General features: G+C 42.6%; 15 protein-coding genes and 1 non-coding gene across 22 annotated transcripts; 8 read left to right on the top strand and 8 right to left on the bottom strand.

Moving 5' to 3' along the window:
• Positions 1-48969: 48969 nt before the first annotated feature.
• psmb5 (proteasome 20S subunit beta 5) lies at positions 48970-54836 on the bottom strand. Its single transcript, XM_028427886.1, has 3 exons — positions 54576-54836; positions 52707-53013; positions 48970-49642 (listed from the first exon to the last, which is right to left on the bottom strand). The coding sequence occupies exons 1-3, from the start codon at positions 54798-54800 to the stop codon at positions 49359-49361; spliced, it is 816 nt and encodes a 271-aa protein (XP_028283687.1). The 5' UTR covers positions 54801-54836; the 3' UTR covers positions 48970-49358.
• A 227-nt stretch (positions 54837-55063) lies between these two features.
• psmb11a (proteasome 20S subunit beta 11a) lies at positions 55064-55834 on the bottom strand. Its single transcript, XM_028427524.1, has one exon. It carries the CDS (start codon positions 55832-55834, stop codon positions 55064-55066), a length of 771 nt encoding a protein of 256 aa, XP_028283325.1.
• Positions 55835-56800: 966 nt separating this feature from the next.
• prmt5 (protein arginine methyltransferase 5) lies at positions 56801-61906 on the top strand. Its single transcript, XM_028427287.1, has 16 exons — positions 56801-56958; positions 57278-57396; positions 57821-57906; positions 58019-58153; positions 58261-58373; positions 58493-58542; positions 58649-58812; positions 58904-59065; positions 59146-59223; positions 59369-59427; positions 59610-59732; positions 60161-60336; positions 60506-60709; positions 60797-60907; positions 60992-61056; positions 61138-61906. The coding sequence occupies exons 1-16, from the start codon at positions 56861-56863 to the stop codon at positions 61288-61290; spliced, it is 1896 nt and encodes a 631-aa protein (XP_028283088.1). The 5' UTR covers positions 56801-56860; the 3' UTR covers positions 61291-61906.
• Positions 61907-62696: 790 nt separating this feature from the next.
• On the top strand, positions 62697-69951 carry slc7a8b (solute carrier family 7 member 8b). Its single transcript, XM_028427289.1, has 12 exons — positions 62697-62818; positions 63309-63519; positions 65230-65434; positions 65986-66137; positions 66464-66589; positions 67365-67518; positions 67651-67774; positions 68037-68140; positions 68456-68552; positions 68650-68799; positions 69100-69277; positions 69358-69951. Exons 2-12 carry the CDS (start codon positions 63387-63389, stop codon positions 69489-69491), a joined length of 1557 nt encoding a protein of 518 aa, XP_028283090.1. The 5' UTR covers positions 62697-62818; positions 63309-63386; the 3' UTR covers positions 69492-69951.
• Positions 69952-70698: 747 nt separating this feature from the next.
• ap1g2 (adaptor related protein complex 1 subunit gamma 2) lies at positions 70699-80211 on the top strand. Of its 2 annotated transcripts, XM_028427136.1 has the most exons (22): positions 70699-70829; positions 71360-71562; positions 72020-72144; positions 72234-72375; positions 72599-72695; positions 72774-72850; positions 72938-73033; positions 73298-73378; positions 73565-73663; positions 73765-73820; positions 74545-74658; positions 74739-74879; positions 75224-75278; positions 75659-75781; positions 76139-76228; positions 76320-76447; positions 76702-76806; positions 76918-77056; positions 77340-77508; positions 77661-77812; positions 78311-78409; positions 78853-80211. In XM_028427136.1, exons 2-22 carry the CDS (start codon positions 71362-71364, stop codon positions 78943-78945), a joined length of 2382 nt encoding a protein of 793 aa, XP_028282937.1. In that variant the 5' UTR covers positions 70699-70829; positions 71360-71361; the 3' UTR covers positions 78946-80211. The 2 variants fall into 2 exon arrangements, with proteins under 2 accessions (XP_028282937.1, XP_028282936.1); XM_028427135.1 differs by having other exon boundaries at positions 72599-72850.
• trnal-cag (transfer RNA leucine (anticodon CAG)) lies at positions 78530-78612 on the top strand. The gene has a single exon. It is a non-coding gene; the product is annotated as a tRNA-Leu (tRNA).
• Positions 80212-80214: 3 nt separating the features above from the next.
• On the bottom strand, positions 80215-81659 carry nedd8l (NEDD8 ubiquitin like modifier, like). Its single transcript, XM_028427137.1, has 4 exons — positions 81515-81659; positions 80859-80906; positions 80690-80772; positions 80215-80609 (listed from the first exon to the last, which is right to left on the bottom strand). Exons 1-4 carry the CDS (start codon positions 81530-81532, stop codon positions 80486-80488), a joined length of 273 nt encoding a protein of 90 aa, XP_028282938.1. The 5' UTR covers positions 81533-81659; the 3' UTR covers positions 80215-80485.
• A 361-nt stretch (positions 81660-82020) lies between these two features.
• On the top strand, positions 82021-83781 carry LOC114450014 (uncharacterized). The gene is made up of 9 exons (XM_028427904.1): positions 82021-82155; positions 82233-82417; positions 82500-82603; positions 82673-82764; positions 82827-83007; positions 83088-83190; positions 83272-83360; positions 83472-83563; positions 83645-83781. The coding sequence occupies exons 1-9, from the start codon at positions 82092-82094 to the stop codon at positions 83734-83736; spliced, it is 1002 nt and encodes a 333-aa protein (XP_028283705.1). The 5' UTR covers positions 82021-82091; the 3' UTR covers positions 83737-83781.
• A 613-nt stretch (positions 83782-84394) lies between these two features.
• LOC114449952 (zona pellucida sperm-binding protein 3-like) lies at positions 84395-86210 on the top strand. Its single transcript, XM_028427837.1, has 10 exons — positions 84395-84505; positions 84581-84747; positions 84814-84917; positions 85001-85089; positions 85161-85341; positions 85429-85534; positions 85622-85707; positions 85789-85883; positions 85944-86009; positions 86085-86210. Exons 1-9 carry the CDS (start codon positions 84439-84441, stop codon positions 86006-86008), a joined length of 960 nt encoding a protein of 319 aa, XP_028283638.1. The 5' UTR covers positions 84395-84438; the 3' UTR covers position 86009; positions 86085-86210.
• A 452-nt stretch (positions 86211-86662) lies between these two features.
• LOC114449947 (RING finger protein 212B-like) lies at positions 86663-89894 on the top strand. Of its 4 annotated transcripts, XM_028427828.1 has the most exons (13): positions 86663-86747; positions 87382-87506; positions 87648-87700; positions 87816-87890; positions 87990-88096; positions 88190-88292; positions 88375-88403; positions 88476-88522; positions 88615-88636; positions 88721-88784; positions 89261-89294; positions 89369-89399; positions 89491-89894. In XM_028427828.1, the coding sequence occupies exons 2-13, from the start codon at positions 87407-87409 to the stop codon at positions 89552-89554; spliced, it is 729 nt and encodes a 242-aa protein (XP_028283629.1). In that variant the 5' UTR covers positions 86663-86747; positions 87382-87406; the 3' UTR covers positions 89555-89894. The 4 variants fall into 4 exon arrangements, with proteins under 4 accessions (XP_028283629.1, XP_028283630.1, XP_028283631.1 ...); XM_028427829.1 differs by having other exon boundaries at positions 86695-87506; XM_028427830.1 differs by having other exon boundaries at positions 86695-87506; positions 87604-87700.
• Positions 89884-94780, bottom strand: homeza (homeobox and leucine zipper encoding a). Its single transcript, XM_028427827.1, has 3 exons — positions 94316-94780; positions 93488-93584; positions 89884-93097 (listed from the first exon to the last, which is right to left on the bottom strand). The coding sequence occupies exon 3, from the start codon at positions 93069-93071 to the stop codon at positions 91092-91094; it is 1980 nt and encodes a 659-aa protein (XP_028283628.1). The 5' UTR covers positions 93072-93097; positions 93488-93584; positions 94316-94780; the 3' UTR covers positions 89884-91091.
• An 873-nt stretch (positions 94781-95653) lies between these two features.
• Positions 95654-98156, bottom strand: dhrs1 (dehydrogenase/reductase (SDR family) member 1). The gene is made up of 9 exons (XM_028426668.1): positions 98000-98156; positions 97458-97606; positions 97235-97378; positions 97056-97135; positions 96805-96937; positions 96554-96697; positions 96411-96480; positions 96031-96111; positions 95654-95930 (listed from the first exon to the last, which is right to left on the bottom strand). Exons 2-9 carry the CDS (start codon positions 97599-97601, stop codon positions 95794-95796), a joined length of 933 nt encoding a protein of 310 aa, XP_028282469.1. The 5' UTR covers positions 97602-97606; positions 98000-98156; the 3' UTR covers positions 95654-95793.
• A 1266-nt stretch (positions 98157-99422) lies between these two features.
• Positions 99423-100601, bottom strand: c17h14orf119 (chromosome 17 C14orf119 homolog). Its single transcript, XM_028426669.1, has 2 exons — positions 99893-100601; positions 99423-99797 (listed from the first exon to the last, which is right to left on the bottom strand). Exons 1-2 carry the CDS (start codon positions 100310-100312, stop codon positions 99624-99626), a joined length of 594 nt encoding a protein of 197 aa, XP_028282470.1. The 5' UTR covers positions 100313-100601; the 3' UTR covers positions 99423-99623.
• A 255-nt stretch (positions 100602-100856) lies between these two features.
• Positions 100857-113553, top strand: acin1a (apoptotic chromatin condensation inducer 1a). Of its 2 annotated transcripts, none has more exons than XM_028426667.1 (18): positions 100857-101025; positions 102379-102444; positions 102638-102749; positions 102860-102915; positions 103034-105676; positions 106078-106188; positions 106362-106447; positions 108070-108127; positions 109911-109950; positions 110115-110239; positions 110383-110526; positions 110629-110812; positions 110926-111071; positions 111241-111348; positions 111435-111542; positions 111623-111929; positions 112004-112104; positions 112206-113553. In XM_028426667.1, the coding sequence occupies exons 1-18, from the start codon at positions 100888-100890 to the stop codon at positions 112566-112568; spliced, it is 4896 nt and encodes a 1631-aa protein (XP_028282468.1). In that variant the 5' UTR covers positions 100857-100887; the 3' UTR covers positions 112569-113553. The 2 variants fall into 2 exon arrangements, with proteins under 2 accessions (XP_028282468.1, XP_028282467.1); XM_028426666.1 differs by having other exon boundaries at positions 110097-110239.
• Positions 113554-118716: 5163 nt separating this feature from the next.
• mmp14b (matrix metallopeptidase 14b (membrane-inserted)) lies at positions 118717-129046 on the bottom strand. Its single transcript, XM_028427474.1, has 10 exons — positions 128454-129046; positions 122910-123058; positions 122702-122824; positions 122268-122575; positions 121713-121874; positions 121471-121631; positions 121251-121389; positions 121022-121172; positions 120224-120339; positions 118717-120133 (listed from the first exon to the last, which is right to left on the bottom strand). The coding sequence occupies exons 1-10, from the start codon at positions 128550-128552 to the stop codon at positions 119664-119666; spliced, it is 1878 nt and encodes a 625-aa protein (XP_028283275.1). The 5' UTR covers positions 128553-129046; the 3' UTR covers positions 118717-119663.
• Positions 129047-130166: 1120 nt separating this feature from the next.
• Positions 130167-139110, bottom strand: sall2 (spalt-like transcription factor 2). 2 transcript variants are annotated; one of them, XM_028427733.1, is made up of 4 exons: positions 138806-139110; positions 136951-137117; positions 131527-135389; positions 130167-131293 (listed from the first exon to the last, which is right to left on the bottom strand). In XM_028427733.1, the coding sequence occupies exons 2-4, from the start codon at positions 137027-137029 to the stop codon at positions 130994-130996; spliced, it is 4242 nt and encodes a 1413-aa protein (XP_028283534.1). In that variant the 5' UTR covers positions 137030-137117; positions 138806-139110; the 3' UTR covers positions 130167-130993. The 2 variants fall into 2 exon arrangements, with proteins under 2 accessions (XP_028283534.1, XP_028283533.1); XM_028427732.1 differs by having other exon boundaries at positions 136951-137100.
• Between the last annotated feature and the right edge of the window lie 341 nt (positions 139111-139451).

Raw genomic sequence — 139451 nt, 5'->3', positions numbered from 1 at the left:
ACATCTTTTTTTTCAAGGAGAGCGGAGTGATCGAATGTAAATTGCAGCTAATGTTTTAGCTCTGCAAAACATGCTGATGTAGATACAACCAAGGATGTATCTGTCCACAGGCTGCTGATGGTGGTAAATATTAGCTGGGAAATTTTGACAGAATTACCGTTTCTTTCACTCCACTTGCTCAGTGTGTTCATTTTCACCAATTAACACAAATGTGGATACATGAGGGGAGGTGTTGGTCAGCTGTCTCTCTCTTTTTTTTTTTTTTTTAAACCACTGCAGTCCTGATATTTGGAACAAGATAACTCCAAACAGCTGACACCTGCGGTGACAAAGATGCTGAACCTTTCTACAACAACATTCAGCTGCCTTCTGCGTGGTTTGTCAGTCTGAAGCTCATCACAATCAGAATCCTTTATTACCGTAATTTCCGGACTATAGGTCGAACCAGCCAAACAATGCGTAATGAAGAAGAAAAAACTTAAGTCGCACCGGACTATTAGTGGCACCAGCGGGCCAGCGTAAATCACTACGTTTTTAGCGTAACGTTGCCTCCTGAATTCCTCTTAACTTAAGTGGTGCGGCTGCAGGACATTGAGAGTGAGACACGCATTTCAACAAGTTCTCACACAGAGAAATAATTTGCTTCACCGCACAGAAACTTCTAATAAATATCCTGTAAATGGGTAAAAGGCAGACTACTGTGTGCTCATATAGCTATCGACCAATCAGAAAATAGAATTCCTTGTTTCCAGGTGAGGTCTGAGTCTCAGCGGCAAGCATGAACCATGAAAGTGCGCGTCACCTATGCTCAGAATGCAAAGTGTGGACAAGCTGAAGGTGGAAGAGAACCGTCAGGAGAGGAACAGAACAGCTGCCATGATATCTGTGATGGAAAGTCAGGACACAAGGCTAACTAATGTATATATTAATATATAAATCGCACCTGAGTATAAGTTGCATACCCAGCCAACGGATGAAAAAAAAGTGAGACTTATAGTCTGGAAAATACAGTAATGATCACAGGGAACTGTTGCAGGTGCAGATGCAACAGCATACAGACATAAACAAGGTAGTGGTCAGTGCAGATCTTTCACCAGTCATGCTACGTTCACACACACAAGGAAATCACTTTGTTTTGTGAATATATTAATATAGCTGTGCAGCTAGCCAGCTATGAGTTGATAGATATTATCTCCAAGTCCATCAAAGCACAACAGCAGGCCTCTGTAGCAGGCCAAATCTGGGATGTGGGTGGGGGATTCGGAGGTTGTAACGAGGCAGAGGAGACGACTACATTCATTCCATCTACAACCGGAGAGGAGCCAGGTCTAATCAGCCAATTAAGAGGAAACACCTGTCTGGGTTTATCATGGATGACTAGAGGCTGTGATGTACTGTACACACACGGGGATATTTACAGCAGAGTTTTTAATGCTTCTTTTCATTTATAGTCTGTTTTGTTTTGTTTGTCAACGCCACAATAAAAACCACTGACTCGTAGACATTAAACCAAATTTTCATTTTTTTTAGAGACAGCACTGAAAGGCATCGCAGCTGAAATGCTGCCTCTGTCATTAGCGGATTTGTGCAGTTTTTGTGTGTCTATCTGTGCTTTTGTTTGTCTGTGTTCTCAAACAGTGGCAGACTGGCAGCCAGCCCGGGATATTTCCTTCCTTCTGCCCAGTGCATGCTGGGAGAGACTCTGATGTCCTTATGATCCTGGATCGGAATAAGTCTGCATGTTAGATGGATGTAAGTTTGGCATGTATCCCTATACACTGCGTCATATTTTATACACAAGTTGGTATTTTGATTCCTACCAATAAATACTAAAAAATATATTCAAAAAATCTATTATACATCAATTACTAGAAGCTCTTAAATGTTCAACTCCTGTTTCATGTACCATTTCCATTGTACCAACATTACTCAGGCTTTTATTAATAGTCTTGCAGTACGTGTAAAAATAGCTGGAATCAGTGTACAGATACATGCTGGGGGGGGGGAAAGTATTATGATAATAAAAAAAAAGTGTTACGGCATTTCTAGGGCAGGACCAAGAGGAAAAAAACTGCTTCCCAAGAATCCAGCGTGACTCCCCAGTGAGCAGCTCACAAAAGGAAAGAAAAGAAATTACAGTCCACTTGAAGAGAGAGGAATGACAACACTGTAAAAGAACAAACAAGCTCACAGCCTAACACCTTGTACGACGCAAGGTGGAACAGATTCTCCATCCAAAGCGTGCTCTGTCAAGCTCAAAACATGATTCCAGCATTGTAGCACTGTGAAGTCCCAGCCATGTAGGCCAAGCCAAAACAAATGTGATGTCAATGCAATAATAAACGAGCTTTGTGTTTGAGAGCGACCATGATAATTAGTCTCAAGACGGTATGTTAGTAGAGAGAAGGCTCATAAAATATAGAGGCCATTTGGCGTGCACTCAAGAACAAATCTGTATTCTGAGAGCGTGGGCTGTTACACTAATGTTCTACACAGTTTAAATCTGGCAGCGGCACAGTCAGAAAACTTTGTTTGGAGGAAAGATGCTGACGGTTCCAGGCAGCAGGCGGGAGAGATGATTACCGAGTCAGCGCACGTACGTTAAGATGATCTCTCAGACACACGTGCCAACATGCCACGCGCTCAGGTCTTAAAATAAAATAAAAAAATAAATAAATAAATCCTTTTTTTTGTTGACTCGATTGCCCGTGTGCCCGAGAGACGGCGCACATCACAATTCAAGGTTCCAGACAAAATTGGGGTCGCAGCTGAACAGCACAGCAACTCAAGGTCGGGGAGATGATAATGATGTTTATGAAGTCTAAATCCACAAAATAAGATTCCCTCTGTATGTCCCCAAGTGCCTACCTGCCAAGCATAGCTTCCATTGTGGCAAAGTGTGAAAGGTCTGCTTTGCAATTTTCAGCTGGGAAAAAAAAAAAAAAAAAAAAAAAACTACGTCACATTGTGTGATGGAGCTGAAGAGGGTGCACATAAACTCCAGCAGGTATAGAGGACACTCATCCCTACAGTTTCATGCAGTGAATTATAAGATTATTGTCCAAACCCTCCAACACCAGCGGGGGATGCTGTGACATTTTGACAGCACTAATCACCTCATTCCGAAGTGCTCCTGTTTGCTTAGAGATGTCTGGAGCTGCTGAGAGTCAGGGGAAAACAGTGCAGCACGAATAAAAAGGTGTAGCAGAGCATCTCTTGTTGCCCGTTGGGTGGTCCAGAAGCTCCTGGTGGGATCGTTGGTTCAGAATGCGAGCTGCTTGCTCAAATTGTTATACGGCGTGTTTTCACAGCTTCGGTACAAACAACCCCCCTCCTCTGCCGTGACACCCCCCTTCTGAGCAACAGCAAACACATCTTGGCCATCTCCAGAGGAACCGGCAAATAAAGAGGAAAAGAGACTTTTTTTTCAACATTTAAGGCTGTTTTTCCTCCTCTCATCTTTATTTCAGTAGCATTACTTATGCATATAAAATGAGACTTTTTGATTAAAGCATCAAAAACACAGCAGCTGAGGTTAGGCATGTTTTGTTTTTAAATGGAAACTTGCCAGGACTAATTGAAGTGTACTTTAACAGCAATCAAACATGAAAAATCACAGACAATGAGACACATTTTTTTGTTGTTGTTGTGAGCACAAACAGCTGGGCTGCCACACACAGATTATGTGGTTGAAATCCACTAGCAGGTCGGCACAGATATTGCAGAAAACACAACCGTACCACAAACACACATGACCTGTGAATAATGTATATAATGCCTCAGGCAGCCATGTGCAGCAGAGTATGACTGGGGTTGACCACCCTTACCGCAAAAGTGCTCGCTCAGACACACACACACACACACACAGAGCTCGACCCCGAACGCTGCTACACACCCAATTACAATTAAATTCTGAGCCGGGTGCTCCTCGGGGCCAGGGTATCGATGATTCATTTTGTGTTTTATCAAAGAAACAGGAGTGCCATTAAAAAGAGATCAGTCAGCCACCAGGCATGAGTAGTCTGTTTCTAATTGGCCATTCATCAAAAAAAGCTTGCTCAAGTAGATCGCAGCCCTGAAATATCACACATGACAATTGAACTGCACTACATTAATTACACTGCTGATCAACCTCAGTGCCCTCGCGGCCCTCGCGGAAGGCGCACAGATGTGCACACACACACACACACACACACACACACACACACATGCCTGGACACATGCAGTCAGAAAAGGCCTGTTTGCTCTAATTAAGAACACATAGATATGAGTGCATCACATCAAAACCAGAAATCATCAGATGTACTGATGCATTTTGACACCAAGATAAGCATGTACAAATATTTTCTTTGCTACTGTATTTTTAGCTTAAAAACCTCCCTGAGGTGCTGCCAATTCAACTGCTCAAAATCATCAGTCAACCTTTAAAAAGGCGCTTTCAACCATTTCACTTCACAGCATGTCCGGCGTGTTTTCACACAGATGGAGCAGCGGTTTGAAAAGATACTGTAGTCACTGTCTCTCGGTTGTCTTTGTTCAACTTAGCAGCCATCAGGACACACGCAGATGAAGCATTTTGGGTTCCATCTCTCTCCTCTCACCACGTGCAGGGAATTCTCTCTTTCATCCATTTCCTGATGCACTCTAACTAGACAGTTTTCGGTCATGTCCCAGAATTATGTGTGTTATCTCTCTAGCTTTCCTCCCCTTCCACACACACACACAGATATGAACAGCTGCACAACCGCTGACAATTCATCCATCTCTGAATCTCTCATTTTCTGGTTTGAGCATTTTAGTGCTTTGCTTCCCTCGCGAGCTGCTGGATCAGCTGGAGCTGGGGTTCATCACTAAGCAGTTGCCCAGAGGCCAAGAAACAGAGAGGCAACTGCTTTAATGTGGTTACTGAGCAGCTAAAGGGTTAAAGCACGCATAAAAAAAGCCACATGTAAGCTTGCGCACATGCATTTATCTGTTGTGCCTGCTTTAGGCACAGGACTGATGAGGAAGGAACCTTCAAAGTAGCGGAGTGAAACCCAGATGGTGTTTGATGTGTGGATAATGATTTAGGTAAGGCTATGCAACACTTTCTCCACATCCGAGCACAACAGAAGCCTGAAACTGTTGTGTAGACTTCAGCATGAAAACCAGAAATTGAGAACTTACAAGGCATGGGAAATGTCACTCTCAAAGTCTTGGATGTGCAGATTGTCCCTAAACTAGCCTGTCTAGCCTTTCAAACATCAAGTGCAGAGTGTCATATAGGCTGCTTTCTAAGAGGCCTGCGAGGGAATGGAGCCGGTGCCCTTGCAGACACTTGTGTGCGTGTCAGTCCCTTGCACAGAAGCTCGAGGCTGGGCACGGCAGCTATCAGTTCATCACTGTCATCCAGTAATACAGTATGTAATGTGCCTCTAAGTCCCTAAGAAGCAGAGGAACAGACACACTGTCTACACGGAGCATGCTAAGCCCAGCCAGTGTCCTGTAGGACCGGCTATTTAACACAGGAATAAGCCAATTATCTTCACGGAGTAGGCAAATTTACAATAGGATTTGCTCAATTCCTACAGGACTTCTATGTCAGGGGTGGCAGCTTAGCTGTAGGTTTCATTCTGTCATGGCCCCCTTTCCATTCTGTCATGGCCCCCTCCACACACACACACACGTCTGTGGCTGATGTGATACGCGCAGCCGTGCAGATGCACATTACCAGCAGCCCAAGCAAACACCTACACAGTCACTCCTACCTCAGGCATGCTCAGCGTTTTGCCAAGTATTACTGGCAGTGTTGATAAAGATGAGCCATAACAGAGAAGTGATAAATAACACTTAGAAATGAGCTACCTCCTGTGCGAGCACTCTGTTCTTTTTTTTCTATTCTAAAGCAACTGTTCAGAAAAATAGTTCATTTTCGGAGTATGATAAATTTAATTCCAAGTGCTGGTTACAGTCATTGTCACCTTTTGTTGCAAAGCGTATTAAAGTCTTTCTAAACCATGGTGAAATTATTTAAGTAGCTAGTTAGCGCCTTCATTTTCATATGTGCTCGGGAAATAAGGAAGTAAATAGAAAATCCAGTCAAAGCTTGAAAATTGAAAACTGTCAGGCTATCACGTGTTTGAAAACTAATCACTTCAATGTGAGGTCTAAATAGAAGAAAACCTCATTTACATTCAATATTATGATTTGAGATTCCATGTGCTAGGGCGCTAATTGTAGCTTCCTTCAGTTCAGTGGAGCTCAGAGAGAACTGACCCTCCTTGTGGATTCCACTCTCATTATTCTCGTACATGGATGTAATGTAAGCCGGCCTGCGTGAGTGAAACGCCCGTTCCTTTGATCTGCAGCCTACACCTGGCCCCTATGACTCATGGATGTTCTGAGCAAGCTCATTTCCCATGCAGATCTCTGTACCAAAATGTATCAAAATCCAACGTATTTTTTTTCAATTTGAGCTCAACTCGACACATCATAGAGGATGGAAGGATTTCTCTGCTGTGCTAATGTAGAGGAGAGTAAGTCAATATATTAACGGTTATGCATTTGAGTGCTGTCTGGCAGAAGGTTATATTACTTCCACTGAGAAGTTAAGGTGAAACTGGTGCTTCACAAGCCATTTTTTAACTTTACATACAGTATTTTTCTGACATTTAAAAAATGTAAAACAATGATAGTGTTAACAGTGTTGATTCTTTCTCAACTAAAATTGGACCAAAATCAGATTTCTTGCAGCCATTCTGCCTTTACAAAGGTGAGAAAGGTCTTTGTCTAGACATGTCTGTGTCTCAGAAGCTTGTAAACATCCTTGTTAATACATTTTTGTCATGGCTGTTAACATCTACAGTAACATCTACAACCTAGGCATATATAAGTGAATATATTTCCCGGAGTAATTTTCCAACCCACCCACTTATAGGAGACCAGACAAGTAATGCACCATCTGTCACAGTATCTTTGGCCTCAGTGGCTAATGTTAGCTTAGCCCTGGTGACTGGCCAAGGCTAAAGGCTGATTTGTGGTACCACACTGGTGCACGTTTGCACATCTCTATGTCTGCACAGAATGAAGGATTATGGGAATTTAACCCTGCTCTAACACTGATGCTGCAGACACATGCTTGCAGTCAATTCCCCCAAAACAAGCCTGTTGCCATCGATGATGATGCTATGAGTAGATCAATAAATGGCTAAATGGTAATGATTGGCTTGGAACTGCACTTTTACTTTCCTACAAAGATTTTTCATTATTTCTCTCCAGGCATGGAGCAAAACAAAAAGCATGAACTACTTATATTTGTAGTTTAATTATCAATTGTTGGTAGAAGCGCATCTAAAAAAGTTGTGCATCTCACCAGCTCCATCCTGGAAGCTTCAGCAAATTGAAGACTCAACCAAATGTAAGCAGCAGAGACGCAACATGTCAGTGAGACAACTTTTTGAATTACCCAGAGGCACATTTTTTCTTCATCTTTTAGAGTGTGTCTGCCCGCACTGCCCGCCCCCGTACCAGCGAACACATCCCAGCCTGAATGTAAAGGAGGAATCAATACTAGCTCTCCACCAACAAAGTCCCACCAAAACAGCAGAAGAGTTAACCTACCAGACTGCTGGAATAATGGAGCACAGCAGGGACTGGTAATTTAGTGTAATAGTGTAATTCCAAAATGTGATCTGTTACACACACTGTTGCTGTATTGTATTCCTGCCCCGACACCGGATTTAGATTCATACTTTCTGCTGGTTTAATCTAACGCTGGGCACTCTGGGAGCCTTACCATTAACATAGTGTTCTTCTTCCTCGTATACTTATTTAACATTTGTGCACCTGCATAAAAAAACCTTGAAAACTTTCCAATAAGATTTGAAGAGAAATGGAAGCAAACGCTCTGTATCATTATTCAACATTCAATTTCTGGCTCAAATTCAACTTTCCATCAGAAATAACTAGAAAAAAAAGATTCTTTTTAGCTCACTCCACCAATTCCTCAGTCAGTGACAGCAAGTCTATAACCAACACACACACACAACCAGTCATATAAGCTTTTCTTGTTCTGTCAACGTCTGACTCCCTTGCCCTCTATCTTTCTTATTTCTACAGTTGGGTCTAAATGTAAATACACAGAACACACACACACACACACACACACATGCTGGCACGCTCAGCCTGGAGCGGCCTCCTGTCTCTCTGTATAATAATGTCTCCAGTGGAGCGAGCTGCTGCATGGGAGTCTTCCTTTATCCCACCCATCCAAGCAACCATCCTCCACCACCACACCGGGCATGGCTTCCACCAATCAAACGTCCAGCTCAGAAATTCAGTTCAGGTCGCCTATCATGCAGACCCCCTGCTGGCAGCAGAAACAGAATCCGCCTCCATCCTTCCAAATCTAGTCACAATAATGTTTGTGTATTTAGGTGCTTGAACATTTTTCTTCACAAATGGATATATATGTGGCTTTTCTAACATGTGAGCATGCCCTTGTTTAAATATATGCATCCCCACCTGCCTGTATGTGCACGCGAGTAAACAGCGATGTTAGTCTGAGAACAATCAGACCGTGACAGACTCTGCAGCACCATCCCACAGGCCACCACAGAGGAAAAACACTGCACCACTAGACATTTCCTCTAAATGACCGCATCTCTCCCATCACCATCAGGGAGAGAGTGGCTCTGTGTCTCCACGTAGCACTGCTGAGGCTGGGGTCACAGTGTCCTGCTCTAACCTCTGTCTGGAGACGCCGGGGACACGCAGTGTGGGTGTGAGTGTGATGTGGAGTGTGTGGGGGGGGGGGAGCGCATGAAGGTTGATCAAGCTAAATCCCACGCCTTTCCTGGGAGATGCTCACTCTGAAACCATTTCCCTTCTTAAAACGCCTGCATCAGCAATCATACGTCTTTCCTTCCTTTGATGCACAATCACCATCAAAGGGCACTGAGGGAAGGTATCGTGCATCATCCTTCACATCTATCTGGAGTTTAAAGGCATCATCATGTATGGATGAAAAATGGCTCATCACTCACTTGCCTTGAGTAGGTAATTGGAGATGATATAGTTGAGATTTAGTTCTGTGCAAAGTCACTGCAGAGTCACAAGCTTCTCCTTCAAACAACTGAGAAAAAGTACTGAAAGGTTTTAGACAGATCATTCCATTTTCCCTGCGCCTGAAAAGCAAGAAAAGTCGAGTACACAAATGGCATCTGAGGCAATGTCAGATCCTGGAAGCTCCTTGTTTAGTTTCCCGTTTGAAACATTCGGAAAGGGAATTCTGCCACCGTGCCATCTATGTGAGTGAGGGCCCAAGGGAATGTTCATGTCTTGAGCAGTAAGCATTCATTTCCTTTTTCTCCACGAGGATCCCTGGGAGGCCGTGCTGTCTGATTCATTTCATTGAATTGTCAGCTAATGAATGGTACACGTCCGTTGACTGCCACACACTTTGTCGGAAGAGAAAACCCCCCCCCCCCATGGGCGCTCATCTTAGGGGAGAGGGTTCTCCCATTCTTATTAGGAGGGAATCAAAAGGAAATAAAAGGCTCACTGATCATTTACCATGTCCCCAGTGTGGGTTTCCCATATGTGTGGGGGGGGGGGGGGATTATTTCTCTCTGGCGATCAGTATGTTTGGATGCATCCCACATTAATGATAGAATTTGATTGAGTCTTTAAAGGGAGGCAGCCCATGGAGTCAGTACTAGTATGTGATGTGTCTCCCTGGCAGAGCATTACACAACACTTCAGGCAGGAGAGGCAACAGGGTTATGCATGATTGGCAAGTGAAAATGCTTCCAGAAAATCTTCATTCAAGGCCTGGATTCAGCTTCATCACTGCACCGCTGATTGAAACAGTGTGTCTTTCTAGAACTCACATGGATCTTGTATATGGCCTTAAAGTCTTTCCTGTTTTCTCTCTCTCTCTCTCTCTCTCTGTGTGTGTGTGTGTGTGTCCACCATCTATCCCGTACCCCATTCTTACTGTTGTCCATAACACACAGTAATGTCCGCTAACAGGATTTGGTGTGTCCCTCTCTTGTCACAGTGACAGCGCCTCTCTTTCCAGCTTCTATTCTTCAGGCAGTTTAATCGCCACCATATGTCACAGATACACTACAACCTGAACAACAACAACCCTTCTTTTTCTGCACTAACGTTCCACTCTGCACTCATTTTCCAGTCTTTCTTCCTCATGTCCTGCCCCACCTCTACCTCTGTCATCAACTCCATCCATCCGCCTTCTCTTCCCCTTGTTTTTCCCAATCACAGTTTGTAGTGTTAGAAGAGCAGTCTCTGTGTGCGTGTGTGTGTGTGTCCATATTTGTGTAATTTCTTTCAAAAGAACCTTCTGGGGTCATGAAAATTGCAGCAAATTGTTCATACAATCAAACTGATACACAGAGATAAACATCCTTACAGACACATCATAAACACACACACAGAGGCACATAAATGAAGACCCATGGCGATCACACACATCGAGCTGATTGTACCCGGGGTTGGTGCAACACTGATGTATAATACATGAGCTTCCACATACATAAACAGAGCTTACACTGATCAGAGCCATTATAGACACTTAAGGCTCATCATGTGTGTGTGTGTGTGTGTCTCTGTCTGTGTGTGTGGGAGCCATTCATGTTTCACATTAGGTTTTATGTACATGTTCAACAAGGGGCTGTAAGAGCAGAGATTTTCCACTTGAGAATTGACCCAGCTGCAGACACAACTGTATGAAAAGCTTGCAGTGCTTTCTACAACATCAAAAAATTATATATAGATATGGTAGACCCACTTTTCTTGCTGTTACAAAAAAATATATATAGTACACAGCAGGCTGCTATAATCGATATAACCTGAGAAGGCAGGTCATAAATCTAAGCAAATGTATTTCCCAGAAGGGCAATGGATGCTTAAGGTCTCACACAAACACAAACATCATTACAGCTGTTCGCAGGGTGAAGCAGAGCATTTTGAAAAAGGCAAAAGCGCATCACAGGCACCCCTGGATATCAAGCCAAACACTTATTATCACCGACTTATAAGGTCGCGTAATAAATGGACGCAATTAAGCCGGGTTTTTGAAGCGACTCTCAGCCGATCAACCTCATTAAAGGCGCGCTGAACCGCAGACAAACATCGCACATAGAGACGGCGCGCAGGTACCAATATTTGCCCCGGGGTGTCTGCGCTCCGTATGTGACAGTCTGTCAGCCAGTCTGTTGGGAATCGGCTCGTACGCGTAAAAATATTGCGCCTGTCCAATTTGCACAAAAAGTGGCATCCTTCTCACACCATGTGAGACTGTAGAGAACGGACAGGCTACAAATCTTGATTGAATCGATGGACGGATCAATAACAGAATCAATCAGCCTATACAACAGTTATTATGGAGGTGAAATTCCCCCACATAAAAGCGCATATTAGTGTGCGTCAGCGGACAGGTCCTCAATCTCTTTGACCGAAAGGGCTACTACCAATTAGGACTCTATGTTCAACGTCGGCCATTATAAAACTAGATCCACTGATAAACAGTTCATGGGTAATTTGACTCTTAAAATATGAGGAATATACTTTTACAACCACAAAATCCCCGCAGATTCTTCAGAGTCAAGGCTAAAATACGCACAGAGTCGGTCCGCCGCGCGAACGAACCACATGCCTCTATTTCACTCTAAAAATGAAAACGAAGGATCCACTTATTGATACTAACATGCTTTAAATCCCACCTGCAGTAAATTCAATTTAAAACGAGATCCCTGATGAATGTCAGGCAGTGATGCCAAAGAACACCCAGGGGAGAGATTCCCAAATACCAAGCGAGAGGGGGGAACTGGGTCTGATCTTCAGGCAGAATGACCGATGTAAAAACACAAAGCATGCACGCTGACAATGACAGAATCGTTTTAAATGTACCTTCAGTGTCGGATATCGCCCGAGATCGTCTCAAGTTTCTTCGTCCGTCGCTCGCGCAGCCAGTCAGCCGGTCACAAACTGAGTCCAAGAAGGACAAACGCTGGTACCGCGCCGTATCTCTCTCTCTCTCTCTCTGCCTCTCTCTCTCGCTCTGTTCCCCTCTCTCTCTCTCTCTCTCTCTCTCTCTCTCTCTCTCTCTAAAAAAAATCTGTCAGCACGTTTATCCCAAGCTGTAATTTAGCACGGACATGTCTTTTTGTCCTGTCCTGAGCTCTTCATCACCGCTTTCCTCTCCCTCAGAAGTGATTAATATTGGCATTACGTCCATCATCGCTCATGCTCAACCACCTCCACAGTCATCATCATCATCATCATCATCATCATCATCATCATTACAAGTATCAATACAGAATTCTAATTTGCATTATGTTCATGTGGTACAGTTTGATGTCCACGCTGTATATATAATTTTCATTAGAAGGTGAATGTGAGTAAACAAAAGTCCACACTGACCCACTAAAAAGACATCATTTATCTGGAGTGCCTCCTCCTCCTCCTCCTCCTCCTGCCTACATAATGGTTGTTGCAGGAGTTATGAAATATTACTAAGAGAAGGAACACATTTCTGATAAAACATCTTTGTTACCATGTTTTAAAAAGGTGATCTATGTTTTGATTTAATTTTAATAAATCATTTATGGTTATTATAAAATATCTATTTTATTAACACTGGCTTGGTAAAGGGTGATTTATTTCTAAAGGACTGAAGAATCTTAATAATGAGTGTCACTATATCAGAACGTGATGGCGTAGTGATCGCTCATTGAATTCATGGCCGACGTGACTATAAGTCATTATTACTGGACACAGCTGTAATTACAGCTCTAACATCAGAGCTGGCCTTTAGGTTTTTTTAAATAGGGCTCTGTGGTGTTCCTCTCAGTTTGTATGCTGGGACGCAGAGCTACAGCCTCTGAATGGCAGCTGCAAAGCATCAACCAAACAACATTAAAGCCTAATGTTAAGAATCGATGCACACAGTCTGCCTATCACACTAAGTATGTGTCAACATCCACAGAGATGCTGAGAAAGACCTAATGTTACCCAGCAACACCACACTGACCGTGGTGTCGCCCTGCCTCTGACAATTCTACTGATCAGACCAGGTCACCTTCTTAAATTGCTCCATGGTTTGGTTCTAAAGCTCATGTGCATATTTGGCATCATGGGCGTTTTCTGTGAAGGACAGAGGTTACACCGACAGGTCTGTGTTTTTCAGCTGCATCTGATTGAAGGATCTTTACATTTGTGTGTCTGAATTTTAAACTGGATCTGGAGCGGGTTGTTCATTTAGAAACCATCTTCATTCCAGAACTATAAAAACAAATATTTATGTATTTTTGGGCAGAGTTTGCTGAGGTGCTGAGTCGAGTTGGAGGCTAATGATCTTAAAGTAGTAGTATCGCTCAATAGAGGGCAGCTAACATTCTGCCGCAGCTCTCAAAACCCAACAGGACACTACCAGAATGCATTGACAATGACTGTGAAGTGAGGAAATGACAGATCCTGTTGACACGTACCATAACCACTCACTTTGTGCCGATCCCACCTCTTGCACTTCTAACAAGATAATCATTAGCCCTTTCACACAGCCTCTTCAACGCATGCCTGTTGAGACTTCAATGCACCTTGCGTGAACAGTACAGCGGCAGAGTGGCAGGGTACTTTGTGGTGCCTCTGAGCCAGGAACAGGGACGGTAATCACAGGGCCAGATCAACCACCGTGTAAAAAGGTAGAGCCGGCACCGCTGCATGAGGTAATTGAGGCACACCTCTGTTGATGAACACGCACAGCTTTGTCGATTCTTTGTGAATGGGCAAAATTGAGCCCAGAATACTGTGTGAAAATGTCACCTGGGAACAGTTTGCCTGTAATTATCAAACATTTACTATGTTAACTTTATCAATCATTACATTATATTTATAACATAACCACCACCATCATCATCATGGTTAACAACATCAATTATCGGCACCGACTCATCACCCAATTACGATCCGATGATAATGTTATTATAGTCACACTAATCAGACCATCTTTATCATCATCACAGCCCCGTTTCAAAAACCTATTACCTCCACCCTTATCACTTAAGAACAAATGATACCTCGTCAGCTTCACACAGATCCACGCACGTGCGTATGCACATTTCATTAGGCTGATATAACCTCTTCGGTCATTACATGTGCTGCAAGTCTCATATCTTCAGCCTACAGTGTACTTGTAGATTGACTCCACCAGAAGCCCTTTGAAGAACAGAGAGACAGAGACGAAAGGGGGAGATATATGTGTGACCATTGCAATAGTCAAAGAGAGGGACTGCTCTTTCTCTATTATAGAAACGCAGTATAACAGGGCCAGCCAGACGACAGAGCATGAAAGGGCTGATTTATCCACCGGGGAGAGACTGCATGTGTGTGTGTGCAGGAAAAGGACAGAGCAGTATGTACTTGCCTGTTTTGCTCTCTTTATTATTGAACCACAGAGCTGGTAAAGACATTATTAAATGAAACCTATGCATTTGTTAGTGTTTTTTTTGTGAGCCTCGTCTCCTCTTCCTCTGGCCTGAGTGCGAGTCTGTCTGGATGCGCCACGCTTTGCTGCAGCCTAGAGAGAGTCAGTTTTGCCATACATGTGTTTGGCAAGCGGACTCAGTTGGCCCGGCAGCAGAACCATGCTGGATATATTGCACCCAGTACCAGAAAATACGCTTTTAGGCTTTTTAGGCACTGTGTAAAGAAACAGTGTGTACCACAGAGAGCTAGAGGGTTTACTGTTTCCTCAGAACATCACACATTCAGACATCACAGATGCAGCTTGAGCGTAAAGCCGGTCTTTTTTCAGCTGTACAGTTTGCGATCAAGTGAATCGTGCATTTTTCCCAAAAAAAATTAAAAAGATCAGTTCATCTAAATTACAAAACTACTAACACTTCAAACCATGTAGAAAGCGACAACATGGTTTCATTTGGAAAGTTTTGTGTGTGTGTGATTTCTGCCTTCCTCTTAACACAATGGACATGAAAAATTACATTATAAAATGTAATTTTTTTTCCAGAAACAGAGCTCAATAAACCCAAGATAATCCACAGATCTCACTGAAGCAGTTTACAATCTCATCCGGCACTGTGGTCCAGACAGAGATCAACTCTAATGAATTGGTGATTGCACAGCTTATCATCTAATGACATCATGAAGCCTGAATTACATTTTTTGTAATTATTTGGTTTGTGGTCAAATTGGCTCAATAATGTTTTGTTTTCATCTAAATGATATTATGTGCACATGGTACACATAGAAAATGGGTGAACATCACATCTTATTATTTTACTACAGCTATGCAGACTGCAACCTGCAGGTTTCACCAGAAATGCTCATTCAAGCACTTTCACACTCAGCACTGTCACTGCATTTTAGGGTCTACAAAAAAGAATACACCCCGACAGTAGGTATAACAAACCCTGAACTCCTGCATTGATGCACCCAGAGATGGGAACAACTGAGAATTATTTCAGTTAACTATGAAGAGGTATGTTTACTTAGAGTTAAACTGTCAGACCGGTGGTGCCCTCCCTATATCTGCCTGGGGCTGCGTGCAAATGCCTGCTAGTGTTTGTCTGACTGCTCTCTGAAAAAGCAACTTTCAGCTAAAGTATGACAAGCGTTCACCAAAACGACTTCAACTACGATGCACATCGGATGAGTGGTTGCGAAGAAAAATGAGGAACAGCATCCTCATGCACACAAACAGACTGCACATGCAGAGATTCCTACGTCAAAGTGACAGGTGTAGAGTGAGAATGAGTGAGAAACATCAGAGAGAGATGGGTCATGTGATCACCCAAAGCATCAGTTTTGTTTGAGGTGTATCACTAAGAAAGTTCCCTGCAGTGCAGGATCATGAGAATTTCAGGTCATTAACAAGCTTTCCTTCCAATTTTAAGAAGACTTAGAGCCATAGGTGTGCAGGAGCTGCTTTGAACTGTCCGTAAAATACACCAGCTATTTGAGGCTAAAGCACACCTCCCACTGTGTCACCGCTCTCAGTGTGCAATTGGCTCAATTTCAATTTAAACTTGTAATAGTTTCAATGTCTGTAGGTAATTTTAGACCCTTTTAGACATGGGAAAAGTAACACAGCTATCTTCACCCATTCTCCAGACCACTTAGTCTATCGGGGGTGGGGAGGAGCAGAGAGCCCCAAGCCTGCGTGTGTCCATCAGTGTCTTACACCTCTTCCTGAGGGATCTCCAGCTACTCCCAGGCCAGCTGGGAGAAATCCCTGCAGTGAATCCTGAGGCCTCTGACCAACTGGCCATGCCTGGTAGACCTCAGCAGGTAGCTACCCACAGGGAGGCATCCTTATTAGATGTCTGAACCACCTCAACTGGCTCCACTTTCAGATTGTGAAACCTCACACATACAGAGTAATCATGTAGCAAAAACTAGCTTCAGTTTTAAACTCATGGTGTTGCTTTATGTTCCTCCACATTGCCAATGATCGTGTCCTGATCCTGCTTCTCTTTGAATCCTGTCCTTATAAACCCTCTGCTCCCAGGAGAGCCTCTCTTTCATTTACGTCTCTGTGCAGGAGTTTTATCTCCAGCGCAGGTCCTCCTGGTCTGTTGAAACCTGAACCCTTCTCGATTGTTTGTTGTGCGTGCCTACCCATTAATGTGACTGAGGGCCACTCAGACTGGAGCCATGTTAAAAGTGATGTGTAACTGTTACCAGGTCTGAGCTTGTACATTGACTTTTAAGGGAAAATCCACCATCAGTGAGTACTTGTCAGATGTGAAGCGCTCACATTCAGCTGCCTTCAGATAAATGGAAAGAGTGCGTGTCTGAAAGTGGCTTTACAATCATACACAGTAATAAGCTCCTAAAAGAAAACACACATTCAAAGCGCTTTACAACAGAAAAAGACTTTAATGAATGTGATGCACCATTTTTTGTGGCACATTATTAGAGCAAAAACTGTGATATTTACTGTATTAGTATCATGGCCAATTATTTAGTGAGCTGTTTTGATTCAGAAACACCATCAGATGATGTTAGAACTCTTGTCAAGTGCTCTGTTCTGTGTCAATTTGCCCACAGCCTATTAATGCTAAATGACACTTTAACCCACCAGGGTTCTAAAGCAACTACACAAACCTCCACAAATACTGTATGTGCACGTTCAAACGCACTCTTAATTCATCTGCCGCCCTCCCTGTTTAATGCTTCCAGACTGTTTATTTTTGGTGCATACCAAGTGAGCGTGTAGCGTATGCGTGGTTTACGTGTGTGCTAGCTGCCAGCATGTGTGTTTTGAAGACCACTGCCATGAGCTTGTGAAGGGATGGGGGACGTGGAGGAGGAGGAGGAGGAGGAGGAGGTGGAGGAGGAAGGGGGGCTCCCTGCAACTACAACAGAGCTTTGATCCCAGTGTATCTTCCAGTCATCTATGAGATCCACGGGGAACTGGGAGGCAGGACGTGCTAGCATATGCAGAAGGAAAGCAGTGACGCTATGTGGAGTGACAGGGAAGCAGCGCAGCTATGGACGCATCAGACTGACAAGCAGGTGGGCAGATGTACACAAAGTATGCTCACTGCAACAGCAACATGCAGCTTTGCTTCTTAGATAGATGGACACAAGGACGGGCAGGCAGAGTGACAGACAGCATGAGGATAACAGACGGCCAGACAGATGCATGAAGCTATTCCACATTCTATGGTGAGACACTGGCCAGGTATAGCATCTAATAGCCCGCCACTCAGACAGACACAGACAGCTGCCGCATGCTATAGTCCGAGTTGAGCAGAGACAGACAGGTGCCCTTCTCTCAGCTGGAAAGATGCTGCACCTCTGTGCACGCACACACACAAAACACACACAGTGCTCTGCTTGTCCTCATCCTCTCTCCACCTGTCTGCTCCTTGCTGTCAGAGAGCCAGACAGGAGGTGATGTTTGTTCCCTCAGGCACTGTCATCTTCTCTTTTTCTCCCCTCCTCGCTCACGTCTCCTTCCCTCTCCTCTTCTTCCCTTTCCTTCCCTTTGCTCTCTTCTCCTTTCCATTTTTCTGTGGCATTTAGTATTTAAGTGCTGCTGGCCCCTCAGAATAATAGCACAGACAGACAGCACCAAGTGGATTGTATATTTGTGAGTCTGTTGGTGGCGAGAGTCCAGGTATGAATATGACAAGGGCTTTGTGCCAGAGAGGGTGCTTGTGTGATTGTTTGAATGCTAATGGCCACGTATAAAGGCACTGTTATTTAGGCCTCCATTTCTCTCTCTCGCTCATCCAACCGGCCAAGTTTTGTTTAGCAAATTATTATCTTAGCCTTTGAATGGCTGTTGACAATCGTTGAAAGGAAGATACGGATCAAGAAAATAGGAAAGGAAGAAGGAGGGGCAGCTGCACTGTTATATCTAGACACTGTCCTTCACACAGGCCGAGCGGAAAATATTCTAGTAGCATCACATTTTGTGCACATACTGGGCCTCAGCAGGCCTGTTAGTCACACTGTACATTGTTTATAGAGTCCATTTGGTATCTGTAACAAATATTGTGTGTATATATATATGCATAAAAAATATATATCAAATCATATTAACCAGAGGTGATATAATCTTTCAGCATTCCCACTAGTTACAGCAATAGCACAAAAGACTCAATGAAGCATAACAGCCTCAGGGTAAAGACTCACTGAAAGCTATGTGAATATGCTCTGGATGGCGGAGGTGAAATGCTTTGTAAAGAATTATGGGATTCTTAGGAACATGAGTTTGGCTAAAGTGATCAAATGGAAAGGCTAGATTCAAGATTTTGTTAAAAGAAAAAAAACAGAGATGGTGCCATAGAGGGGATCTGGAGCAATATTTCCAGAGATTATAAAGTCATATATTTCTATATATATATATAAAAAACTCTTTTCTTTCTTTTTGGAAAGAAAACCCCACGGCTTGACTTTGAAAGGTGTGGAATTACCTCAGCAGCCACTTGCTGGGTATTATTATTATGCCTGCAGTGGATTTTAGCAAACTGTACTTTGCAATCATATTGAAAAATAAGGAAATCCTCCCCTCCTGCTCACTACATATAGGCCTATACAGTTTGTTTGTAGTGCTGTGTGAATGTGTAGTGAGAACCATTAAAACCTAGGTAGTGCTCCCAGTGTATCCCACAATGCATCATGAAAAGTAGTGTACAAGTGATTGGCGATACATTAGCGATATGTAATGTAATGTATTGCAGATATTTCCAACTGGTGGCGCTGTGCCATGTTTAATTATGAGATGCGATGATGTGATTATGTCACTAGTGTCCACAATTGTTTTTTTGTTTATTTTGCCAGTGAAGTCACTATATAGTAAGTGGAGTAGGGTGATTTTAGACACAGCCCATGTTTACCCTATTATCAAAAGCATCTAGACTCTGAAGTTACATTATTGTAAACTGGGTTCATTCAGAGCCCGGCAGCAGACTGACAGCTGGGGTAAGCTCCTGTGAACCTTTAAAGGCCAAAGCAGGGTAAGAATAATGGACACAAGTTCATTATTATGTGAATAAAAATGAACGCTGGTAGAGAACTATGTATATGACCTCCAGCAGACATCCTACAGTGAACCCTAACAGTGTGTGTTTTAAGTCCATCCTGACCAGCTGCATCACCGCATGGTACGGCAGCTCTACCGCCATGGACCACAATAACGCCTGCAGAGAGTGGTGAAGACTGCGTCTGGGATCACCAGGACTCCTCTGCCCTCTCTGCAGAGCATCTACCAGCGCAGAGTCCACAGGAGAGCTACCTCCATCATCAAGGACCCCACCCACCCCCAACAAGGCCTGTTCACTCTCCTCCCCTCAGGCCGGAGCTACAGGAGTGTGAAGTGCAGGACCAGCAGACTCAGGAACTCTTTACTCCTCAACAGCTGACAGCAGTCTGTAACAATGGACTGTACTCCACACATACTGACTGTTTACATACTGACATGTTTACATGCAGTAACAGTAACTGCAATATTGTTTATTTATTTATTGTTCTATGCACCTTAATATTCAATCCAATAACTGCACATGTACCCTGCTGTTTACCTCCTGACAGTTTTTGCACAATGACTCATTCTTTGCTCAATTTGCACAACAGCTGATGTAGCACACATGCATATTTATGTACATTTACATGTATATAGCTCAATTTACTTCCATAGTTTATATTTCATGTACTTAATTGCATCTTTATATTGCTCTTTTGTAAATTATTCTATTTTGTTTTTCTACCTTTATGGCATTCAGTGTGAGCAGCAAAGTAAGAATTTCGTTGTAGAGGGAAACCAGTTTCCTTACTGTGCATATGACAATAAGCTTTGAATCTCTGAATCTTGAGGTCTGAACTTAACTGACCCAGGTCAGTTACTTTGTCCAAGTCCGACAGGACCAACACTGTGCAAAAGTCTGTTAAAACACATGCTGTATCATTACCAGACATTACACATATACAGCCACACACTTTTAGACTTGAACACCAGAGTATAGGAAATTTACATTCACCTCCCGCTACAAGTGTGTCTTAAAAACATCAACATAAACACAACAGGCACATCCTGGCGTTAAAGATGCAAAACCAAAACTATGCACAAAAAGATGCTGCAGATGCAATTATCTTCAAAACCTGCTCACTAAAAAAAATGGTGTGTGCACATAATACAACTGCACAGAGTAGTAAGTCAGGATGGGTTGTCTGTGTGTATAATTGCAGTCCTGCGACCATGACTAGCATGACCTCAGCTCTCCGTGTGTGTGCTTCCAACTGGTGGGAACAATGGCTCCGCTCCTTTGATTGGTCATTTTCAACAACCTCAGTCTCTGTCCTGTCTCTCACTGTCTGACCCCGGTCCTGTGCTACAATCATCAATAAGACATGGCTGGACGGGTAAAGTGAGGAACGGCCACCTTTACAATGCCTTTCGGAGAGGCACACACCATTGGATGCATGTGGTTTCAAACTGCTGTTGCATATTGTACAACATGCAGAAGTTCTTCACGTGTTGGAGAATCAGTTCTATTAATAGTTAAAGCATTTGTGGCATTGCTTCTTTTTGCACATGATCTGACTCAGATATATCTAATAAATGGTGTTTTCATAGCTACAGCTACTGACGTCAGAAACTGCATTACAAATTGAAAATGATGCATCAAGGAAAGCAGATTAACATAACGCATGTCTGATTTGCAAATTCACTAGTTGTTGCTGTTAATCTTAATGAAATTAAACAAAAATGTTGCAGTATCAACTTTTGAATAGTCTTACGAAAATATGTTTCCATCATATTCTATCCAACATATTGTGTACAGTTCTGTTTTCAATACAAATGTGATTATCTTTACATCTAAGAGGAAGTCATTATAAATTCAGGATATTTTCTCTAAATAAAAACCCACAGCCATCTTTGCTGTCAAATGAAATAAATCAGGTTTACTTTGTGGAAGACAAAAAATAACAACAAAGACTGTGTCCAGGCCAAAATAATGCACTTTGATTACACCATGAACACAGGTGAAATAACTCTTCCAACAGGTGGCAGTACTCTGTATTGATCGCTCAAAAACTGCACGCAAACTGTACTCAAATATCCACATAGGATGAATCCATTGACAGTAAAAACTATGGACAGAGCTTCTGTGACGTCACCCGTTTTGAGGCTCGGTGGGAGGTTCCGGGACGCTCTGACAGCCGCCATGCAGCGTCACGTCCACCAAAACTCCAAATATGAACAAAGAGGGGGATCTTTGTTCGATCGTGGAAGCAGGAAACTCACGTTGTGATACAGCAACCGTCTGTCGCTCAAGCGGCAACGCCCATAATTATGCAGAATTTTAAGTCCGAATATAATTAAAACAAGTAAGTTGTAAAAAATACACCCCTGTACAATTGACACTAGAAGGGAACTTATCATTTGAGACCAGAATGGTTTTTTGTACCAGGCTGTAAACATGTTCATTTCTGCTGTGAAGTTGGTCATTTTAACATGGGAGTGTATGGGAAATGACTCGCTTCTGGAACCAGCCCCCCAGTGGTTGAGGCGTGAACTACAAGTTTTGACACTTCCGCATGGGCTTCAAGTATGAGCCCTGAAGGTTGCCGCTTGGATGAATCTGAAAAATTCTGCTCCCTTATGCATTGGTGAGTGATTTCTCTCACTGATTCAGTGGGTCTAACTGGTTAAAAAACTGCAAAACTGGCACCAACAACGATATCAAAACTATGTGCCATGGAGCGAGGTGGTGTGCTTAACGTGTCACAGCGCTAAACTTTCTCTCTACTACTTGTTATGATATGACAAATACTCTTTTTCTTTTGTCCATAACAAATAACTTCTCACATATGATTGTGATTTTCTGTGACTGTGTGAATCATGATGATGATCCTGTTTGTAGCCCTCCACCCATTTCCTCATCTGCTGACACTTGTCAGCTTAGCACTTAGCACTTAGCACTTACAATTATATTAAAAGGTTTTCCTTTGTGGCAGATGCTTTGGTACGCTAATGAAGCATGTTAAATAGTAGTTACCTTGGAAACGTACAGCGGATCTTACTTTTGCAGGCCTGTCTACAAAAGTCTTTGTCAAACCGCCTCCCAACCCCCTCCAGATGTCTCATCCTTTGTGTTTTGCAAATCTGCAACTCTTACCTACACTGCTCCGAACAAAAGACTAAACAGGAGGAAAACATTACTCCCTTACATGTCAGGATGAGCTAGAAAACTGTTCGGTGTGTCAATTAAGTAAAGCCTTTAAGGGATTCTATACAACATCCCATCCTGAAAAGGTCTTGAAAACTTCACAGCCTGTTTATAAGTAGTGCAGGAATGCTTTCTCAGCATCCGCGTGAAAGCAAACATCTGTTAAAACAGAACTGAAATGACCTCTTTTTTGTCTTAGCTGCAAGAAGCACAAAGCAATCTGAGGTCTTTTTTTTCTAAACTGCAGAGAAGTACCTTTATCTTATAATCATATCTCATGCTGCATAGTGTAATGACACAGGCAAACAAATTACATGTAAACATGAAAACCTTTAAGGGCCTTTCTAACATTCTAACACGTTTTCTGGTCTTATTCTGCCATGTAACAACTCCCAACTGCTCAAGAGCACTAAGAGAAGCATCACTAACCTCAAATAAGACGTCTTTGATGGATGAACCGATCAGAAGAAGGGTTTCCATGCAGCTTCACCACCTCGACATCTCCGTCAGCGTGCAAGTCTGTTGGATGTGTAGCGCAGACACTTCCAGATGATAACACTGTGGACACAGCTGCTGTACAACGTGCCTGCTGCTGAACCTAATAGAGCTGCATCTGCTGCTAAAGTAAATAAATAGAAATAAATCAATACATCATTTTTTAAGTCCTTAAATGCACCTAAACAAAACAATATTAAAAATAAATGTTATCCGTGTATTGTTTTTTTAATTACTGACAGATGTATTCCCCAATTATTTTTCTTTCAAACACATTTATAATGTATTTTCTTTTACTTAAAGCGTTTGAAGGAGGCTGTTAACTCAGTGTGTCATGACCCCCTACCAAGATGGCTAGGCTCACAATAATGGCTGCTATATCTAATGTTTGTGCCTCATGCACGAACACTACCCCACACAAATGCTTTGACATTCACCTTCATGTTAAAACAAAGAGCACAGTGACCTATGCTGCTCATTGCTATGGGGAAGTGCTACACCCTCACAGCATGGCGGCTTCTGGATCAAAGGTTTCCACATTTTTTCTTTAACTTAACCATACAGTTAATGATCCACTCTTCAACTGATGGTTCACAGAGGTTTAATGGATGCGGGAATACATGATGACGCTGTGGCCCCATCTTGAAAGCTGTGAAGGGGAACAGAAAATATAACCATAAATTGCCAGCTTGACTAAAGCTTTTAACTTTAATACAATTAATATGTGTCATAAACCTCTTGTAATGACACTTTATATTCCAATAAATACACTGGTGGAGTGCTATAACTGCGTCTATTCAACTTAATATAATAACTAGAATAGACTGTGGAACACAGCTTTAATTCCATCAATGTAAGCCTACTACACCTTATGCTCCAGTTAGTGTGAAATGCGCCTGAAAGAGCGCCGTCTTTTTCAAATAAGCCTTATTTAACCATGCAATGTTTGAACACCTGTTGAGCTGCAGAGGTTCTGCACTTTGAAAGTTTGAAACAGCTTTTCTTGTTTACAAACAAAAATAAAAGTCATGACATTCTTTGACTGACATCTATTTAAAAACACAGTATTCTTAATAAATACTTTTCACCAACCTTATGCACGTATCAGTCAGGTGCTAAACCAACACAAGCTGCCATATTGGACTTCACAATAAAACTAGAGAAAAAATCAAAATACTATTGAAGCACGATCGAGCATGCATACGATTATTTAAAATGAATGACAACTTCATGAAAGTAGAAAACGCTTGAGTTGGCTCTATATGTATATTATATCTATGTATAATATAAAATTATTCTGTTTTTTGTCCATGTTTGGGACAATATGTGGTCACCATTTTCAATTTCCAGTTCCAGCTGACCTTTCAAAATAAATGTGGGTATAATGTGCTAACCTCTATAAGTATAGCCTTAAAATACTTACAATAAGTTACTTATTTCCAAAGAAATCTGCTGGGATGATTGGACAAATGGTCACTGACTTATAACTACTTCCACGCTATGCTTCAAACTTTAGGTGTCCCTTCCAGAGTCTTGACATTTGGTACATTAAGGTAGAACCTAATTTTGGGTTAGTAACTTTTTTGGACTTCTAACAGATGAGACAGAAGATTCTGTAGTCCTTTATAAAATAGCTTCCTGTTATGTGGGTAAGGATGAGTCACCATAGCAAAAGCACAAGATGAAAAGTAAAACACGTCACTTAGCATCATCAGCGTCTTTGGTGCGTCTGATCATGGAAATTGTTGGGTGTAGAATATAGATTTATAGAGTTCTTTGATACGAAGATGAAAAAAGAAAAAAGAAAGTCCTCAGACCATCCAGGCTCGAGTTACACCACAACATTTTTGTGCATGTACAGTACACACATCTGTGCATGTGGTCTTTTTTAAATATTTGAAATGTTTTCAAATAGAGCATACAACTACCCCCACACACTGCTGACTTATAATTAATTAATCATATCTGGTTACAGATTTAACCTCATGTTGATCCTGGCCAATGCATTACACGGATAATAACATGATGAATATGAGCCATGTCAGTGAGCATATTAAATCCAGCAAGCATGCTGGAGTGCAAATATGCCCATACACCCAGCTGCTAGCTGCTTACCAGCTGGATAGCTGCTAAATAACCAAACAAAAAATGGAAGATGCTGTCATCGGCAGCACCATCAGCTCCAACAGGGCACAAAAACAGGTAAACTACAACAGGCCATGGATGAAACAGTGGGAAAGAGCAGGTTAATGCTGTGGCAGGTTAAATACACTCTTTAATCAATCATGCAAGCTGTGAGTGTAATCTACCAAAGAACCTATTTATGCTTAATATTATGAATCTGGCATCAATCTGTTGTGTGCAGCCTGGGCTGGAAACTGAATGAGCACATTAACTCCAGACACAGAGGCTGCTAAAGCCATGCTTTTTTTCCCCTGTTAATTTCTAATTATTGCCTCCGAACCACTTTATATTGCATCAGTTCATGAACACATCAGCTCAGATAAGCAATGTTTCAAGATTGTTCAATTTTCCACTGTAGCAAACTCAGCTAACGATTTTTTTAAATGAGTGTTAAGTTGTGTGAGACTAGAGTCAGCATGAAGAAATGTGATGTTTCCACTGCAGTATGTATTTGTAAAATATCTGATGATATCATACAAGTGACAAAAATATATTACTACTACTGCAACACCTAGGTAGGTAATTATTGATAATGCAAGAGTTTAGATCTATTCATTTGTACAACCTGAAGGGCCTTCAGTGTGCATGTTCAAGGGCCTGCATGTGAAAAAAAAAACACACTTTCCTTATATCCAAGGTCTGTGAGTGACTCAGTTTATCCGATCTGAAGTGCTCTAAAGCAACAAGCTTGACAAGGTTGTTTGGGACAAAAAGCCACATCTCCATTATGGCAGTTACAATCAGGGATGTTATAACCGATAGTTATGGCACATTGCAAAAAACCTTATCTTTACGCTGACCTTCTCAATCATCTGAGATGATTTTTTTTTCTGAGAGATGTTTTTTTTTCATTAATTGCATTCTCTGCTGTCAAATGCATTACAAGCTAAATCCTAGTATCTGTTGGGTTCCTTCAAAGACCACCTGCTCGGCATCTTCCAGCAGCTCCAGGCCACAGCCTGCCTGTGCGGAAGTCATGCCAGCTACCGTGGCTTCAGCTGCCACGCTCCTGGCCAGCTCACAACCAGCCTGGCCTCCAGCATCGGTGCTTACAGGCAGCAGGAGAAGTTCCCAACCTGTCAAATGAGCCTGTGGAGATGCAGCCGCACACGTTGTATCCCAGTGAAGCTGACTGACTGTGTGAAGGGTGAACTTGAGGCTTGTTTCAGTGATAAAAGTTGTCACCTGGTACAGTTGTGTAGGAGTTCCCACACATGCTGAGTGCTTGCTGGCTTATTTTCCTTCACTTTGGAGTCCATTTCATCTAAAATTATCTGCATGCTCGTGGATGTCAGGTCATCTGACGCTGCACTCCATCACTCCGCTTCTTTGTTCAAACAGTTGGTTCCTTTTATTTGTCCACTGGTTGCTGCTGCTTCTTCTTTTTTTCATCTACACCACCAGCATTGCTAAGACGCAACTGTAAGTTAAGCAAACAGTTTAGCAATGAAGGGGTTAACACTTTGATGCCAAACACTGTTTTTTTGTATTTAAAAATAAATAATTCTTATCATGAAAAACAAGCTATTGTAAGTTGTTCACGGTGCAGTGTTTCCCATTCAGTGCGAGTGGTGCTGTCCGTGGTGCTGAAGTGCTGTTAGTCTTGTGACTCTGCTTTGCACTAATTAAAGACATAGCTTCAAACTGTTTGCACTTGATTTACATAAATGAAAAGTTGTGCTGCTGTTTGAAATTAATTCAAATTGACTCAACTGAATATTAGGTCAGTTTAAAAATGTATTTTTATATGTAAACCCAACTCATATACAGAATGAATTAGCTGCTACATTTAGGGCCCGGCTATAAAAATCCAACGCTCGGCCAGACACTTTCCACTAAAAAGAAATCAAGAAAAGCAAAAATGTCAACAGAGGCTTACCTGTTCAATGAAAAACCATTCCGGGTTCCAGGTTCATTCAACATGTGGTCTGATGAATAGTCAATAGTTGGAACACAACCACAGTAATGAGTTAGGGTGTGATCCAAAGCAGAAACCTCCAGGGTGGAGGAATGAAGGCAAGAGTAACAAGAACTGCAGTTTCTTAAGTGGCCACTTGAGGCAGAAGCGAGTCAGTCACCATGGACAGCAGAAGGAATACACGTTTACAGGCTGATATGAAAAAAATGCAGTATTTTCTTAGCTCTTGCTATGTGAGGTCATAAACGATGACAGAACCCATTGACGTCATGTTACTATAATATATATTTCCGTGAAAGTATCATTTATTTTCAGAAGAAGTTGCTGCATGGCACACAGTAACAATGATGGCCTTAAAAGGCCATTAATCTGAACCCACATCAGTAATAACACAAAATATAGTCATGTAATACAGTTTCCAACAAGTACTCAAAATGTTTTTATATATCAGGCTGGAAATAAATAAATAAAATTAACTATGAATTCAATTTGTTTTGTACTTATTGTGGCAGATTTTTTTAATCTAAAATTTAAAAACATTAATTTTTCATATGAGTGAACTGCACAGCTCTCAAACAAGAGAAACCATGTTTAAATACATTAACAACAGAAAAAGTACCTTTAAGAACAAGTATCCAAACCACAATTAATAAATGAAGAGCTCCTCAGAATTTCAAACTGAATTTTGTAGTATTACCTCACTATGTATTGTTAATGTTTGAAATGTCTGGGAAATGTATCCAGCATTTGAAAATGTGTGCTTTGAATGTATGCGTGCTCTTTTGTGGTGTCATCTTTTTATCTTTTAGAGGCTCAATGTCAAGCCGTCAGCCGATGAAGGTATTTGTGCGTTCGCTCCTTTCTAGTCTACATTCCTCGGGTAAAGACGGTGCATCAATGTGCCCTTAACGGAAAACAACAAGAATGCTGCAATGCTAAGACAACAAAGAGCACATATCCTTGCATAAAACCTTAAAGGTTATACTAAACGAAGGAAGGAAAGGAAAGCTCCTACACATCTACACAATCGCTTTGGACAAGCGTATATGGAAACACAACAAGAGCCAAGTGAGTGATAATCACAGTAATGATGATAATCACCAACCATCCAAGCAGAGAGAAAATAAAGTTTGAACAACCCCCCCACCCTCCCTTGCCTGCACATGTAGAGAGAATTGAGTTGGCTGCGGCTCTGCAGCTAACAATGATAAATTGTCCATACCTGTGATCATATTAACAATAATTACAGCATTAGCGTTTCACAGAGAGATAGAAGTGGACTGCGTGAGAAGAATACAAAGTTGAAATTGGGTAATGCAAAAGTGGGATCTTTGTCGTTTCTCCGTGTAAAGTCATTTCCCATCATGTTCTCCTTCTCTTTCATCAGGGCCCAGTATTGTTTCGGCACTGCTCCGGATGACAGAGTGTAATTTACAGGTAGAGCCATCCACAATAAATTGGTCTCCATTCTCTGACATCTAGGCTTTTGGAAGTATGATTTCTTTGATCTTTTCAGCCTCACCAGACATTTTTTTTTTGGTCTTCTATTTTACATCATCACCTTTTATGCCTCCTTCTTTCTTTCTTTCTTCTTGTCCTGTCTAACTCTCTTTCTGTCTCATCAAACCTTCTACCTCCCTTGTTGTGCTTTTTTCTTTTTTTACCATGTCTGTCACTTATCTGTTCTTTATCACTTGTCTTATTTATCACCCACTTTCATCTTCTTTCACTTTTCTTTCTTGCTCTGCTGTTGTAACAGACCGTGTCGTGCCTTTGGCTGCATCATTGTGAGCACAAACAACCAGTGATTCACACTGGATTAAAAACTACTAAAACTAAAAACTGAGAATGACTGATGGACTTGATGACCCAGGTCCAAGATATAAATATACAATACTGCATGCTTCAGTGTGTGCATTATTATCATTAAAAAAGGGTTCCATGAGAAATGTAACCATAGTCAGTAATTTGCATAAGAACTATTTTTTTACTGTATCTTGTCATGTTAGGTGCATGTAAACACCTAATCCTGGTTTCCTGGATATCAATACATCAATCGAGGCCAATATACTGATGCAAACTGAAGCTGTTTGACTGTTGATTACTGGTACTTTGAATACACGCACCAAAGTTGCACAATTATACAAATGACTGAAGCACCAGTAGGCTAAGAAAAGACTTCTAGATACCACCATTTAGAAAAGCTAATCTCATTTTTTTGTTGGCTGCTTTGTTTACATCTGCTGGTTTTGAAGTTACTTGTCATCACTGGTGGAGTAGCAGAGCAACACCACTTTGTATGATGATGAGAATTTCCTTCAACTCTATTTTAATAACTCTGTGAGTCAGTTAACACAAAATGGTGTAATTATAGCACATCACAATGAAAGTAACTAAAAGTTTTTTTTAACAGAAAGTAAAGTTTTTTAAAGTGAGGTATACATTATTTTTAAACTATTTGAAAAATGAACATGTGTATTTTTCACAAAGCACCACAATTTAGTCAGTTTTGTGGAGACAGCTAAGATGAACTAAAATAAATATGATCCGTTTTTATGGTTTAAGTACCCCTGCTTTGAATGCAAGAGCCACATTATGAAGGACTATATTTAATAAAATATATTACATGGCCTTGTGTTAATACTCATATCTGATTGGTAGCAATTATTTCTGAAAAGCACTGATATAATGTAAAGTAAGTCAAACAGTAAAAACCTGCGAGTTCATTGTGACAACATGGTGGTGCAGTGGCTAACACTGCTGCATCACAGCCTGAAGGATCCTGGTTCAAATCTGTGTGGAGTTTGTGCATCCCCCCCCCTGCCTGTGTGGGTTTTTCTCTGGGTACTCCGACTTCCTCCCACATTGACAACATTAACCTTACAGCTGAGCACAGTTAACAACTGTATTAATGTAACACAGTTTTATTCGGAGTGCATGGTGGGTGGCTTACACTATAGTTCAGGGCTTTGTTTGCAATCACAGTGGTAGAAGCAAACAGTGCATTTGTTGGCAGCTATTTTTAGCATGGTATCAATACGCATTCAATGCTCTGGTGAGTATTTCTGGCTGCAATATGGTGTGTGGGGTATTGACTCACAATGAGTTATAGTGCACACTCATAGTAGTAGTCACCAGGTGCAGCAGTGTGGCTCACTGATGTGTTTTTAATAGTTTCTGGACAACAATAGAGCACTATGTCACAGAGGAAAGAGGTGTAATAGGCTTTGATTACACAGGCATTGGGTCAATTGTTTAGAGTTGCTGGGAGGCTTTTAAAAAGTCTGCCACCAAGTAATTGGTAAAGTAATCAATAAAAAATAATGAGTTAGATAGTAACTTCCTTATAAGAAAGCATGTGTGTACCTTGCGCCTGTGTGTGTGTGAGAGAGAGAGAGACATAAGTGTTTTCAACAGTGTCAGAGTTATTCAACTGTCCGCTGGAGTCCCACGTGACCACCCATGCTACACACACAAACCCAACACACTTGCTCCGACTCCCATTCATACACACATGGATATTTCTCCCTCCACCCTCGCAAAACTACCACACATCTCCCCAACTCTCTCTCTCTCTCCAGTGCACCCTCCCTCTTCTTTTCATCTCCCTCGCTTTTCCTCCATCCACCAGATGGCTGACCCATCTGCTCCCCCTCTCTTTCCCTCGCTCTCCACCTCCGTCACTCCTTCTCTCTCTCTCTCTCTCTCTCTCTCTCTCTCTCTCCCTCTCTCCCTGCACTGCTCTGTGCTTCATGTGGTACAGATCCAAGTTATGTACACACAGGACCCTCAGTTCCCTCAGACGCTGTGCGCTCTCAGGGGGTGACTCGCTCCCTTCTTGCAATGATTGCGTGTGTTTGTGTGCATCTGTTTAGTTTCCAGTTTCTTTGTGCGTGTGCCCACATTTTGAAGTCATTTCTGACGACGGTTCTTCTTGAAACTCTTGTGTTTCCTTGTGTGTGTGTGTGTGTGTGTGTGGTTGTGTTTGTGTTCACATCTGCTTAGGTAGCCAAATGTGTGTGTGTGTGTCTGTGTCTGTGTGTGTATGCAGCACCATCTGTTACAGTATTTCTGCATTTGGAAGAAAGTGTGCTGGTGGTGATATTTGTGTCAGGATCTGAATACATATGTTAACCTGGCCATTTAAGGGGAAATATACACCAATTTACTATTTGATGGACACCACCTTGCATGGCTGTAAATTTAATATGTGCGAAAAACATCAAGAAAGCACCTGCTTAGCTTGGTAAACAAAAAGAAATCCACCTCTGTCACCCTTTGACAGCTTACATAATGCAAGGGGTGATTGGTAAGTCTGCAGCCTGTAGCATGCAAGTTAGAGCATCCTTTGTGAAAAGTCGGCATCTTAGAACTTAGAAGTTGTCCACAGCAGCAATGTCAAAATGGTGAACAGAGTTTGCTCCTCATCTGGGGGGAAAATAGTAGTCTAAGGGTGGACTGGAGCATTGTCCTAGATCTAAATAACTTCCCAAGAGGTCAGTGTAGTTCACTCCTGAAATTTCTCCAGGTAGTCCACAAGCAGCACTCCCTTTGCATCCAGGGAAATGAAGACGATCACTGTGACTGCAGATCTCATTGACCTGGCTTTCCAGGGGCCAGAGACTGGGTGTTTCCATTGTTTGATTGTTTTTTTATTTCTTGTTAAAATTGGTTGTCTAGTCCATGGTTCCAAAACACTGCTCTATGAATGACAGACTTTCCCATGCTATACTGTGCCAAACCCACTTCAATGAAAAGTGTCAGAACCCAGCAAGCTGTCACCTAGGTCAATTGGAGTGGACAAATGCATGGACACATTCCCAGGAGAAAATCATGGTTGTATGTATACCATAGTGTTTATTCATGCTGCTTATTCATTCGTGCTCTATAACATATAATCCAAGAAGCTAGTCACACTAACACACAATAAGGAGAGGAAACACTTTATCGTCTAGTTTTTTTTCCCTCTTTCTAATATGTGTGGCTAACCTGGCTGCCTTGTATACCCTTTAAGTCTTGTATCAAAAAAATCAGGTGAAGATCACTGTTGTGCATCCTTGAAGGCTCAGTGGTATATCTCTACCTGTGTCTGCATGTCCTAGTCACTCTGACCTTGCTTTTACAGATAGCTAATACCATGCTGAGACGTTTGACTTTGCCTTAAACAAACAGGTTGACAGACACACACACATAAGCCAACATGTGAATGGACAGACACAAACCACATGATGTACACACAGGAGCCAAGAGACGAATTCAGGCAAGGAGGAAGATAAACCGCATAAGCCTGAGGAGGGGAGTGATTGCTTCAAACACGTGGCAGGAGTCAACTAGAATAACAAACAGAGAGGAGAAGGCGGGGGGGGGGGGTGGAGTGGATGGCAAAGCAGACAGTCTGACAAGCTGGACAATCATACAGATACACAGATGGGCAAAATGGACAGACAGGCCAGCAAGTCTCTGCTGCTTTACCCTGGTATGAATACCTAAGCACAAGCAGTGGAAAATTAAAAACAAACAGAATTTTGACATTTAAAAAAAAAAAAAAAAAAAATCACATACACCTTCAGCAGCACAAAGCCAGTGTGCTTCAGATGTGGAGACTGATATTTGGTTTAGAGATAGAGGAGTTATGTCAGCGATGTGATCACAGACTTCTAAGGGAGAGAATAGGGAATAGAGAGTGCAGTGACGGGACACTCTCTCAGATGTTCTGTTTGTTCAAATATTCAATAAAGGACAGAAAACAATGTGAAAACACAGGCCCAGGATAGAAATCATTCACTCCCTGCATAGCACAAACACTTTATTTGTTGTGTCTCAGGTGGTATTAAGGACACACCTGGCAGAAGCAGCCTGAGCCTTAGAGACCTCAGGTGTGGCGAGACAATACAGAGGATGGGAGTGAGAGACACAAGGAGGTCACAAGGGTTTCCACGGGCACCAGGCCAACTGTATTCAAGTGGAAGGCCATCGGCCGCCTGTCCCCTGACAGAAAAGATGTGAAACCACACGGAATAAAAAGGAATACTGCCCTCAATGCCATCTGCTCGTACGCAAGCGGCATAGCTCAGACGCACACAAAGACGTTCACACAACATACTACTGCTAGATACAAACAAATTAGACGCATGCCACCACAGGCAGAGACAAGTGAGCAAAATGCATCCCACATGTTAACAAGCATCATAATGCTCCCACAGTATTCCCCACAGTTGCCACCATCTCCTCTTGGCTAGTGCCCCGAAGTGCTGGCAACAGACGGGAGAGGAGAGAGGGGAGAGAGGAAGAGGAGCAGTCAGGTTGTGAGGCTTCACACGCCTGGCCAGACCTCCTGCCTTCTCCTCTCATCTGCTGCTTTAACCCTTCATTAATCCCATGCGGTGCGTTTTTTAACCCCTCGTTGTCTGCGCCTGGTGAGCCGTGCTGCACGTCTCCCTCCTGATATTCCCCACAGAGGCCATCAGAACCAATTAGGCAAGATGAAAGCCTATACGCCAGAGCTGGGCCGCCAGATAACAGGCGGAGAGGGGGAGATTATCAAGACTCAGGTGAGAAGGGAAACAAGCAAACAAACTAATTTAATTTAACTCCGCAAATCATTGTGATATCATTTCCAGACTGAGAGGAGGGACAGAATGAGAAGTAGAGCGAGCAAGGAGCAGCTCTGGGTTGGTTTTTTTTCTCCTGTTTTCTTCTCAGCTGAACTGAGACCTCACTTTTATTTAGAGGTACGGGGAACAATGACAAACAAAAGGTTAGGATAAAAAATGAGATCATAAACGGTTTTATATATATATCAAAAGGATAATGGGAACAGCCTTAAAAATATATATATTTATGAAATGAAAAGGTATACAAAGCAGAGACGTTGCTATGCTCAGAGGTGAGAAAAACACTTTAATGTTTTATGTTCAGGGACAGCGGCATCGCAGCTTACTGCAGAGGAGACACTGTATAAATATACCTGAACAGTTTTACAAGGGTGCATTGAAGAACAACAATACACAGCCAGATGCAGTAGTAAATATCCACAACAAGAAACAGCACTGGAAGACCCTCCCAAAGCAATAAGAAAAACACACTAGTGAATAGTTAGATGAAAAGTATTGAAGTAACAAGCACTACAGGGATTACAGGCAAAGGCAAAAGCAAAGACTAGGCTTACTCTGATATGATTTAACACAAGAAAAAAAGAGAAAAAATAAAAAGCAGAGCTGTCCTAGGCACACAGAGGAAACAACATACAGACAGGGCACGGATTTTAACACGCGGCACAGGAGAAGTTCACAGTTGGACCCCCTAAAAGAGACGGTTCAATAGTAACAGCAAATAATCCAGTGTGTCAAAAGTAATAGCGAGGGTGTAGCACCTTATGTAAAACCTTCAGTGGGTAGCCAAGAATTTAACCCAAGCCATGAGTGTTTTTCTAAACCTTACCAAGACGTCGTGTTTGCCTAAAAGGACGCATGTAGAATCTCAGCCTGATGCCTAATAGCTATACACTCTTTCTGTACCTAATTGCAAACAACACCAAGCATTTCCCATGGTGAAATTAACTTATTAAATTGGGCAATGGGGTTGCATGTGTTCAGCACTGTTGCTTCTGGGTTTAAAGCTGCTGGCTGGCTGGCTGGCTGGGGCCGTTCTGTGAGGAAATGTCTCCAGGTACTCCCGCTTCATACTAATGTTAGGTTAATTGGGGACATGAATTTGCTGTTAGCATGAATGGTTGTTTCTCTCTTTGTGTTGGTCCTGTGGTAGACTGCCAACATGGATGGATGGATGGATGGATGGAAATTAAGACTATAGCTCCACTATAAGTCATGCTCCACTTTTAAACCAGGACTTGTATTTTATGTGGACTATGGCACTGTGGGCAACATCACCGATGCTTGGTCCTCAGTGTATCTAAGTGCATTCACACATGCAGTGTGAAGTCCAGACAATAACAAGTGCACTGCATGTGTAAAAGGGGCTTGAGTCACATGACACAGTGACAGTAGCAGTTTTCACAGTACACAGATTTGGTTTGTTTGAATACAAGCACAAGCAGCTTTGTAAAGCTAAAACCAAGTAGTTCCTAAATCTAACCAACCAGCCACTAAAAAACAAAAGTAGTAGGGACGATCCAACACGAGACACAAACAGCAGCTTCCTGTGGGACACCATCCACTCTGCTTCCCCTCTCTGTGGACTTTGTTGGTCGGGCTTCATTGTTGGCTGGTAGTCTGGTCGGCTGATGGCGGAGTAATTGGTATCTCTGTGTCTGCTCATGATGAGGTTCTACGTGTTATACACGGCAGTTTAAAATGGTGAGTCTAGACAGAAGCCCATATGTTAAAAGTGAAAATCTGACTTCTCACTGAAACAAGAACATTTGGCAAAGAGGCCTCTATTTTTCTCTCAGCAGACGTTCAGAATTGTCACAGCAGAAGAAAACACAGGTGGAACTACTCACATTAATGATGGCCCTGTTCCATTCAGGTGTCCCAGTAAGCCGCTGGCAGTGAGTCTGCGTGCACAAGGACCAGGACCCTTTCAGGACCCTGGAACTGGCACGCCTGAATGGGTATTAATGTTATTAATTACACCTGAGCTTTCCCTGCTCTGACACCTCAGAATACTGGCCCCTCTCAACAGTGGCCATGGCTGCTGGTAAACTTAATGACAGCATACCCACTGGGAGAAGCAGAGCTCTGCTATTGTGCATGCTCTTTTAATGCATAATATCAGAGACGTTTATTATGCTATTACTACACCTGCGTTGTGTTCTGTATTATCAGTCAAACTATACATACTGCAAAGGTTCCATATGTTTCTACCAAACCTTGTTTTAGCACTTCCTATAGGGGGAAGAGGGGGTGGAGGTTAGTGTCCTGATGCAAACAGAGTTCATTTTAGAAAACCTAAACATTTATCTTTTATCTTTGTAGACATCATCCTCAAAATGGCCACCGCTAAAATCCTTCTTCATCTTGGGAAAGAGAAGTGCCCTGTCCCAATAGCTACACCACATAAGGGCTTCTTTGAAGTGCACACTTGTTGAAACCGCACTTTGGTCTGAAGCTGTTAAGAGCAAAGCTGGGACAGTTCAATATTGCCTGTACTAAGGGTTTAGATGGACCATGGTGCAGACAAACCTCTCTGCTCATGTTGTGGCCGTAAAGTGTCATTTTTTGCTCATCGGCCACTATGTGAAGATTATAGCAGAAGAAATGATCATGCTACAGCTTCATAATAGCTCATAGGTTTATATGTATGTCAATTTCCTGTCACAACACAAAAGACATTTCCTATGCAGCAGTTGACATTGTACCTCTTTGTCAGATCCATGCCAAGACAAGCAGTCTGCTTTCCCATTAGTTAGCTGATCGAGATGATAGGAGGATTCTGGGTAATATCCTCAAGCTAAGTGCAGTTGCTGAATGGGTGCTGATGATCACCCCCTCAGGAGTTCTAGACTACCGGGACACCATATGGACTGTACCGATTAGAACAAATACAAATTAAGGGACACAAGTGTGCAAGGGCAGGAGTTTAAATCAATAGTCCTGGACTGGACTAGAACGCTGTCATTGTGAAGGAGCACTTCTCTTCTCAGCTTTGAAGTCTTGATCTCTCTGACAGCTGTACCAAAGATTAGCATTATAAAAAAACGCACACTTCTGGCTCCACCTTAAAAACAGATTGTCCTTGCTGCACCAAATTCTGCTTCTTATCAGGCCTAATGTGGAAAAATCCAAGAAGACCAAGGTGTTTTGGCTGTCAGTGAGTTGACACCTGTATAATCACTCAACAAGTTTCTCTACAGATGTGTAACAGAGCTCCTTCTATCTCAGCTCACACCACTTGGATAAGGCTGGACTATTGCATCATTTAAATATTTAAATATTTTAGGAAGCGAGCAACGCCACAATCTGTAAAGTCTAAATGCAAGCACATGATGAACACAGACCTAAATCTATCACTTTGTGGAAACTGCTATCATTAAGTATTTAAATATAGGCCTCCTCCAAAACAAATTTGGCATTTATCGAAATTTAATTGAACGCCTGCGTTTATTTATCATAAATACATGCAGATGTATCATGAGCTGTGTCCTAATTTTGTAAAACATACTGATTCTATCATAGCCTTCAGTTTATACTTCTTTCACGCTGAAAGATTAAATTATGCATGATGAAGATTATCTGTACGCATATTAAATTTGTCAGATTTTTTGAGCTGATGGACACTATCAACCCACAATAAAGCGCATCGAGGGAGCTGCTCACAGCGGGGAAAAGTGAAGACAAATTGGAGCTCATGAGGAGATATTGCTGTTAATTTTTGATAGCAAAAAAGGATTAAATATAATTTAACACTATTTTACAGTAGTGATAGTGAGGGAGCAAATCATTTCCAAACACTCATACTGTGCTGTTTAGACTGTATTCTGGTAGAAAAAAAATGTGCTTCACATTATGTTTTGTGTATCACATAAAAATATTGCAGGGTGTGCAGCTCACTCTCTTGTAATGAGAGAAAACCTCTGCGCCTTCAAAACACATCATTCACACTAACACATTTGTACTCCCAGGTACTCACTCCTGTTGGCTCCTTCACTCATGTTTTTGTCACCTCCCTCTCAGTCATTTCCCCTGGCAGTGATGCACTTACTCACCCATTCAGTCCTTTTCCTCATCCATCCACTGACTCTTTTTTATCTCATGTGTTATGCATGTAGAATTTTGTGCACATTATTTAATAAGTTCTGTGTATTATAAGGCATTTTCCCATGTGTATACATTCAATTGTGTACATGCTACATCTTTTTACAGAATTTTCATCAGAGCACTTGCTTTAAATATGTTTTTTTATTCTTTTAAATGACACTAATTTAATTTTCTGCAAATATTTCCTATAAATAATTTAGATGATTTACTTCATGTGTGAGCCCCCCTACTGAAGCATTAAATTAGTTAATAAATAAATTTTGGTATGCTTTAAAAGATGAAATTGTGGTCACGGTCCTCAGTTTGGACATAATCGAACAGAAAAACATGATTTCTTACTTGGTAGAATTGATCAAATATTTATCCACCCATGATTTGGTATTTAATATTGTATTGTGTTGTATTAATTTAATAAATTGTGACCAAATGTGGGGAAAACAGAGCATGTTGTTAGATATTGTTGTGTACTACTGCTCCACCCGATTAACAAATGTCCTTAAATTATAGTTGAGTTTAGATTAACACCACCCCTGCCCCCCTGGCCCCATTTTTCCCATTGTAAAAATGGGAAAAATGAACAATTACTTTTTGTAACTTTTGTTAGAACATAGACTTTTTCAGTGTAGACCTGATTTAAATGGCTGCATTCCAATATCCACTTATATATTATTTAGTACGCCAGAGAAAGAATGCATAGTGTGTTCATGTGTGTGTGTGTGTGTGTGTACTATGTCAGATGTAGTATGCCAGGAACAGTGTGAGCACTAAATGTGTAATTAGTGTTTAACAAAAATAAAGGGAATGTAGCTCCAGACGTTTTATTCACAATATTTACATTTTGTAAGCAAGTGGGTCAGGTTCAGGTGGGTCAGCAAGTTCAAGCGCGATGTGAAGTTGTGTACCGACTGTAAGGAAATTATATGCATGATTATGCAAAGATTATGTACTTTGTGCAGACAGCCATAGTACCCACTATATGAAGCTCTTAGCGCAAGTTCAATCAGGAAGACTATCTTCACTCTTTCATCACTTCTTTCCAACCGCCTCTCCCTCATCCTCCTCACACTTGTCCCACCTTCTCCCTCGCCCCTTTCTCTTTCTCTGCCTCCCACTTAATCAGCTGGTTAATATAGAGCAACTCCCCCTCCAATCAGCGGCCGAGCCGCTCCTCTCCTGCCCAATCACTGCTTAGCAGTTCATTTAAAGATCTCTCCGTCTCCTCTCCAGCTGTCTTTCGGATCGATTTTGGCAACCCTCCTCCACCCCAAGCTCCACCATTTCCTCATCAGGGCAAGGCCTCTTTCATCCCCTGCTCTTCTGCTCCTTTACCACCACCAGGTCTAGACCCGGGGGGATTCCTGCCTAAGCAGCCTCATCTCCTGTCCTTTCCCCCTTCGGATGTCGGTCATCGTATCGTATCGGGGTCCAAAACGCCAAAGCACATTTCATTCATTCATTCACTGTATTTCAATAAATTCTTTCTCATCTGAACATCTAGTCTCTCCTGATTGAAATTCAAAGAATTAAAAATGATTAAAAAATTTTTTTCTCAACAACGCTATTGAAAAACTAAAAGTGCAGATAGGATCTTTTCAACACTATTGTACTATAAGAGTAGAAAATAACAGTTTTATGAGCCTGTGAGCCATGAACCTGCTTTGATGGGAAAAGATCAGTCACATCAAAACAAACACTGCTGAAAACGTACTTTCTCTTTATCAACTGTCTGTAGATTGTTGCTTGCTGCAGATTGACTGATTGACCGCTGTGTGCTGTCTGAGTTTTATTCCATCCAAAGACCCACTAATTAGAGTTCTGTCAGGTAGAGGGTGAAGAACTCATCAGCTCTGTTGGAATGGAAAACCTGCAGACTGCTGCCTCTCCACAGCATATGGCTGGCCGCTCCTGTTATTGTACATATCCCTGTATGGTATCCCTCTGTAATAGGCTTTGTCCCAACACTCATTTCAAAGTCACCCTTGGTTTGGAGTGGTGCCTTGTCACAAAAAAAACAAACAAACAAAAAATAAAAGGTATGTGGGTGTTACAGAGCTTGGTGGGACAAGTCATGAAAATAAAATGGTAACAGCCATAAAGACATAGCAGTGTTTACATTTATCTCTGAGAGTTTCACCCAACTCTCTTTTGTGTATAATAAAAAATAATGACTGACAACTCTGATTGCAGTTTTATTACAAGTGTGATTTCATCGCCTACTCACTAAATTCAGACATACCTGTTGTTAATTTTGAATAGTGCAGCTTGTCTTCTTTAATCAACAGAGTGGGCCTGCTGTCATTACCAATTATTTGTTACATTTTGTCCATTTTGAGGATGAGGTTCAAGTATTGTTGCCACAGTTATGCTGCAAAAGCTTAAGTGTATAATTAGAGGTTGAAGTGGGCTTAGAACAAACACAAAATATGTTATGCTTTCTAAGTTGAAAAAGGACAGTGCATGGGATTCTGTCCTATATTTATGCATGTAGAAAGGAGGAAAGAGTGTTCACAGGAACAATCAACCTTACAAATAGTTGACAATTCACCTACTGACCCAAGCAACACACTACTCCATTATAACGACACAAAAACCAGGTCAAAGTTGAGAAAACTGCTGTTATAATGGCTTTGCCCCACATTTCCTGCAGAATGTTGCTGAGTAGCATTTGATAGCAGAAAAGATTAGAACTAATTGCTAGAAGTGAAATTGTTATTCAAGGCAAACAGCATCGTAGCCTTCAATTATATGAACTGAAATTCCAAGTAGTCAGTTCATGGAGTCCATGAAACTCTGTAGATCAGTTCTATCCAAAAGCACCGTCAAAGCATCTGAAGATCAATACATCCAGCTTTGTTCAGGGAGAGACAGAAAAACTCCATCACAGATACAGGATTTTATAAAGAAGCCTCGTCAAAGGAAGAATGTCTAGTGCTGTTTGAGAAGCATCACTGAAATACTTCTCTGAAGAGAAAACAAGGTCAAACTCCTGGAGTGGGCAAAGACTCACCAGCATTTCACAGTGTATGATGGGAAGTCCTATTTCCTGAAGATCTGTGGCAGTAACAGAAGGCTGTAAGGACACAAACACTGCAGCGATACATCGCACTAGATACACTCCGCTTGTAGGGATGTTTTGATAACTATGGAGCCTGGCAGTGAATCTGCTCCACCTCAAGCAAGGTGAAGCAGCACTCTATTCTCTAGTAACAAGCTGCAGCAGTCCACAACTCAGACTTCCTGTACCGTCACCTGAACAGGTTGGGAGGCATGTGAGGACAGAGAAGGTCACACATAAGATTTTACTCTTGTTTTATTTCTATACTTTAACTTGTGGTGGATTGGGTTTGTAGAGCAGGTTGAGCAGAGGATGTTTGCCAAGAACTTCTGCCATTGTGCATAAAGCTAAACTAACTCACTATCTCATTAAAGTGGTATTGGGTTGGCTACCTTTCATATTTAAACTGATACCAGTACCAGCAATGGTAATTTGATACTAGTAGCAAACAATGTCATACAATGTTAAACATTATAAAACATGATAAAGATCATGCGTACGCCTAGCCACATGCTAACATGTTTAATAATGTAAGACAACAACTCCACCTGCTATCAATCTGCTTTTCACTTCTTTACCATGTTTGCAGGAGGAACACAGAACATGCTGCCTCTTCTTAAGTGTGCTCAGATGAGTGGCTAGGTGTTAATTCTTCAGCTCTGAACTTTTGCTCCTTTTATCCAGGTTATGGAAAAATGCTCAGTCTGTGCTACTGAAGTTTAGGGAGAGCTGAAGCTGGTGAAGAGATGAGAGAGAGGAAAGGACATGTAACAGCAGCGGAGATGTTGTGCTGCTCTCTCTCTCTCTCTCTCTCTCTCTCTCTCTCTTACATACATGGTCTCTCACCCACATGGCCTTTAAGGTACTGAAATTTGGTTTTACATAATTCACTAGCACAGCATCATAGCTGTAACTTCTTCTTCACTGTAGATAATTTTAGTCCATTTTCAATTTTAATATGTAAAAATGATATGAAAGCCCCATATTTAAGCCCCATCAGTTGCAATGAACAGAAAAAAAGCTAGGCTTAACATGGGGGTCCAGACTGCCTCAAGTGGCCATTTAAGTAACTGCAGTGTTGGCACTTCTGGGAAGGTAGGTGCCAGGAGTTTGTACTACAATAAGGAATTGCTGCATCAATAAATGTGAAACTACTCAGTGATGAAACTAATTCAGGTGGAAAGGATGAGGACTGATTAAGTCACCTGACCACATTAGATTGTAGAATAACATTGACATAAGTGAAGTGAGATATGGGAATACTGAGGGTGAATGCAGTAAATGGGACACAGCCTTAGTTTGAGCCTGCACCATCTGCATTTCAGCAAAATGCAGAGGTAGTAGTGAGAGCCAGTTGGAGATAGCTGCACTGCAGGTAATTCTCAATGTGTAAAAGTTGCACCATTAGGGATGAATAATAGAAAGTGGTTGAGGTTCAGGTAGCGTGCAGCACTTGCATTTATTGGATCGTGCCAAGATCAAAGGGGGAAAGTCTTAGACATGAAGACAAAAATTCACTCCCATCTCATTAAATGCCTCCACACGTCTGTCTAAACACTCCTCCACAGTAGATCCCCCCCCAACACACACACTATTCCTAACTACAGCTCAGCACTCACTCCATCTTCTTACACCCACTACATTTACACCTGGTGAATTCCAGGTAAATAACGAACAGTACACAAATCCCGCCATGACCTGTATGATGATATCAAGAGGTCACACGGCTTGAGTAGCAGGTGTCATCCTGTCATTGTGCCCACAGAGAAAGAGCTGAGGCTGCTGTCAGTGCTGAGTGCTGCTGCATGAGAAGGCTGTGTAGAAAGGCCTTGGAGAGGCACCGGGGAGAGAGAGAGAGAGAGAGAGAGTGCACCATTCAAGTGAATCATCAGGGCCATCAATGTAATGAGAGCAGATCGGTCCTGAGCAAAGAACGGCAGGGAGGGGAAGAGAGGGGATAATGGGGAAACTAGGGAGAGAAAGAGAGGGAGGAGAGTGTGGGTGGTTGAAAGCAGTGGGGCAGGGTAAAAAAAATGGGAGAGAGGCAAATACAGAACATAGGAGGATGAGGAAAAGTTGCTGATATAGAGGCATGGACGGGAAAATAGATTTAGGGCTATAGAAAAGAACAGGGATGCTTGAGGAGAGATGGAGGCTAAGAAAATCAACATTTTTGTGTCTTTCCACCACAGTGCTTACATAAAAACATCAGAAGCTGAGTAACACTTAGGCACTCAAACTGTCAGAGAAAAAAAACCCTGACACAAAAGGGCAAAAGAGAAGAAAAGATTACGAAAAAGATTTCAGCTTAATGTTCATTCTACCACAACATGGGAACAATATTGATCAGAGAGGACGGCTCTGATGTTAAAATGTTGTTCAAAGTTGGGTCATGATATTTAATTAAAGAACCATTTCCCTGATTTAGTCCATTAGCTTCTCATTCTCATAACGCCATCAATTCTGTCATTTCCACAGCACTGACAACCTGGGCTATTGTTTGCGATCAGAGAAGCTGAACTTCCAAGAGGTCATTACTCATTTCTGGCATTCGTCTACGCTCCGGAAGAGAAAGTCATAAATTATTTCTCTCACACATAATCCCAGTGCCAATGCTGAGTGTCAATCACTTCAGAGTCACTCCCGGCTCCCTCACATCAGTTCCGTCACGTCCGGCCCAGCGGATCATTTATCAGTGGGCGATCGTCCGTTTGGACGGGTACCCTCTGTTATTACCCTCACGTCCTGGGCTCCCAGCTGAATTACAATTGCAGAGTCAGTGAAGAGCCAGCAAGCTGAAAGGGCTGCGCCCGGGTAACAAGCTCTGGGGGTGGGTAATTAATGCCTCCATTTCCCCCTGCTGGTTCAGTTGTAGGGAGGAAGGTGGCATTGATCAGAACAGGATCAGGCTGGAGGGAAACTGGGCGACAGGCCGAGGGCACCGCAGGGGGGATTAAGTCAAAATGTGGAACAGAGAAAAAGGGATGGATGGATGGAGAGGTGAGGAAAACAGAGTAGGGGAGATGGAGAGGGGGGGGTTAAAGCCTGGCAGAGTTGTTCCTCTTGAGATGGGTCTTCCGCTGGGCTTGGCTATTCTGTCGAAAAGCCATCAGCTCTGACACTTCCAACGAATAAAGAAACAAAAAAAAACTCACACTGTAGTTCTCTTCTATCAGAATTGTAAAGCAAAGAGGCATCCAGAGAATAGAATAATGTGCAATTCTAAGGTGCATTCCTAGATGCTACAAGATGCTGAACTTGTCAATGATTTACAGAAATGAGAGCCAACAAATAAAGATTAGACAAGCCAACCACTTTAGAAGGTCAGTCAATAGAAAAACACAACAGCCTGTAATGGAGCGTCACCTAAACAAATGTTGAGTGTTCACATTACCAGAACGGAAACGCCACTTAAATAGCAAGAAACCAGAAAACAAAACACTGATACTGTGAAATCCACTTTTCATTGCCCTGAGGGATTTTAGTCACCACGTAATAAAGGACGGTGTGCAATATAAAATATAAAAAAATAAAAAATAAAAAAAAGCCAGGAGCCACATGGGAGTAAGTGGAGTGACCGTGGCAGCCACCATCGCTCTTACTGCCACGTCTTTAGCTGTAGTCTCTCTGACCCTGTCTCTGTTTGCCTGGGAGGCAAGGCCTGGTGCTGTTGACGATAAAACAAACAGACAGGCCCCATTTATATAGTCAGGTGTCATGACAAGGGATAAACAGCACACCGCTTCAGGCCTCTTGAGGCATAGTGTGCACTAATAGTAGAGGCTATAATCCTCCTCATCCTCAACATCACCCTCATGAACATCATCATCATCATCATCAAGAGCGAGCGATAGCGGCTCTGGCAACGGCTCCCTGAGCGCCTTCTGGGAAATGGACAAGTACTGATTCAGATTGGACAGAACTCAAGGGCTCCACTGTTTACTTTGCCGGGCTGTATTCATTCATGTCACTGAATTAATCAAGTCCAAAAAAAACAAAAAAAGCAATTGCCAAAAACATTGCTGGGGAAGGAAAAGGAAGAGAGAAGTTGGGGGGGTGGGGGGTGGACAGTCTCGAGTAGAGTGAGGCGGCCATGGCAAGCACGCAGCAGGAATGACAAGAGTGCGGCTGTCATCGCAAGGGATGAAAAACAGCACCTCTCAAACGAGGCGAGGCAGCGGCTGCCTCCTGCGCCGGCGAGGAAGGGGGATGCGCAGAGACCACAAACACAATTATCTTCATGCCAGCTTTGTTGTTTGTCAGAATTGGCACGCATTTAAGGACTTGGGTGTACTGATTATATGACACCCGGAGAGCCTTCGGGGTGGACAAGAGGCAGCCAGCCGGGAGTCATTACCCAAGCCAAATAGACTTCTCATTTGTTTTTCCATCGGGGTAAAGCATCCACAGGAATAAACAATGGCTGCGAGATACTCAATCACCAAAGGCGTACACTCTTGCAGTGGGTATTTTTTTTCCTTTTAAAGATCCAATTACAGAGGCCTAGCTTCAAATCATGGGAAATAACGCCTGATATGCTAGTGTCTGTGAATCCTAAAGAGGTTGTCAGAGCTCCCCTAGGACTGCTTTCAGATACGATCTGGGAGTGGAATCACATATGACCACCTGACAGATGGTATAATGTGGGCACAGGGGTTATTTTCTGACAGTGTGAAAATCATAGTCCTGGCACCTTTCAATATCGCCAGCTGGTCTTTTTCATAGCATTCAGTCTAATTTAGGCTAAAAAAAAAAAAAAAAAGAATCTATTTTCTTCATTTTGTCATGCCTCCCAAGAGTGTCACCATCTTGCCCTCAGTGTAAAGTATTCTGAAAGCTGGTACAGATAATAGCAGCTATTCTGAAAATACCTGCTGACAACCTGCAATCTCCATGCCAGACGTAGACAACTGTCTACACTGGCACCATACTCTGCCTACAGTCTGCTTGGTCCGACGCCAGGGTCACACACAGTCAGGGTGGGTGAGCCCAAACGTGGTGAAGAACCACAGGGAAGAGGTGTTTCCTGTTCTGTTTACATGACTACACAGGCCGAAAGGGCAAACAGGAACATCGGCAACTGCAGGTTTAAAGATCTAAAGCTGTTACACATGATCATACATCAAAAAGCTGCCTGAGGATTCTGGGGGCTTCAAATACAACGCATCCTCACACTGAACGAACAAAGTAGGCCAGAAAGAGGAGCTGGAGTTAGTGATGGTTTTTAACCCTGTTCCAGACTTCAACCCAGGAGACGGGTTCATGCCACATGTCAGATTATTGAGCTGTTCATTCTGTTACTACTTGCTGATTATATTACCACTACATACTGTTACTATTTATATATTCACACAAATGCACAAATATTCTGTATACATTTGAACATATCTTTATTATCTTGTATTATTGCACTATTTTTATATCATTATCAAGCATTTTTTTAGCTCTGGCTGCTATATAATAATTTCCCTTGCAGGATCAATAAAGTATATCTAAAAATGTTAACTTGAGACATGAGACACTTTGTCATGTCACAGATTTAGATGAGGATGTAATCTCATGGGATCACACACACATCCATTCAGCCAATCCTGATCAGTCAGTAAGAACAGTTTAGAGAGTTTTTGGTGAACATGCTTCTTATGATCATACTTTCCTTATTAAGACTGATAATCATTGACATTGAATCTGTGACTTGTTCATATATTGGGTTGAAGTCAGCTTGTGACTGACTGATGGTTAATCCGGGCACCTTAAAAGTTCTCTTTTGAAATACTGTAATGTATCTAGTCATTTATTAAAGCTTTTATGTGAATGCTAAGAAATAGCTGTCTGGTTAATTTAAGGTATTGCAGTAAATTTGTATTGACATTGGCACTTAGGTCATATGAGTGTGGTTTAGCTTGTGCCTTCAAAAACGATGAGTGAAGACTGCTCCTAAAGATTATCTTGCTAAGTATGAACCTTTTGTTTGTAGTCGCCTATGGTTGTCCAGAAAGTGACAGCAATCCTGTAGAAATGTATCTGATTAATAAGAAACTGTGACAAACTGTACACTCATATTTCTTTCATATAATATTGTTGTATTCACAATATCAGTTATGAATGTTCAAATTATTTTGGGCTTATTATGATTTCAGTATTTCATTATTATACAATCATTTACTGATTTTGCAGTAAATCATTTTGACATAAAAATGGAGCAACAGTCACAAAAATGAGGAAAATATGTTTATTTCCCCGTTCTTTCTTTTCTTTTTTTAATCACTCAAGAAATCAATAATAAACACTGCAGCTTGAAGCATGAGATGAGAAAGCATTTACAAAATATTTGAAGCGTATTGATGAATTTAATTAGTCTTTTATCCAAAATCACATTAACAAAATTTAGCAAAATTGTTCTTCTTTTCATTTTTAAATATCCCGCATGTCTTTCATTTTGTCCTATTAAACATTGATATGAGAGAAATGATTCAATTTCTCTGGGTTCATTCGAAAACTTTAATTTCATCCTTTGCTTAAAACCCTTAGGTTTCATTGGATCCGTGGCGGTCAAGTGCGCTTGACTAGACTATTATCACAAGCCTGCACAGAGACAGCAAATCACTTTTTAAATACCTTTATATATATATATATATATATATATATATATAAAATTGATTTTGTTTTATTTGAGCCATGGCCTCCTGTTAAGTGTATAATAAACAGTTTAACAGTGCAGGTCATCTGTGGTACCATATGGATCTAACAATCCCCATTATCAGATGATCAAGATGCTCCAGGGTAATACACTGGTTTCTTGTTTCAATACAGCTGTTACATTGGGTTTACCCACTGTGTGGCTACACTGGAACATACACACACTTTAACTTTTCCAGTTAAATTGTTTGCCTGCGCTATACTATGCCATTAGAAAAATGGCTGCCTCTAAAAGCCCATTATGTTTTACCAAGAAAAGCTTTCTACACTATACTTAAATAACAAAGCAGTACATTGGATATTTAATGGCACTGAAGGACCTAGTCTTTATCCACTGTTCCGAGGATATAATTTCAAGTCATATTCAATCCATTTGTGGAAAATCAGACTTAACATCTTAACCCAGCTTTGACAGCTGAGGGAGATTTCTATAAAGTTACGATGCCTTTGTATCTCGTAGACACATGTGTAAGCCTCTGTCAGTGTGCTGCTATTGATGTTGCAGCTCCCATCATTTCATTTACCAAGACCAGACCCTTTCATTTCCATTTATCGAAAATCCCATTTTCCCATCTGCTAACTAGTCACCTGTGAAACTAGTTTTTAACCATGGTTCGAAAGTGCACCTGCTTTGAATGTCTCCTCTCTTTCCCTTTTATTAGTGTTTATACCTGACCATAAAAACTGCTGGAGGGGCACACACTGCCAGCACAAGTCGCTTCATTGTAAAACACTGTGGCAGTGTAGCACACAACATTACACATCGCGAAGTTAAGTGTGTCAGGAAGGAATTAAAGAATAAATTTTCCCTTCCAATTAAAAGCCGTATTTGTGCAACGTGAGCGGAGGAAGGGAACATTATCAATGAGGGGAAGAAAACACACTGCTACAACTCAGGAGGCACAATTACTGAGGATGGTGCTATGCAATTAAGTAGAGCTATTTAGACAGTGCTAGTCACCGCTAATAAACGCTGAACATATAGGGGACAAAACGGGCTCTGGATGTACCTCAGAAACAGCTGGGGGAACAGATGACTGAAATGTAAACACGAACAGATGCAAAACGTCTACATCAAAAGAAAAGTGATGTGACTACACATTCACATAAGGAGTAAATTCTGAGAAATACAATCCACTGTTTTATGACCTAAAGGCAGAGTCAGTGTATGTGAGAAGAAGAAAAAAGTGCACAAAATTCTTGAAAAACGAACATAGGTTTTATTGAGGAAGAAGATGTAGTTTTCCAGGGTATGATCCAAATGAAATGTATGTAGGGCAAGCAACACACTACTCCCACACTGTATTAAAGCATGTTTGAGTCATCGGCCTTTCTGCAGCCCCTCAAATCACACTGTGCAGGGTGAATGGAGCTCGCTGGCATTTCTGAAATATAAAGCTTTAAGCTAGCAACAAGTCACAGAAATAATGTAAGTGGAAGTTAACAACAGTAGAGGAGTCCTTTTTATTATGGGTCAAGTCTACAGACATTTAGGAACAGCTTAAACATTGAATACTTGAATAAACGCCTACCCTCCTATCCCCATTTCCTTACCCCTCCCCAATTTTCTTGATTTTCTTTAACTATTAAGGATTCTCCTTGTACTGCTGGTGCAACATGAGCACATCATCTTGGGAGACCCTGGTCCAGCCTTCGCTGTGGACATGGTATAGGTTGACCTGTCCACCACTGTAAGCGTCGCGGTACGTGGCCTGGTAGATGGCGCGGCGACCCAGCTCGCAGGCCTCCTGCACGGTCAGGTCCTGTCGCAGACCACTGTCCATCACACCGTAGGCGTACATGGACCCCGAACCCACCGCGAACAAGTCCCCGCATACTCGATTCCCCTCCGAGTCCACGTAGTACAAACCTAAAGAGAAAAGACAAAAGGAAGGTCAAAACTGTGAGGAGTTGTGTTACTCCGGATTCAGGTGATGGGCTGGGACAACTGAGAAGGTGTATAGCTAACACCACTGCTCTCCCACAAACAAACACACAATCTTGTAAATGCACACACGCCATGTCCTCCAGAGAGAGAATATGAACAGCTGCAACCTCTCCAAGTGAAGTAAGCCTGGCAGATATGAACAGCTGCATCCTCTTCAAGTAAAACGAAGCCGGCCGCAGAACCTGCTGACGAGGCGCAGGCTACATTGCTGTCTGCCCAGGGGCCCTGCTCTGGATCTTATTGATCCCTGCAAACAGGCCAAAAATTAAGTATCGACCCACAACCTGAGCTGCACAGGTAACTGCATCTCACACCTCAAGAGGGAGGACAAAAAAAAAAAAACATGTTCACATCCTGTAGAGAACAGACGGGTACAGCACATTTATAGCCTTCCACACATACTGTACACACAGACATTTTCTTCACTTCTGCACTTGGAAGTGCATGCACACGCCAAACTGACCGCACACATAATCCCATGTGCACCACAGAACCACAATGCTCTGATGGACCTGTGAGGGACAGTTTGCTCCACACCACGCTTCATGGACACATGCGAGACATTTTGTTCCGTGCCATGACACACTCGCTAGGCCTGATCCCAGAGTGACGTGGAACGGGTGACTAGCACCGGCCTGTGTGCTCGCCCACAGTCAGCCTGCAGATGGTAAAAAGACAGCCTGCTAAAAGGCATGTTTTTCATAGCCATCTCACAAATTCAAACCTGTGAAAATGATACTCGCACAGAGAAACACAGTAACACATGCATATAGAACTGCCTAATATCCGCCGCTAACGCTCATCTCCCACATTAAAACACACTTCAAAATGCCCTCAGATTGCACACCCTCGCTTGCTGAGATTCTCAGCTAAACTAGTGACAGTCTATTAGGGATAGAGAGCCACTTGCTTTCCTGAAAAAATAGAAGCTTACCATTGCTTTCAACTGGCAAATTGCAGCTTCCTCAGCCTGTCGTTAGCTTGCCATGATAATCATCCAGCGCCTGCCTATGCACGGGGGTAATTTGCCATTCCAAGACCTGCCTGTTCCTCTTGAAAACTGTGAGGGACTCGTTAAAAACATAATAGGCAGGGAGAGAGAGTTGTAAAGGCAGCCTCTTGTGTGGAGTAGCACAGTTGACGGAGGTGGATGAGGACTCTTTAGGAGGTCCAAGTATAGAAGCAGAGCGGGACCCAAAAACACACTTCCCACATCCATTCCTTTCCAAGCGCACCTGTTGTCTTTGTAGCCCAATGCGATATCGTTTAACAGTCCCTGCATCTCAAAGTCTGACACACATAAACATGCAGGCACTATTGAGTGCTCATACAAAAAAAAAGAAAAAAAAACTGGGCGAAATTCAGAAGGCCCGTGTAGAAGTGGGTGCATGCTGTCTGGATGGTGGAGCAATGCAGCAGTGACAGGCAGAAGAGGCTCCTTACACTCCATCAATCAACTGACAGGTGCTTAAGGAGCCTTTTTTTTTTTTTTTTTTTTTAAACAGCAGCCTGTGCAGCTGGCTGGAATAACTGAGTTTACACGTAGATGAGGAGCACAATGAGATGCATGGGTGGCTAGCATCCAAAAGGGCAGCGTCATCTGTCCTTCCTGCTAGGATTCACAACTGGCTCAGAAGTAAAGAGAGCAGCAGTTGTACAGAGGTGGAAAAAAGCCATTACATCACTCTCTTGGGAGTGGCTGTATCACATGGGCCTTTTTTTCCCTGACAGGGCTTCATATCACACTTTTGTGTTATGACATTACATCCCATTTAAATCACGTACCACTTTATTGCAGGTCCTTCATATCCTGTGGGGAGCATTAAAGGGTACAGTGTAGGACTTAGTCACATTTCTCTGACAAAGCAAAGCCACTACACAGCTATCAAGCATTAACTATACCCTGATTACAAGTGTCATAACATTTAATGTTATTACAGAGCCATATTTGTCAAGCTCCTCAACATCGCTTTTATTCGATTTATTTTGCATGCAACTTAAGACACTTCATCAAGGGGAATAAGTGCTCTTGACATGATTGTAGCTAGCTAATGAGCTTCCCGCCTAATCGCGATTGATTTAATTTACATGACATTTACCTCTCCATTCAATCACTGGCATTATGGGAGCCATGGCAAAGTTCCCACACCTACTGAACCTATACAGGGATCATTATTTCCCCGAATTGATTGCCTGGGATTTAACACGTGTCATTTGCGTTGGTTGGTATACTGGCAGGTGGTCATTGTTCACACAGACTTCTCTCCTTTCCAGACAAAGCTGGCATCGATTTCAGTGGGTCTACAGGCATTATGCATGCGACCCAATTGTCCAGGGCTGAGACCTGATGTCCATCATCCCACCACGCTCTCGCTGGCCTGCAGTCCCAGCCTCATCGATTTCCCATTACTGTGTCACTGTGGCGTCCTCTTTAAGCACACCTTCCGTGATGTACGGTCTCACACTGTGTGGCATCCAAAAGCCAGTTTCAAGTACAAACATGAGCAAAGCAAAAGAGAGGCTGCAGTAACCTCTAGTGGATAACTCCGGGAACTGCATGTGTTTTTTTTTTGTCACATTTCAACAGGGACAAACAAAACCGACAGCTGCCTCTGAAACCAACACAACAACAAGCAACACCACATAAAAACAGACAGCAAATGGAAAGTGGACAATTAATCTGTTAAAAAAATAGTTTATAAAGAATTTACAGGGCTGGAAATAACATGCTTTTTAAATACATATATAAAAAGTAGGTAATCATATAAATGAATGTCAAAGAAAACACTATAAATAAGATTCTGATATTAGAATATTGCTGGACCCTTACAGCACGTCTATAATTAAATCCCTACTGCAGCCACAGTATAGAAGTTTAAAAAAGCCAAGATTAATGTTGTGCATGCTGTGCATGCACCCTCACAGGGATAGTGGGATTCATCAGTGTCAACTTAAAAATGAAGTCAGATGTGTCTGTTGTGCTTACCTGGGCCTCTCTTGTCCCAGCCGCACACCATGGTTCCCATGCTGAGTCCCATGCCCTTGTACTGGTACACCATATTAGCGAGCAGCTTGGAGGCTGCTGCCACCGAGATGCGCTCTTTGTTGCGAAGCTCATAGATGCGGCACTGGCGGGCCAGCAGGCGCTCCCAGAAGCTGCAGTCTGCAGCTCCTCCAGCCATGGTACCCAGCAGGTACGGGTTGATCTCAATGACTTTCTTTACCGTCTGTGATGCGATGTAGGAGCCTGCCGTGGCCCGAGAGTCCACTGCAACAATGACTCCATGCTGGAACTGGAAGAGGAAAAAAAATCAGGGGTGCAGCATGTTACGCATATGTTACTGTTCACCCAAATACATTTAATAACTTCACAAACCTGTACAAAAATATACTATGGCTGAGGCATAAGGTAACCAGAGTAACACCGATGTATGGATTTGTTGGATTCGATGCATAAATTAGGGATACTATGTGCTGCTGCACTACAGCTGTCAGAAAGAGGCAGTTTGTGATTTAGTTTTACTAGTAGGCTGCTGGATAAAAGGAATACCGTCTTTCCTGAAAAATCCACCATCATTGAACTGAGAGTCAGAAAACAAGTATAGCATTACAGTCTGAGGTGATGTCTGCTGGGAAGGGCTTCATTAAGGGATTAAAGGATAAAGGTGGAATTATTTTTATCTTTTATTTTTAATCACCACATTTCCCAAAGCGACCCACACCAGCCACAGAGGTATACTGCAGTATTTAAACTCTAAGGACAAGTGTTCAAAACAGTTTTTTAACTGTCACAAAATAAAGCCCAAAAGCCATTTCATATTTTAATAGCATTCAATCAGCGGCACACAAAGAATCTTTATGAGGTTACTGCACAGACTTATTCCAATACAGACTTCTATCTTAAATTTAGTGTTTTACATAAAACAGGTATTTAGCTTCAGACTTTGAGCCTTCCCATAACATCTATAGAATTAATATATAGTGCATCTTGAACATAGTTGTTTCTTTTTTTTTTTTACCCCAATCACATTCAGTACTAGTACTTAATAAAGTCCTACTTTATTCTTTGTCCCTGGAACATGGTCAGATGAGCTATTGGTGATGACAGTCATTGCCTCATCGGTTTTTGCAAAATGATATTAATTTTTAATGTTTTCAAATCTTCTTTCGACTGAATATTATGCCTAGTGTGGCAGTAACGTTTAAGAAACAAGGATGTGAAGTCATAGTTGACATATGTTTAAAATGAATTACATGGATATAAGAACTGAAAACATTACTAGAATGAATAGAGTGTCAATGCATATGTAAATTATGCAAGCCTAGAAAATTTTGTTTCATAAGGCAAATTTGATGAGCACTCCATTCATGGATGCGGTACATTTGCACGTCACATAAACTGAATACATTGAATATACAGATATTTCCAAAGACCTTACTGACATGTATAAAGCACAACTTGATTTTTTGTTTGCAGAATTATGTGAAGATCAGCCAACTTAGTTGTGACTCTCTATTTAGGAGCTGACAAACGCCATGTATGGATGCACTGTGTGATTGTCAAGTGCAAATGGATCTATATAGATAAGGAATCCCTGTTTAAGTATAACGTATTGCATCTAAGGTTAATATATAGCAATCACAAATAATCCCAAATGGTTGTGTGGACGGCACCTGCCATGAGAAAGCGGTTTGTAGCCATGTTAGCATGCTAACGTTTGATACATCGTGTTATTTAGGCTTTTGAAGATTATTATAAACGTTAAGTTAATTATATCTCACCAATTAAACAGCTGTACATTGTGTAGGAGGCTACTGAGGTCAGCTAGCCGCAATGGGTGACTTGTTAACTTACTTTAAAAGCTAATGTGGTGGTTCCATGCAGAAACTCTATTTTCCTCTCGACCCCGTCCTCGTCCACGGCACACAGCGGGTTTTTCACGGAGAAACTGAGGCCATCTCCCGGTGTAGCATCAAAGTTCGAACCACTCTCACCGGGTCCACCACCAAAAGCAAAGGGCTGAGAATTATTAAATGAAAAATCCGCACAATCACTGTTCAACACACTAGCAAGAGCCATCTTTGAAAGTGTTCGATGAGCAAGCAACTTCCGCCGAGTAAGATAGGAGTATTATAGGGTTGTCGCGGTAACTGCGCCCCCTGTCGTTGGCGGACCGAAAGTGGTAATATGTGGCTCGAATAAAAATAAGCATTCTTCAAATTCAAGATATGAAGGCATTTATTGTGTCTGATAAAAGTGGATTAAGATAATCTATCTTTACACATTTTTTTAAATATACATCCTCACTAAATGCACACACACACAAATCTTTTGCTTCCTTTTCAATTTCCAGTTTTGTCCGTTTGTTTCTTTTCTCTCATATCTCCACCCTTCTTCTCCATGTCTCTGTAATATTCCTCTTTCAAGTCCTCTCTTTTTCTTCGGGTCCACCCCTGTGCTGTGATGTGGAAAACATCCACATTGTTTCCTGAGTAGGCATCCCTGTGAGTGGCTCTGAACACTGCCTCTCTTGCCAAGGAGATGGCTTCTTCTTCACTCAGGCTCCACCTCAGATCTGTATCCAGGACCCCATAAGCATAAGGAGAACCTGAGCCCACGGAGAAGATGTCTCCCTGGAGCCTGGCTCCATCACTGCATACATATATCACCCTTGGACCACTGTTTGGTGATGTCGAATATGTCATCACATCTTGATCGGTCATGACAGATGAATCTGCCAAAGTTTTAGCACAGTCAGAAGCATCTGCTTCCTTATCCCAGCCACACAGCGTGAGAGCGACACAAAGTTTAGTACCTTTAAAAGGATGCATCATAAAGGAGAGGAGCTTCGCAGCACCACTTATTGAAAGGCGACGTCGGTGCCGCAGCTGGTAGAGTCTGATCTCTCTAATCAGGATTCGCTCCCACATGATGCAATCAGCACCACTACCTGAGGATGTGACCACTAAATGAGAGTGAATAGGGGTAATCTTATTAACATCTGGGGATGCAACTAGTCCTCCACCACTGGCACGTGTATCTGCAGCAGCAATGACTCCACCTTGGAAGGTGAAACCCAGAGTTGTTGTTCCATGAGCCAAGGAGAAAGGCATGCTGACATTCGTTGAATGACGAGGTGCTGGTGCTGGTGGTATAAAAAAGTTCAGTGGAATCCCACAGTTGTTTTCAGTTGTCTGTTGTCGTCTGCATCTGATATTGTGATAGTCTGTCATGTGAATAGACGTGGTGACATCCTCAAAAGGTGAAAAAAGCGTAGACTGGTCTTTGAAGCTACAGACATCTTCCAAAGCCATAATGGCATCGATTCTGTTTCTTGATCACAATATAAAAAAAAAATCATAAAAATGACTCCTCAAAAACAGATTAAATCAGCATTAGGCCAGAAGAAAGATGATCAAAGAAAACTACTTTCCAAGTCCCAGCCTGGATTGTTCCCTACAACTTTTACTCTCATCTGCCTGAAGCCCTTTTATAGCGCTTGATATGACAGCTTGCACAAAAAAAACCACGCATGCACACACAGGTCTGTATCCCAGATCATTAGGCTTATATACAGTAAGTGGCATTATAGCCTGTGCTGTGAATTTGATATCCAGAGGAGCCACTTTCTGCAGACATAAGTGAAAAGGGTTCACATCTTGCACATCATTTTCAGTTTACATGTGATGGATTAAGATGCTCACATTTTGACAAACTTGCTATCCACACTGTAGATTCTATCTGTCAGTTCATTCATTACCATAGTTTTGGTGTGTCTCAAAATGTAAAAAAAACAACAACAAATGGAACAAAAATAAATAAAACAGGCATGACATCATTACAGTGACTTTATCTCTATAACATCTATAAACCTGACTTTCAGTGTGCCTGTTTCTAAGTACAGTAACTTTATTAACACACGATGAAAATCTTAACGTCAAAATATCAACGTTTATATCCAATTCTCGCGGTAGTTTACGAGAAGTGCTACTGGCCCATTGCTTGGGCCATTTCGGCTCTAAAAAGTCTTGTTACTCAGTGCGCACGCATGTCCTTCTAGATCCAAGATGGCGGTAGTTTCTTCAAACATCAGAGCAAGATGGTCCTAGACTAGTCCATCCATTCAGTCGGCTAAAATCATGGCGTCCGCCAGTACGGGGGGCAGGGTGTCCTGCGGGAGAGATTTGGATTGTGTACCGGAGATAGCTGACACGTTAGCTGCGGTCGCCAAACTTGGGTGAGAAGGATGTTTTCCTTTGCATGTTGTTTTATATATGTGAAAAGAACTTACTAGAGCGACGCGTCAGGGTGCTAGCCTCACGGCAATGTGTGATGCTTCCTGCTAAGCTAGCCGGTGTATTACCAACACGTGCGCAATCACAAAGATGCTACAGTGGTATAAAGTGTTGATTATACTTAACACAGGCTATTCTGACACATGTTTCACAGCTTGCCTGGAAGTATATTTATAAAACAAGGCTGTGTGCCCTTCGGGTTGACATGATAAATCAAATAGATGTCTTTAATGAGATTTTCTTTCCCTCTCTGGTGCCCAGGTTTGACTTCCTGTGCATGCCCTTGTTCCACCCGAGGTTTAAGAGGGAGTTTGAGTTGGAGCCCGCTAAATGCAGACCCGGTGCCCAGACACGATCAGACCTGCTGCTGTGTGGAAGAGGTGCATGTTTTACCATAAAATGTTATTAAGTATCGACTGACTCCAGCAAAAAAAGTAATCCTGGTAGTGGGCCTTCTCTGATTAAACCGATTCATGGCTTATTGATTATGGCTATTGTAATTAGTCAAGTGTTGTGTACATGATGAGGTGTTTGCTGTTGAATTCAAGAGAATATTGATGAACCACAGTCTGGTTACTTATTGATTACCGTATTGTAACAGTTTTAGTTTTTAACGTTCTTCTTCTTCTTCTTCACTTGAAACAAATAATGACAAAGTACTAGTAGTAATGTACTTTATTACTACTAAAGCACTACTTTTATAAAATGTATAATATTATACTGCAAGACTTTGTGTATTTGAAGTGCGCTCCTTGCTGTCATGCTAAGTAGTATATTTCCTAATCATCCTTTATGTTTGTTCAGATTGGAATACTCTGATTGTTGGGAAGCTTTCACCATGGATCAGTGCAGACTCAGAAATCGAGACAGAACGCAGAAACTCCGAAGCTGTAAGTTTTTATAAAATGTTAATAAATGTTTTCTTTGACCCCCAGCATTGATGTTTCCAGCTCTACCTATTGTGTCATATCATTTTTGCCCCTATTATGTGTGTCTCTTCAGGCTTTAGGACAGGAACTAAACTTTTCAGCCTACCTGGGTCTGCCTGTCTTCATGGTCCCTTTGAAGGGCCCCAATAATACCAATCTAGCCCGAGTGCTGCTAAACCACATCCACACTGGACACCACACCTCAAATGTAAGACACAGCATTGGGGGAAAAACTCAGTATGTAGACTGCTTTTGAATAGCAGACAGGGAGCTGAAGTCAGCACCTAACCCGCTGTTCTGCTCTGTATCGATTAGTTTTGGGTACGTGTCCCTCTAATGGCGTCAGAGGACGTGCGGGAAGATCTGATTGAGAATGAACCAGCCCCTTGTGTCGATGACATAAGTATTGATGAGAAGACCTGGAGCTGGTAAGTTTTGTGCCTCTCCATTTCCTGAGCAGCAGAGTGCTGTCTGCATGCTGAAACTGTTGTCATTGATTTCCTTTAAGATTGTGACTCATCGTGTTTATTTACGTCCTCGTTTCCAGGTGGCACTCATTTAGAACCCTTTGTGATTACAACAAGAGGATCTGTCTCGGTGAGAGAACACATTGTGAACTAACAACCTGTGGCTAAATCAGTGCAAAGAGGAACACTTATCATTCCTATCTGCTATTGATAAGGTGTCTTTTTTATACCTGAAGCAATTGAAATAGGAGCAGACATGCCATCGGAGACTGTGATTGATAAATGGCTCGGGGAGCCAATCAAAGCAGCCATACTTCCCACCAACATCTTCCTCACTAATAAGAAGGGCTTTCCTGTTTTGTCAAAAGCCCACCAGAAGATAATCTTCCGTCTCTTCAAGGTATATAATAATGATTGTATAGTAATAACGGGTATTCTTCACCACACAGAGCTGTATTTTTAATTAAAAAATCCTCTTTATATCCACTTAGTTGGAGTCCCAATTCATCTTCACAGGCACCAGTCGGCACACTGAGAAGGACTTCAGATCCTACTTGCAGTACCTGGAATACCTCGACCAGAACAGGCCTGCACCCAATGCGTACGAGCTCTTTGCCAAGGGCTATGAAGACTACCTGCAGTCCCCTCTACAGGTGAGGAGATGCTTATTTGTGCTCTATATTTGTCCTCCTGATGATGAATACTTAATGTGTTTTTGTGCCCATTGTTTAAGCCCCTCATGGACAACCTGGAGTCTCAGACATATGAAGTGTTTGAAAAGGATCCTATTAAATATTCACAGTACCAACAGGTAAGACCACATTATGTAAGTCTTTATGTAGGGTATGATTGTTGTTTGTGTAGCACTTGCACAATACAATTGTCCTTTTTGTGTGAATTTATAGTTGGAGAGCGATTGTAAAATGTTTTAACGTATGTTTTGTTTGTCTGCACAGGCTGTATATAAATGTCTACTTGACAGAGTTCCAGAGGAGCAGAAAGACACTAATGTTCAGTGAGTGTCTGTGAACGAGTCACATAAGAGTTAGAACTGGACAATAATTCATATGTTAAGGTTACATTGTACAATACCCTTTTAGCATTATATAATAATACTGGTAGATAGGTACCATACATTTATAGGCAATTACTGTCACAACCTCAGTATATACATTCTGTAAAATTATGTTGTCACAGGGTGTTGATGGTGTTGGGAGCAGGTAGGGGTCCCCTGGTCAATGCATCCCTCCGTGCTGCCAGGCTGGCTAACAGGAAGCTGAAGGTGTATGCTGTGGAGAAAAATCCCAATGCTGTAGTCACGTGAGTAATACACTCCTCTTTTATATTCATTATATGTCTATATTGTAGAAGTGCATACATTAAATTTTAATGCATGTCATTATCAGTTCTAATATCTAATTGCCGCTGGCTGAGTCATGTCTCGGTGGATTTTAATCGTAAGCCACGGTGGATTCAGGAAGTCTGTTGACTTAATGTGTCCTTGGTGTTATCAGATAATGAACTGGTGCCAGTTTAATTACGATTTGTGCATTGATGGACCCAAGGATAAAATAATTAAACATCTTTTCAAAGACGTGTTTGTCTAAGGTCCAGAAAGGTGTGAAAGACTTTCCCAAAGTTGCACTACTGCACACTTACATTTGTAATTTTCTACCATGTTCAACTTTCATAAGTGAAGAAGTGAAGCCTAAAACTTTGAAATCTTGTTTTATTCATGTCTTGTCCAGGTTAGAGAACTGGCGCTTTGAGGAGTGGGGTGATCAGGTGACAGTGGTGTCATGTGACATGCGTGAATGGACCGCACCAGAGAAGGCTGACATCATTGTCAGCGAGCTGCTTGGATCATTTGGTGACAATGAACTCTCACCAGAGTGCTTAGATGGAGCACAGCACTTTCTCAAAGGTACTTTGGAAGTTTTTTTTTTTAAGGATAAAGAGTCATTAAAGGTTCTGTGTCTCTGAGTACTTAGTCACACCAAACAATGTAAAAAGCATTTGTTATCCTCCATTACCTTTCATGCTTCTTTGACTCCCAAATCACTTTCTCTTTCTTCATCTCATATCACCTACAGATGATGGAGTGAGCATCCCTTGTTCCTACACGTCCTATCTCGCCCCCCTGTCCTCCTCCAAACTTTACAACGAAGTACGAGGGTGCCGGGAACGCGACAAGGATCCAGAGTGCCATTTTGAGACACCCTATGTAGTGCGTCTTCATAACTTCCATCAGCTCGCTGATCCCAAACCATGCTTCACCTTCACACACCCCACAAAAGGTAGACGGACACAGTGTACACCAGTTAACATGTACATTATACACCTGTTTGTCACATATTCTGAATGTGTTGATGTTCTTCTTGCAGATATGAACAATAACCGATATCAGTGCCTCAAGTTCTCAGTGAATTGTAACTCAGTACTCCATGGCTTTGCTGGATACTTTGAGACAATACTGTACAAAGATGTCACGCTCAGTAAGTCATCTAATATCAAGAGGAAGTCATGCTGTGAAATGATTAAAACCTGAATATTTATAAAAATAATTCTGTTTGTGGCAGGTATAAAACCAGATACACATTCACCTGGAATGTTCTCCTGGTTCCCCATCCTCTTCCCTCTTAAGGTAAGTTATTAAATCAAGGGAAAATAAAAAAAAAAACAAAAAAGCATTATATTTATAGATGTTCTTTTTCTCCACCAATAGCAACCCATCTCTATAGCCCATGGTGATGATGTCATGGTGCGATTCTGGCGCTGCAACAACGGGAAGAAGGTTTGGTATGAATGGGCTGTGACCGAGCCGTCCTGCTCTGCCATCCACAACCCTGCAGGCCGTTCCTACACCATCGGCCTGTGAAGACGAGTCATTCGCACATCTTGTCAGCACTCACTCACGTGTTTCTGTAAGACTCAATGGCTGGTGCTGTGGGAGGGTGGGGGGTGGGGTCTGACTTTTTTTTTGTATACAAAGGTAAAACCTGAATTGCCGTTTTGAGCTCTTATAGAGAGTGTGGTCTGGTAGGTGCTTCAGAGCCTGCAGGAGGGAAAAAAAGTGATGAAAAGTTGGATGAACCATTTTTTTCAAATCTTGTGTTTTTGAGAAGTCTGTTTCAGCAGGCACGGACTATCACCTGTACACTCGGTGTATTGTTTGTCAGATAGGATCATTTAAAATTAGGTCCAGGGCCATGCCACTGGTTTGTTTTGTCAGTTTGTTTTTCCTACTGTTCTGAACAATGTTGCAGACATTCACTCTCAATCCAGCTGGACGTATGCCTTATCAAACACACATTCCATACCCATACTTACATAATGATGAAATGCACTTCTGTTCAACACAAGAGGGTCAGAAGAAGGTTCTAATCCTCTGATCATGTATTGTTCCATGTTGTTGGGGACTGTCTCTTCATACTGTTATTTTGTTTCTGTATGTTTGAACCATGCCAATAAAGACAACACTGCAATGTCCTCTACGTTGTTTATTACCACCACACTTGGTGTTGTATATTCAAATCAGATGTCCACAACTAATCTTAAGACAGCTGCTAAATGGTATGAAACTTTCCTCTTGAAATCTATTAGGCAAATCTCATTCTCTGTTGAACATCATTATTGCTTGTAGCTCTCCAGTGTGGGTCCATAAACACACCCTGTCTGGTCTTATCATGCAGCATGCACTCATTTATGCATATCACATGCTGCATAACATGTCAGAAAGGGGTTTAAGGGTGCGAATCTAACATGAGGTCAAATCTATTCACATTTAGGTGACTGTATTACTTATGATTCTTATGTGATGCCATTTCAAATGGACAATTATGTGTTGAAGCGTGTGTCAGATGAAGAAGTCTTTAGTTCGACAGTTTAGAAGGGATTAGGTAAAACTGCATAGATTTTAACTTAACCATGTTAAGTGTTTATGCAAAAACATTACAGCAACTGTTGGTGTCAACAAACTCACTCTTAAGTCCAAATATGATAAACATATTTGTGAAAAAAAACATACAAAACCATACATATAGAAGTTATAAGGCATGGTACAAAAAGTATATATATATTTTTTTAATTTTATGGGTAAACTAATAGCATAAAACACTTAAACCTAGGTTGTAGTGGGGAGCTTAGCATAGTGTATCTTTCAATGGATAAAGTGGAGTAGTGGGGCCTCACTACGAAGGGCGTGGCCTGAGGGACGTGTTGACAATTTGCTCTGCGCTGATTGGTTGATAATAACCAGCTTTTCTATTTATCGAGGCTGTCAGCTGAAAGTCTTTTGTTATCCCGCTCATCACGGCCAGCCGGCAGGAATTACGCCAGACATGATGTCCGTCACCTAACCAGGAGCTTTCACCAGGATTTTAAGTTACTGCAGCTGCTGAAAAAAGGTAGGTTAGTGCTTTTAAAATGACTTATTTAAAGGCTCGCAGTGAAAGAGTGCGTATGGGCTCCATGTTGGTGGGTCAAATTATCGCAAATGCCACCACTATGGTATGGTAATTGCAGGACGAAGAGGGATTAGTCCCGTTGAGACGCACATTATTTTTGTGAATTTAAATTCCAGAAGTTAAATTGCTTGCGGCTCTAAGCTAACGATATTTGTTTCACCAAAGTTGACAAACTTTGCTTATAAACGGTGATTTTAGTCACTACAAAAACAATGGCCGAGCCGCATGTCCTGTCGCAGTCTGAATTATTAATGCTGGGAGATGTGGTTTCTAATATTAGCTGTCGTGTAGCCGACGGAAGAGACGCACGTCAGCATTTTTCACATCGAAGGAAAGTGGTGGAGAAATGTTGTGGCCAGTGAAGGGAGAAGCTGCAACTTTCAACACTATGCCATTTTAAATATTTGGTGTTTTTTTAATGCTTTTTTAGGATTTAAAGGGAGCTGCAGGCCCCGTCACCTGAACCACGCAACAGGGGTGTGGGGTGGGCGGGGGACAAGGACTCAGGATGACCCAGGGTCCGAGGAAGAGGAGCAGCCGCAGCAGCTCCCTGCAGTCTGCGGGCGAAGAGGAAGAAGGAAGCTCCGGGGTGGCTCTGAAAAAACAAATAGGCCTAGTCAGCGCCTGCGGCATTATAGTGGGTAAGTCCATTCAAACCTGTGTTCCCCCATTCATCAGCTGAATGTATAAAGCATGTTATCTCTAGTCAGCTCCCACCAGTTTTAATAATTATGTTTTTGTCTGTACAGACAAACCTCATGGAGCTCATTGAACTACTTCTTAATCTTGCCTTTTAATGAGATTAAATAATAAACCAAGGCTGAGATCAATTAGGTTGTAGCTATAACCTGAAAATTTGCAGATACTGGGACTTCATTACAGGAAGCTGACGGGTCATTTGTTTGATATATATTGTTGTAATAAGGTATACTTTTAAATCCGAGCCACATGCATTTTTCAGTTTTAAGAGTGTGTAATTCCTTCATGAGAACGAACCACCAACCTTTAAATTTGCAAGGAAAATACAACTGAGTCTTCATTATGCTTTGCACCCTAAGTGCATCGTACATCTTGCACATGCGGAAATGTTGGCCATCTGCTGCTCTGGCATACAATAAAAAGCAATCCCACTAATGGCTGTTCACTACTGTTGGGACAGAAATTTCCATCACCCTCACACGTGTGGTTAAAGCATAGGCTCTGCACCATTGATAAGCGTGCTTTGACTACCCTGAAAAAGATATGTGGGGCCACTGTGTGAAAACTGGGCCACACTGCCTGCTTAAACGCATACACTAGGTTGGTCTGACATAACATTAGTCTGACTGCAATGCTGCTTTTAACTTTATTCTGAAATTATTTTTTGCTTGGCCTTGCTGAGCTGGAAGATTCCCAAGTTGTGTTGTATGCTTCAATACTTTTAAATCAGGAAAATGACTACACATTTTATTTATTTTTCCCCCAGGCTTGGAGTGGTTTTGCAAGGAAGACATTTTAATTGACTGAGTCTGACTGAGTTTCCGACATGAATTCAAATAATGTCACTTGCCTTCAGACTTGGACGTGTTTCCAAGAGTACCAAGAGTCACTCATTGTACAATTTCCTCATTGATCAAGAGACTGCTAAAGCACAGGCCATCCGTGTTGTACTACTGTTATCTGCTCATCAGTTTAGTCAAAAGTAACAAGTATTCTCAACTTTACATGCTGTGTGTCCCCCTGAATGGGCCGTTTATCAGGAGGCTTGCAACTTCTTGGCAAGTTCAGAGTGTTTAGAAAATCCACATTCTGTCACAATTCAAATGAAATGATGAGGTTGTAGACGCACTGTTGGCCCGTTAGCGTATGGAATAAATGTCAAAGTGAAGGTTGTGCACAGAAAGCCCCAAACGCTGTTGCAACTGCACCTACAATGGCCTTGTTCGATAACAAAAGGCCTTAATAGGATGCGTTATGGAGGGTCCTCAATGGACAAATATGCAGCTGTCCTCTTTGGTTTATCTTCCTCTTTTCCTTTTGTTTAGCTCCTCATCAGTACATGATATCAAGTCGGCATCAACCAGATGCTGTTGGTCTGGGGAATTTGTTTTTCTATTCAGGAAGCTTCTACATTATAATAAATGGTCATCATCATACAACACAGGGACACTACAGCAAATGTGCCATTATGTGACATGGAAGTTGTAGCTCCTGTCTTATCGCCTGCATGCTGCTTCATCAGCCTCCTCTCGTTTTGGTTTAAAAATATCTGCAGGTGTTTTTTTGTAAAGGGTCACATGACTTTGAATCCAAAGCACAAATGTCTTTATTGTCTTGACTTCCCACTGTATCTTTTTTTTTCTTTTGCTCAGGTAACATCATTGGATCTGGGATTTTCGTGAGTCCTAAAGGTGTCCTAGAGAATGCCAGCTCAGTGGGAGTGGCTTTAATTGTGTGGGTCTCTACTGGAATCATCACAGCCATCGGTGCTCTCTGTTATGCAGAGTTAGGGGTGACCATCCCCAAGTCAGGTGGGGACTACTCCTACGTCAAGGACATCTTTGGAGGACTGGCAGGGTGAGAGCAAATGTTTTAGAACTGGGCTGTGACTGAAGATTAAGTTTAGCATTTAAATGTTGGGTATTGGTCCGAGAACACTGAGAAATAAGCACATTTAAACACAGCCTTTAACAAATGTCTCAATTGTTTAGCAGAACATAGTATATTTAAATGCAAAGTAAATGCAGCATAAAATAATGAATAATTACCTGAAAAGTAATCCTAGAAGCGGCTTTTAAATGTGATTTGTGCTACATGATGCATATATAATCTAAAAATGTCAAGGTTATTTTGTAATTAATGAGAATTTTACAGTAAGCCCTCACATCCATTCTGCTCTTTACAATCGCACTCTCTGTATAATTAAAACCTCTTGTGATGCAGTTTTGTGTTTTCAGCCTAGCAGAATATTGACCCAGTTCCACCCATTCCCCTCCTAACTAACAACGCTTCAGCGAATTACTATAATTCTCTTGGCTAATATGCTTAAATTACTATTGTTTGCAATTAGATTTTATTGTTGCGCTCGCTGTATGCCTCATTAACTACACAACAATGTCATCCCTCAGGTTCCTGCGTCTGTGGATCGCAGTGCTGGTCATCTATCCCACTAACCAGGCTGTGATCGCTCTCACCTTTTCCAACTACGTCCTGCAGCCCCTCTTCCCCTCCTGCCTTCCCCCAGACACTGCCCTACGGCTTCTGGCTGCCGTCTGCCTGTGTGAGTCCTAAATTTCAAATTGTGAATTAAGGGATAGTGACGCCTAATTTTGTCAAGATCCTCCTATTGAGTATCTGCTTGAGTAAATTAAATTGCCTCATCTCTGTCAAAGAAACTCACATATAGTCTTGAGGGATTATTCATCTGAGTGCAACAAGAAGTTATTAGTTACTAGGAATAAATAAGGAAAACAGCATCACCACACACAACAATAAGGAAGGTCGGAGACTAACCCTGCTTTTAGTTGAAATTCATGTTCAACAGAAAGTGACAGGCGTAGCTTTGACATTCACCCTCACTTATCTGTCATTTCCTCCCATCCTCAGTGTTGCTGACATGGGTGAACTGCTACAGTGTGCGTTGGGCCACGTACGTACAAGATGTCTTTACTGCTGGCAAACTCTTGGCTCTCGGTCTCATCATAATCATGGGTGGTGTCCAAATATGCAAAGGTAGGATTTGTTTAGCTGTTAAGCATCTTTTATCAGTCCACAGTTCATTTACTGCCCACATTTGTCTTGGAGCAGTGGTTCCAAGTCTTTGAAGCTTATAGCATTTTGGAACTCCACTGAATTAGTGTTCACTCTGTACGTCTGAGTTGTGATGTCTGATTATTTGAAAAGGCATGTTTCCGTTTTAGCATTTTATTCAGACTTATTGAAAATGGCTGATGGAAAAATTATTATAATGGCAACACTTGAGCTAAGATCAGGATGTACTGCAGTGGCCATGTGACTCACAGGATTTATGATCCTAACCTAAAAGAAGGATTACAGTGCTTCATAGCTCTTCATTCCACTCGTAATCCACACACATGCACGCTGCCAGGTCCGGTGAAAAACTCATTCATGTTAATGCCCCTGAATATTCCACACTACGTGGGACGGAAGACTAATGCCTCTTTTGTTGGGACTTTAATGTGAACTGGTTTGGATTGTTGGTAGCCATGTATGAGAGACCTAGCTGAAGAAACCCTACAATTATATTTGGTATTAATTAGGTTGTTGCACATGGCCAACATCTTATTTTTTAATAAATATTTACTTTCATAATTTTCATTGTCGATTAAGCTAAGACTGCAGCATCTGCACCCCACATTAAAAGGAAGCCTCTTACTTTTTACTGCTGTTGTTTGTGGTTCCCTCTGCTGGTTAAATTGTGTCAGTGAATATGATTGCTTAATATCTTGGTCCTCATGTTTAATACAATCGGTCTTCTGGTTTCCAGGTCACTATTACTGGTTGCAGCCAGAGCACGCCTTCGAGACATTCCGTGACTATGATGTTGGTCTGATAGCTCTGTCCTTCCTGCAAGGCTCTTTTGCATACGGGGGCTGGAATTTCCTCAATTACGTCACAGAGGAGTTGGTGGACCCATACACGTAACTAAACTACTTTAATACCTCCCTGTAACCTGTTTAATTTAGCTGCAAAAAACATGTTCTAACTGAAGAATATTAAACCATATCAAAATTTCACAATTTACCGTACATCTCTTGTTTCTCTTCCTCCAGGAATCTCCCACGTGCAATCTTCATCTCCATTCCCGTGGTCACCTTTGTTTACGTGTTTGCCAATGTGGCCTACGTCACAGCCATGAGCCCACAGGAGCTGCTGGCCTCCAATGCTGTGGCAGTGGTGAGAAAGGAAGAAGAATGTGTTTAATCCATTCTGAAATATGTGTGCGTGTGGCTATGCATGCTCAAAGTGCATGTAGTCGGTGCTTGTCTGTGAGGCTGTGATAAGTCTTGAGACCACATTGATGCATGCTCATCACAGTAGCAAGACATCTGTAATGCCTAATCTGTCACCCCTTTGCTCTCCATTTTGAAATGTCTTGATTAATGGTTGTCATTTGTGTTTTCTTCTCTTCTCTCTCTACTCCTAATATTTCTCTCAGACATTTGGAGAGAAATTGCTAGGAGTAATGTCATGGATCATGCCCATCTCTGTGGCACTCTCCACCTTCGGGGGGGTCAATGGCTCCCTCTTCACATCGTCGCGGTCAGTTTGTACTCTCCTCGCCATTTCTGCTCATCTGTCCTTCACCTTTTTGGAGCTTCTGTTGTTGCTTTAAAAAATCTTGTTAGTTTGCTGGTATTTGTGTCTGTAGATGTCCACAGAAAGCAGGGTGAAAATGAGAAGCAGGGATTATACTCCTCACTTCTGCCACTTCTGCATTTTCACCATTTTCACCCTGCAGTTCTCTGATTCTCTAATCACCTGTGCATTTTCTGAGCCGTTCCCTCGGTTGGCACCCATTAAGCTAGCACCATCTGGCCCCGCTCTCAGGACTTAACTCTTCGGTGCTGCTTTCAGGCTTTTTTTCGCTGGTGCAAGAGAAGGCCATCTACCACGTCTGCTGGCTATGATTCATGTCAAACGCTGCACTCCTATCCCAGCCCTACTGTTTACTGTGAGTCCTGACTGAATCGCAACATCTTCTTGTCATTAGTGAGAGGGTGAAGGGCACAAAATGTTTTATTTTTTTTTTTCTTCCCTCTTACTTCTAGTTGATCTCCACTCTGCTGATGTTGTGCACCAGCGACATTTACACCCTCATAAACTATGTGGGTTTCATCAACTACCTCTTCTACGGTGTCACTGTCGCCGGGCAGATTGTGCTGCGTGTGAAGGAGCCTGACATGTATCGACCCATCAAGGTAGACGTAGATGAAGTTGGCCCAAAATCAAATGCTCATATTCATATATGGCCTGCAGAGCAATTTAGCCATCAGGATTGTTTTGATGATACAAGATTTCAGCCTTCTCTCCAATCTAATAGAATGCTGAGTACCAAAAATAGCATAATAGGAGGGATCAATTTTGACTGTCAGCTGCAGTTTGGCAGAAAATTATTCTGGTTTTGAGAGTAACCAGGTTGTGATCTCAAAGAGACATACTATTGGTTTTGTCATTTGCTTTTACACTGCTGTACTGACGCTTGTCCTGTCGTCCTTCAGGTGAGCCTTATATGGCCGGTGATCTACCTGCTGTTCTGGGCCTTCCTGCTGGTTTTTTCCCTCTACTCCGAGCCCATTGTGTGTGGCATCGGCCTGGCCATCATGATGACCGGTGTTCCCGTATATTTTCTGGGAGTGTACTGGAAAAAGAAGCCAGACTATTTTGATATTGCAATGGGTAAGAAGTAAAAACATTCAGCTGCATTATGGCCGATTTACATCTAGTAACTAATTTACTAATTTGTCATTCTGCTTCAGGTAAAATGACTCATCTCTTCCAAAAGCTCTGTTCAGTGGTTTACCCCGTGATGGAGGAGAGAGCAGAGCCACAGGAGTCTCTAAAGAAAGATGAAGATTGGGAAGCTGAAAAGAGCTCCCAAATGCCTGACTGAACAGTCGCATAATCAGTTCCTCACTCCAATATGTAGTTTAAGTATGGACGGGAGACAACTCCTAGAAAAAGGAGCATCCACCTCATTGAAAATGTCAACACTCCTTATTTTCTGCAGCGCTGGGACTTGTCTGCTCAGTTCCTTTTGATTGGCCTTAAATCATAAACGCTGTTGGTGGTTTTATTGTATGATCTGGAAACAACGCTGAAGTATGAAGTGTCACACGATGAAATATTCACTGTCATTTTTCAACCTAGTATTTAAAACTTGTCTTTTGTGTGTCTAAAATGATGTAGAAAATGTTAATGTGCTGGTTGCATGTATTATATTCTATGTAATATTTATACAATTGCCTCACTGTAGATAACACTAAATAGTTTTTTTTTCTTACATTTTATTCTTTGGGGTTTCTGCCAAATGTCATTATTAATTCAGTGTCAATCTTATTCTCTGATGACAAACAGAGGCTGCAATGAGCAAACGTTTTTAAGACTTGAATAATAAAAGAACGCTTCGTGACGAGCACCTGTATTGGCTTATTCAGTTACGTTTCTTTGCAACAAATATAAATCCCATGAGGAAGCCGCACACGGCGCTTTACAACACACTGCAGCAGTGTTGGTCCTGCGCCGCCTCTGCCTGTCCTCATCAATGTTTCATCCACCTGCTGAAACGCCTGACCTGGAGCGGGTGGAGTCAAATTGCGGAAGTCTTGGGACAGGTATGAAAAGCCGGACACTAGACACTAGGATGAGGAACTAGGTGGATTCGCCTTCAAAATAAAAGCCCGAATATATGCGCTCATGTTGCAACTGACTTACTATTCCTCCCCCTGGCCTTCAATAACCCAGTGGAAATCACTACTGGGGCCTACAGCCAGGCATCAATACAGGACATCATGCAACACAATGTGAACCTGACTGAGGCTGGCAGAAGTCCTCAGGACCCCAGCCAAGACTGCGTAATTACTATTGATGAAACAGCCTGTCAGAACAGGTCAGAGTCCCTCAGCAGTGACTGTGCGATCACCATCAAAGCTGACACTGTGGAAGCTTTGACAAACTTTTTGGTCATCTTTAGACAAACTGAACGTGAACACAAATACTTTGCTGAAGAGTAAATTTGCAAATAAAATATATTAATAAATAAATAAATAAATAACCCTGCATTTTATTTTGAAAGGCGGTGACAGGAAGTTGTGCACTTAACTCTAGTGATTTTGACACGAACTTCATGGACAATACAGTATTTGGATTTCCAGCCGACTGACTGCTGTCGTGTATTGAAAGGTGGTCGGTTTAAGGGTTTTACATATTAAATACTGACAACAGTCTAAAGGTAGGTTATTATTTTGTCGCTTAAAGCCTCCACACACACACACAGTGTCATGCTAACTTAGCTCTTTAGCTCAGCTGTCCTCTACAGAGCAGGCTTGACAGCATCTGCCGGGTTAGCCACTGACTGTGACATTATCGACTGTGGTAATTGTGGTAACATGTCAGTTAACCGTTTAAAGGAATGTAATTTAGCATGTTTAGGTAATGTAAATGTGGAACAATTACCGTAACTTTCCACTGAGCCAGTTCTAACGCAACAACAGCAGCAACAGTGGATGTTTTAATCTGATAGTAGCTGAAGTTGTTAAATTGTGTTTTTGAATTGACAGACTTTTATTGTGTTTTAGAAACAGCTGCGGTCTCCTGTGTTACAATGTAGTACCAAGGTTAGGTGTGTGTACAGGAAGTGGAAGCAAAACAATGGATCATACAGCAGATTGTGCTCTGTTAACATTCTGAAAGGTTTTATATTCAATTGATACATACCAACACGTCTTTCTATCCCCCCCTTACACACACACACATGTGCAGCCATGTCTCCATCAGTACCGCTGCAGGAGATGATCCGGGCCATCAGATCTGCCAGGACTCAGTGTGAGGAGCGGGGTGTCATTCAGAGGGAGTGTGCTGCCATCCGGGCTCAGTTCAGACAAGCCGACAATGGTGGGAGATCACACAACCTGGCCAAGCTACTCTACGTGCACATGTTGGGCTACCCTGCTCATTTTGGTCAGGTGAGGGGATTTGGCTAATTCCTGTCATGGGTTTTCCGGGGTTAAATAGGGCAGGAGGGTGAGAGTCATCCATCATGGCCCATATCCAAACATTAGCAATCCTAAACAGGGATCTAAAGTAGGCATTGTGTGTATGCTTGACCAAAACCTTGAGATACATGGAGAATAGCATACAAAATAATATTAGACATGTTGATACTGTATTTCTAAACCCATGCTCTTTTATAGTGTCTTTTTGAGTTGTGGTTAATTCCCTCAAGCAAATTCTGTCAGAGTCTGTGCATCCATGAGAGTGGACTTTGGAACTAGGCCACCGAATCTTTACCAGCTAAAGATGTGCTGCTCTGGAGACCCTACTACTTGGAGCTGTGAAGGAGCAGAGAATTCCCTGAGGGGCAATAGTAGAGTTTCAATGTGACTTCACAACTTTCAAAGAGTTGTTGCTCTTCCTAACTAGATGGAGTGTGTGCGGATGATAGCCAGCCCGCGCTACAGTGAGAAACGTGTGGGATACCTGGGAGCAATGATGCTGCTGGATGAGAAGCAGGACGCCAGCCTGCTCATTACTAACTCCATAAAGAAGTAAGGACAAACAATTACTATTACATAACAGTTTTCAAGTAATGCATCCCAAACAAACCAGTGTGTCTAAATGTGTGTGTGCTGTGCAGTGACCTTTCTCACAGTAACCAGTACGTGCAGTCACTGGCTCTGTGCACACTGGCCTGTATGGGTTCAGCTGAGATGTGCAGGGATTTAGCACCGGAGATTGACAGGCTGCTCCGAGCCTCCAACTCCTACATAAAGAAGAAGGTGAGGTCCTCCACATGGAGGTTCATTATTTATTCAATAGCACTTATTAATACTGCAACCAGTGAACCGTTTGAAAGCTCTTCTCTGCGTATTACCTAACCTTTCTTATTATATTGATTGTGGCACTGTATTTCCTTCATCTGCTTGTAAAAGTAGTACCATCTCACTTTCATGTAGTCAGTGTAGCCACGAGGTAACCCTGCTTGCTGTGGTGTTCTTTCAGGCTGCTTTGTGTGCCGTTCACATTGTGAGAAAGGTTCAGGATCTGGGAGAGCTTTTTGCCCCCACTGCTCGCTCTCTCCTTGCCGAGAAGAACCACGGTAAGTACATACTTAATGACACGTTCACAGACACTTGTCTCTCAAATACTGTTTCTAATGAGTGTAATGAATCCCCAGGTGTGTTGCATGGAGCTGTGGTGCTCATCACTGAGTTGTGTGGGCAAAACACAGAAACACTGGAAAAGTTCAGGAAGGTAAAAGAACACATATGCATATCTTGATTAGATATCTGTGTTTCTTCACATGCGTGTTGTCATGGGTTTGTCTTGTTTGTATTTCAGACAGTGCCAGATCTGGTTCAGATCATGAAAGGTCTTGTCATTTCGGGTTATTCTCCAGAGCACGATGTGGCAGGCATCAGCGATCCCTTCCTTCAGGTGAGCCTCAACTTCATTAACTTCTGCTAAACACATGAACATCTATCCTTATTTTATTCAGATACATTTATAAATCAATTTGACTCAAGGGGCATTGAACTAAAGTCAGGATGGGTTTTATGTGACTTACTTTAGAATCTCGGTTTATGGTTTGCTGTCTCGGTTAATTTCTTTCTCACTAACACATCCCTCCTCTGGTTTTTTCATGATTAAATGTACCAATATAAGTTATTGATCACCTGTGTTCCCTCTCCTGCTTCCAAGGTACGCATCTTGAGGTTGCTGAGGATCCTCGGACGCAACAACGAAGCAGCCAGTGATGCCATGAATGACCTCCTAGCTCAGGTTTAATGTTCACTTTGCTATTATCTTATCAACCAGAATCCATGTTTACCTGTGTACTAGAGAATATTATAATATTGCAAAATTAGGTTCGAAGCACAGAATCAATAGGATTCATTTACTAATTCACATCTTTTTTTTTAATGTGTTTTAAATAAATGAATGTGGCTGAAACATTGTGCTACACAGGTAGCAACCAACACTGACAGCACTAAGACTGTGGGCAATGCTGTGCTGTATGAGACTGTTCTCACCGTACTAGACATCAAGTCAGAGAGCGGACTCAGGGTGAGAGACCGGTGGCACTTGTCAACAAAATTAAAATAAATACATGTGGTTTAAAGATGATTTTGCTTAATTAATGAATAAATGTGTATACTCTGCCACAGGTTCTGGCTGTGAACATCCTGGGAAGATTTCTCCTGAACAATGACAGGAACATTCGGTCGGTGCTGTTTCTTCCCCACCTTTGTTTTTTTTCTTGTTGTATCACTCACATATCTCGCTCCCTCTCTGCCTCCCTCTCTCCCTCACTCTCTTATCTCTGAGGGTCATTTCATCTTTTCCACTCACCAGGATAAAGGCAAACTCAGGGCAGCCAAGAAAAGAGAAACCTCCCAACAGGCTGTTATCATCTGAGCTGACTAATTACTTTTCCTCTAGAGTCATACCCGAAGGTCACTCTCTGTCTCTTCATGCTGATCTCTCAATTTCAGGTCATGTCATTTTTCAGCAGGTAGTGTGGAGGACTGTTACATGTTCCCAGAGGGTTTGTTGTGTTGCTATTTTTTTGGGATCGTCTTTATGTGGGCCTTGTGGGCAGACAGGTCTGTCTGGCTGGGTGACAGTAATTGGACTGGTTTATTCCTGTGAGACCTGCCCGGCTAGATAACATCTCTCCTGCGCCTACATAAATACTTGATCACTCCATGAGTTATTTCAAGTGGAAAGATGTATTATTCATCTTGGCCAGTTGAGAAAATGGAGGTTTTTACTGCAGCACTGTCATCAATCTCCATTACTAGCCGATGGTTATACATTATTTTATATGTGATTTCATTGTTTTATTGCACTCAGTCTACCTGCCTTTGGTGTAGACTTAACTAAAATCAGCACTTCATCTTGACGGACATAAACCTGACTTTTGTATGTTTCATGTACACGGCCAGGTATATTGCTATGACCTCTCTTCAGAAGATTGTTGGGACGGACCATAATGCAGTGCAGCGCCACCGCGGGACTATAGTGGACTGCCTGAAGGACCAGGATGCTTCTGTCAAGCGGTAACTTAAACCTTCATTCCATTCTGGTCCTGTGGAGCTGACAGTGTGAAGTTATCTGTCCTCTTCTCCTGTCCATCTAGCCGTGCCTTGGAGCTCTCCTTGGCTTTGGTGTCAGCCACAAACATTCGCTCCATGATGAAAGAACTGCTCCTCTTCCTCTCTTCCTGTCCCCCCGAGCTGAAGGCTGAGGCTGCCAGCGGCATATTCAACGCTGCTGAAAGGTACGCGAGTGAATACACATGAATGTGGGGATAACACAATTGTACCACAAATATATGCATGCGAGCGCACACACTGTACATTCATGCATGTAAACACATGTGATGCACAGCCTTGTGCCGAGCTGGGATTGGTGTTATTATAAACAAACAAAGAAAGCTGTAACAAAAAAGTCTCTGTGCTTGAAATGTACTGTATGCATCCACATGCCTCACTCTGTGTCTGCCTCCACTCTCAGTGCTGGTCTGTTTGACTGACACAGTGACAATGAATAGTCTGACTTGATGCACTCCTCTGTGTGCACCACTGAGTTAGCTGTGTGTGTGTGTGTCTCTGTCTCTGTCAGGTATGCACCCTCTCAGCGCTGGCACATTGACACCATCCTGCATGTCCTCACCACGGTAAATACTGACTGAGTGACTCAGCCTGCTGCCTCTGGCCTGGGTTGCTCTTTCACCAAGTCTTTTAAATATCCTCTCTAAGGCCCTCATGTAGCACAGAAGTTAAATTCACATGACAGCTGTGAAGGTTTTGCTTAAACTAACGCTTTAACGATAACGATGGAGGGTAGGAGAAGTCTACATAAAGTGTAATTGTGAAAATGTGGCATGAATTAATTCATTTTTGTAAACATGCTTTATGATGTATTTGAGTTGTCATGGAAACATAGCCCAAGTGAGGTCATTGTGTGTGGAAGAAAAAGCAGAATGTCCCACATACTTGGACCAGCTGTCTAACTAATGGAGTGTGGTGTGTGTGTGTGTGATTCCCGCTTTGCCAGGCAGGGGGCGATGTCAGAGATGAAACTGTGCCCAACCTGATTCAGCTTATCACCAACACCTCCGAGCTGCACTGTTACACCGTCCACAAGCTCTACCGGGCTCTGCTCAAGGACATCTCTCAGGTCTACAATTCACAATTCATTCATTGTGTAGAATACTTTAGCAAAATAGTTAATAGACTTTAGGACTTTAATAAACCAGAAAAAAGAACCACACTGAGCTTTTGGTTGTGCACTAGTGTGAATAGCTATAGTAAGCTTTCAGTTTGAAATTGGCTGATGCAACCACATTTATTTTTGGATCGCAGTCAGATGAGCAGCCGTGTACTCATCTGCAGTGTGTGGTGCAGCATCTTCCAGCACATTAATTCCCTGTGAATTCTAGTGTTTTAAGCCAGCCTGACAAAGACCTCTGTGGTTGTATGTTACTGTGAGTTGAATGTATGGACACAGGGTTTAAGTGTAATATTATATTTGTAGCAATCGCTGGTCCAGGTGGCCTGCTGGTGTATAGGAGAGTATGGAGACCTTCTGGTGAAAGGAGAGTGTCAGGAGACTGAGCCTGTGCAGGTACATGCAGCACAACAAACACAGCTTTCAGTTTTTACATGGTCTTTGTTCTAGAAAATGATGACCCTGTGTTGACCCGTCCATGGTTCAGGTCTCTGAGGATGACATCCTGGATGCCTTGGAAACGGTTCTGCAGTCCCACATGTCGTCCCCGACTACCAGAGGCTTTGCTCTCACCGCCACCATGAAACTGAGCACACGCATTACCGATAATGTGGAGTAAGAAACACGTGTCATTCACAGCACAAAGCAAAAGAATACTGACAGCCCACTGTGTCTTATCTTTGGGAAATACATAGCAAAATAAATAGAGGTTCTGAATGTAATGCTACCTGTAAGCTGCAAGCATCTTCCACATTCAGTTTGGAGTTATATAAAAATATGCCTATTAACATATTCTTTAAATAATTGCAGCAATTTAATAATGGTTCTCTATCTGTCTGTCTTCCTTTACATGACCCTAACCCTGGCAGTCGGATTAGAAGCGTTGTCAGCATCTATGGCAGCTGTATAGATGTGGAGCTCCAACAGAGGGCAGTTGAATACAATGCTCTCTTCAAAAAATATGACCACATGAGGTACAAGAGTAAATCATTAAGTCGGAGTTTCTCTACATATGCAGTTGTTTTTGTAATTTTACCCAATATGATTCTCAGACAGAGACAAAGATATATACCTTCTCTGTACAGGGCCGCAGTGCTGGAGAGAATGCCAGTCATCGAGAAGAACTCACCGGGTCATACCAACGGGGTGTCAACAGGGGAGCCCGTCAAAGAGCTTAAACCAGTCCAAGTTAAACAGGGAGAGCCACAGCACGCTGCTAACCAGGTACAGGATGATGATACATTCATGACACAAACTTGAGTCACGTCTCTGAACCGAGACCATCAAGTGCAAAGGGTCATCAGGCTATGAGTAACAAAATTTCCATTTGTGCAGTGTTCTATATCCTAATTATTTATAGTTATTACATTATGTCTCATATAACCACTAGCGAATCTAACAAATGGGTTTATCAGCGGTGTTCTTCTTCAGTTCAGTTACCATCCACACATGCATACATTCAGATAAAAAGCAAACAGCAGAGTTTCCCTCCCGTGTTTCTCCTCAGGTGTGTGATCTCTTGGACCTGCTTGGTGGTTCTGAGGAACCTCAGCAGCCCCAGCTGGCTGCATGCAGCGTAGTACCTGCTCCACCCATCAGCACCAGCACTGCTGGAGGAGACCTCCTGGATCTGTTAGGAGGATTAGAGCCCACTCCACTTCCACTTCTAACACCAGGTGTGATCCTCTAAATGTTCTGTACACAAAGGCAGTGAAAGCAGTAAAGACAAAAGCAGCATGATTTTATCATTTTAAGAGACTGAAGCTTGGATGGTGCTGTGTCATGGTGCTCATGAGTAAAAACAATATTTTATATCTCCTCTCTATAGCTCCAACAATGACAGTGTATGAGAAAGATGGCGTGACTTTGACACTAAGCTGTGAGAAACAGTCTGACTCGGGCCTAATGGTCACACTCACAGCCTCCAACTCCACTGACTCAAACATCAGCGGCTTCACCCTGCAGGCTGCAGTCCCCAAGGTTTGTGCATCTGCTGCTAATGAAAAAAAACTGCAATCACATTGTCTGTGGACATTGTTACTGACAGGAAAGCCTTCTCTGTTTGTCAGTCTGATGTGGAAATACCCCCAGAGTAAGATGTGAAGAGCTGCACACAACCTGATATATTTCAATAAATTTACACAGAGGATCTTAAATTCTAAATTCTTTTTATATAACTCAAATTGGACATGGTTTTGGGTTAAAATACACAGAAAATCCCTATCACTACTATTAAGAAAATAATATTAATACATTACAATAAGAAGGATTTTGCATTCATGCAATTTTGCATATTCCTTTGAGGGATGGGGGGAGCACTTTGAACTGGCTTTGAACACATAACCTCACTGTTGATAGGTGTCAGTTTTACCCCCAGTCATGTTCCTGTAGGGACCCTTCAGTGCAGCAAATGGAACTGAACGACGTCTGCATGTATGGGTGCTTTTAACTTCAAAGCTTCATTTGATCCTCCTCCAGAGTGTCCAGTTACACATGAAGGCCCCTAGTGGAGACTCTCTTCCTCCAAGTGATACAGCTAAAGTGACCCAGATGGTGGTCCTCAACAACCCAAACAAGGTGGGTCTGCCGGACACACTCACACAGGGGCACATGAGCAAGACAGCAGACATGTTAAACTCACTACTGCCCTCATCAGTTGCCTAGGAGTAGAGCGTGTGTGCTCCAAGTGCTTTTTATGTCAGGATGGCCGAGCGGTCTAAGGCGCTGCGTTCAGGTCGCAGTCTCCTCTGGAGGCGTGGGTTCGAATCCCACTTCTGACAGCATTTTTATACACATGCTTCTTGTTCACAGTTGTTTATTAGTTCTCATGTGTAAGTGATATTTGAATCCTTATGCACATCATTTTATTTTTACAGTATTTAAAAGTGGATCCTATTTTCTATTAAATCTTACCAACAAGGCCTGTGTCTGCCTGTCAGAATTTCTACAGAAAGTGTGTATGAAACCTGAAAATTTGTCAGAAACACGTCATTGTATCTAAATCCTGTCTACACTTTCAGGTTAATCTGAAAATGAGGATCCGTATCTGTTACACCATCAGAGGATCAACTGTCCAGGATACAATCCAGATCGACTCCTTCCCCACACACTGACAGCAGCCTGGCAGTCCAGCTGGAACATGAAAACAGTCTGTGGGTGAATCAGCAGTCGCCTCTCCGGTGGAGTGCTGTTACTCCCACCACTCTGTAGACCAAGCTGCTATTACTCAGCTGATATTGTTTTTTATGTCAAAGCAACACTGCTCTATCACAGGAAATCACAGCCTCATTAAGAGCTTCATATTTTTCTCCAAATGTCTTTGGTGAAACAGACTTTGGTATTTAGGTTACAGAGGTATATTGAAATACTAAAAATCCTGGGAGGATTGCAAAGAAAACTGTACATACAAATATGATACAATTCAGGTTGTTTGTTTACAAGCTAATACAGCTGATTGTATTGAGTGTTTCACTCCACAATTCTACACTTTGTGGCTTTTGTCAGCGTAAGCCACTTGATCGGTTCTCCCTTACACATCACTCCATGTACGGTACATTCTCTTAGAGGTAGGGGAACACTTACTACTGAGCCACTAATATTAGTACGAAAACCTTTTATCTGGTACACTTAATTTTATTAGAAAACACAAAGAAATGAATTTAAGATTAGAGGTTTAAATGATTTATTAACACAGCCTCATGCTGCATTCACTTGTCTTGTTTTTCTGCCTCATTCAACTGAGTAGCTCAGACTATAAATATTCACCTAGGTCATTCCCACGTGCCTTTCATTCCTCTTACAGATGTAATTATATTTATCTGTGAAGGCCAAGAATATTTAAATATTACTTACATTGATTTATGTTTTAATCATTCCCATAAAAGCAACACCTGCTTTTCCTGACCAACATCCTCTTGTCTATTGTTTACAGAGGCTAAGTTATTTTATGAAGACTGTACAGTCGTAAGAAAAACAAATACAAATAGGCATGATACTGCCTACCAGATGTATATTTTAGATATCTAACAAGCACAATTTGAGTTTAAATTCTTTGCCTTTTGTTGTAGAAAGCTGTAAGCACACCTTTAGAAGAAGCCATCACATAACTGTATTCCCTGAATTACTCATCTCATAATAACTGACGTAAAAACACCATGGATACAGGATGTCAGTGATGGTGCTGTAAGTGGAATTTCTACAACACTGTTTCATATCACTACCTTGACTAAAATGTAAAGACAAGAAATGAGTATTTGTTTGTTTAGACCAGTTTTGAATCTGTCTTAAGCCATTTTCTAATTAAAAATCAGGTTTCCTAAGCAGTAAATGAATGTTGTCAGTGCTCACATTGTGCATGTATATTAAAGGACAACAACGCCATATCAACTTAAGCATTTATTCACAAGCAAAAAGACCACAGTGTTGAAACTTGTCTCCTGTACTGCATGGGTGCTTGTATCAACTGGTTAAAAGCCTATGTGGGTTTACAAAAACATCTTGAAAGGAATTAGATTGTCCTTTTTTGTCAATTTTTTGTTGTTGTTTTTGTTAGCATCAGCCCAGGAGCATGGGACATTTCTGTGCTGTAACATGGTTCGACGGTGACAGACACCTAAAGAGTTGGCACTAAGCTGACCCCATGACAATAGCAACTCATGACAAGGAGGAGATATATATGCAGCGACTGTGGAGAGCTGATCCTCCTCTTAGTGCCAACACAAGATGGAGCACTGAACCTCCCTGGATCTTATAGTCTGCTGCTGTCTTCTCATCATTCCTGAGGGCACAGGGTGAGAAAAAGACAAGTTAGATGCAGTTAGTCTTCCAAGTAATACAAAGCGAAGGCAGATAACTTACATCTGTTTTCCACTGTAGATGAGTCTTTGCTGCTGTGGGGGGATCCCTTCCTTCTCCTCCACCCTTTCTTTAATTCGCTCCACCTTTACACAAAAACAAGACATGATGCATTGAGTCAAGAGCATTTATGAATGACATTTTAAAAGGACAATGTCTTTCAAGATGTCACCTTATCTGTGGGCTCGATGTCAATCTCGATTTCTTTTCCAGTGAGAGTCTGAAACAATATGGAAATTCATTTGAATTTTAAAATGTCACAATCTACAGTACATTAGCCCCACAGTTTAGGAGGGAAAACACATTCATGTGAAAGTCAACTGTATTCACAGGGTCACACATTTTTTCCCATAGATTCGGATATATTGCATGCAACTAAATCAAGCCCCTACTACATGTGTTACTTGCTTAAAAAACTTAATGAAAGTACGCCACAACTTTGAAATCAGGCCACATTTTTGTGCATGGACTAATAAACAAACTAATTTCAGTTGTACGTTAGCTCAAGCCACCGGTCACCATTACAAGGTTTCTTTGGATGTTGGATGTATGATTTGGGTATTTCAGTGCGAATAGCATGCTAACAAATAGCATCAGCTGAAAAACGATGTTACGAAAAGTCCCGTAACACTAGTGATCACTTCCCCCGTGCAAAGGACTTTCTGAACTGCTGTAGCACATAATAAGTAACATGCAAGTTGGGTTTCATCCTGTCCCAGGCCCTGTAATGAATTAGCGAAACAGTTGGTCGTGTTAGCGGGCTAACGAGCAACAGTGCCGGCAGTGATTTGTTTTAACCCTGAATAATAATAATATTAATAATCTTACCTTAACTTTGATAAGCATGCTGAACACAGAATAATCCGCTATCAGAGACTTTTTTAACTGTTAAGTGAACAAAACACTTGGAGAATTAGACTGGTTGTCTTGCTAACTTGAGTTTACTTCCTGTGTCGCAGTCTAACACTCCCGATGTGCGCACCACACCAGCATAATCGTTCCGCAAAGAGTACCAATGAATCAGCTAGTTTTTTAATGCAATAAACATGAACTTTAATATCCTTACACAACTGGAAGAAGCAATATAATCATATACAGGTCTTTAATCATAGATTTAGTGCAGCAGTTTATCTGTATCTTTAATTATTAATCTGTATGGCTTTACAACCTGAATATTTTGATACAGAAATATGAAGTGTGTTAAAACAACAACATATTTCTTTTAAAATGTTACTTAATTGTGTTAAGTTGTAAAGTAACATTAAATATAGAAACAAAATATGAGAGCACGATCCCTGACAACAGTGTAGCCTGCCCTGCTTCCACGCAGATGCAGAACATTTAGCTAATTAGGAAGGAAGTCTACAAGGCCTGTCAGTTGCTCTAGTGTCTGGTTCATTCCATCATGGTGACTCATCTCTACCTGGGTGTAATCTTGGCTGTTTTTGCAACATCTGTTGCCAATGCAGGTATTCTTCATGCATTAATGTAGACGTATAATAACTTCATGCGCTTCTTTTTAAGTCATTGGGGAACTTGTCTGCAGACATCACTGTGGACTGCGCAATAGACTCTGTAAAAGTCACATGGAGGATCAGTGCAGAGTTGGTGCCATACGCAGCTCGACTCTTCCTTGGAAGCTGCATGCCGTCTCAATTGAAAGTTCTGCCCTCTGGAGAGGGAGAAGCATACTTCAACTACATGTTCACTGCCTGCAAGTTTAAAAGACTGGTACTGATTATGTGGTATGAGCTACAATGTGTTTGCATTTTGTGTCACCCTTTTCTTTAAATAACATTTCCCTTCTCTACAGGTGAAAGGGAATAAACTAATCTATCGAAATAAAATGAGTTACCGGCCAGGGATGAAGCAAACACCTGCAGCGCTTATGTATCCAGTTGAATGCGTGTACAAAAGGTGGACTATCCTTTTATCTAAAATCCCAAATAAACGAATGAAATGAGTGACTTTTCTTTTATATTTAAGACCTTTAGAGTGGATTCCTCCTTTCCTGAACCAAGGAGCAGGTGTTTCTGAAGGCTGTGGAGGGCTGGTCTTCCACATGGCCCTCCTCAATGGTGAGTTCTCATAATGGAATATAAAATGAGAGCATATCCTAAAGCTTTGCTTGTATCCACAGAGCAGCTAACGGGCATAGCACAGACAAATGTCATTCCCCTGGGCTCATTCATGCCAATATGGGCAGCGGTGGAGCAGAAGTCCCATCAACCCCTGCTCCTGCTCATGGAGGAATGTGTTGCAGCCACCACACCAGAGCTGTATCCTAGCAGCCATGTTTACCCCATCATTAGCAATAAGGGGTAGGATTCAGATACAAGTGAATGATTAGTCAGTGTAAGAGTGAGAGAGGGTTTTTATTTCTAATCTTACATTTCTTCAGGTGTTTGTTAGAAAGCATGAAGGGGGGCTCCATGTTCCTCCCTCGGTACCACTCATCTGCCATCACCCTCTACCTGCAGTCCTTCAAGCTTAGTGTTGGAGAGGTGAGGTGGTTTAAAACAATACTCTGAAGGTTCTATTTTATGTTGACCTTTAACATACGTGCATATTTTCGTGCTTCTTAGATGTATATCCATTGCAAACTGGTTGTGTGGGACCCTGAAGGTCTTGATGAAACCAAGAAAGCTTGTCATTATGTGAAGGAAAACGAGAGGTAATTACGGCTTAGAACCTTTGACTAACTTCTGTTAGTCAATACTATGATAACATCTGAATATGGGACTTTGTTTTCTGTGTCTTATTTGTCCATGTTTGGTTCCGTCAGATGGGAACTCCTTGATGACCCATTTCAAAACTCCCTCTGCAGCTGTTGTGACTCCACCTGCACGTCCCGGTCTAAAAGAGGAGTTGAACAGGGTATAGTATAATTCAAATTTGAATAGATTGAATACTTGTCTCCCCCTGCCTATACATTTAACTTTCTCCCCTTTCTTTCAGAATCTCACAGTCTGAGCCATTATTCAGTGTTGGGGCCTCTCATCATAGTTGAACAATCTGACTCGGATGCAAAAACACAATTTTTAGGTTAAGCTGACGGGGTGATGGGCGGGACCTACTGTCTCCTGATCTATATAAACCTGTAAACCCATTTTGTCATGTGTTTTTGGTTATTAAACACCAGATTAAGCATCCATCGGCAAATAATGTATGTAATATTAATGATCCAGTCATGACTATAGCCACGAATGGTTACATATTAGTGCCTATTGGCCATGAAATTTGCATTAAACTTGTTTACCTGTGAAAGAACCAGCTATCGTCATGGCTGTTCATAATGGATGACTGATTGATGACCACAATAATGATTGAATGTTGACAGACTGAAGTGCAGCCATAAACTTTTAATACAGTTAGCCAGCCAGACTGGAACTATAACCATAACATTTTCCTGGAAGATGACGCTACACACACTGCCAGGTTCATTTGACTGCAGGAAGTCCTGCTAGATAGTGGATACTCTTTGTGTTGTTTCCTGAACTTGACTTATGTGGTTGACAAATATTGTCTCAATCACCACATGCACTCTTCTCTTTGTGTCACTTCTTACTGTGCGTTCATAAAATCTGTTGATGCAGCTTCAATTAGTCACAATATGAAAACCAGCCAGGATCCAGCTGGAATCACACTGCACCTGTGCCTGCTGACGCACCAGCTGAAACACATTTCCTTGAGTGTGCCTGCAGTCAGAGAGAATAAAACCACAACACAGGACTAACAGGGCGTCATTGGTCATGATGGCGTCTCTTTGGTTTTGTGTGTTGTTTTGGGGTTTAGTAGCTGCCTTTTTGGTAAACGCAGGTAATGTTGCAAATAAGGGCAGACTTCACACCTCTCAATTAAATCAAAGATTAAATGGACCCTCTTCCTGTGCAGAGATGAAACTGGACTGCAGGCCTGACTATGTGACGCTGGTGTGGAAGGAGAGCAGATCCCAGGCTGATACGGCGCTCTTTCGTCTGGGTAGCTGCTTTCCTAACAGCTTCACAGCAGGGGAGGCGATTTTCAGTGTGGAGCTCGACGACTGTAACTTCAGGAGAATGGTGAGCGGATTCTGAAAATTCACACAGCTTTCACGTAGATAGTGACGCTGTATATTGTCTTGCCAGGTTACAGGGAATAACCTGACCTACACCAATGAGCTGACGTACAGCTCCGCTTCTGGGTCAGTAGTTCCTCCCTCTACTTACCCAGTTGTCTGTAGATATGACAGGTAGGTGCTTTTACCGTTTTAACCAGAAAAGAAAATGGGACCAACAATATACAGATGCTGTGATTAATCTTTATTTAATGCAGGCCCCAAGACTGGTACCCTCTGGTTTATGACCCTGTGTTTAATACATACGGCCAAGAAGATCTAGTGTTCCATATGGAACTCATGAATGGTGGGTGTCAACATATTGAGAATGCAAAAACCCACCGGGTCCCCCAGTAACTTCTGTCTCTCTGTCTTTAGATGACTTCTCAGGCCCTGCTGAATCTACCAGTTTTCCTCTAGGCTCCTTAATCCACATCACGGCTAGTGTGGAGCAGCAGAACCATCAGCCCTTGCTGCTTCTTCTTGATAAATGCATAGCCGCAACCACGCCAGAGCTCCAACCTGACAGCTATCTATACCCGATAATCACCAACAAGGGGTGATGTTTAATGCAATAAGCTCTTAAGTGAGGTGTTCTTGAGCTGGATGTTGATGTGGTGCAAATATGTATTCTTTAATCCTCTAGGTGTCTTGTGGACAGTAAGGTTACACGCTCCAAATTTGAACCGAGGCAAAAAACATCGGAGCTCAACCTGTCCCTTCAAGCTTTTAGGTTTGCTGTGGGAGAAGCGGTAAACATATTGTTGTTCTTACAAGTTCTTTCATGCTGAAATAAACCCACATACGATCTGTTGATTTTAATCTCCTTAATACAACAGGTATTTATCCACTGCAACCTGGTGGCGTGGGATCCAAACGGTCTTGACAAAACCAAGAAGGCCTGCAACTATGTTGACAATCAGGGGTAAAAATGTAGAACATGTGGAGTATTTCAGTGATGCTCCCAATAACATTTATTAATTTTTAATTTGACTGTTATTGTTAGTTGGGAGCTGCTGGACAACCCCTCATACAGCAGTTTATGTGACTGCTGTGAATCAAGATGCAGGTCCAGGAAGACGAGGAGTCTTGGATCATCAGGTATGCATTTGCCTCCAGTGATTCTACAGTCTGGACTGCTCTAATTGTTCCTATTTGCAGGGAGTCATGGAGTGGAACAGAGGGCAGTCCTTGGGCCGCTTACCATCATTGGCTTAAATTCCTGAAGTAAGTAACAGTTAAAGTTGTATAATTCAGTGTATGTAAATGTCGTCCACCTGCACTCCATTTGTGTTCTGACAGGAATGGACTCGTCTGGTGCAGCGGCTTCTTCACCCAGATTTTGGGTTTTTATTCACAAGCTTCTGAAAGCTTGGTGCTTGTTTGCATTGCAGATCTGTGGTCATTAAAAATGCATCTAAACCCCCTGTCTTGTGTTCTTGCTGCTTGAAGATCAGGTTTAAGGGTTAAATAATCCCTATCAGATGAGAGTATGGAGCGTTTACTTGTTTGTAGTGGGAGTTCCTTAAACTATTACATGGAAGATTACTTTTCTGTGGAAAAGAGACGTGGGTGTGTGTGTGTGTTGTGCAATTGTAAACAAGTGTGGTAAACTGTGGTTTGTGATTACAGTATTTCCGAGGAACAAACTTCCTCAGGGCAGTAAAGAGTTAAGTTTTTGCTCAGAATTGGTTTAGCCTTCCTTTAAATGCTGTTGATGACCTGTCATCCACCATCTTTAGTACTACAGGCCCAATGTTTGATTAAACCATGAGTGTACAAACACACACGTCTGCTCGCGTAGGTACATTTCAAAATAAAATGCTCTCAGGGATCGCTTGATTGATCACGCTTATATTTTGACGCATAAAAACGGAAGCACGTCACCGCACGCGCCAAGCGTACGCGAGCGAGGAGCGGACAGACAGGTTGAAGCGGCTGTCCTGATCCAACTTCAGCTGTCAGGTTATGTTAGCAGGCTAACACGTTAGCAAGATAACATTTTAACGTGTTTCCTACGGTCTTTTGTGTGTGTGTGTGTGTGTGTGTGTGTGTGTGTTTTCTCCCCGTCATTCCGACGTGTTTTTAATTTAAGCTATCTTAAAAAAGTGTTAGCTAGCTAGCTAGCTAGCTCTGTGCCAGTAGGTGCAAATGCACTGTTATTGACAGTTATCCTCTACTCAGTTGTTTAATTGTACAAACAAATGGAAAGTAATTGCTAATAAAAATGTTTTTGTTTTTGTATGATGACAATAAAGTATTTTAAAGGTCTTTTAAAAGTAGGGAAAATGATGAAAATCAGATGGGATACTCTCATAAATGTTTTACAATAATCTAAAGTACTGTAAAGGGGTTGAGCCATATGAAAGTGAAATGAGTCATTTGTAATCATGTATGATTGTTAATAGTATGTAATAGTATAGTTGAAATCTATCTACATTCACCTGTTCTTCCAGTACAAACTGGATAAACTGTGTGTTTATGCATGGAGGCACCTACCACAAAACTGGACCCACACTCTGCAGTGGAGATGTACTATATGAACTATATGATGTGATGAACTATAATCATATTTGTGTATTCTTATCACCACTTGCAGACAAGAAACCCTGAAAGGACTACACATGGATTGGTTCCATTGTAACCAGTGCTTTACAAAAAGAGGGAGGAAGTTTGCCGTTTCCAGCTGTGGCCACATCTGCTGTGAAACATGCATTAAGTCTAGTGAGAGAGGTTACGTTCGGTGTACTCTGCATGATAAACTAATTTGTGTCTGAAATGTAGCTGCAATTGTTTGACAATATCTCTCACATTTTACAAGCTGTGACAGATTCAGGTTACTGTTGAAGGTTCCTTTTCCCTCAGAGCAGTGCAGCGTATGTGGGACCAGCTGCAGCTATCTGGCCATCACTGATGAGGTTGGTGAGCTTGACGTGTTCAGGGCAGGTTATTTATTAATTGTATTAACTAACATAAGATGACCTAATTTCACACACAGCTTGCATTTTAGTTCTGGATACATTTATATTTTAGATGAAGCCACAGGAGAAAGTGTTTTTTCAAGACCCAGTGAAGCTCATACAGTCACGGCTGGAGCACATATCACAGGTGTGTGTAACATCAGAGAAATATAAACATGAAACACATCACCAAAGTGTAATTTTTCCAGATATCATATTGAATCCTGTTGTCTGCCACGCTGTTCAGATTGCAACATTTCAGCGGATGCAGATGGAGAGAGTCATTGCACATTTCAAGCACAAGGCTGCTGAGTTAGACAGGCGCCTGAAGGAAGTCACTGAGCAGAGTTATAGGTAAGGGTCATTTTGATGTTCTTTCTCTGTAGCAGTGTAAACAAAGAGTACCTACTAAAACAAAGTCTTTCTCCTCTTGTTCGTTTTCACAAGGCAACTCTCAGAGCTGCAAAAAGAAAACGCTGACCTAAAAAAGCAGCTTTCACATCTGCAAAAAGAAATTGCGGCGTTAAAACGGCCACTTGCTCAGAGGAGGGTACGTGTGCCAAAAGCTTATACTTAAAGTTAATCAATGTAAGAATATTAATCTCATGTAGTGCATGCTTTCTGTGTCGCAGGTTTCACCAGGATGGTTTCAAACCGAGGGGTAAAAACTCATTTACATATTGGAGAACTCGTATTGTGTTTAGTTAGTTTTTGAATAATATTTTGAACTCAGTCACAGCGCACAGAGGATGGCTCTCCCTGTGGCCATCACCTCCCCAGGTAACAAGTAGAAATGTTAACAGTTTTATTGCTGATATTCAGTTTCATAATTTTGATGGATAATACGTGTGTTGCTGTCTTTCTTTAATCAGTTACCCCTCGCTCAAGAATGAGGTATGCGTGACATTATATAATAATAGATTATGTCATTTTTTTTGCATTAAGTTAACATTTGTGTGTGTTGTGTCTGGCTCTCAGTTCCATAGGCTCAGCTGAGTCCCAGAGGTGGACCAGGACCAGAGATCCTAGTCTTTCCCTTACTGTAAGTCTCCTTTAATATTACAATCAACATAAGGATTTGTGAAGTATGTACATTTTAAAAAAATACCTAAATGTATAAGAAAGCAATCAGTTTGCCATGGTCTAATTAACTAACTGTGACTAGAGGATAGTATTGTCATGACAACTGATTAACTTTCCACTAATGAAGATGACCAAATATTTGCCCCCTGAATTCTAGGGGGAAAAAAATATTTTTTGCTTTTTCGAGACACCTTAAATTCCAAGAAAATCATCCGAGCTTGATTTTATGGAATAAAATGTCTCGTTTGTTTAGTTTTATCCATTATATTTTTGTGTTTTATTGAGACATTGAGAGAAGGGTGTCTTTTAAGTCATAATTTGAGTAGCTGTATCGTTGCTGATGTAGTATACTTCCTTTTTAAAGGGTGCATTTTTTTCAAATATGAATACATTATGCTTCCTTAGAAACACTCGGTCCTGTTTGTGTTTTGTCAGACTCCTGGATCAGCTGCTTCTCTCCGTGAAACCAGTAAGTGCAGATGTAAACACGCTTTAGCAGGTTTACACATTGCTTCATCATGTCCTGTCCTTTGTTTTGAAAAGTGACACCCACAGCCTTCAGTACTCCTACGAGGTGAGAGATGATTTCTAAATAACTTCTGGCATTGCTAAATGTTTTGTTTTTGTCTGTTGTGACCGAGTCATTCCGTTTGTGTCATCCTCAGAACGCAGACCCCTAATGTTTTCCAGTTCATGAGTGGATTATCAATACAGTCACCCAGGCATTGATTAATTAGCCAATCATCTGATAGTTGCAGACTTGATGGAGATTCCTTTTGACCACAAACTTAAAAGTGGTTTTGATACATTGTTTTACCCATGTGCATGTTAAATTCAATAATTCATGATGTTTCTCTGTTTAGGTATTAAACTAACATTTCAGTTGGACTTGTGGTTGGATGTGTACATTATGGAAAAATATTACAGCAACAGCTTTTCTTAGATGCATTCCTATAGGTTCATTTTACAGCTGCTTCCATTAGATTCTCAAGAAATGATTTACATTGATTAAAAATATGATGAGCTAACACTTGGAAAAAAAACGTTTACATACACGGTTATGAAGGCAAATATTTTACTGGTTTCCAGTGACACAATTGTGCAAATGAGGATTTTTTTCATACAGGAAATAAAAAACATTGAAAATGTCAGCAAAGGAAGACACTACATGTTACGGACATTTCCCCACAGCATAATACTGTTAGCTTTTTATGACTAACAGGATGACAAAACAAAATGATGCACACTGCTTCATCAAGCTGACCTCTGTCCAGATATTTCTAAGGAACTAAACTGACTCTATATTCCTCTTCTGTGGGTCAACTAAAAGGTACTTTATAGTGTGGAGTTCCTGCAACGGAGGAAACAACTAAATAAATATATGGACTGATCACCTGAATGTTTGTGCTATAAGTCAGAAGTTGACAGAAACAAGTTGGTATGCTTTTCTTTGGATTTAAATCCTCTACTACTTGTACAGTGTGTGGACTCCCATATTGTCTAGTACTGTATTGTAACCTTCACTGTTCCTAACATGCATTTATATTGAGATAATAACTAAAACATATCTGTAGAGTGTCCAAAGGGGAACTTAGGGAATGCATTTTTATAAATACACTGTAGACATTGGATGCATTGATGCAGATGATTTTCTGTACGCTGCCGTTTTCAAGATGTTTGTAAAGTTGACGGGAAGAATCGCATAGTTAGAATGAGATGAACTGAATTCTTTGATAAATGATCGGATCTTGTTAATAATGACAGCAGGCTCTTAAAACCAAAGTGCAAGATGTCAGTTTAAAGTGTACATGTCCAGTGTGCTTTTATAAACAAGGAATTATCGGCTCTAAAGGAATGATTACACACAGTGATCAGTCAACAAATTCTATGTAGACATACTTATGTAGCAGTAAAATTCTGCTATACAGCCAGGTACCAAAAATACCACCACTTTAAATTATAAATCTACAATAGCATACTAAAAAAATCTGTAGTAGTTATAACTAAAAATAATAAGCTAAAAAAAAACATAGCAAACCAGTGTACATGTTACTGTCCTGTATACACAGGCTGCACAATTATATGTCCAAATATATTAGGAATAGCAGTGAATGCAGCATATAAAAAAACACAAACCTCACTTTGGGTTTGTACTGGGAAGACTTGAGTTACAAACCTGCCTCATTTAAAGCAATATAAACCAAAGTAATAATTCCGCTTGGTGCACAACATCTGCAGCGCACCCCACCGACTATTTGAAATGTTCTTAGGTATCAACGGGTTCTTTTTCGGTCTCACCAACGTCCTGAGCTGCAAACCAGTCTCGCACTTGCTGGTAGCTCATTCTGGATTTCTTGCATAGAGTGTCAAGGTCTTTTTCATGCAGCGTGCCTGCAGAAAGGTAATAAGTTACCAACGGCTGGAGATCAGGAGAATCTGTACTTCTTCCGTTCCCTTGAGATTTTCGTTTGCGGCTACCCGCGCCCCGGGTGGATGTCCCGCTTCCATTTGTCAGGCCGCTGCTGCTTTGCTGGGCAGCAAGTTCTGCCAAGAACTGGTCGCGTACGCCCTTCACCCAGCGCAGCTGCCCATTCTTTACAGCATACCGTGTGTCACCAAACCACTGAATAACATCAGCCCGGGGTAAACCCGTCAGCTTAACGAGTTCAGTGTAATCTTCACTCTTGGGCCACTGGCAACGCAGAAAGTACTGCTTTAACACATCCAACTGCTCCTTGGTCTTCCTTGGTCGCCCAGCAGGAGTGAGGGCGGTGGATGTGGAAGCTCCTGAGAAGCGCACGGGCAGCGGTGAAGAACTGGCTCTGGTTGAGTGGGTTGACTTCTTTAACGTGCCGACACTGTTTGAAAGAGGTTTATTGGGTGAGGCAGTCGGTGGAGGAGTGCCAGAGGGGGAAGAGTAGGGAGAGGATTGTAATGTGCTCGGTGTTCCCTGTGGAACATCTGGTTCAATCTTATTGGTCTTGGTCAGTTGTAAGGGCTGTTCTTCACTTTGTTCCTCCTCATTAAAACTGTCCCCATCCCCAGAAAGCTCATCCATGACAACACAGTCTTTTGTCTCAATGACCTTTTCTCCAAATGCTTCCAGGCTGTTTGACAAAAAGGTCTGAAAGAAATGTGAATTTCTAATCCCATTGCTACGTGCACCATTGTGGCTTTTCACTCCGTTAACTTGACGCGACTTTTGGGTAACAAGTGGAAGAGGTTGCTGATCTGGTTTACTTCTGACTGAGGTTTGGTGAGAAAAATTCTGGGCAGCTGCCAAGCTTCCTCGACCAACTCTTAGCTGGTACCGGCTGTCACTGAACCATTTACGGATGTCGTTACGGCTCAACCCGGTTTCCTCCTGCAGACGTCTGAGCTCCGTCTCTGCAGGCCAGTTCTCTCTCAGAAAGCTTTTGCGAAGGGCAGCGAGCTGAGCTTTCGACTTCTTGTAGCGTCCGTGGCGGTGCTGCCGCGAAGAAGGCAACTCCGTGAGGTCTGGGGAGACATCGGTTGCTGGACTTGCTGTTGTGTTTGCTGGTGGGCGGTAAAAGTATGAATCCTGAGGAGGCGGCAGGGTAGAACTGAAACATGGAACACTGGTTTTGGCTGGTTTATACGAGTCTGGTGATTCACATTTTTGTTTCTTCGGTGGGGTGAAACTGGAAAAAGCACCCTCCTCTTCATCAGTATCCTTATCCTCAATTACCATTTCCTCAAAACTTTTGCTCTTGGTGTTCGTTTTGGTTTCTTCATCTGTTTCATTGGAGTCATCATAGAGCTCAGGCACTGCCAGCTTTCGCCGCGTCTCCTCAATCTCCTCCGAGGACCAGCTAATACCATATTTAATTCTCTGCACCATAAACCATACCTTAACTTTGTCCAGCGGCAAGGCACATACCCGGGCCAAGGCGCTAACCTCCCGGGAGGATGGGTATGGAAATAAATTAAAGGCCTGCACCAGCTCTGGGACTGAGTCAAGTTCACGGGTCTGATCAGACTGCGTCCATACAAGCTTGAGTCCTTCTGACACCAGAGGCAGGCACACAACCGAGTTGTGATTGGTGGTGAAACTAGGCACGCCACTTGTGTTGCTTTCAGTCGAGCTGTCAGAGCGGTGCGAATCGTTGGAGGAGCACTTAACTTCGAGTGTGTCTTCACATTCTGTCTTTACTTTTCCTTCCAAAGGCTCATTTGTGCCCACGATTAAACCGTTTCTGCCGTTATGTTCAGGGTAGGTTGCCATCTGGGCTGTCAAAATAGGCTCTTCACCTAGAAGAGAAAACAAAAGCAGTGATTTAGTTGTTGTTTTTAGCTTGTCTCAACTCTTTTAACGTCACAGATAAGATCGCTGTGAAGAGAAGGACGAGTCCTTCTGTAGAGTACAGACTGATGTTTCAGAATCTTTCTGTTCTCATTCATCCTCAAAGTCAATTATCAGACAGCTGTCTCCCCTCCCCCCCACTGCTTCGCTCCCCTTATTCTGAACTCTCAATGAAACTAGTCGTATACTTGGTCCAGACGAGGTCTCCCCTCCCCCAAAGTGTGGTGACTGACTTTTGTTTTGTGTGAGTGGGGGGACTGGTCGCAAAAAAAAAAGAAAAAAAGAGAGGGTGGGAGCAGGGGGAATGGGGAGAAATCCATCACAGTATACTTTCTCACCCCCTTTTTTCTGAGTCAGGCTTTGTTCCACTTCCAAGTTCTTGGTCCTGAAAGATAAGTGCAGCCTCTTCACACAGTCTGATACCAAAACAGAAACCTGGAGAAAGAGGACATGAGAGGGATTAGTCATAAGAAAGTCTTACCTAAAGTGTAAAAACATACCAGATTTGTTGTCCAAATGTGATTGATTTTTTTTCTCCTCAGCAACAGGTGATAGAACAGCACGTTTGCCAATCATGTATTAGAAAACTAAATTAAAGGACCGTGGTCCAGATTTACTTCTAGACCAGTGTTTGACATGTTTCCTCCAATCAGATGTTTGGAACTACACACTCCACATCCTCATATGTGTGCTCATGTTATTTTAAAGTCTCTCTCTCTCTCTCTCGCTCTGTGTGTGTGTGTGTTTTTATTAACACAACAGGGAAAGTGTTGCTTATCAGGAACACCATGACCATGACCGATCATTTAAACAGCTTGGATCACGCAATAAATGTTGAAATGTAACAAACATTGGCTAACGTGATGAAATCACTGTATTCGTCATTGGTGACACACGGGGTGAGCTCATGTGGCAGCTTTGTGTGGTGTCTTACTTTAATAGGCTGTTAAAGAGTTTTTATGTTGCATTTCTAATTTCGTCAAACAAACAATCAAAATTTTAAAAAAGCTGTAAAAGTTGCTCAGTGTGCCAGTGTGACAATAGCAGACCAGTGTCTCTCTCTCTCTCCCACCCCCCCATTATGGCGTACTAACTAAAACGCTTCACACTGCACAGGCGCACTTCGCCGACAGACACGCTTCAGTGAAACATAAAAATAAACTTACCGAAAATGCCAAAACAAGCCTTTATACGTCAGGTCCGTTAGAGCGAAACGAAAGCCAGAGAGGCGCAGAGTTTCCACCTTCTTCTACTCCGCGTTTTGTGGCCGAAGTTTATAGAAGCACCGGGGGAAACAATACCGTCCGTCTGTTTGTTTGACCCTTGTCTTATTTATCAAGCACCCCGACGCGGATTACGGTCGGTACACACAAAGATGCGAGGAGACCAAGTTTGTCGCCTGTGCTTGTTGGAGTTCAGTCGTCGGATAACTGCTGACGGAGAGGACACAGTCTCCGATCCGCGAGTGTCCGCTCTGAATCCCAGTCGCCGTTATTTCGTCCACCTTCGGTCCGCCCGTTGTTGCTTTTGTTCTTTAACTGAGAAGTGTTTCCCCCTGTCCGGCCAGATCGAGGCGAGGCGGAGCTGAGGACCAGGAAGCCCAGAAGGCCCAACTCTCCCACAGTGACGGCGGGGTGGGTGTGCCAGTCTGGGGCGAGCAGGCCGTGGATTGGAGGGCGGAAGCGCCTGTATAATAAATCCGTGACAAGTGGGCTCAACATTTTCACGTCAACCACCCACCAGCAGCAGAAGCCCCATACAATCAGGCCTAGAAACAGCTGATATGATCGTGTTAAATATCAACAATATACAGATCGATCAATCAATGCCAGATCATTAACTACTCTTTACCTCATGAAGTTATATTCCACATATAATTATAACTTTATAATATCACTGTGCTTTATATTTGCAACAGTAGACCTTTAGATAGGAACATAAAAATATAGAAAAATAGTACAGAACTTAATTAAAGCTAAATTAACTTAAATCAACTAATTACCAAAAATCACAGCTTGAAAGTGGCACTAAAATAAATACATGTATGATCTGAAAAGATGATCATCTCAAAAGACAAGTTCCAGTGAGACATATTTAACAGCCTGTTGGATTCTGCATCGTAAACAAGACAGGATCTGTCCTTGAGCATTGTGCTGATACTCAGTCAGTTCCAGTGAAGAAAAAACATAACTTTCAGTTTTGTTATTATGCGGAAAGGAAACGGAAGTGTAGATATTTGGTTGAATTTTTTTATTCAATAATTTGGTTATTAGCTGGTTACATACAAAGACGGTGGTAAGAGTATTGGTACATGTATGGAAATGGTATAAATTTCATACAAAAAGGTCACATGCAAGAGTATTTTTTGCAAAATTCACATTCGTATATTTCCAAAACAGAGTTTTAGCTGTAGTGATGAAAAGTCATAACATGAAATTATAACTGATTCTTCATCCCAGGTAAACATTAGTGGTAAATACTGAAATATGCTTGAATATCCTTCATTTTTTTTTTTTGAAAAAACTTCCAAAAAAGGAGTCTGTAGGTGAATATATGTTAGTAGGAATGTGTATGTGTGTTTATAGGCATGTGAATAAGTGCTCCTTAAGAAAATATAGTTTACAGTTCTGTCACTGTTGGATGTTTAGAAGCGGCTACATGCCAGGGTGAGCACAAAGCGTGGCACGCGTATGAACGAAGGGACGACAGGTGAGAGCCAGGAGAGATATGGGACCTGGGTCAGGAGGAATTTCAGGGAAGTATAATCGGTAACGCTCCGCCCTGGAAATAAACAGACATGCAAAATATTAGAGCTGACTGTATATTAGAACTAAGTTTAAAATCTCGTTTTCAAGTCTTTAAGAAGGAAAGGGAAACTTACCATCAACATCCTTTATCCCGTAGCGCCTCGCCAGGTCAGAGGTCATGATAACCTTCCCGGTCATTGACATCAGACTTTTGTCTTTCAAGGCAAAAAGAGAAACCAAAATCAATGATTTCCTTCTAGTCTAAAGGAAGCTAACGAACATCTTTCAGCAACTGCAAGACCCACCAAAAATCTATATATAAACCTTTAACAGTACGCTCCATTTCTGCTCAAAAAAAGGTTGTCTGACACCCGGCTACATATAATACATTGACTAAATCAGCATGTCACTGAACTTCCTTTTTGAAAAACCAAATTATCAAACTGATGCCACTTCTGTCTCTACTTAACATCCAACTATGAGATAAGGTTGATATTATACAGGATAGTCCTACCTTTTGCCAGGTTGACAATGCACCTCCCACTCAGTTCTGTGGTTTCTCCATTTGCAAATGCATCTTTAACCTGACGAAATGAAAGAGCTTTAGGACACTAATGAAGACGCTACCACGACAAAGGATTTTAAGAGGATTTCTACCTTGGAGTCTGCACCTTGTGGTACATCTTTCTGTAGTATGAACTCAGATATCAGCTCTGTTTGTACAGCTCCTGGCCACAGGGACACAGAAGTAACACCCCGACTCTTCAGCTCCACAGCCATGTCCGCGGCCAGCCTGTCACACTAGAAACAAACCATGACAATGTTAAGGTAAAAGGTATTAAGATGGAGTATATATAGAGCAGACTTTGGGTCTCAATTACATAGGACTTGATGATAAGAGTACATACCGCTGCTTTACCAACACCATATGGCACATTGAAGATATACCGCATCCCTCCCATTGATGAAATGGTCACTATCAAACCCCAACCTTGAGCCACCATCAACCGTGATGCATACACGGAGAAGAAATAGTGCCCCCTGCCAAAATAAAGAACTAAGCCATGTCTTTTCTGTCCACAGGGGAAATACTGGAAAAGATGACGCATTCAACTGACAGTGAGTCACTTAACTTTTCAGACATAATCAAACACAATACCTGAGGCCTGTGTCGTTGATGTCATCCCAAATAGATGGGTCAGTTTCCCAGAACTTCTTACCCATGTTGTCGAATATAGCCTGCAATAACCCCATGATTACAGTCACAGTTGGGAAGTGAGTAGTGAGTTTTTTTTAAAACTCCTTCCTTCCTCCTTCCAGCGTATTAATAATACCCACATGTACTCCAGCATAGGCGTTGTTAACCAGGATGTCCAACCTGCCGTTCTGTTCGCGTTTGATCCTCTCAAACAGATCCTCGATGTCTTCATTTTTGGTAGAATCACAGACAACAGGGACACACCTCCCACCCCTCTCATTCACCTGTGATGAGCATTAAAGACCAGACTGAAACAATGCTTTGACAGACCCTCAGGTGTAGCATTTTGTTAGGCATCTTCACCTCTGCGGCGGTTTGTTTCAGAGTCTTCTCCTGGCGCCCTGTGATGTAGACAGTGGCTCCCGCCTCAGAAAGCTGAAGAGCTATTCCCCGGCCAATGCCCCTGGAGGCACCTGTTACTACACACACCCAGCCAGACAGAGACATCTTCTCTACAACATAAACAATAAGCAGTGAACACACCACACAATAGTGTAAGGGGTTAAATGTGATCAGAGGTCACTGTCCAGAGTTCACTGGCTACATGCTTAAACTTACACAACCAGTACTTTGGTACTTTGTATCTAGTCCCTGTCCCATGTTACGCCCGAATGGCTATTAGTAGAAGTGATGACTTCATTGATACATTTAATGATTATATAAGATAATTAAAAACATTAGCCAAAACAAAAAAAAGCATGGAAACAATGAAATGTCGTAACGAGGCTAAATGTTAAGGAGGGAGCTACAAGAAAGTATCACGCATGTCACATTTTTATAATCATGTTTTGAAGCCTACGCTAAAACAAACACATTATAAAACACAAACATTACGACAACTTTACCTTTTGGCACGAAAAGCGGTGGGTCCTGTTTGTCAGCTCCTAATAATAATCCTCTGGGGAGAAGCAGGCTGGGGAGTTGATGCTGTTATAATATACTTTTTGCCATTGGTGAATGTTAACGCTCTTATAAAAACGCCCATGTGTCGTAATATCGCGTGAAGACGCCAGGTGACGTAGCACACGGCTCAGGATTTGCCTCACCATTGTAATACCCTGGATTACGAAGTCCAACAGCTATTTGGAACATCCTACTTAGCGTAAGATACTTTTAACAGCTGATAATCAGTTTGCCACATTAATAATATACTGATTTAATACAGTTGTAGGTAAATCTAATAACGCGATAACAGAACGTGCGTCAGAGATGCACTGCGCGCCGTCGCAAGATGGCGCCAGAGTCTTTCTAAAAAGTAGCACCAGCCTTCAAATGGATGTGGCCCTGTTGGCATTTTAATTAAATATTAATACAATATATTTGATTGAAAATCTATTAATTGTGTGCAGTAGTTACAGCAAATGTAATGTTATGATTGTCAGAGAACAGACGTTCTGTCTAATCTGTAGGAATGCTCACTGTGCTGTATTTATATTTTTCTGCATATAGTTAAAAGTTATCTTGATCCATCCAAAAAGAGTTTGGTAGGGTAAACTGTGTTATTTTAATTTTTCATGGTATCCATGCAAAATCCTCTTAATAGACATATCAGTTAAATATTTACTTTCATACTACACATATGTACGTGAGCACATTTGCTAAAATTAGCTCAAATCATTCCGTCTCTGAGCTCTTCAGGCAGTTTGACCTTTGACCCTTATGATCCTCATGTGCTCTAACATGCTCTAACATGCACTGTGAGCTGTAAGGTCTTATACAGACAGATGTGTGTCTTTCCTAATCAAGTCCAATCAGTATCATCAAACACAGCTGGACTCAGATGAAGGTGTAGAAGCATCTGAAGGATGATCAGAAGAAATGATCAGCACCTGAGTTCAATATATGAGTCACAGCAAAGGCTCTGATACTTAGGACCATGTCATATTTCACTTTTTCTTTTTTCATACATCTGCAAAAATGTCAATAATTCTGTGTTTTTCTGTGAATATGGGGTGCTGTGTGAACATTAATGAGGAAAAAATGAACTTAAATGATTTTAGCAAATGGCTGCAATATAACAAAGAGTGAAACATTTGAGGGGGTCTGAATACTTTCCACTGTATATGTCCGGACAGAGACACAGTGAGACACCCTAGGGAGCATACTTAAATCTTGGAGAACTGCTTGAAGTTGGTTGGACAAAACCGGCAACAAGGGAAACACATCTTGAGCTCATATGTCTCAGCTCTGCATATAAGAGTAGGCATTTCTGCTTTTACTGCTAATAGATCTCTCAGACAATAAAATAAATATGCAACCAATGCTGTTTATTTCTCCTTTTAGAAAAAAAAGTCCATATCACTGCATTTCAATCAGTACAAAACAAACTAATATCAAACCAATAAGCTTCAGCCTACATTACCTTCATACACAAAGTAATATTGTATAAAACTGAATTAAATGGAAGTATTTCAATTTATATGTGTATTTCTTGATATAGATGTCTTTTCTATGTAATGCAAACTGTGCTTAGTCTCTTCCTGCTGTCCCAGCTACACACCGGTAAAAGTGTTCAACAAACACTGGGTCCCGCTCTTCCAGCATGTGCAGGAAATGATTCCTATCCTCTTCATCCCAGGACTCAAACCACTGGGTCCAGAGCCGCAGCTGGCACTCAAAGATGTTTGGTAGACTGTCTTTAACCTTGAAAAGGACAGAGGACAGGACATAGAGGATAGGAGTGATAAGAATCTTATTACTATATACTGTGTAATTACAAATGACGGTGCAGAAGGTACCTGAAGAGAGCTGAGTGAATCTAGGAGGGTGCACACTTTCCCTGGGACAGCTTTCCCCAGAAGGTCCTGCAGGAACCGCTCTCTCTGAGTGGTGGTCCAACCTTGGAACCAGCTCAGGACACACCGCTGTTCTTGGAGGGTTACATAGGAGATGGGTTCTGTGTCTCTAGCTTGACCTGCACTTGATGTGAATGACAGATCCCCAAGGCTGGGTGGGCAGACCACACCCTGAGGAACTGCTGGAAAACCATTCGGGCTCGGAGAGGAAAAAACAGTCCAGTTGTGGGTTACCATTGTAGTCGGTCCCTCTGCGGGTCCTCTGTTATGAGTGCTGAACAGGCTGTCTCTGGCTGTGGGACTATGGGTGTCAGTGAGCTGCTGTTGACTTGAGGTTTGATTGACATGATTGAACCACGCCATCTTCGAGAAGTTTGTTTAAAACAAGACAGGGCAGCTACTACTATGTTGACTGTTACAGCTATACCAAAGGTGGTGTTAAGAGCCTCTGGTCTGCGTAACATTTACATGTAGCCTAGCCAAACATTAAATGTAAACAAAGGCAGGCGGACTCTGAATTCATCGCCTAATACTGACAATTTTAGCATGCACTGATGTGAGAATTCATCTTTTTAAGCGTTATTCACCCTTTGGTCGACATTTTCAAAGCGAAGCGATGCTAATCAGGAGCCGCTTTAATTTACGGCAACAACAGGAAGTGGAAGCAGTTTTGTATGAAGAAAATCGAGGTTGCGCGGCATTTGCGCAAGAACTACGGTCGACAAAATAAAAAAACTAAAATTCCTGATTCTAAATGTTAGGCGTTACAAATGTATTCAGCAACAATTAAAGTGAATTCTCTGCATTATAAGTTTTACATATGAAGTAAAATTTGAATTTCTTTGATGTTTGATTAGGAGGAAGTAGTCGACGGTGACGCTGGGTGGAGGAAGGCGTTGCTCGTCGCTGTCGCTGGGAACTGACTAGAGGAACGGAAAATGGCGGACCTCGAAGACGTTACGCTGGACGGGAGACCGCTCCAGTCCCTTCGAGTAGCGGATTTAAAAGCCGCTCTTGAGGAGAGGGGACTCTCGAAAAGTGGGCAGAAGAATACTCTCATTAAAAGGCTCAAAGGGGTAAGTTCTGCTGCGAACTACGGGACTACGGCTGCTGCGAACTAGCCTTAACGTAGAGACGGGCTGATGCTCTCTCGAGGGCCGACAACTGAGTATCGTTACTGGCGAGCGTAGTAGAGTTATCGAGGTTAACGTCTAGCCATCAGCTGAAAATGCGCCTATCTGCACTGCGGTGTGTCTAATCGGCGTTTTAACTATGCAGAAATGCACCAACAGCACCAACACCGAGAGTTCAGTCAACTTAGAGGCTATTCCCAAAGTGTGTGTTGGGTTGATGTTGTCCTGTTAGCTCGTTAGCTCCCCAGGCTAACGCTGTGAGTTGAGTAGTGGCCTTAGCGGCTGGCTGGCTGCTGTGTACAGTATGTTGCCCTTAACGATGTGTGCGCTGGTGGTGCGCTTGAGTTTACGTCAGATGTGTTTATTGTTAGCTTTGCAACTTTAACAGCGACATCTAAATATAATTAATAACGGGTTATTTGAAGTAAGCCAATTTGCCAAAATAAGAAATACATTTCTTTAAAAAAAATAACCCCTGGCATGAAGCTGCAATCAGCGCTGTAGGCACTTTGTTTACACATCGACTTGTTTTCGGCCTTATCTATTCCGCCATGAAAGAATGAATTTAACCATTCTTGTCTGTTTTTAACCGAGTTGTGCGGTCACCGTTTGCCCGATGGCTGCACCTTAAAAGGTGCAAGCTGTATTTACAATCACGTACCTACAGTAACCATTTACTGTGATAATGTTTGTCAATGGTGCCCGTCATTAACATATGAAAGCCAACCTGTTTAATTTAGCAAGACCCGTTGCTACACTCTCTTTTATCGGGAAAGGCACTTTCAGAAGCCTTGTTAAAATGTGGAAGTGTGGATTGCTCAGTTTAAAACTATTTTGGTCTGCTGACGCAGTAGCAAGACGTTATTATTATGCAGGACAGTATACCTTTTTTTGAACAGTAGACTTTTGTATTTTTGTTCAGGTGTTTGCATTTAAGGTGCAACAGATATGTATGGGAGGTACAACGTGTCTGATAATAAGTCTTGTGACACTGACTGCTCCTTTTTTCTAATCGCTCAGTACTGTAAATCATATAAAAGACATAATTCTACACATCTAACAATATTTTGGTTGTGGCACTTGTCCCTTTTTGGTCTTGTCTATGTTGATGCCATGCCTGCATGCACCAATACTGTTTGTAGTTTGCAATGGTCGGTCATAGCAATAATTGACAGTATTGGGTCAATGATAATACAGTTTTAAATATGTCTAAAGTTATTGGTAGACTACGTTTAGCTAAAAAAAATATTGAATAAACAAATGTTAAAACATACATGTCTCTTGTTTTGAAATCAGGCTCTCATGCTGGAGAATTTGCAGAGAACCTCTACTGCTCATGTTGGACTGCAGCCAAACTCACAGGTACTCAAAGATACCTTTCTTTTCATTTCAAAGGTGAAACCTTTTTTTAAAAAAATATGTAATGACTACTAAAGAAAATGGCAAAGTGCGCATTATCACATTTTACTGAAATGAATGCAGAAAGCAATGCACTAATGGCATTAGAGTTTTGCACTATATTATTATATTATATTATTTTTGGTCTGCCTTTTAGATTGGTGAGGAAATGAGCCAGAACAGCTTTATTAAGCAGTATCTGGCCAAGCAACAGGAGCTCCTCAGGCAGCGTCTGGAGAGAGAGGCTCGTGAAACGTATGAAACAAATGGTAAGTGGTATTGTTATCCCAGATTTCTATTATGTCAGTTACTGTACAAATAGACATAATATATATGTGGGATGCTATACTAAATGTATTTATTCATCGTTTGTGAACAGAGCAGGAGGACCATGCTGAAGTTAACAACAGTACATCATGTCCTCCTCCAGCCCAGGTTAGACCATCCTTTCTTTACTCACACATTATCTGTCACTTTGGAAACTATCTTGCATGTAGTGAAACATCATATACATTTTCAAAATAAGTATGCATTGTCTTTCTGTTCTTCTCAGGACGTCACACCAGTGTTGGCTGAGCAGCATAAACCGCCTGGCCCCTCAGGTGGAGAGGGATTTATTGATGCAGTGAATGAGGGACAAGGTAACAGAAACCAGGAGGCTGACATTTCCAGTCCACCAGCTTCCGGCTCTGTGGGCATGAGAATTCCCGGTGGTGAGCACCGGCCCGAGAGAGGTTCTGCATCCAGTGAAGTTGCAGGTGACAGTGATGATGACGATAGTGAAGATGGTGAGGAAGATGGCGACGATGATGACTGGGACAGCAGTGCTCGGAGGAGAAACCTGAGAGAGCCTGTCAGAATGCCCTCGTCGAGGGAGAGGTCTGGAGCATCCTATCAACCCCAGCAGCAACATATCCCCCCTTCCCTCCTGTCTCCTCAGCTTCGCCAGCCAACACCTCCTCCCTCCCCACCTCCAGAATTATCATTCCCTTTGCCTGACACCCCTAAACAGAGCCCACCTAGTCCAGATGTTGCCCCAGCTAGGCAGTCACCCAGTTCTTCCAGCTCTGGTTCCTCAAGCAGTGGCAGCCGCAGTAGCAGTCCTGAACCACAGAGGAGTGGACATGCTGAGCGCAAGCCCGGTCCGCTGACCCTCCTGGCACGTAAAATGGAGTCAGAAGGTGCTTTCTCTGGAGCAGGTTGGCATGCCGCAGATGGGAAAGGTGACAGGCAGGACAGCAGTTCATCTTTAGCTTCATCGTTTCCTGGCCGAGGGCCTCCAGAGAGTCTGGTATCTGCCATCACTCACATGGGTCATGTATCTTTTCCAATGATTCCAGGCACCAACCAGGGTGTTGCAGGAGCACATTCAGGCCATATTCAAGTACCTGTGAGTGTGCTGAAGGCCACTGCTACAGAAGATAGGGAGTCTGAAATGGAACGAGAAAAGGCAGCAGAGCTGGAAAGGCAGGAGAAGCTCAGAAAACTGGAGGAAGAGCGAGAAAGAGCCCTTGCTTTGGAAAGAGAAGAAAGCGAGAGAGCCCTGGAAAGAGAGCGATTTGAGCGGCAGCAGGCCCTGGAAAGAGAAGAGAGAGAAAAGGCTTTGCAGCGAGAGCGGGAACTTGCTTTAGAAAAGCAAAGGCAGGAGAGAGAGCTAGCCTTGGCTAAAGAGAGGGAAGAACGAGAACAAGCCTTAGCTCGGGAGAGAGCCTTAGAGCTGGAGAAGCAAAAGGAGCTTGAACGACAGAGAGCCTTGGAGCAAGAGCGCCTGCAGAGAGAAAGAGAAGAAAAGGAAAGGCGTGAGAGAGAAGAAATGGAAAGAGCAATGGAGCTAGAAAGAGTCAAGGCTATGGAGCGAGAACGACAAGAGCGAGAAAGGGCTCTTGAACAAGAGAGGTTGGAGAGAGAAAGAGCTCTGGAGGCTGAGAGGAAGGAGAAGGAGAGGATTGAGAGAGAGAAAGCTCTGGAGCTGGAAAGGTTAGAAAGAGAAAAAGCTTTAGAACAAGAAAGAAGAGAGAGGGAAATGGCTTTGGAGAGAGAAAGACTAGAAAAAGAGAGAGTTCTGGAGCAGGAGAGACTGGAGAGGGAGAGGGCTCTGGAGCAAGAGAGAATAGAGCGTGAGAAAGCCATAGAGCAAGAGAGAATGGAGAGACAGAGAGCCTTAGAGCAAGAAATGATAGAGAGAGAGAAAGCCCTAGAGCAAGAAAGACTAGAAAGAGAAAAAGCCCTAGAGCAAGAAAGACTGGCAAGGGAGAAAGCTCTTGAGCAAGAAAGAGAGAGGAGGGAAAAAGAAAAAATTGAAAGGGAGCAACAGAGAATTGAGAGGGAAAAGGCCCTGGAACAGGAGAGGATGGAGAAGGAAAGAGCTGAGAAGGAAAGGAAAGACCGGTTGGAGAGGGAGAAAGCTTTGGAGCAAGAAAGGGCCCTTGAACAGGAAAGGCTTGAGAAGGAGAAAGCCTTGCAGAAAGCAAAGGAGGAGCAGGAGAAGGAGAGATCTAGGATGGCTGAAAAGGAGAGGGAGAGTCACCTCCCTCCATCCAAACGTGGCCGGGATGTTGGTCTCACCCCCCTGCCTACTCCTCCCCTTTCCACAGGACCAGTGATGGGGTCAACGTTAGAGGCTGGAGAGCAGGAAGAAATCCATGCTCCAGTGTCCCAGAGTGAAACCCATGCTGCAGAGTCTGGTTCACCAGTGGTCCCAACACCTCCACACTCCACATTTAAGAAGTTCCGGTTCTTAAGAGACTCCCCGCTTCAGCCCCAGTCCTCGTCCACCTCCATGGTTTTTAAGCGACCCCGTACATTCTCTGACAGCCCCCAGCCTCAGGCCTCACCTGTTTCCACCAGTGTTGAGGGAAAACAGCTAGGAGGGCCACCAGGATCTGTGAATGCCTTGTCAGAGAAGAAAATCACTATTCCCAAAGAAGAGGAGTCCACAAGGTTGGTGTCGGAGGACAAGGAACATGATGCTAAGGAGTCCACAAAAACGGATAAGGATCAAAGCAAGGATTCTCCCAGCCAATTAGACACTACAGAAAGGAGAGGGAGAGATGGAAAGAAGGAAGAGAAACAAGCAAGACCAAGATCATCTTCTTCCTCTTCCTCTGAGTCAGATTCTGAGTCCTCATCATCTCAATCCTCTGGCTCATCCACATCTTCTCAAGAGAAAACCAGAGCCTCTTCTACAAGTAGAAAGGCAAGTGGTTCAAAAGTCACATTTGTGTTTTCTGCCCCCCACACACAAATCATCTGTGGCACAGCCAACAAAAATGAAATAATTATTGAATGAGCATCACAAGTCTGTAGTCAAGTTGTTACAATTGTTAGTCAGGAAATTGCCTGGACATGTTTTACATTCACATACAGTTTGAATATCTTTGGATTTGATGCAGCAACAGGGAAAATGTTTTCCATACAAGTGAAATAGACTTGTAGTGTAGCTTGTTATACATATCTTTTATCTATAGGTCCCAGGGCAAGTATGTAAAATAATTCACTGGAAAGCACCGTCTACATCACTACACTGAAATTGTGAGGGTTTGAATATTTTGGGTACATTCATTTAATGTTGTGTATATGCTCTGTATTTCTCTTTAGGGGGAGAAACCTGAAAGAGATTCTTCACTGCCACACGGAGTGATGGTAGAGGCAGAAAAAACAGAGGTGCCTGTAGAGAAGAATAACACAGCTGGAGACAGTCAAACTGAGGTCAGTTGCTTGTAACTTAATAAACATCCATGTTCATTTTTTTTAAATTGATCAAACTATTAAACTATTTATGCATTCATTCACATACCCATTGGATAGTTGATTACATTACAAATGAAAAAATATTAGTTGGTCAACAGAAAAACTGCATCTCTCTCGCTCTACATTCTCAGAAGTTGTTTATTGATGCACCAACCAGTGGAGAAACACACAGGAAAAGAAAAGACAGCGAGGATGAGGAGAATAACGACAAACAAAGGTCTGATTTTCAGTCTCAAGCTTCTTAAACATTTATGGTACATTGTCTGTGTCAGATGTGCACATGCAGAAGGATGAATAAATGTTTGATGACGGTTGACTTGCAGCATTTGCCAGATGGGGTTCAGTTTGGCTGGAACAAACACATTTTTTTCCCTATCCATTGTGATGTATTTAGTGACTTATGAGAAGCGATGATTGTGCTGTGTGCCAAGAAAATGTTTCATTGTTCAGTTTAAAATTTGGTGCATTGTCATTCTTATCAAATGTTGGCAATTGACAACAAAGAAATGTTGCAGTTCTCATTCACACCAGGGTGGTACATTTAAATACTCCGCTGTTACATGCATTCACTCCACCATAATAAGTGGGAGAACGTGTTGGAAGCTGTGTTATCTGACTGTTGCCATTTAATACACAGACCGCACATTTTACAGCAGTATAGTGATTCTAGATCCAAACAAAGCTGCCCTAGGCTCTCCGTGGTGCTCTTTTAGACTATAGGAGTAACTATGTGACAGTATCTCTTTAAGTAAGGCTGGGAAGTCTGCCCTCATATGTGAAAATGCTGTTTTGTCAGTGCCGTCATATAATTTTATGTAATTACGGTGTGCTTGGTATAAGAAAATACAGTAAACTACGTCATACTACGGGTATTGAATTTCCCATCAGGCGACTGATGAGACTACCTTGGAGCCGGCGTGGTGGATGCGGGTCCTCTTTTTGCATGATTATTTTTTCATTCGTAGCAACATGGCTGTGCTCGGTCGGTGGATTTAGCGGCCTGTAGCTTTCCACACAGCGGCTCAGCTTTACAGCAGGAGACGCTTTGTCCGTCGCAGGTTTGGTGTGGGCAGCCGGTGCGGTCTTTACAGCGTGCAGAGGAGAGCGCTGCCTGCTGGGGCAGACCGGAGGGAGGGATAGACAGGGGGCTCGTTGCGACGCAGTCGTTTCGGCAGCAGCGGCAGCAGCAGTCGCAGCCTGCATGCTGCGTTTTTACCGGAGCACGGCGTGTACCTTCGTGCTGAACTTCCTCCACGTTCATTTTATAGTCAGAATGAGCGGACGTGTTCACGTGTGTGCGCCGCTGAGGATGTTTTATCAACGTGACGCGCGCGCTTGTTCGTCAGGTATTGTGTAGCGGTCGGTCAGCGCGTGGCTGGGCTGCAGGACTGAGGTGGAGCCGCATTTCTTGAACCTTCTCGGCTCACTTTGACCCCATTGCAACGCATTTGACTGTGGTTAGCAATGTGAGATGTGTTTAAGGCGCACTTAATTTAGCGATCACCTGGTTTTGCGCATTAAAGTGAAGTGCTGTCATCCGCTGTGTGCTGTCTTACCTACATGTATTTTTATAATTACTAGGTGTAGTTCATTGAGTTTCAAAAACATATAGTCCCATTTCACTTAAAATGTGTCCACATAAAGGGACAGTTTCCAATATAGTCATTTTAGTTGTACTGTTATATTGTTATTGTTATTGTTATTAAGAAATAGACCTAAATAGCATGTTTATTAAAATTAGGACCTGGTTTTAAGCATACAGTATATTTCATTCTTCATGCTATTGGTCTTTTAATCTATTCCCTTTTCTTGGTGATATATGTTTTTAACCATACACAGGCAGGTGAAGGAGACTGCAATGGCAGAGCCAGAAAAGCATCTTGAAACCACGGAGGAGGTAAGGCACCGCGAATCATCATGGCCCTCAGAGTTGTTGGTAAAGAAGGACTTGGCTAGATGGGCCAATTTGAGCTTTTTGTAGCTGCATCTGATTGACAGGGTTTTTTTTGTTTGTTTTGTTTTGAATTAGGCTGTATACATTATTTGATAGGTCATATGAGTACATTCCTTTTATTTTATTACCTTTACTAAGAAAAAAATACTTGGATAACTTACTGTGACCTCACACGTGCTAGAATGTGTTAAAAATGAAATTTTTGATTTGGCTCTGTAGAAACCTTTGTTGGCACTGCCATATGCAGAAACAGCAAGGGTATTTTGTCACTGTGGCTGATGTTTAAACCCCAAATGATTGCTTTGTTGTAAAGGTGCTCATGCCTCTTCCATTGCCCCTATTGGTACCTGCGTACTACTTCTGCCACTACTACTACTACTACTACTGCTACTGCTGCACCTGTTCCACTGTCCCCAAGATTCCAGACTTGACCACAGTTAAGCCCCCGTGGCTGCACAACAGAGGGACTCCCCTGGCAACAAACACTGACTCATTTTCATCAATATGTTCGGCAACACCTATTAACTGGACCAGAAGATTCAAAGAAGGGGTCGGCTAGTCAATGCTGCCCACTGCCCACGTCTTGTAACTTATTATTCACAGTTCTGGCTCTGGAGAACACAAGCAAGTGTGCTTGTCAAAGTAAAGGAATTTCCAGAAGGAGATTTTTTTCATGATTGTTACAGCTTTTTTTTTATCTCGCTGACATTCAGAGAAAATCTGGGACTTATAAGTTATGAACTGGAAATTGCTCGAAAAGGACATTTGGATTTTGTTCAGATGTTGGAATGGGCAAAATATCTGGAGTGCAGTGGGCTGGATATTTGAACTGAAAAAGACAATTTGCATCCCCTTCTACACCAGCTATCACCAGTGTTGTATTTATACATTGAGACTCGGTATGAACCTGCTACTTCCTACAAAAAGCTGAACATTCAAATCAGAATTCTGGATTTGTGCTCACAGTGACTGTTGACAGCATTGATTGTCTCCTCTCCATCCAATTGGACTCTCGTCGGTTGTTTCTGTTGTATGAACCTGCCACATCTTTAAATGGACTAATGCCAAAACACCTGAGGATGACCGCTTTTGCCAAAAGCATTTCAAAGCCCCTACTCAAATGAACAATTGAACCCATCCTGCCAGCCATCGAGCTTTCAGATTTCCATCCAAACATCTCAGCCACCATTGATTGGACCCTTGTTGCCTAGATACAGTACATGCAGTCGTGATTGGGCCATATCCAAACCAGTAAGGATCAGGTGTCAGTGGTACCAGGGAATAAGTAGATCTTTACTCAATGTTACTTTTCATAGTTATTTTGAATGTTACTAGTTTCAGTGATATTCTTTGTAGTCTTTGCAGGAGAAGCAGCTGTGAAGAAAGTTTATCTGAATGTGCCAGATTTGCAAACAATTTATATTTTTGTAGTCTTCAATCTTGGTTAACTAGTACTGTTAGTGTAGTACTTTCAATAGTTCATTTTACTCAATAGATTTTTGTTTGATAGAGACTGCAAGTGCATATTACTCTTCAAAATTAAACGTGCTGACACGTGATAAGTTAAACTTAATTTGAATGACCTTGCACAGCAGTTTCTATCATCTATCTTTTTCATTACCTGCCTGTCCCTTTTCTGTTATCGTTCCACCTTTCCTTCTTGACCATTTGTGTCTGCCTCTCACCTCTCCCGTGTATGTCGGGTTGTTTTTATCTTGTGTTTCAGACCCCAAAGGCCTTCTCAGCTCGTAAGATCTCTCTTAGCAGTGAGTACACCTTATCACTTTTCTCTCCTCTTTACCAGCATTTGTAACGGATCACCAGCATTAGTCTTGTGCCTTTTCAACATCATAGTATTATTGTTTTAGTCATTTAGAAGTATGCAACATTAGCAGTATTTCTGTCTTACCAGGCAGTAAATCATCCCCAGGCACTGGCAGCACAGAGGCTGAACAGGAATCTAGTGCCGTGGCTGGTCGTAAGAGAAGGTGGGGAAGCAGCACAGCTGTCACTGCCAAAAAACCTTCCATCAGCATCACCACTGATTCACTCAAGGTATTTGCAGCAGCAGAACATTTTGCTATGTTGTAGTTGTTGATAATGCTCTTGTGCATACATTGATGTGCAATATAGTAATGGTGCTGTGTTAAATGTATGAAGATTCAGGGTTTTCTGCATTTTGTTGTATTTTATCTTAGTCGTTGATCCCAGACATCAAGCCTTGTTTAGGCCAGGAGGCAGTAGTGGACCTCCATCCAGAGGAAGCCGTCCTCTCTGGGGCTGAGGATGAAGATAGAGAGCGCTCTGACCAGGACCTTCAGATCAGACGCACTGTTACGCAGGTAAGGGTTGCTGTTTGTTATGATAGATCAGTGGATTAGTAACTATGTCATTAAAGTCTGAGATAATGTTTTAATTGCTTGTCTTGATCCCATACATTTAAGGTGGTGCATTCTGAAAGCCAGGAGAATGGACAGAAAGAGGCAAAGAGAAGCCGGCAAGACGAGATGGAGGGAGATCTGCAGGAAGACAAAGAAGAGACAAAGACCCATGAAGAGCAGATGGACGCTTCTGTTCCTGAAACCCAGTCACCGACACATACCAGCCATGATGTAGAGATGAACACTGGTAATATATGATGTTTAATTTTAATAGAAATTAACTTTGAAGAGTTATACTTGACTCTAAAGATTGTGTCAATGAAGTAATGGATAAAGTGAGTTAATTGTTCTGTACTCTAGTGACCCCCAGCGACACCCTCATTCGTCGCTCCATCAGCCAGCAGAAAACGGGTGTTTCCATCACAATTGATGACCCTGTCCGCACAGCCCGGCAGCCCTCACCACCTCGTGGAAAAGTCTCCGCTATTGTCCACATATGCAATCTGGTAAGACAAATGTCCTGAAACAAGCTCTACATGACAGTGTATCATTCTTTCTCTGTTTACACACACCTATTATCCACAGTGCAGTTTCAATGAACTTAACCACTTCAGCAACTTTTGCTTTTGCTATTTTGTGTACAGGCTTCAAATTGTTTGTATTTGCTTCATTTAGGTAAGGCCATTTACTCTGGGACAGCTTAAGGAACTGCTCAGCAGAACTGGCACCCTGGTGGAGGAGGGCTTCTGGATTGATAAAATAAAGTCCCACTGCTACGTCACTGTGAGTTATCATTTGTATGCGTTTGTAATTTTGTGGATTAGCTTTTGTAAAATTCTCATCTCATTGAGACTTTTTTCTGTGATTAGTACTCAAGTTTGGAGGAGGCAGTTGCTACAAGGGCAGCCCTTCATGGAGTGAAATGGCCTCAGAGCAACCCAAAAGTCTTGAGTGTTGACTTCTGCCAGCAGGATGAGGTAAGCTCATTTCACTTTCACTCTGACGTGCACCCACAGAGCTTTAGTTCCTGCAACCTGAGCATATTTCTCTGTTGTAGTTGGACTTCCACAAAGGCTTAGGTGAAGCCAGCAGACCTGGAGCAGAGGAAGCGGGGCCTGGTTCGGGCCGTGGCCGAACAACGGGCCTGCCTTCACTTCTCCCTGAGCGAGACCAATGGGCAGAGCGTGAGCGTGAGATGGAGCGCAGGGAGCGTGCGCGAGCAGAGCGGGAGTGGGATCGTGACAAGGTCAAAGAGTTTGGGAAGCCCGGAGAAGAAAAAGAGGAAGGACCCCGAAGGTCACGCTCCAGAGAGAGACGGCGCAAGGAGAGGGGAAAGAGCAAGGAAAAGAAGACGGAGAAAAAGGGTAAACATCGTTGGACTGTATAATTAGACATAAAATAGGTTTGTGGTTTAATATTTTTTGTTTTTATCTGGCAGAGAAAACAGCTGAAGACCCTCCAGCAAAGCTGCTTGACGACTTGTTCCGCAAAACTAAAGCAGCTCCTTGCATATACTGGCTTCCACTTACAGATGAACAGGTGAGAACCAAATCAGTTGTTATTGTTCGCTGCCTTTCACTCACAGTGGCTACTCAGTATTAATGGAATGATTTAAACTCAAAAACTTCCCTTCATTATAGTTTATTGAGCGGGAAGCTGCCAGAGCAGAGCGAAGGAAAGAGCGTGAAAAGCGGAGGAAAGAGCTCGAAGAAGAGGAGGAGGAAGAGGAGAAAAAAAGGGAAGAGGAGCGCAAGGAGAGGATGAAAGCTGGTGGCACCACAACAGGAGACCGGAATGAGGGTGAGAAGGACAAGGACAGAGACAGAGAGAGGGACAGAGATCGAGATCGTGGCAGAGACAGGGAGAGGGAAAGGGAAAGAGAGAGGGAGAGGGAGCGGGAAAACGACAAACGCAGGGATGGCTACCGTAGACCAGGGGGCAGTGGAACAGGCGGAGGACGGCGCTCACGCAGCCGCAGCGGACCACGAGAAAGGCGGCGCTAATGGCCAATCGACTGATGGAACTGTCCTAAAGACCACCCTCTTCCATTTGCCTTTCACTACATGTACTTTGTTACAACTAAGACCCAACAGAGGACCAACTGATGTCGTTACCATCTCTCGAGTTGTCACCTTTTTTAAAGCACATCTACACCTACACGCAGTCATGCTTAAAGGGGACCATGATATTTGCAGTGTTGTTTCCCAGAGTGCTGTTTGTCTTGCTCCTGTCACGGTTTGATTTTTTTTTTTCCTTAAATGTTTGCCTCTTATTTTTGGTTTTTGTCTTGATGGCATAGCAAAATGGCACACTGGGTATTTTCTTTTAATTATTTACTCCAGCGTTCCCCTTTTGCCCCAAAGTGTAGGTGCCAATTATAATTTGCAGTCAATTGTTGTCACTTCAGTGTTTTTAACAGCTCTGCAATTTGGACGAGGAATCCTTTTGTTGCTGCATGTAGTAGAAAGCTACTTATGCCAGTCCTGCCTAAAGAAAAAAAGTTGAGCAGAGGCTTGCATAAATCTGAAAATATTTGGAATCAATGCGTTTGGCATTTTGTACAGACATAAGATTACTCAAAATCAAGTCTTTGAATGAGGCAGCTCTGGGGTATTTTTCAAGAAATGAAATGTGGAATAACTACTAAGGCAATGCAGTGTTCCTTTCCCTCATGAAGAGATGAGATGATGATCTGTGGGAGAGAATCTGTCACACCCTGACACAAGTTACGATTATGTCCTTATTAATTTTTTTTTTCTTTCTCCTTCTCGTCTTCCTCCAGATCTCTTGTACCCTGTAGTGTCAATACAGGCCCAAGAGGGGAGGCTGCATTATAAGTTTGCTCAACAATGGTTTTAATATTGTTTTTTTTTTTTTTTAATTGTTATTTTATCATTTTAGTAAAAATATTTGTTTTGTTTTTTAATTTCTTCTTTAAGTACGCCTATCAGTGGTGAATGTACAAATAATAAAAATTGAGGTTTGAAATTGTTGTGATATTTCTTCTCCATGCTGATGGGGTTTGTAATGTTTCTTCTTTGATGTTGATGCCATCAGTGGACGTCTTGAGTTTTACAGGTTTGCAGTTTATACTGGGAATCCACAAGGTGTCAGTCATACTACATTGAAACTCGGCTTAATCATGACATTCGAAACGAGCTTTACTTAATGCAGTCAAGGGACAGTCGGAGTATAAATCAAGGACGTGCAGTATGCCAGCAGCTGGCAAATTCCCCTTCCTTCATTGTCATTATGAAGACCAGTGTCATTTTCTTTAGTTTATATCTTAACCTTGTGGCGTCTTCCCATCTGGGTGTGTTAACCCCTTTTAGTCTTTTGTCTTTGCCACTCTTTCATTCTTAGTCCAGTATAAACCATGTATTTGCCCTCTTCCTCCTCGTTCCATCGCTCTGGCTTTGACGTTCATCCTGCAGAGCTCAGCAGTGCTCCTATGTAATTACAGCCCTATGGTCGCTGAGCATAACATTTTTCTACCCTGATGCAACCCAGTGCATCTGGACTCTGTGAGGACCAGTGAATCCTTTGTGCTTGGCATCCCTCTGGCAACTCGAGAAAGAAAAAGGCCAGCCCTGTTGGAATGGGAGTCCTGCAGGAAGAGTTTGTCTTGTATCTCTAATGATCACATCTGGCAAACTCAAAATATATTTTTAAACTCTAGAATGCCAGATTTGCTGAAGATCCTTTGACCTAGAATAGCTAAAGCAGAACAGCTGGACAGCAGTGGCGTAGGGATGATTCTATGACTATGTTCCTGCAGGTGTGGGTCTATTGTAGAGCTACGGGCGGCAGCTGGAGGACCACACCGGACCACCAGTTCCTGGTGTGATTCTCAGGTCAACGATAGAAGCGAGTCAGCTGAGCAAGACCCCTCTCATGCTGGTGAGTGGGCAGTAAAAACAATATGTTTCTGCTCTGTAAGCACGGTCCCTCTTACTCCTGTTCTCCTCCCCTCCTCAGTGAAACCACATAGGTCTTTGTGTCCACCACTGTTAGGAACACAGCACCACAGAGGCGCACCAAGCTCCACTTTCAAAGGCAAGCTCTGATGTGGCCTTTCTGATCTCTGCATGTCTCACTCTGACTGGTACTTTTTCTTACTTTGACTGTATCCCGGTTACCACGGTTTCCCTTATTCCTGCTGTCTTCCACACATGCATACTTTTTAGAGGATCTTTTTATTAAATGGATGCTGGCTGGTGTCATGAAAACATATGGAAGGAGAAGCGATGAAAGGCTGCAGTAACTTGACAGGCCCTCGTACCACTCCTTGAAGTTTAGGATCCCCTTGATATATACCCACCCTCCCTCCCCCCTCCTCTTCCAGTACTCCCCCCCTCCTTTTCTTTGTGATGACATGTATGTGCTTATGGAAACCAGATGTTGCTTCTTGCGAATCAAGAGGCGGCGATAGAAAGAAAACCCATGCATGAGGTTGTGTGGTACTTCATTAACAGGCTGCAATAGATGTGGGGAGGTTGAGGACTAAGAATAAGGAGTCCTGGGGTCTTGGTGCTTCTCTTTTTTTTGTGGTCAAAAGTTCAGACAGTGACTGTATGCATGGTTGGCTGTCGGAGCAAAAAGGGGGTGGGGGAGGATGGGGGGGTGTTCCTTGTGGATATAGCTGGATCGAGGATAGGGTATCCTCAGCTTGTAGAGCCTGAATCAGCGTCTCCTGTAATGGAGCTGTTTTCTTGTAGAGCTTGGGAAACCATGGCTTTGAGAAAAAAAAAGAATGTTGGACTATAAAGACTTTAGAAAGTTGATGTTTAACTTCCTTGCACCTGTATTTTTTCTTTACCCACACAATACCTCCCTCTTGACATTTAAAAGACTTCTCCCACTGCACCACACCCAATTAAAAGTGCAGACTTTGTGATAAGTGTGGCAAAAAAAAAATGGGCACGCAGCTTTAAGCTGATAGCTTCCAGCAGATTCAGCAGCACTGTGCGGTTGGCACGGACTGACAAAACTGCACAAAGATCACAAATCGTGAAAAAAACAAAAACGCCTGAGATTGGAACATCATGGACACACAGTAATATGATTAAATAATGTGGGGTGGGGGGGAGTTATTTTCCATGCATAGCTCCATGTGTAGCTAAATGGAATAATAATAATATGCAGTCAAAAGGGGAAAAAAGTATTGGTTATTAATCCCTCTCTTCCACTGGCAGCACACACCACAAATAAACGGTGTTTGTGATTGTAGCACTGCTGAAGCCCTTCCAGAGCGTGTAGCACTTGTTTAAATGTCGCATACTTTCTATTTGAAAATGTATAAATCACTTAAATAGAAAAGAAATCTCCTCTGAGCCTCAGCAGGCCTTTTCGCTGCATTTTGACATGTCATAGCAGGAAACGCACTGCTTTAATGAAGAACTTTAACAATGGCTGCATGCCATTCACGTTATATCAGTCAGTTTCAGGATCGCCTTTTGTGCAGGCTGCCTCGCTGGCACAACATACAGCGAGAGCCATTTTAAAACCTTTCCTGCTAATGTCTGCAGTTTTTTTCTTCATTTTCATTACATACAGCTGAGCATAAACGTGTTTGGGTTCAAAACAAAGACAAAAGACCCACCACATATTGGCACGTTTTAATTCCTATGCATTTAATTCATATGAGAACATACAGAAAAGAGCCTCGGGATCTTTTTTTTGTGTAACCCAAAACTAGGGATTATACAGGGTCCACCTCAAACTATAATTTTTACAGTTTTATTGAAGTTATTTATATGCTGGATTACCCCCTTAAAAAGTCAAAGGTCAACTGACTTAATCTTAATTCCTGCTTTACCTGCTACAAGTTATTTTTTTGTTGTTGTTCTTTCACTAACTTTTGTTCTGTGTGTGTGTGTGTGAGTAGGAGAAAGATGAGGGTAAATCCCCCTGTTCCTGTTTGTTATATTAGTGCTTGGTGCAGGATGTGGCAGAACTTTTAACTGATGCAAATAAAAACCATGTGTAACCCATGTAGCCCGTTCACCAGTTTCCACCTTTCTATCATCCCACATCCTGGTTTACCAGGCAGAGTTGGGCAACAATAACCATTCTCTGTTCATCATTTCTCACTCTATGGGGAATTCACAGTTACAATGTAGTGCCTATAATGAGACACAAGAACAGGACTTCCCCTGTTGGGAAGTTTCTATTCATCAGCCTGCAGGCTGTACATGCCAGCACAGGAAGTGTCCAGCTCGGAGAAACACAGATACATAACTAACAGAACTTGCTAATGATGTTTGTTGGATAGAGGAATGGATGACAGGGTGGAACTGAGGCTGTTGTGGAATCAGGACTAAAAATTACCTTCTCATTTATCTGGGTGAAATGTGAGCAGGATAGCTGGAAGAGGCCGGGGCATTGTGGTGTGGTCTTTTGTTGGCCTTTGTGAAAACAAAAAAAAAGAAAAAAAGAAGTGAGTCATTTTGCAGACAGTGAAGAAAAGCTCTCCAGTTACACACAGAGAAGAGAAAGGAGAGGACTGTGGGGAAGAATTATGCTGAAGCAATTCTTTTCTCCACTCTGCAGAGTCAGCTGGGTCTGACAGAAAACATCAAATGGTGACCCCACAGCTATAGTAGATGATCTGACTTGTGTGTGCAGAGATGAGTGAAGCAACAAAAGCAGCACTGTGTGTAAATGATGCAGTGAATCCCTCTTACAGGAAAGAAAAGTCCGGCTGATTCAGTCTTCACATGCCTTTCATTGTGCCTTTATCACCCTTCACCTCGACATGGTCAGAAAAGTCAGTCAAACAGATCTTAACCACCCCCCCCCCATCCCTTTAACTGCTGTGTCCTGCTGTGTGTCTGGCTCACATGATGCAGTTGGAATTCCAGATGTTGCTCATGGAATTCTGCTCCTCCATCTCTGGCCTCCAAATGTGACTTAACCCTCCTCACTCCTCCTTCATCTACTCCTACCCCCCACCCCACCACCCCCCACCACCCCCCGCCCCCACAAAAAAAGAAAAACCTCGTGACTTCTCTCTCTCTCTCTCTCTCTCTCTCCAGCCTCAGCTCTTCAAAACACTGCAGCAAAAAAACTGGAGACAAATGGGCGCCCTAAATCTCTGCTGCTGCTGCACAATAGGAAAATACCTCATCGTTTTAATTGCATATGAACCCTGTTTGCTGTAATCATAACATATCATAGAATCGCTGACCCCCACCCACTCTGCTCTGTCATCTCTGCAGTGTGTATAATGTGTCTGTGTCAGTTGTTCATTAGTGGGCTCATTAAGGAGTAGGGGAGACGCCTAAGTTTGCTGTTCGAGCTTTTATTGGCTTACGGTCGTTGGGAGGGCGCACATACAAAGTGCATAATGCACGAGTAAAGGCATTTATAGCAGAGCAAAAATGCACAAGTGTTAGTTTGTGTTGCTGTACTTGTGAGGACCTGTGTTCACCCATTCACAGAGTCCATAGTGAAAATGTATTTAAATCCAAAAACACTTTGCTTGACTTTCCTTATTATCCTGTGCTTGTGAAGATTGCTTGTCCTCATAAGTATGGACACACACACACACACACACACACTCTAACTGTATAGTCGAGATATGTTTTCCTGCTGTGCAGCAACGGGTTTATACAATCATCTTCATCCCTGTTTCTACTTAGGCTTTGGATCCAGTCCGCGTTTTCCGACCCAGTTTCTGGCCTGCCAGTTTCCGAGGCCCCAGTAACGCAGAGTGGTGCGGTCGGGGAGCAAGAAACCTGGAGGTCCAGGAAGACTAGGGGAACACCAGATGGAAAAAAAGACATGATCGATACGAGTAGTAAAAGAGGTAAGAGATGGGTTTAATAGAAGAAAAGAATACTACTGCATTAACAGATTAAGAGAAAGAACAGAAGGCAGAGAAATTATGGGATTAAAAAAAAAACTTACCAAGTGACAATCAAAGCACAGGAAGCTTTTTGAAATTACTTTATTATGTAAGAAAAGCTTTAAAATATAAGTAAAGCAGGTACACACATAATCTTAGTGAGAAATCTAGATGGTTATCATCATTATCATCATCACTAGTATTATTATCATCGTTGTTAAACTACTTATTTAACCCCTGACTAGCATTTGCAGCACCATGATTTGAAAACTGTACACAAGTAAGTACAATGACAAAAAGGAGTCATTTTCAGGTCTTCGATTTATTTTCATTTGAGATGGATTCAATGTAAGAAAAAAAACAATCAAGTTTCAAGAATACATAACCCCTTTACCCATTCACTGTCCCCACATATATAAAATTAAGGCCACTTTCAAAACTGTATGTCACTGTCCAGCAGGACTTTTTAATGACAATATACAAAAACATTCTTTACAGGGAGGACAACAACAATAATAGTAATGGTCATAATAGTAATGACAGCATCATTTATAATAATCATCATCACTAAAGGCATTTAAAAAAAAAAGACAATTGCATTTATTGCTTTACTCTGATATGAGTGTATCTCATGCTTCATTAGGATGTTAAGCTGATATTGGTTTGTTTCCCTTTTATGGTCCATACAGGCTCTGACATGTTGCTTTACTGGAAGATTAGGAATCATAGTGACCACCGTGTCACTGCGGTTTCCAATTATGTGAGTGTGTGCAAGTTAAAAAGGGGGATGGGGTGAACAATCAAACAGCTTGCAAACTGTTTGTACAACATAACGTGCCTGGAACGGGCGTCGTGAGGATGCAGACTGAAAGTGGAAATTCACAAGGACACAAACACTGACCACTGACAAAATACTAAAAGTAACACTTTGAAAAAAGCTAAAACAAACAGCAATGAGCTGGCGTCAGTAACCACATGAAGAGGCAGAGGCAGGGAGACAGAAAGGAGAGGGGAAAAAATGGAAGGTCTGAGTGGTTTAGAGATAGAGTAAAAGGAATTTGGCAGTGGTAAGAATATTTTAAAATGCAAGTCTGGCACTTTTCCTTCTGCTCTTTCTCCTGTTTCACCTCTTTCTCTCCTGCCCTGTTATCATTCTGGAACATTTTCTCCCAGTTTCTTTTTTCTTTCTTTCTTTCTCCCCTCTCCATCTCCCCTCCTCCTCCTCCTCCTCTTCCTCCTCCGCCTCCATCTACACCTTGTCCAGTAGAGATCGTTGGCAGTAGAGGAGTCGGCGCGGGGTACCGTACAGGCGGAAAAACACCAAGGCCGCCAACGTTGCAATCACGCACACTAACAGGAACAGTGGCACGACCACCGCCGCTGCTCCACTGCCATGATCTGTCTCAACAATGGTCACATCCACTTCCACCTCCTCATCTTCCTCATCTGGCTTCCTCTCCCTCTCTCTGTCTGTCTCTCTATCTCTAGTCGTGTCCTTATCCTCCCGTCCTCTGTCCTTCTCTCTCTCCCTCTCCTTATCTTTGTCCCTCTCCTTGTCCTTGTCGTGTCCACCACCACCTCTTCCTCCGTCCGTCTTGGGGTCTTCATTGGGGCATCCCATCCAGTCACGAAGAGCTGATTTGGGGTATCCGGGCTCCACACGCATAATCTGATTGTTGAACTTCCAGTACTTATTGGCTTTGTAGAAGTAGGTGTACGCTGAGAGGTGGAGGTGAGACATGGGAGAAATAAATCTCAACAGATCACACTGAGTGAAACTAAGATGCATCTAAGATGTAACACCCTTACCTTGATCTTTGCTCATGAAGGCTGCCTTGATGTTGTCAGGCACCCCCTGCCACACGCTCACGGATTTTGGATATCCATCATCAACTGTTCGTGATTCCTCATTGAAGCGGTAATACCTACACACAGAAGGAAAGGTAAAGAACAGAACTCTCATCCCTGCTTGCATTCATACTGCATGTGCAGACTTCTGGACTTGGACTTGCTCTAAAAGACTTAGTCCTAGCTTGATAAAATGGAGCAGTGACTGAGGCTTGGTCCGGATATTCTTGAAGTGGGCATACACACACTGACTTGGATTTAGAACTTAACATGCCTTTTCTTTGGGTCTGGACTAAAAACATGATGGACTTGTTTTGACCCTGCTGGACAGATTTGGCCTGGACCTGGACATAAACAAGTACTCTAAAGGAATGGACCTGAGGTTTGACTGAAGTTCTAAAACATGACTTCAAGGATCAAACTGAGTTCTGACAGAATTTAGACCCGACCTGCTCTTGACCCCAAAAATCTAAAGTACGCTCTGATTTGAGTGTGTTTGTGCTGAGTTAAATTGCCGGGTTGACCACAACATCAGTGTTTCAGCAGAAATGTTGTCATACATCCGGAAAAGCTCTGCAAGCATTAATGTTACCTCAATGTTTATTTTCAAGTTCAAATGAGAAGCAGTTTTGTAACTCAGGAGAGTGTGTGTGTGTGTGTGTGTTGGAGTCACTACTCAAACACAGCTGCTAGGGGATGGTGACACAGTTTCCCTAAAATCACAAGTTTACAAACTTCAGCATGATGACCATGACTAACTTGTTTGCTCTGAAGAAAAATGTCTGTCCAGTGGGAGTGTAGTAGAGAGCAGCGTCGATCCGATCTTTTGGAAGCCCGCTGCCCATTTCTTTAAGACTCTTGGGGTAACCAGAGTCAAGGATAGATTCGCTGAACACCCAATACCTGTCGCCTGGAGACAGACAGAGAGTATTAGACAGAGCGTAGACAAGTGTTGAGCCATTCATTTACTCCTATTTTATTAACTTACCTTTAAAGAAAGCAAACTTCCCATCTTCCCTCTCAAACGCAGAATTAATATGTGTGGGTAAACCCCTCCAGAAGTGACCAATCGGCATTGGGTAACCATCTAACACGTGGTTGTTGCGTACTCGCCAAAACCACTTGTCCTAAAAAGGGAAAAAAAATTACTGACTGCCTATAAGACAAAGTCAAACTGTAAAAACTCCATCACACTTAGGAGGCTTTACCTTGAATACAAACATTTCTCCTCTGAGGATGGCGATTGTGTCGAAGTGTCCATCACAAATGTTGGGGCCAAAGCGAGGCTTGTCAGGTGAATATGTTGGGTCAGGGTTGGGGTAAGGTGAACGCGGTGTTACAGGAGGTGGGTTAGGGTCTGATCCGGACCCTGTTTGAACAAAGGGTATATGACATTACTGTAATTCTTTATTTTTTGTAGATTTTAGCATGTAAAATGAACTTTACGCACAGTAAAGCTTCTGAATGCCTCGTCGGTCATCGTCTGGAAGTTGGAAGTTCTCAGTGTCCATCCACTGGTAGAAGGGAGCCATGATAGCCGATGGGTCGTTGGAATGCTCCAGACCCAAAGCGTGACCCAGTTCGTGCACCGCGACAAGGAAAACATCATTACCTGGAAATGTGTCCACACCAGAACAACATGAGTATTTCTATTAATAAGACTTAACCTGATGAGACACAAAAAATTCGTACAAAAGATTGAGGAAGTTTCTGCCTCTTGATCCTGTGACTCACAATTAAACCAGCAGATCAAAAAAAACAACAGGTCATGTGAAGATGTGTCTGCCTCAAAGAGCTGACACCACACATTTCTGTATTGCTGCAAGGCTCCAAAGATCTCACACAGACATTCAGTGCCTCAAGTGTACTGGCACGAGACTGGGCATGTTGCCTCCTGCACAGGTTTTGCTTGTGACAGCATAATGAAGACTCACAACATCCAAAGTAACTCAAGCATTAAAAGTGTGTTTTTTGGGTAAGGAAAAAAAACGTCAACAAGCCTCACCTGACAAATCCCGGTTTCCAATTGTCCACGGTTCTGCGGCATCAAAGTGAGTATCCCCACCGATGCCGTTCCCGGGAAAATAGGCGTGTGCTAGGAAGCCTCCCTCACCATCAAATGGGCTGCTGTCACCATGGAAACCGTCAGCAAAGAAGAGCATAATGTCGGCAAACTCCTCCACCTTGTCCCGTATGTAGCTGTAGGGAATTTCCCGGAAACGAAGCGGGGTGACGCTCTCCCACACTGCAAAGGCCTTTCTGATGGCCTGGTGGGTCTCATACTCGCCTACCTTTGGGGTGTAGTTCTGTATACTAAACAGTGTGTGGGTGTGAGGAAGGAAGGATGGAAAAGAACAGGAAAGTTAATTTCTCTTCATATATACATCTTCAGTAACTACATCAGAACAAAAAGATAAAGACATCATGACATTCACTTACGAAAAAGTGATCTCTGTCTTCTGCCATTTCAGGCCCTGAATGGCGTATCGCTTCCTTCTCAGGTTGCTCTTCAGCTCAGCACCAAACTTGTCTGGCACGCCACAGCGCGGCCGCTGCATGGCCCTGACAGAAGACAAAAGACACAGCAAGGTCAGAAACTGTCCAGCTGCAATCTCTAGCCAAATAAAGCTGTTCTGATGGCTCTCACTGAACAGTGTTTTCATCGAAGGTGCCAGTGATGGTGAGGCCGTAGAACCTCTGCATGGCGGCGATGGCTGAGGTGATGGAGTGAGGTGAGCGCAGGGCGTGGGTCCTCAAGTCTCCTGGTGGCAGGTAACCGTACTGTTGCAGCCATGACTACACAACAACAACAAAAAAAGGTACTCAAAGTCAGACTGGGGAACTTTACTCTTAGTACAGAGAAAGAAAAGGAAAAACATCATGTGATTTTTGTTTTTAAACCAATGCAAAGGAACTAATGGGGATCATCAGTTACAAGAAGTACAAGTTCAGGTTGTTTTTCATGCGGCTGCAGAAAAAACACATTCCACACTGACAGCGAATATGAGCTCTTTAATGAATTCTCTCTGTGTTTTGGTATCTTGTATCCAGCAGGAGCGAAATCAGTTTAAAGCACCTGGCAGGTCTCCATGCAATGACTACACATAGATGCTATTCAACCATCAACACTGGACGCTCCAGTGAGAGTGTGGACTGTAGCTGATTGAAAGAACACTGCCAAACAAGGACAAGGACAGCACAAACTGGATGAGGGAACTTCCCTCGGGAGGTATTAAACATTAACTTCAGTTTCTGCTCTGGAGTTAATCTGTACTCCTCTACTTTTGTGCGAATGCAGACCTCGTATGAGTACGTTCGTGCATGAAAGTGCATATTCTGATGGTCACTGAGCGCTCCAGATATCTCAGTCTCTGCTGACTATGACCTTACTTTCCCCTGGAAACCCATTTCTCTGCGGTGCTGGTTTGACATCTGGCCTGATGCCAGCGGCTTTGCTCTGCACCTCTCCCACACAGTTTTCTCTCCTTCCGTTTCAAACTGGAACTGAAAAATAACACTGAAGCTATTGTGAGCACAGAGAAAAAAAAACCCAAGACCTCTGGTGACATTCAAGCTGTACGCAGCCATGCGTGTTGAGGATGGGTTCTATGGTTTAGATTTACGGCAGGTTGATAAAGCTGCTCTTCTTTTACTATTCTAACTATTTGTTTTGGATTATAAGATGACAGACATAGTAGATGTATCTGCTGAGTAGGGGATTGAGAAAGAAAAAGATAGGGAGTGTCCCAGGGTGAGACTCAGGCCTTGGGCAACCTCAGCCGATGTCTCCAGTCGAGCTGCAGCGTCAGTCAGTAATTTAACTGGGAATTTCTTCCTAGTTGCATCCAAACCTCAAAGTCAAACTCTTCCCCCCACGTTCATGTCTCTGTCTTAGCCTCTTCACTCCTCCCCCCTTCTCTTCTCCCTCAACCCTCTCTTATGGAAAACCCAGCGGCTTCAGGGTAAATACTCATGAACAACCACACCCTGCGCTGCTCGATTATTACTGTATCTGTTGCTAATAGTTGTTAAAAACAAAGAAGGGAGACACATTTAACTGCCTTTTTTGTCATAGATTATCTGTACTTTTATTACAGTTGAATGAATTCCTGGTGCTCATCCAGCTTGGCTGAGTTTGAGTGGAATTGTAGCTCTGGAGGCCTTCAACGTCTGATCTCTCCCTCTCTGTCTGTCCTCGGGAGACATGGAGGTCTCAGTGTTTAGACTTTACCCCTGAATGAGCCCTTTCTGGTTCTGACTCACCCATGGAGCTCCAGTGGACGCATAAAGACTCACTGTTTGCCACTGTTACAGCACGGCCGCATGAGCAGGGAAAAAAGAGGAACACATGGAGGGAGAGATGGAGGTTAGTTGGATGTAGAGGTGGTAATTAAGTGTCATAATGAGACTTCTGTAGTTTGTTCTAATAAGTACAGTGTTAACCTCTCCTGAAGGCAAATTAGCATCACAGAGCTGAATAAATTCACTATGGATATATAAAAAGTGTTTTTAAGGCCCCATTTGGCTGAGATTGAAACCTTATTCTTCTCATTCACATATCTACTGTTTTCTTTGCTACAAAAATCCCAATTCTGCCCTCAGCTCAGTCAAAGGGCTGCTGTTGAATGACACTGAACACTTGTTTTAACTTTAAGGCTCTCACACCCCTTTCATGGGTCCCTCAGGTGACATGACAAAGTCTTATTCACCGTCTCTCTCGGTTATTTTTGACCACACAAATAGGCCGGGTCACCAACGCAGCAGCAGGAAGAGGAAATTGTCACTATTTACAGTGGCACACAAGATGACAGTCAAAGCTAATACAGTCTTTTGTTGGTGAGCTGTGATTTCCAGTCCAGTCCTTTTACGTATGAGTCACTATTTAGCGGCACATCCTCATACATAATTTACAGAAAAGCTTGATTACTAATAAATCAACAGCTGCTGGAGTGTTTTACAACAGTTTACACAGCTAGGAGGCACACATCATCCACTTGCAACAAACTTCTCTGCTATTTTTTTTTAAGCAACCGTGGTGATGAGTCCTGACCATTATACATGGACTTACTCATGTGACCAAAGGAATGCATATAACCATGTAAGCTGTTCAAAAGTTTAAAAAAACACACAGAGGAGGGCATTTCCACTGAGAACTAATGTGCATATGCAACACATATATGCTATAAATATATATATATATATATGTATATGCTTGGTACATGACTAATTTTAATACAGTGTTGAGCTGTTTCCATGCATTGCTTAGCAACTGCACAAGCATCTCCCATCTCCTTTGGTACATTTTCAACTCACAAAGGACAGTTTAAACTGAATCACTCATGAACGCTTCATATTTAACAAGACGTAACAAGCCAAATTCAGGCTTTGGAGGTAAAGCCTGCTTGCATGCAGTGATGTAAGTTTAATGGAGAATCTACAAGAATGACACAATGGTTGCTATGGATGTCACTAGGCAGAGCACTGGCTTTTGCATAGGATGAGAAAAGGAGATGAAGGAATAGCGAGTCAGTTGTTCCATTCGGTGAAAGCCAATGGAAAGAAACTCTGGTCAACAGCGATGGGAGTCCAACTGAAGCATGCTGGATATACAGCACACACACACACACAGAGTCCCTCATTACACATCCACTCACTTTGCCCGATGTCATAAACATATGAAATTATAACGCCCACTTCACTTGCAACAGCTCGTTATAGCTTGTTAGCATGCGTGTCAGGAAATTCTGTGTGGGTCATGTTAAATCACTCCAACACCTTTGCAAATGTTTTAAATTCTTTTTTTGCTATATTTGCCCAACACTTATGTTGTTTCTATAAGACGACATTTACGACCTCCAACCCCTCTGGCCAGAAGCTCCTCAGCACATATGTAGAAACCTCTCTCGGTGTGTGTGTGTGTGTGTGTGTGTGATCCCACAGCTGCTGTCTATTAAAACAATCCTTCTTCAGCCAACGCCAATAACACCCAGTGACACATGAGTGGAAAAACACACATCTCTAAGAGCAAATCTCGATAGCAGGTTTTTGTTGAAAATGGAAAAAAAAATGAATAAATTCTCCAAAATTTGGCTCATTGCTCGCCACCTTCATGAACAGGAAATGAGCTAATGACTTTGAGTGTTACCTTATTTCCTGTAACACCTCCTATCTTTCCTCAAGGAAGCCGCCCCAGCCCACCCTCTGATGACCATAACAATGGTTTTGTCTAAAAACTACACGCTCCTTCCTTTCTTCCTTCCTTTAAATGACAGGTGTCCAACATTTGACTAGTATAAAGTTACAATTCATACAATCTGAGTTACCATAGCTTATTCCCTTGAGAAGGACTGAGGCATACTTTACCTCTGTAGGATGTGTGCATGACAACTGTGATTTACATCCTGTCCTATCAAGCTGGATAATTGCTTCATCTTTTTTCTTTTTTTCAGAGATTGCATCACCCACATCTCCACAATGGCCCTCTTTCTGATCTGCAACAGCCTCCTCTCTGTCCTCTCTGCCATCATCTCATTTCATGACCATTAATCTCTCTTTGTAGCCAGTGACATCAGCTTGTAGGCATTTCTTTGTAGCTGTGCATATGAAAAGACCTGTACTGTACTCATATATGAAGGAAGAATGTGTGTGTGTGTGTGTCTGTGTATGTTTGGCAGGCAGGTAGTTGCTGACACACCAGTGTGTTTTAGTGGTGAAGCTGCCCACTTCCTGTCTGTGCCACAAAACCACAGGAAATGACTTGTGCGTCCACGCAAACCTCCAGCTGTTTATCTCTCCGGAACAGACCCGCTGATCTCATCAGACTTATTTGTAATTAAAACATCCCACAACATGGCAGAAACATGCACAGATATTAGTAACCTAAACCAGCTGAGGTTATTGAAAAAGCACAGATTATTTTTTTTACTTGATTTATTTGCCAGATCTGCTCATTATATTAAATCTCATCTGAATTTATGTCTCACCACCTTTGTACTTTTGGATTCAGAGTCACACCAGTGCATTAAAAATCCTGAAAGAACTCTGCACCCTTGCCTATAAAGTGTTAACATGATAACTAGGGAAATATTATTTTTGTCATAACATTTTAAAGCGTCCAAATTACAGTAAGCGAGTCCCTGTTTACATTGTACTGTGCATTTAGGTCTCCAGTCTAATGTAGGTCAATGGAGTAACTCCAGTTTTCTTCCACTGGCACAGATGGCATTATAATTCCATAGGCCTCATGAGTGAGGCGCACACACACACACACTGAGCAATGTGTGCTTCAGCATCTTAACTTCGGTAATGATGCTGAAGGAAACAGGTGTGTAGCAGTATCACAGCAAAGTCACTTCCTTCCAGAGGACTTCCTAACACTGCGGGATGTGAGGATGCCTGACACAGCAGAGAGAACACAGCACATCAGAAGTACTGTGTCTGATCTCTGACAGTACTTAAATATGAAGTCCTTAAGACTGTGGTGTTTTTTTCCACAGCTGAGTGCAGCTGAGACCCCCCCCCCCCCTCATCTCACCCCCACATTTGGTCTGTAACTCAGGACAGATGTCCACAATTACATCTCCCCATCCCTCTCTGAATACCCACAATTCTCAATCCCACCGTCCTTTCCCACAAAAACTGCCTCCGTCTCTGCCCCAACCACAATACAAGCTCATGCATTTCTCCTCTGTATTTTTTTGTTTCTTTTGTCCCCCTGCTTCTGCCCTCTCAGCATTTCTCACTGTTTTCATGAGCACTATTATCATTATAACTTGCTTCCTCTAACCCAGGGTCAGAAGCCCTTCCCATTAACCCTGTGCCAGCGGCAGTCAGCTGAGAGATCTGTTATTCAACAGGATGCAAAGTTATGACAAAGCACAGAACAAATGATTTAATATGACAGAAGAAAATCTGTCATGTGAAATTTTACATTTTACTCACATTTACTCACTAAATTCTTTCATTTCTATCCTTATATTTTTCATCTCAAATCTGGAAAACATTGTCAGTTGTTTTGTTTTAATTATCAAGTCTAGATTTATTATTTACCCTGATTCAATTTTAGATCATCAGTTCTACTTTTATTCATCCAGATTGTTTTTTAGCTCTACATGTGTCCTTATGTACTACAATGCTCTAATCTTCTTCTTGTACTATCTGTCTTTTCTTCACTTCTGGATTCATTGCTCACCTCTGGATTGATTTGTCGCTCCGTCGCTCCCTGCGCGCTCACCTCCCACGCCACCGCCAGCAGCAGCAATCGGACGAGAGATTTCAGCTGTGGTGCCATCACTCGACTTTTACACAGAAAAGGTAACACAAAATGGGCAGATGTCCCTGGAACGGCTCTCACTATCTTGTTTTCTTTTTTTTTTTTGCTTTTTGTCAAAACATTATCTGATGGGAGGGGGAAACAAAATCCCGTGCCCGAATTTTCTTGCGCAAACGACACAAACTTTGCGCACAGTAGTACGAAATCAAACGGTAGGCTGTGCGTCCTGCAACTTCAGTTACTAAAACAATGAGATGTTTTTATCCATTCTGTGCATTCTCCGCGCGTTTTGGTGAACCGTAACCAAAATGATCGGACGTCACGGAAGCAGGAAGCCTGGAGCTGCAGCGTGTGTGTATTGTACGTCCAAGTTCAGCTTACGCGTTTGCTCCAGATGTTGCAACCGACTTTGTTTTCATGAAACAGTCCTAACTCCTCCTGTCCTCTCTTCACTAGCCTCCTGTCGGCTTATTTGGATCCCCCCTCTCCTCTTCCCCTCTCTCCCCTCTGCAGACGTGGTAGTTTGATACTCCCCCGAGACCTTTAGTTGGAAAGTAGAGGGTTGTAAACCATCCCCCCTCCTACATCAGCCCGCCCCTCTGCCATGGAGGGCTGGAATCAACTTGGTGACCTCGGCATTAGACTTGGCACTGTTGGCTCCTTTACTAAGTCATGGACAGTGATTAAAATACGTTAATGGCTCCTGAAATTAGGGCAGTAGACCAAAGAGAGCGCAGACTCTGCTCTGATTGACCAAGTCTTCCAAAAGTGACGCAACTGAAAGAATGTGGATTAAAGTTGAAGTTTCTCTAAGATCATTTCCCCCAAATAATTCTAAGGTAATTCATCATTGCAGTCATTTGCTCCCATTAACAGAAGTCTTAAAATAATCACGGTTCCTCAACGATTAAGTGTAAAAATAGCTTTTTAACAATTTATATCAAGCCCAAATATAGTTAGGCTACATCTGTGACTCTGTGATGCCGCCATTGGAGGTTTGTTGTTAGCTGCTTAATGTTTTACACAGATTAGTTTTTTATTTCTCTAATGAGTGATCCAGTCGATGGGTTGCAAACTGAGTTTAAAAGGGAGAATTGCGCCCTCTATTGATGGAGGGATGTGGTAGGACTGCAAACACAAGTTAACAATGAAATCTAATTCAATAGAAATCTGCCTCATACTAAACCAGACACAGAAACTCTTTGGAAAATGTTACTTTGAATGTTTATGTAATCTGATCTATATCTATTTTTATTTATTACTGACCCCTGCTTCCTGTCTGGTAAAACAAATTGAGTGCTATAATGTCCATATGGTAAAGCTAATTGTTATGGCAGCTGTGTCACAAGCACCCACCAGCTGCTGGTCGGCTCCACTCGTCCTCCTGCTTAATACAACATGTTGACCTATGCATGTAACTTATAGTTCTTATAAACAAAAGTGAGCAGGATTTTTTTTTCCAAATTGGTTTTTAATATGGAGATATTTAAAGTACAACTTACAACAGACATAGATTTTGATAGATATATAGAAACCTAAAGTTTTAGTCACTTTAGTAACTGAAAACAAAAAAGTGTTACAGTTATTACTTTGAGACCAAACAACAATCAGAATATTCACAAAGCTGAAGGGCAAATGTCACACAGAAGATCATGTCGTCACTGGGCTCACAAACACTGCAGGTGTGCTTCTGGTTTGACAGGACAATACAGTGGAAAGTAAACCACAATGACATGAGTGTGTATGTTTTGTTTTGTTTTTTTTTTATCACAAAATGGGGACAAAAGTGAATATAATCCCCACAGAAACACATTCATATTGTGAAGTAAAAGAATCCAGGACAAAATGTTGCCAAATCATGTCTTTTGGTTAGCTTGAGCCTCCTTTGGTGACATAATGTATGAGGTTTGGTACACGGCACAATAGTACCAAATTCAAAAATGACATTAATGATTGAAACTTTTTTTTGTTTTAGTATTCTTTGCATTGCATCATTAAAGAAGATGACCAGTGATAACTCTTACCCATGTGGTAAGTTAAAACAAACACTATGGATAACTGAGCCAGCTCTAGTATGAAACACTGATACAACAGAGACTTTTCCTTACATTCAAACACCTATATTTTTTGTTAGGATGTGCTTCAGTCTGTTAAGAATTGCAGCCAGACACAAAGGTAGTGTCACCAATCCAGCAATAACTGGACTCATGTTGCTACTTCACCAACATCTTTATCTCTATTTGTATAACAGCTGTCTCTCTCTCTTTTTTTTTTAAAACACAACAAGACCAAGCTGATGAACTCACAACTCTCACATACAAACATATTACTCTATGAAAATTACAGGCTACCTGATGTGTTAAGTAAGTAGTACTATACAAATGTCCATTCAGTTACACCAAAAGGTAAACATGATTGAAAACACAGGAACATGTTCCAGCCAGTCAGGCTGATTCCAGTTATGACCCTTCACTTGACTCTTCCCCAGCTTCCTCAGAGACTCTCGTTTGAGTGGAGGATTTTGACGACCGTGCCGACTCATTTTCTCCACGAGCAGTGGCTGTTGGATCGTTAATTGACTCATTACTGGTGTTGAGGAAGGCTTGGTACTGGTTCCAGAAGCCTGATGAGCTCCTGGTGGCTGGAATGTTTAAGGAAGTCATGGATGTAGCAGAAGGAAGTTGTTCGGCAGAGGAACGACTACTCCGGGCTGGTGGACGTGATGTTTTGGTCATCACTCCATGGTGTTTCATGTGCCCCTGTGAATAGAAATCACATTCTATTATACTTAATGGGGTATAACCACTAAACATTGTCACAATGTGACACACATGAAGATGCACATTGACTAACATGTCTTCTTTCTTAAGTTCCATAAGATGCTCACTATATTGAACTTTTAGCCCCAAATTGCTATTGCCAAATTACTTCAGTCAATATCAATATATCTTACAGCTTAAAGATAATTGTATACCACCATTTATTTTCTAACCTTAAGTCCACTGCGACTTGCATACTCTTTTCCACACTCAGCACAGCAATAGGTCTTCTTCTCAGTGCGAGACATCGGAGATGGGAGGGATGGAGCGAGGCTGATAGGGACAGAAGCATCTGGCACATCAGGAGCTGATCCACCTATCTTGACACCTTCTACACGATCTGCCCTCCCATAGGAGCCAAAATGAAAACTCTGGCGTGTCTCTCTTGCACGAGTGGCCGGTCTCTGTGATCCACCTCTTACTTCGGAACCTGTAGCATCTGTAGTCTCTACAGCAGGTGACATTTCTGCATCTTTGTCTGGCACAGTTGATTGGTCTTGCTTTGGTAATGTAGGTGCAGAAGGCGGATCATTAGCATCTTCCACAAGTTCTGGTGACTGGGACCTTGAGGAGACTGGTTCTAAGGTTGGTGCTGCATCAGCGTTAGAAACATCTTCTGACATTGGGATGGGGTTAGAGGTGACACTGGGACAGGGGTAAGCAAAGGGAACAGTGAGAACAGGTGTGCTTTTTAAATCCTCCACATTTGATTTAGTGCCAAGAATGGCATCAGAGGAGATCGATGCTTCATCCTCTTCACAGACCACTACTTTAGGAATTGGTGACACTGTTGTTTTGGTAACACTAGAGGAAAGTGGTGAAGGGGTAGATTTAGGAAGATGGACATCAACAGTAGCTGGTTGTGGATCTTGGTTGTCTTCGGTACCTTGAGGATGTAGATCTGTCTGCTGGAGGGCTGGCATAGGAGCACTGACACAAAGGACTGGGGGGTCTGCACTGCCTGGTGGTGGAGTCTGTGTGCTGGGATTCATGAAGGGATCAGGGCTAAGGTCTGAGGGGGGTATATGGTCTGGGCTGGAGGGTGCAGATGCTGTTTTGCTGGTATTTTTATTTAGATCTGAACTCATATTGCTGCCAATAGCGTCAGAGCCAGATTGTGTTAGAAATTGTGAACTTGGAGCTTTGCTTTTTGAGGGGCCAACTTGAGAAGGTGTTTTACTGGTTGCGGCATTGGGATCAGTGGACTGAGACTGAGATCGTAACAAGGTTTTGGCATTAGATCCGGCTGGGATCTCATGTGCAGAATCTTCTGTGCCTTCTGGAGGCAACTGTCCACCAAGGTGCATACGGATGTGGTGCTGAAGCACGAGGGCATTGGTGAATTTACGCTGGCATAGAGGACAAGAGTTCTGGACACGTGCATTAGGTGGTCGGGCATGATGGGTGGCAAGATGTGACCGCAAGCTGCCTTTGGTAGAAAATGACCGTCCACATATCTTACAAGGAAAAGGACGCTCTCCAAGGTGAGTAGCCTGATGCAGCCGTAGTGCTCTGGGACAGCTTAGCACACGTAGACACACCCCACACTGATTGGTTGACAAGTGACCAGCTGGACCTGTGATGTTCAGTGTTGGTAGCATACCCCCCACCGTGGCACCTGTTCCATTAGCATCCACGCTGAGGGCAGCAATCATCTCACGGGTGAAGTTTGAAACAGAGGTGGTGACAAGACTCGAAGTGGGTGGGGATGCCATTACATAAGTGGCAGAGGTGCTGGCATCAGTGAAAGTGTTGGCTGAACTTGCTGAAGAGGTAGTGTTACTGCTAGTTAAAATCTCCAGCATAGAAGTGGAAGCAGAGGACGAACTCCATGGAGAAGAGGAGTGATGAGGGGCCTTCTCTAGTTTCTCCACCAGCCTCTGCAGCTTAGAGGTTTCAGATGTTGGAGTAGTTGTAGCTATGGAGGATGGCAGAGAGGATGAAATGGTTGTGGATGGACCTGGGACTTTAGAAAAGGAAGAGAATGGAAAGGAAAGCTGAGAATGGCTGGAAGAAGGATGTTGGTGGGAGCTTGGAGTAGAGGGTAGTGGGGTGCGTAGCAAGCCTAAGGCTGCATGATTGTAGAGAGATGGGTGTGAAGAAGGTGTAGAGGAAGAAGAGGCCGATGGAAAAAGAATCTTGGGTAGATGGGCTAGCTGGGAGTAAGCTGTAGGTGAAAGCATCGGAGCATGAGGAGGAGTATTTTCATCAAACTGCTGCTGTTTGGAACCCTTAAATAACCCAGTGATGGTGGAAGACGAAGACAAGGTAGTGTTTGAGAGAAGGGAGGTAGCCAAAGAGGAGGTAGAGGATGAAGAGGAGGAGGAGGAGGAGGAGGATGGGTGGGATGTGCCAGAAGCAATAGAGGCTGCAGCAGCTGCAGCTGCAGCTCTATTGAGCTGCAGGAGAGAGTGTGAAATCAAAGCCAGATCCACACTCGGGGGCAAGGGTAAGGTAGAAGGTGCAGATCCACCAGTGGCCCCCAGAGAAAGCCCAGCACCAGTGCCACTGACTTCCAAAGTATCGCTGTACGTTTCATCTTCAGCCCTACTTTTTCGCTTCTTCTGCATCATATTCATGCCACTAGTACTGCTACCACTGCTCATGGTTTGTCCCACATCTGATCCTCCAGTGACCCCTAATGCTACCCCGAACAAAGATGGTGGCAGCAGCGAAAGTGAAAGCTCTGGATTTTGTTCACGGTGTCGCAGAAAGTGCACCTTGAGGTTGCCTCGTGTGGTAAAGCGGCTGAGACACACCGGACATTGATAGGGTCGTTCCCCGGTGTGTGAGCGGAGATGTATCTGCAGAGCAGAATCACTGCTGAACATCTTTCCACAAAAGCGACAAGCATGCTGGAGACGGCCAATGTTGGAAGTAGAGGCAGAGGAGTCACCTCCACCAGTGATGGATTGGAGAGCATGATGTGAGTTTGGGACAATAGATACTGATGAATTTAGGATAGACAAGCCACTGTGTCCACTCACTGATGTGGTATTGGGGGACTTTTCATGCAGATAGCGATTGGGTAAAGCTAAAGTCAAAGCTAGGGGATGGGTAGAGGAAGTCATGGAGGTGGAAACAGAGGAGGAGCTGGAGATAGCCGAGGATTGAGAACTCCCCCTCAGAAAACCATGAGCCCCTGCAGTCCCTCCAGTCCCATCTGTCTGTTGCTTGTGAGGTTGTAGGATCTGAGACAATGAACTGCAAGGCTGTGTTTGCTTGTTGGCTGCCTGAGAAGGCAGTAGAGAGGAGAAACATGCCAGGAGAGGAGCCACAGAGGTGGAAGGCTGAGTTGCAGTTGTTTGGGTTATTGGGCTTGATGCCCTTTTGCTGCCTTCCAGGCAGAGCTGAGGGATGGCAGGGAGGAGATGTTGGGATGGTGTGTCTATGCTATAGGAGGCTCCACCAAGGCGTAGCACCTGTCTACAGATCTCTTCAGTTATCTGCATTTGGTGAATTTGCCTTTGCTGCAGCACGCGGAGCTCCTCCAGGATCAGGGCAATGCTCAGCTGGGTCCTAGATGGTGCAGCTGAAGCAGAGGTTACTCCTGGGCTTGGGGTCGGAGTAACGGGACTTGGGGGACCCTCTGGCACACGACTGGGACTTCCAGGGTGTGGTGGAGGACATAGGGCAGCAGAGGATGATGAAGACGAGGAAGAGGTGGTGGTGGTGGCTGACAGCCCCAATTTGGGAGAGGCCATGTGTACACGTCTGGAGGGGTGGTTAAGGGCACTTGCCAAAGGTGTAGATTCGCTACCAGACTGTAAGGAAGACGGCTTTTGTGTTTGGGTAGAGAGAGAAGACAAATCAGGAGAGAGGGAGCGCTGCTGTTTGAGTGGCTGTTGGGAGGACTGTCTCAGTGAATAAGGTAGTGATGGACCCTCAGTGGTTGCAGATGACGTTTGAGAGCCCTCGAAGGATGAACAGAGAGCAAGGGGCAGCTGGGAGCTTTGAGGAGAAGACGATGGAGAGCACAAGGGAGAATCCGATATAAAGGCGCAAGACTTCACTGCCAAGTTGTCATCTGGGGAAACTGAAAGAAATAAAAATGAAATGTAATTTCAATCAAAATGGGGGCAAAACATGGTTTAGTTAATGTTTAGTCTGTAAGACATATTTTCAGAAATTGCCTGTAAAAAGAAGTAAAGGCTGTTTTAGGAGGCTCCTTGATATCTAAGAAATGAGAGAATTCAATCGTCTAGGAAATGACTTTTAACCTCTGGGTTTAATTTTCATTGCCTTATCATCCCCCCCTCTGCTTTTTTTCTCTTTGTCCTGTCCAACCTCATCAACTGCTGCCTTTTCACAGCTGTCACCGGGCACACAAACACACACACACAAGTCATGCATGTAGGCACACATACAGAGATTCCACTGGTCTGCATGAATACACCGCTCACCCACAGAGGAGCCTACCTTGTTTCCAGGGCAACACACACAAGACAATGGACTTTAACCCCTTCCCCAAATAAAAAAAGAAGACACATCCTAAGACACTCTTCCATCCCTGCCTCCTTTTTTTTAATTTCAATCTGTCTTTCTTTCATCTCCTTAAAAGACTTTACCCCCATGTCGCCCAATGGGGTGCTAAGGATTAGGTTCTGGTTGGGTACTGGACGTTGGCTGACAGATTTGACCTTAAACACACTGGGGTTGCATTCCTGTTTCGGTTTAGGGGCAGTCAGAGGAAGAGAGGTGACGTGAAAAGAAAACAAACAGGGGAGAAGACAGACATGATGACTCACAGACCATTGATAAGCAAACTTAGCTCGGGAAAGCAAAGAGCCGACACACAGCTTACCTGTCAAGGTGAAACACATCGGCAGAGAACTCTTTCTGCGCTCATGCACACGCAAACATATACAAAACTTACATGAAAAGCTACAATTTTCAGGACACGGTGTGGTCACTACTTCTGTAACTAGAGTAGACAGATACAAGTACACACAGCTGTGGGTGCACACTGTCACATACACACTTCTTCATAGGTATGTTCATGCTTCAGCGGCTAGTAACAAAGCTGGAGTGGGACAATAGGGTCTAATGCTATTGCAGTTAGAACACCTTACACAGTGCCTCACAAAGTTTCCTTTTCCTCGACTCTCTCACACTCATCTCTTTGCTGCTTCCTAAAATACTGTGTTAATGTAAGACTTTTAAAAATGTAAAATGATTTACTGTATAGATCTCCTAATTCTGGGTGGTCTGTGTCTTTGAACCTGGCAGAGAGGGGGGAGTAAGGATACTGGGCTTCTAAAGGGCAAAAGAAGCAGCTTGTGGCCGCAGAATGAATTAAAGACTTTGTTCTTAGTTTCTACAAGCCTCCGAATTCTTAGCATGCAAATAGCTTGGCAATTAATAGATTGGGTCAAAACAACAAGAGAACATAAAAATTACTTTTACCAAAACTGTTATTTCCCAACAGAGATTTGACAAGTTTATCTCCACAATTTACAATGTTTATAGGATGGAACTTAAACCTGCACATATCAGCCAAAATGTCATTATAAGGAAAAGGTGCCATCTTTGAACTCAGCATCCAGTCTAAATCCTATGAGTCCTAGTATTCTTCTAATGTGTAGTCTATTTCTCACCATTCTCAAGTATCCGACAGGCACAGGCGGGGGTCAGGCTCATAAGTTGCTGGGGTCGTTTCTGTTTCCGACGTGACATGCTTCTGCAGGATGGGACCGACGCAGGGGCGCATTGGCCAACACACAACTTTTATTCTGTCTCCCTGCGCGCTGTAAAAAGTAGGTATCTAAATTAGACGACAAAATGAAGACAAACTAAAAAAAAAGAAGAAGCATTATTTCCAAAAAAAAATGTTACTGGATGATCCAGGGAGATTAGACTTGAGGCGGGTCCACGGTGGTGCCATTGTGATGCAGAAAGAAAAAAAACACACACACACACAGACACAGACACACAACTTAAGAGCCAAACAGGCATGTGTGACAGTTTCCCTCAACAAGTCTCCCTTTTCTCAAAACTCACCGTTGGCCCTCCTTCGCTTCTCTTTACATACACACACACTCGCACACACAGCTCATTTGTTCATCCACTACTTTGCATTCAAATGGCGAGTGCACACCCTGTCTTTTGAGCCAAGAGTCCACTGCATCTCTTTAGTAAACCCTCACACATTGACGCTCAAGTTCATCACATTGTGGCCCTTGCCTGGACTCCCGATTATTGATGTGGGTAAAAATCGAACCCTCGCTGATGCGTGTCTTTTCTGTGCGCCACCGATGGAAACAGTGAGTGCACACAGGTGCGCGCAAAGGCCAGAACATAAAGTCAGTTTTCCTGACGGGTGAACATATTGTCTCTCTCTCTCTCTCACACACACACACACACACACACACACACACACACCAATTAAAAACGTATAGAAGGTGTGCGTAGAAGGCTGTGTGATGGGATGGGATTCCATGTTGTTCCCACCGCCTCCGAAACAAGCTCGGTAAACAGAGCGGGGTTGAAATGAGGTGGAATTTGCAACAATGGCGTTGAGGGAGCACAGCTGAGTGCACATCACCCTCTCAGAGCCTCTCAAACACATAAGGCCACTGACTGGAGGACAATGCTCCCTTTTTCACCCTCATCCCGACTGCTTACCACGTGGAGTTAGGTAGCGAAAGAAAAGACAGGCTGTGAAAGTGAGGGGAGAAAAATCATCATTTTTCACCCGTGCCCTGTGACATGCCTCCCAACAACACCCCCCCCCCCTCTCTCTCTGTCTCTGGACAGATTAATAAAAATGCACCGGAGGTTTTTGATGTGAAGTCTGAATCACTGATTACATGATGAAATCAGGAGACAAGTCTTAAAAAAAAGATCTTCCTTTGTTGGACAGTGTCAGTCTGCAACTAATAGCCCGTGATTACACCATTTCACATCGGACGTGTATCATCATTGTTTTGGACCCCAAAGCATCAATCACCGATTTCCGAACATAGCTCTTTTCTAATGAAAACTAACGGTTTCATTAAAAATGAAATCATAAATCCGTAAAAAATTCGCATCATTTCATAATCGATACTATTCCGTCAAAGAGAAATAATGACTCGTAATAGTTGTCAACAGTAAAAACAGACAATACTTCATTCTTTTACGCAGAACTCCATCGTGCCAACAAGGCATTCGTGTTTTTTTTCGTGCCATCTTGCCACTTTGATAAAATGGTCGGACGCTTTTTTTTTCTCCCCCTCCACCAAACCAAGAAACCAAAACCAGCGCAAAAACCCGGCGGTGAGATGCGCGTCCCCGTTACTGTACGGCGACCTGTTGCACGCTACGCGCGCTCCCACATCATAACAAGTTATGATTCATAAAATATTATGACTTCTCGTAAAAAAAAAAAATACTGTCCCGGATGTGCATTTCCCAGACAGGCCGCTCGTCGCCGACACAGCCTCTTATAAATATAACACAAAAACAACTTACCATGTTTGAAACGATGATTTTTTGGCAGCGATATTGTGTAATGACAGGAGTAGGGGGGGCAGCTCGGGCGCTTGTGTTGGGTAAGATCGGCTCTCGTCTCTCAGCCGGGACACTGGCGCAGCATTTCCCTATTCACTCCCAGGGATGCGCAGTCGGACAGCCGCATTTTTTTTTCAATTATTTATCTTCGGAGCAAATCGCGTTTCTTTCTCTGTTTGACAAAAGGGTTATTATGCCTGAATGTATTTACTCATAGTCCAGTGACGGGAGCAGAAGCAGGGGCGGTGCAGAGAGCTGTTCGCGCTACAGGGGGAGGATTATGTTGTTTTTTTCTCTCTTAGCCGTGCGTGCTGCTGCTCCTCTTCCTCTCTTTGTATGTGTCGGGGCCTGCTCCTGTCCGGCCTGTCTGCGCTCGCTGCGGTACTGTCTGTCTGTCTGTCTGTCTGTCTGGTTAGCTGTCTGTCTCCTTGTCTCTTATAATTAATGGCCCTGGCCGCCAGACGGTCCTCAGGGAAACCGTGACCACGGTTACCTCCACATTGGCTCTCAGTGTGCATGTCACATAACAGTACAGGCCTGCAACACACACACACATACATATACACACAGACACACACTTCAAATGTCGCTTTGAAGCACTCTGATT

This window comes from Parambassis ranga, chromosome 17 (assembly GCF_900634625.1).
Source record: "Parambassis ranga chromosome 17, fParRan2.1, whole genome shotgun sequence".
Classification (NCBI taxonomy): Eukaryota; Metazoa; Chordata; class Actinopteri; family Ambassidae; genus Parambassis; species Parambassis ranga.
The sequence above is the reverse complement of the archived record's forward strand: the minus strand, read 5'-3'. Positions and strand labels throughout refer to the sequence as shown.

Coding starts and splice junctions, on each gene's coding strand:
- dhrs1 (XM_028426668.1), bottom strand. CDS start 97,601: ATGTCTCTGTCTGGCTGGGTGTGTGTAGTAACAGGTGCCTCCAGGGGC. Junction 96,698..96,804: donor ATGGTGTTGGTAAAGCAGCG/GTATGTACTCTT, acceptor GTTTGTTTCTAG/TGTGACAGGCTGGCCGCGGA. Junction 96,112..96,410: donor CATTGTCAACCTGGCAAAAG/GTAGGACTATCC, acceptor TTGCCTTGAAAG/ACAAAAGTCTGATGTCAATG.
- LOC114450014 (XM_028427904.1), top strand. CDS start 82,092: ATGGTGACTCATCTCTACCTGGGTGTAATCTTGGCTGTTTTTGCAACA. Junction 82,765..82,826: donor CCACATGGCCCTCCTCAATG/GTGAGTTCTCAT, acceptor TTGTATCCACAG/AGCAGCTAACGGGCATAGCA. Junction 83,191..83,271: donor TCAAGCTTAGTGTTGGAGAG/GTGAGGTGGTTT, acceptor CGTGCTTCTTAG/ATGTATATCCATTGCAAACT.
- homeza (XM_028427827.1), bottom strand. CDS start 93,071: ATGGCAACCTACCCTGAACATAACGGCAGAAACGGTTTAATCGTGGGC.
- acin1a (XM_028426666.1), top strand. CDS start 100,888: ATGGCGGACCTCGAAGACGTTACGCTGGACGGGAGACCGCTCCAGTCC. Junction 102,916..103,033: donor CATGTCCTCCTCCAGCCCAG/GTTAGACCATCC, acceptor TGTTCTTCTCAG/GACGTCACACCAGTGTTGGC. Junction 110,527..110,628: donor TCAGACGCACTGTTACGCAG/GTAAGGGTTGCT, acceptor CATACATTTAAG/GTGGTGCATTCTGAAAGCCA.
- psmb5 (XM_028427886.1), bottom strand. CDS start 54,800: ATGGCTCTTGCTAGTGTGTTGAACAGTGATTGTGCGGATTTTTCATTT. Junction 53,014..54,575: donor CCACCACATTAGCTTTTAAA/GTAAGTTAACAA, acceptor TTCCTCTTCCAG/TTCCAGCATGGAGTCATTGT. Junction 49,643..52,706: donor CTGGGACAAGAGAGGCCCAG/GTAAGCACAACA, acceptor TTTTCTCTTTAG/GTTTGTACTACGTGGACTCG.
- prmt5 (XM_028427287.1), top strand. CDS start 56,861: ATGGCGTCCGCCAGTACGGGGGGCAGGGTGTCCTGCGGGAGAGATTTG. Junction 58,374..58,492: donor GATGAGAAGACCTGGAGCTG/GTAAGTTTTGTG, acceptor CCTCGTTTCCAG/GTGGCACTCATTTAGAACCC. Junction 58,813..58,903: donor TAATCTTCCGTCTCTTCAAG/GTATATAATAAT, acceptor ATATCCACTTAG/TTGGAGTCCCAATTCATCTT.
- slc7a8b (XM_028427289.1), top strand. CDS start 63,387: ATGACCCAGGGTCCGAGGAAGAGGAGCAGCCGCAGCAGCTCCCTGCAG. Junction 63,520..65,229: donor CGCCTGCGGCATTATAGTGG/GTAAGTCCATTC, acceptor TCTTTTGCTCAG/GTAACATCATTGGATCTGGG. Junction 65,435..65,985: donor ATCTTTGGAGGACTGGCAGG/GTGAGAGCAAAT, acceptor GTCATCCCTCAG/GTTCCTGCGTCTGTGGATCG.
- sall2 (XM_028427733.1), bottom strand. CDS start 137,029: ATGTCACGTCGGAAACAGAAACGACCCCAGCAACTTATGAGCCTGACC. Junction 135,390..136,950: donor CTGTCGGATACTTGAGAATG/GTGAGAAATAGA, acceptor TATTTCTTTCAG/TTTCCCCAGATGACAACTTG. Junction 131,294..131,526: donor CAAGTCGCAGTGGACTTAAG/GTTAGAAAATAA, acceptor TTCTATTCACAG/GGGCACATGAAACACCATGG.
- LOC114449952 (XM_028427837.1), top strand. CDS start 84,439: ATGATGGCGTCTCTTTGGTTTTGTGTGTTGTTTTGGGGTTTAGTAGCT. Junction 85,708..85,788: donor AACTATGTTGACAATCAGGG/GTAAAAATGTAG, acceptor TGTTATTGTTAG/TTGGGAGCTGCTGGACAACC. Junction 85,884..85,943: donor GAGGAGTCTTGGATCATCAG/GTATGCATTTGC, acceptor TCCTATTTGCAG/GGAGTCATGGAGTGGAACAG.
- ap1g2 (XM_028427135.1), top strand. CDS start 71,362: ATGTCTCCATCAGTACCGCTGCAGGAGATGATCCGGGCCATCAGATCT. Junction 73,821..74,544: donor AACAATGACAGGAACATTCG/GTCGGTGCTGTT, acceptor GTACACGGCCAG/GTATATTGCTATGACCTCTC. Junction 78,410..78,852: donor TCCTCAACAACCCAAACAAG/GTGGGTCTGCCG, acceptor CTACACTTTCAG/GTTAATCTGAAAATGAGGAT.
- mmp14b (XM_028427474.1), bottom strand. CDS start 128,552: ATGGCACCACAGCTGAAATCTCTCGTCCGATTGCTGCTGCTGGCGGTG. Junction 123,059..128,453: donor AGCGACAAATCAATCCAGAG/GTGAGCAATGAA, acceptor GTTGTTGTGTAG/TCATGGCTGCAACAGTACGG. Junction 120,340..121,021: donor TTTTTCTTCAGAGCAAACAA/GTTAGTCATGGT, acceptor TTCTGTGTGTAG/GTATTACCGCTTCAATGAGG.
- c17h14orf119 (XM_028426669.1), bottom strand. CDS start 100,312: ATGGCGTGGTTCAATCATGTCAATCAAACCTCAAGTCAACAGCAGCTC. Junction 99,798..99,892: donor ATTCACTCAGCTCTCTTCAG/GTACCTTCTGCA, acceptor GTCCTTTTCAAG/GTTAAAGACAGTCTACCAAA.
- LOC114449947 (XM_028427828.1), top strand. CDS start 87,407: ATGGATTGGTTCCATTGTAACCAGTGCTTTACAAAAAGAGGGAGGAAG. Junction 88,637..88,720: donor ACCCCTCGCTCAAGAATGAG/GTATGCGTGACA, acceptor TCTGGCTCTCAG/TTCCATAGGCTCAGCTGAGT. Junction 89,295..89,368: donor TGCTTCTCTCCGTGAAACCA/GTAAGTGCAGAT, acceptor TGTTTTGAAAAG/TGACACCCACAGCCTTCAGT.
- psmb11a (XM_028427524.1), bottom strand. CDS start 55,834: ATGCCTTTCTCCTTGGCTCATGGAACAACAACTCTGGGTTTCACCTTC.
- nedd8l (XM_028427137.1), bottom strand. Junction 80,773..80,858: donor ACATCGAGCCCACAGATAAG/GTGACATCTTGA, acceptor TTTTGTGTAAAG/GTGGAGCGAATTAAAGAAAG. Junction 80,610..80,689: donor ATCTACAGTGGAAAACAGAT/GTAAGTTATCTG, acceptor CTGTGCCCTCAG/GAATGATGAGAAGACAGCAG.